This window comes from Haliotis rubra, unplaced genomic scaffold (assembly GCF_003918875.1).
Source record: "Haliotis rubra isolate DU_JTF1 unplaced genomic scaffold, ASM391887v1 Scf97, whole genome shotgun sequence".
Lineage (NCBI taxonomy): Eukaryota > Metazoa > Mollusca > Gastropoda > Lepetellida > Haliotidae > Haliotis > Haliotis rubra.
In genome coordinates, this window is record NW_025767712.1 from 1,979,614 (window position 1) to 2,123,792 (window position 144,179).

Here is a 144,179-nt window from a genome sequence, read left to right on the forward strand (position 1 = left end):
ATAAACAATATATAATCTTTTCTGACTCTCTTTCTTGTCTTCAGGTTATTAAAAATCTTTCTTGTAAACATCCACTTTTACTAGAAAGTATTGAATTGTATAATGAGCTTGCTACTGGCCAATGCGACATCATCTTTTGTTGGTTACCATCCATGTTGGCATTTCTGGGAATACAATGGCTGAGCTTGCTGCTAAGGCACCACTCAACAAATCTGTGACACCACTTCTTATTCCTTACTCCGATTACAAAGCTGACATTAGAACTTACGTCCGTGATCTGATGCAGAAGAAGTGGGACACCCAAGCAGGTATCAATAAATTACATGCAATAAAATCTTATATTGGTTACACCTATTTGGGTTGTCAGTCCAGATTTGAGGAGGTCATTATGCGACGATGTCGCATTGGCCATACGCGTAATACTCACAAATATCTGTTAAAAGGTGAAGATCCTCCGTTTTGTATCCCTTGTGATGAGAGTCACAGTCAAGCATCACCTGCTTGACTGTGTTGAATTCTCCATCATAAGGGATAAATATTTCAATGTTAAAACTGTTAAGGATATTTTTAATGCTGTTCATTTTCATTTAATTCTTGTTTTTTTTAAAAGAAATTGATTTAATGAATTAATTTTGATTAATGTGTTTTGTAGATAGATGTATTTTAATGATATGTAGTTTAAATTAGTAACTTATATTGTCAGTGGCTGTACCCTTATAAAGTACTGTAAAATTATTGTCCTCTTGAGAGGGTACGTAAGTCCATAAACTTTCAAAGTTGATTTAAACATACTACCATTTTAATCGTAGAATATTTGTTCGTTTAATTTGTGGCTAGATTATCTAAAATTGTTAGTGGCTGAAGGGATGGTGTAAATCCAGCTAGGGTCCATGCAGGAAGCAAATGTACTGTAAATCCCCATGGTTCCTAGTATGGTGATCTACCTTCAGCTATTGGCAATACATAGCCTGTTTTTACCTTGTATTGTCATCTATAGTTAAACTGTTTTAGATTTAATTACTAGTTTAAATTCTAATCTTTGATAATCTAGTTGTTTTACTGTCCTTCGTTGACAGGTTTTTACAATTTAGCATTAGTATAAAATTAATTGTTCTCGTCACGATATGGCTGTAATATTGCCGATGTGACGATAAATTTTAACTCACTCACTCGCTCACTGGGTCAACTGGCACAAGAGGCAAGGCAATTGCCCGTCTCACAAGACGAGCGACATCTGGATTGTCCTTATAATCGGTTGCTAAGACCAGTTTTTGGACTTTCCTCCAAACACTCTGGCTGATATAGAAATAACAACCTTTCAAAATTACATTTGGGAAAGTTCTAACAATGGCGTTTTGAGCAGCTGACTCAAAATCAGTAAACACAGACGTTGGATTTAAAACAATGTTCTTAGAGGCTGCAACACTCTTCACATGACCAAAGAAACGTTCTTATGTTGTTTGCTTCTTATCTGGCAGCAGCCCATACACTAATGGACACATCTTATTTGCACAAATGCATGGATGGTGTAGAGCTGGGTAAAAACACCAGGGCATTTGTCGAATGTCCCATCACAGTACTGAACATCTGCTTCGGAGAGTAGTCGTAGGTTGTCGTCTGTTGCAAAGGCGAGGATCTTGTCGTTGTCGCCGATGGAGAACAGCAGAAAGTTGTCGTCGGCCTGGGTCTGGGTGTAGACATCGGGTAGACCTAGAGCTGATCTTGTGGCTGGCAGATGGGGGGATGTCTTTGGCACGGGAACGGTAGAGGGGAGGGCGTACACTGTGAAAGACAGGTACTTCTGGGACGACAGTCCGGGGAAAGGGAGATGATGTTCTACATGAGTGACTTCACGCCCAGTGTTCTCGAACTTAACAAACCAATTAAAACAGAGAGCGATATATATAGAAGACAATATATTTATTTAGTCAATATAACAACATGTATGTATCATATGTCACACAATATAACATATTTGTATATATATTTCATAAATCTCACACAATATATTTGTGTGTGTGTATTATAGAAATAAGTGATTTTTACATGTGTATAAGCAATAAATATATAAAAGATGAATCCCAGATATTTCTTCTAATCTGTAATGTTCAGCCAGGATGAAGCAACTCTGACACATGGTCTGTGTAGTTCAAGAAGGTTGGCAAGAAGGTCGGCCTTCAAGGCCCGAATCCTAGCGTCGATGATTCGATTGCGACGTCTACGGGCGGGATCTCTGCTGTCCTTGGATCTGCTGAATTTTAACCTCCGTAGCTGACTGTTCTTTTTGCAGCATTCGCACAACCTCAAACACATTTGGATGTGTCTTTATGGCATACTTGTTGATTTTGTTGTGCCAACCTTCCAAATTATTGTTAGTTCTGTGTCCATCATTTTCAAAATGATTCCAAGTTGGCAGAGTCCATGGACCTTCTACCCAGGTGGTAGTAACGTAATCCAAATGTATCCAAATAAATACAGCAAATCAATAACCCTTCTACTCCCAAGGCAAAATAAGTTGTAAGCTCTCTGTTTCTTTCCGGTATTTTTTTGTATGTTAAACTCCAAAGTGGTAATCCTTCCAATCGCATAACGTAAAATAATAGTTTGTTTGCAAACTTAATTCTCTTACAAATTGTTAAAAAGACATTCTCTATAATTAACGTAATTCATTTACTCATGAAACGAACGAACATAGCCACTTGCAAATCACTAAACAAACATTCTCGTTCATTAATTAACACCGTCACGGTATGTTGACCACGCGATGTGGACACTCCGGTGTTTTTGTTCTGTCGACGATTAGCAACATCCTATTTTTCATTTGTCGACAGATCGGGCTGACACCCAAGGTAATAGGGAGGAGATTAGATGTGCAATCATCTGTTTAGTTGTTTGTATAAGGGTGTATAACTACTCGTAATGGCACGTGTAACTAATGGGATACCGCTATGACGACAGACAGACAGACAGACAGATATTTTAAGTAAGTCTCACCTCATGTAAAAGTACAGATATATACACACATATACATAAAATGAGCCACCCTTTAAGGGTTATGAGAGACTATTACATAGAAGTGGCATATACGATAAAAGTAACAATATGAAATTAGCCGTATAAAAGATGTTTTCTTCTTTGAAGTATATAAAAGCAGGTTTTGGCTGTAAAATAAACATGTTCTTTAAATAGTAAAATCATTTTTTCATTATCACATAAATCTAGGAAGTTGGGATAGCTGAAACACATATGACCATATAAACTTTCACTTAGATCATCGTACAGCGGACATTCCAACAGTACATGACGTGTCACGTAAATAGATGATCAAGTGAACATTTTGTTTGTATAAGCGATCTCATAGGCGGATTCGGAGGAGGTGTGTGTGTGTGTGTGTGTGTGTGTGTGTGTGTGTCTGTGTGTGTGTGTGCATGCACACCCCTCCTTTTGTCATAAAAGTTTATTAAATGACTATTGACATTCTCGTGAAAGCGGGTTAAAATCGCTTTCTTCTAGCCTTGTCAAGGAATCAGTGCACGTGACGTCATGCTGCCGCAACAGTGTGAAATGTATATATATTTGGTTGATGCACATACATACACAATGTCTCACAGTCGCACAGTAGATGATTAACATTCGAGATAAAGTTTGATATTACCCTTTACTACATTCTAGCGGCTGTCGAACATTATGGACACTCATGCATCAAGACGAATTTGTCTTGAGTTTACACATAGGCGGATGCAGAGGGTGTGTGTGTCGTTGTTGCAGGGGTGCTCACCCCCACTTTTGTCCTGAAAGTTTATTAAATTGACCATTGAAACCCTAGAAAGAGAAATAAAAGTTGTAAACCCTTACAGATATTTGGGAATTGTATTCACGCCTAAACTTTCGTTGACTAAAGCACTAAATTGTTCTGCATCTCAAGCGAAGATATCAATCATCAGTATTTATCGATACCTGTATAATTTTGGTAAGTTCAACTACTGTGACCTTTTTAAATTGTGACATAGTAGTTTAAATTGTATGAAATAAGCATTAGTAGTTCCTACTTATATGACTGAGCAAAGCTACAGCTATTAAATTCTTGGTGCAGACTTATCCATCTGAAACCTTTAAAACTGCAGACTTATCCATCTGAAACCTACTCCCCACCAACCAATCCTACTACATGATTAAATCCATCTCTGATACAGGTAGTTATACTTGGGCTTCTGAGATTAGAAATATACTCTTAAACTGGGATTTGGACAGGTGTTGATACAACACGACATGGGAAACATTGATCTGTTCTTATTGGAATTGAAGCAACGACTGAAAGATAATCTAATTCAGGACTGGCATTCATCCCTACATGACAACTCAAAATGTTGCAACTACAAGCTGTTTAAATCTCTCCTTGATGCTGAAAAGTACCTTAAATGTGACATCCAACCTTATCTTATCAATCATATAGCTAAATTCCGTTGCAACAACTTCAACTTATTAATAGAATCTGGTCGTCATAAAAATATACGTCTCAGTCAAAGATTATGTGAAATGTGCACAACTAATAATGCAAAGTTCAACGAAGATGAATACCATGTTCTCCTGTGTTGTTCCAAGTATCACCATCTACGGAAAACATATATCAACCAATATTTCTTTGAAAATCCAACTTTGCATAAATTCGCTCAGCTCATGCAATCCACTGATATAACAGATATTAAAACAATCCAAGCCTCAGCTATGTTCCTGTACAAAGTGTTCAACGCACGTCGTGTAACCTCATGAACTTTAAAACTAAATTTATGCATGCAATGCACATTATCAATCGATTGCAACACTGTATTTTGGGCCCGAGGCCTTATATTGTAATAAATCTGTCTGTCTGTCTGTCTATTGAAACCCTCATGAAAATGGGTGAAAATCAGGGGCGTAGCTGCCATTATAGTCTGTCTCTCTCACAGTCCCTGAACCACATTATTTTCCCTACTGCCTAGCCCTCTCTGCAGTGCTAAAGCCCTAAATTAAGCAAGTCTAGATTTCCTCAGGTTCTGAATCTCTGGTCTCCCCGGGGCTCCTTTTCAATTTAAATGGGCTTGTTTGTTACTTAAACTTATATATATTCAGAGACTAAGCATTAGTCTACTACCATCACAAACAAGCCTGGACCTACACATGATTGTTGCTAAAAAGGTTGGACAAGCCCTCAATATTATCTAAATACAAAGCTTTGCAACCTATCGGGCTTACACGAAAAAATATGGCTTGTTATGTGCCTGAAATGAACCGTGCACACACCCCCCGTGTCCGCCCCTGTTACATCCTCCTTAGGAGCCGATCAAACACAGTTACTTGACACACGAAGAGCGAAACACAGGTCAGTGTGACATCTTCAAATGATAATTCCATGTACTTTCTTAATGACCTCGTAGCTCAAGAAAATAACAATCTGTCCATTCCCGGATAAACAATCACGTTGTCAAGTGTTTCTGCGCACGTAACTCACATCCTGAGTTCGATTTCGCCAACTCGACTTCATATGATTCGAGATTGTTAACGTACACAACTTGAAAGATGTGAAAAGCATATATGTGTTTCATCTTGATGTGCTGTCAATATATGCTCGCAGTCCATTAACTGTGCTGTTCACCATCACACGTTTTCAGATACATCATAGTATTGATCGTAAAGTCTGAGCTCTAATGGTCGACTTGAATGTATACAATGAAACTTCGTAGACTCAACCTTCTTCACCCTCATATCGTTTAGAACTGTAATTTTAGAAATGCACTGATGAGGGACCGACATTATGTTTTGATAAAACGCTTTTCCAGACAATACTGGACCAAAGAGTTTACCTCAATGCAATACAAAAACCAACGTGTTGTGAAAATTCGGCATTTCTTTCAATGTTATGGTTATGTGTTATGCGTCGCCAATGACTACGCTTATTTTTCATTGTACACCTGAAGAGCCGTCGAACGGCGAAAGATCTTGAGCAGTTAAAGGAGTTTTGACAAGGAGAAATATCAAGAAAAGCCAGTGGTTAATTGGCGTTCATTGGGGATAGTAATGGACTAACGGAAGCCAAGTGTAAATAATACTCACACGTTAGAAGCCCTAATAGATAATTAAGCTCTGATCAAGAATGGAAAAAGGGAGAGCAAGGATGTATAGCACTGGTTACTGATAGTTGTTTTCACGTGACATATTAGCTATCAGCTTCCCAGCTTTCATTCACCTGATGAAGGAGAAATAATATACTCCGTCGTGGACCGCGTAGCAAAGAAGCGGACATTTTCGGCCTTTATACTATTTTCCCCTCAAAGGAGATAGAAAAAAATGTCGAATTCTCATAATTCGTTTCTTATTTCTTGAAGTGAAAGATTTGTCCAAGTATTATTTGAAAAAAAGACTATATAATGACTTTATCATTACATTTTAAATAGTGTCCAGTTTTATGTGTAGCGAAGAGTAAGTAGTGACCAATATCCTGTTGTCCAAGTATTAAGAAAAAAGACTAAACTCCAACAATTCATATATAGTTCGAAGAAAGTAGTGACCAATTCTTTGATACATCCTATTTCATAATATTGTTTGGTCAAATTTGTTTCGTATGGATTCAATTGTGCTGTGGATCTGGCCGTTACGGCAGAGTACGTCATTTGACGTTAATGTATTGGCGTCATAACGTTTAAATTACGGAACCGTTACTACGAGTTGAACTTGAGACAAGCCCAGATTTGTTGCATAAGTGAGTTGAGTTTTATGCTGTATTTAACATTGTTTCAGTAATATCACAGCATGTCAGCTTGACGTAGGAGGAACGACCGTGGTGTTCTTGGAGGTTTTAGACTGGGCCATGCGTAGCCACCATTTACAATCAGAGTCCTTGATAACATTCGGAATAATTCCGAAGTTACAACACAAAATTTAAAAATTGTGAAAACTATGCTGCCTTGATCACACTGGTCAAACACAATTCATTTTTTCCCTTTGAATAAGAGTTTTAAAACAGCAGCTTCAGTTTATTAGGTAACAACGATACGGTCTATGTACCACAGATACATGTCCAATACTCTTCAGGGTTGAAATCAAGATAATCTTTTAATGAGCACGTATCAGTGTGCCGCCGTAGCTTGAGGCGCCCCCGCCAACGACCACGTGAGACACGATGGAGGAGGAATTAAACGAAAAGGTTATCCTGGATCCTTGGGTTAGTCGGGAGACAGTTGTAAGATGGATTGTGCCGTGGTTATGACCAGCCTCGGAATGTGGGTATCCTGTGCCGAGGACTCCATCGGGACCGTTCAGGTATAAATAGTGATCGTTGTGGTGGCTGTACATCATCACGTCAGCCCAGAACAAGTAGGTTCCAGAAACAGGTGCCTTGAACACGCCTGTCCTTGGGCTATAGGCTTTACCTATGTTCGTCAAGACTGTATCAAATTTGAGAGTGGTCCATGTGGTTTTCTCCTGTTTCTGGCTAACCTCGAAGGCAACATCTGCGTCAAGGTCATCTGCAAGAATTTAAGGTTTAGACATTCAGAAACATTTACAGCTTGTTAGGATCAAAGCGGACAGAGGGTTTGGAGAAGCCAAATACTTAAGGAATGAACACTCAAAGATAATAGTGTGTGAGTTTAGTTTTACTCCGCTTTTAGCAATATTCCAGCAATTTCGCGGACACCAGAAATGGGTTTCACACATTGTACCCATGTAGGGACTTGAACCCGGGTCATCGGCGTGACGAGCGAACGCTTTAACCACTAGGCTACCCCACCGCCCAAAAGATGAATGTATATTTGATTATTTTCTCACCTGTTATGTTTGGATTTGGTTTGAAGCATTTGACTTAAAGCTTCTATTATTCTTTGACGGTTTCAATGGTATTGTTGTTAACAAGTTCTGTGCAATATATGTGTTGATTAATTGAGTACGAAAATGATCACATATCATGTGTTAACCCTCAGCATACTAATACGAAAACCATTGTGTATCATCGGATGGCATTATACGACAAAGTAAAACGTAAAAAATGCCAATTTGACAATTAATGGAATATATCCTTTGCTCCACTTGGAAATATACCAATATTTTATTACCTGAGCAATAACCTTTCTTTAAAACTCTCCAAGGCGTCTGTTTATGCTATGTTTCGTGACTTATTTTCAAATTTGGTTCCATGAGAAACTAAGGTATACATTCATGGAATACATGACCATTTTGAAAGTTGTCAGCTCATCGATTTGACGCTTGTTATGAGTTGACTGCAACATATGTAAATGTTCTGCTATAACGTAAGTTAGATGCTTGATTGGCATTTTAGAAGATGCTATTTGATGCACATAAGCATTTTTCTGGATTACACCTTTTGTTCTTTGATACAACGTTTCGGGGCATGTTCCGGCATCATGACTGTTCATTAGTTTTACCTGATGATGGTGCCGGAACAGGCACCGAAACGTTGTATCAAAGAATAAAAAAATCTAGTCAGAAAATTGTTTATGTTCATATAAAGTAGGTTGTTGCCAGCATTTTCTTTTATGGATCTTTATGTCTATTATGCAAGGCCTTTTCTACTGTATTACTATGTAATTCAGATCAAACCATGAACAAATGATGAATGAACTATGGGAAATGTGTTCTATGAATGGTCCTGAATTAACGTAGCGTTGCTACCCTTAATTTAACCGTTGGTTTACCTGCATTTTGCTGCAGTTATCATCACATTTCAAGAGTTAGAGGCTGTTTAATTCATAAAAAGCAAATAATAATCACATGGACAGATGGGTTTGAATCCAGAGACTTCTACAACAACCAACACTGTAATATATCCGATGGTGTATCAAAATGCCTTGATAGTGCTTTTTTCAGGTCATAACAAGTCTACCCGTGACGATCCGGGTTAGAATTAGTCTTCAGTAACCCGTGCTTGTCGTAAGAGGCGACTAACAGGATTAGGTGGTCAGGCTAGCTGACTTGGTTGACACATGTAATCTTATCCCAATTGTGTAGATTGATGCTCATGCTGTTGATAACTGGATTGTCTGGTCCAGACTCGATTATTAACAGACCGCCGCCATACAGCTGGAACATCGCTGAGTGCGGCGTTAAACAACCAACCAACCAACCGACCAACCAACCACCTTAACAAGTCCTTAACAATGACCGTCATTTTCGACTACCCACTCAAGCCAGGTTCTATTACAACCTGATAAACACAGAGGACCCTTTTGCTACCATGGCTTCCCTTAAAACGGTACCAAACTAAAATAGTCGTCCATCACGCATGGGAGAAGTTCTCCGAGAGATAGAACACGGGAACGAGTTACTGATGTCTCGAATGAGTCAGGGTATATATTATAATACCCTACGAGTCGAATACATCGACTTTTATCATCCCATGCCTTTCATAAGCTGTGGATGGTCAGGTTCGCACTATGCTGAGTCAACTACGAAAGAAATGTTTGGTTCGAGACATTAAAACTAACCCCCTACTGTAAAACACATTTATTTCAACAAACTCCTTTTCATTTGTAAGAAGCGGAATCTCTGGCCTTCTACACAGTAGTGGTTATCGTGGAACTTGCAGGGGCAGGATAACTATATTCGCGAACACTCAGTATCATCGCTGATTTCTAGAAGTCACTTTCACATGATTTACACACCAAATGGAATCTATTTCTAAGGGTAGTCCAAACTGGTTATTGTTTTGTACTAACGTCCTAATTTCACAATGATGCTGATGCTTGGGTTCTTCCTTTCAAATCTGAAAAGCTACTCACGGACAAGGCGGGACATATTTTTAGTTGTTTTCTGCAAGGCCTCCTGTTTTGCCTGCACAATGAGGAGCTCGTCAGACGTTGTCTGTAGTTTGTCCTCGGTGGCCTTCAATTTCGACTTGACGCTTTCGAGCTCCACCGTGTTGACCTATCGGGAAACAAACATGGGTTAACTTTGGAGAAAACATGGATAAATAATTGTCTTCGACATTATGAAAGGACAATAATTCCAGCAAGATTGTGTGAACTCGCAGGGATTTGAAAGAGGCAAGACATCAATCTTCAGTGACGTTATGGTAGAATGTTCCGTGACAAAACCCGCCTGGTTAGTATGATGCTGAGGTTAATGAACTAATTCCTTGCGATAAATATTGATCCTGGAAGCGAGATTTATTTCAAATGTGTGATTTTTTTGTATTCGAATAATTTATACCCACTTCAGATTAGCAGTAGAGATATGTTGATTGTCATTCATACAAAGTTTGGATCCAGGCCTCAGGCAAAATGGGCAAAGCTTGTATGAGCTGACTACGGAGATGACCCAAGGGTTCAGCGTGTCCGTTGGCCATGCTGTCAACCATTGATTTGCTTAACCGATTACCCACAGACCACTCTCATATACCTACATACATTTTGGCTGACTTTAGTGTAAAACATCATTCATTTTTGCACTTTACTCACTTGCTTTGTACGGATAGTCTCTATTACTTCAAGCATGTTCTTTTGAAAGTTCAACATATCATTGATCTCAGATTACACAGGTGTGTGTGTCTACTGGTTGTATTTCAGTTCTGTATTACCACCAGTTGTACCATTACAACGGTATTGTAATTAAACACCAGTGGTGTGATTATAATCACAGATACTGGTGCAACTATTGCGACGTTTCAGAGCAAGTGATACAAGCATTGATTGATAAATTCTACCTCACTTAGATGGAGTAGCGTAATAGTGAAATCATTTGTTTTGGACATTATATGATGTTAATGAGTGAGTGAGGTTAGTTTTACGCCGCTTTTAGCAATATTCCAGCAATTTCACGGCGGGGGCATCAGAAATGGGCTTCACACATTGTGCCCATGTGGGGAATCGAACCCGGGTTTTCGGCGTGACGAGCAAACACTTTACCAACCAGGCTACCCCACCGCCCTGATGTTAATGAGGTGTATCCACGAAAACATGAGTCTATGCGAAAACTTCTGTAACAAGTCAGCCAAATAAGCAGGGAGGACGAACCTCGACACTGACCCCCGTCCTGGAGGGCCTGTCACATCAGCAACACCAGAACTGATCCAGAGATTCCACGATATGATGATGCACGACCGGCGAATGGATGAACGTCTTATTGCCAAAGAGAGAGTACATTCCATTATCACAGACAAACTTTTGAAGTGAAAAAAATATCAGCTCGTTAGGTTTCAAAGACTCTGACATTTGAAACAATATCCTTACACAACATGTCTTGTGAACATGAAGTTGATTCTTGCAAGGATTTGTGACTATGGATGGAACCTGTGCTCTTCACATCCAGCCGGAGTCAAACAACAAGGACATCGCCATAGTGTGAGCAGGTGTCAGCCTCATTTGTGTACACAACATGTGGCCCTTCAATGACTTTTGCTTCACATGACATAAATTTATCATATTCACTAAGTTTCCTTAGGAAAAATCCTCACTCTGGAATATGATACCATGCTACAACGGACCAAGTCATAATCTCCCATGAGAAATATTGTCAAATGCCACTGTCGGTAAATAAACTAGTTTGAACCAGTTTGTGCAAGCTTAAGGAACGTTTCGTTCCATAGTGGCACAGCCTTTCCTCAACTGAAACATCGAATCTGACTGCCAGATCCGTCTGCATCGGTTCTGACTGAGTTTGATGACGATCTATATTGTTCCTGTTGCTAAGAAACGTAAACTAAGGGATAAACAAACACAAATGTGCATTTACCTGAAAACGGGATTGTAGCGATGTCATAGCTGTTTCTAAAGTGGACACATGGCTAACTAAACTCTTCACATCAACCTGTCCATCTGGTTTGGTGAGCGGCATTATTAAGCCCGATGCAATAGAAAATAGAACGGCTAAACATAACAGCATGGTTCCAGGCGTCATGCTTGATAGCTTGGAATCACACAAGTGACGGAGACACACATGGAAGTAGTTGTATGTTGGCTGATAACGTTTCATATCTCTGAAATGTCTGGAATCTAGATTAGGAGCGGCACCATTGTGTGCTAGTTCATATCCTTCATAGATGAGTTGCGTAATCATTCATCAATTGCAGTGTTGGTTTTGATAGTGCATGTTTTCTATTGAAACGTATAAGTGAGAGAATAATCTGAACCGAAGCTTAATTTGTATATGTTTTTTATGGAATATTGGTTCTTTTTAGAGTTGAATATAAAGAACTAAGCCATGATACTACATACAGCTCAGAATACGCTTATGGCAGGGGAAAATATTTTAATGCTTTGAACAAGGTAAAAAGGGTTAACTGGAAGAGGTTTTGGTATAAAGATCCTGGTGTGGTGGGTATTAGAGTATATATACTGAGTCAAAAAAGAAACTTCACATTCTTTCTACAGGGCACTCTAAAAAGAACAAGAGATGGTAAGATGGTTAAATTGTTATTATTTCATTGCTGAGATCTGTGTGATGTACTCGATACAATGACAGTGCCATAATCAGTTCCATTAGGCTACACCGCCGTTCCAAAACATGGGTATACAGAATGTCAAGTCACAAGAATAAAAATGCGAAATTTCTCAGTTCAATATCGTGTATGGCCGCCCCGCGCATTCACCACTGCCAAACACCGTCTCCTCATCGACTGCCTGATGCTTGTGAACACGTGGTTGGGGATTCTGCGCCATTGCTCTTGCAAGGCAGCGCCAAGTTCCTGCAAATTCTGAGGTTGGTTCCTAAGACCACGAAGCCTTCTCCCAAGTGCATCCCAAACGTGCTCTATTGGATTAAGGTCAGGGGACCTCGATGGCCAGTCCATGACGTTGATTCCAGCGTTTTGAAGGAAATTTCGTGTCAACATCGCGGTATGCGGCCGAGCATTATCATGCTGGAACTGTAGACCTGGGCCATGAGCCGCCATGAAAGGAACGAGTTCAGGGGTGAGCACCTGGTCGCGGTAAGCAGCAGCTGTGAGGTTTCCACGGATGACCAGAAGTCGGGAACGGTTGTTCCCACAGAAAGCACCCGACACCATGCAACTTCCGCCCCCGAATCTGTCGACTTCCTGTACACAACATTGGGCATACCGTTCACGACGTCGTCTCCAGACTCTATGCCTGCCGTCCGCGAATCTGAGGGTAAACCTGGATTCATCGCTAAAGACGACTCGATTCCAGTCTCTCTGGGTCCATCGGAGGTGACGTTGGGCCCACAGCAGACGTTGACGTTGGCCCACGATATGGACGTCGAGAATGGAGATTGGCAGCCCGCAACCGATTTCGAATGGTCTGTGAGGACAGTCGACCTCTAAACATCTCAGCCCTGGTTCGTGTAGCCGGCAGAAATCTGTCACGTAGGTGACGTAGGACGATTTGACGGTCTTCTGCTCGTGACGTCACACGTGGACGACCCGACCTTGGGCGATCAGAAGTGGTGCCAGTTTGTTGTAGACGACCTCGCAAGTCATACACAGTACGACGGCTGCATCCCATTGCTCTTGCGACGTCAATAACTGATCTTCCCGCTTGCAACATGCCAACGGCACGTTCACGTTGCACATTTGACAATCGCGGCATTTCAAGCACGTTAGAACTGTGGTTTAAAAGTGTTTTTTTCAATTCTTGAGGCCAATGCAAACACGTGCATATGAAGACAACTTCGATGCGAAGATCACGTGATCGACTGCAAGTGCAAAACCTGATTTGGCACTAACATCATTTGCACGACGAATGGATGGGTTTGAGTGGGTTTTGCTAACGTTTTTCTAGAGTCGAAAGATAGGGATCCCATTTCGGATACATAGATGTATCATCAGAAAAAAATTATTCATTATTTTTCAAATTACATTTTGTGAAGTTTCTTTTTTGACTCAGTATATATTATCAATCTAACAAGTCGTTCAGTACGATTTTGTAGATATTTGATGCACACGCATGTGAACGAAACTGTAAAAAGATGCTATAACTCATCAATATTGCGAATGACTAAGTGAGTATGCGTTTATGATGAATATATAATTTTCCATCATAAACAACACTTGCCACTCATTATAACATATCAACGCATGAACAACCATACGGTACACTACACCAAACCACATCGCTAAATGTTTATCGTGGTGCATCAGAGAATATTGGTTTACGGCCCTTAAAAGTTGGAGATGCAGGCGTTTGAGTGGCTTTAATCAATAGATATTAAATGGGTATTACAATTCCCCAAATGCAAAAGTAATGTCATTTCAAGGAAATGTCCGTGAATTGCCATGCTTTTTCGCTCCAGCTAGAGATATTCCTTTCGTAAACGCAAGTCATAGAGAGAAATAAGTCTTGCAAACTAACTAGATTTCTATTTATGTGCTACCAAGCATACAGAATATACTATGCATTATGCAAAAAATATTTTTGTTACCTGGGAACTGGTATCAGCCTCAAGAATGCACCTACATATTTGTCAATCATTTTGACATGTGTTTTACTCGAGTCATAGGTAATGTACACATGGAAAAAGTATCATACCACCCCATATGTTTCATTCTTTGAGTGGCATTTTAGAAGTTTGGAAGTACAATATTGACAAACTTTATGGATCACAACTTCTTTTATTTCGTGCAACGTTTCGATACACATTCTTGTACCGTTGTCAAGCAGGAATTGTGTGGATCTGTGTCGAATCTGTATCGAAACGTTACACACTCTCGAATTGAAAGAAGTTGCCATCCACAAAGTTTGTCGATACCATATTTTTCATAGTTTCAGTATGTTATCATTAGAAAATGCAGTTATCCAAACCTGAATTCAACTTACCATCTGAATAATTTGACCGCCAATGAATAATCAAACGGCAAATCTAAACGAAAAAAGAACAAAAAGCTGTAGTTCATTCAGAGAAACAAACATGGTAAAAACATACTCATTTTTGTAGTGCATATAACCATGATCATGTGATGTTAACCAGTGCGGCCAGGTTCAAGATTCAGGCATATAATATTGAAGAAATAAAATAAGTATCAATGTCAATGTGTCACTATGTCAATATCTGCTGTTACCCCGGCCAACTAACATCCCTGAACTTCCTCCTCATTGACTGTATCAGAAGTTGAATCTGACATTGATGTATTGCGTTTCATTCCTGATGGGCTTGTTCCAACACATCATGGTTATGTACTGGAGGACCTCTCCTGCGTATTGTCTTCAGCGTATTCTACCTATAATATCCCAAACACCATGCTCTACAAGGTGGAGTTGCTACCGCCTCTTGACGTGAGAACTCACTAAACTCACGTGCACGATGTGGCCAAGCATTGTCGTCCATGAAGACTGGATTTTGCGTTCAAAGGATGGTCATGGAAGTGTGGTACAACAACTATGTCTAGGATGTCAGTGATGACCGTTGTCCATTCAGATTCTAGCTCATGGTCACAAAGTCAAGTTCACAGTGTTGTGAGAGGAACCCCCACACCACCAATGAATCTCAAATATATCCCGTTGTTCATATGCAGCGTTTATGAGGCGATCCAAACAGTGGACAAATGACATCAATTTTCAGCGACGACGAGCTCTGCGGATAACGTCTGTAAGGTCGTCTGGCTTTATACCCGGCCGATTTAAGGCGATTTCGAACCGTTCTCTTGAACAAACTATGATGTGCAAGCAACTCTGTTTTTAACACACAACTTAACATGAACGGATGATTCTGAGAGCAGCTCTGTTCCCCCTAGGAGTTGTCACTCGTGGTCGGCCTGAACGCTGACCTTCCTTAAATCATCAATTTGCTGACGTTTTCTGTGACAACCATCTCTTCCAATAGCCCTAAATGGCATGTCAGCTTTCCGCTGAGAAGGTGTCAGATGAGGGGCCCCAATATTTGCTAATCAACAACGACGTCAATTGATTTTCCAGGTTATCGAGCTGCAAGAACAGTTTACTGAAACTTGATATTTACTTAATGACGGGTACACGTATTGGACGTGATAGTCTTGCTTGGTTGTGAATCTCTAAAAAATATCTAAAATCAATGTATGGATAACAAATGATAAAACATTAACATACGAACTAACATGATATAAAAATAAAAAGCTATGTGTAATGAGGGTTAAAAATATAAGTGTGGCGATACCTTTTACCATGTGTATATATTCAAGTCAGATGTGTCTAATATACACTCCTTATATGTGTCGTAAATATGTGCTATTTTTTCAATATCATTAGAATTTACTCCTAAAAATAGCTGATTTTTAAACAAGATTCGTGACATTCTTCGCCAACGTGTGCACAAAGGAATGCAGATAACAAACCGATGACATGGGCATTTATCAAACCTGTGAAAGACAGGTGCCGCCGGAATGCCATAACCTTTGTAAAGCTATGATACGTTGTCTTCTATTGTAACCCAAATGGTTATGAATTGCCAAGTTAAACACTGGTAATAATTTTCAAGTTGCCTGTTCTGTTTCAAACGTTCCATTGAGAGCAGTCAAACCAACAGGTAGCATACCATTGCACCATACAGGTAGCATACCATTACACCATCAGAGCAGGTTTAGCTAATAATTTAAGAACTCACAAACAGCTGGAGTCAGACATGCCTCTCGTTGTTGCGCCAAGCCTAAGTGTTCTATCGTCGGTTCTTTTGTACCAAGTGTAATAAGTTCACGTGGACGTAAATTTCATTCTTAATGTACCAGATTCAAAACTATGAAGAGTTTTCACTGATAATTGAAACTATTGATATTTATATATTATGACGATATGAATTTACGGATTGATCAATTTGTGTGAACTTGTCAGGGCGCCTCTTTAAGACCGTCGTTTATCTGTAATAGTAAATATATGTAACTCGATAATTCAAATAACTTCCAAAAGAAACACAATTTTTTTTCTGAGTTCGACTTTGAAAATATTCTAAAGTGAAAAACAGGAATACAAATAATCCATCTTCAGTCCAGTTAAAGACTGCTTCCTTGTATCTTCGGAGAAAGAAAGGCGTTTTGAATTTTATGCATGGAAGAAACAGAATGTGATCCTGACAAATGATCACAGTCTCCTCCGCCTCGGAGCATATGTTTGTCGCGGGTCACGTTGACACAATGATGTAAAAAAACCCCAAAGAAAACAAATATATATTGGGACGGTGTGGTAGCCTTGTGATTAAAGCGTTCGCTCGTTGCGCCGAAGACGCGGGTTCGATTCCCCAAATGGGTACAATGTGTGAAGCCCATTTCTATTGTCCTTCGCCGTGATATTGCTGGAATATTGATGAAAGCGGCGTAAAACCATACTCACTCACTGTAAACTATATATGACATCAATTTTAGTTTATGTTGAGACGATAGACGAGAGAAAAACGTTTTTCCTCGTGAGAGATGTAACAGAAAGTGACATTTGGTGTCCAGATCACTACCCAAGTATATGCACGAGACACTGCTAGTAAGACGACCAGTGGTAAAAGTGAGAGAAGAAGTGCACGTAAAAGGAAATAGAGGAAATTGAGATAAGTCGTAAAGACGTCGTATATATCTGGCGAAATGTTCACGATCCCGAGATAAATAGATACCTTTACAGAGGGATCTGGGATTCAATTGCAAATTCCCCGTGGGGTAGTAACGCGGTTGAGGGGTACAACTGTGGCTCATTGTGGCGCAATAGGGGGAACAGACATTAATATCCTCAACATACAATGGACGAACTTCCAAGTCTTGTTCTGCAACTGTAAGGTATATTACAATTCATTGTCATTCACTTCAAAGGCTTACGACACGCTATTGAAAGAAATGAAATATGGACACACCGGATGAATTCACATGGGCATAAATCGGTTCTATATGGACTGCAATGTCAAAAGTTCGAGGCCACCATACCTCTTGTGGAGGCGCTTGATAACTGTTGAATACTTGACACACAGTGTATCTGCCCCACAGTCACGACGCTTTACCCGCTCGAGAAAGAGACTATATCACTACCACCCATAACTGTGGGCTTTCTATTTAGGTATGTATTATGCTTAATTTTTGAGTCTATCATATGTCTTTTTATAAGAAGACCGTTCAGGGAAGTAGCTACCATTGTAAAAAAAGCCCGGTCTTACACATGATTGTTGCTAAAAAGGTTGGGAAAGCCCTCAATACGATCTAAATAGGAAGCTTTGCAACCTATCGGGCTTACACGAAGCAACTTGCTTGCTACGCGCCTGCCGTTGTGTTACATACGACCTTATTGCAACTGTTGATAGAGAAAGTTTTACTCTCCAATTAGTACAAAGATGTGAAAATGGCTGGAATTATCCTTCCCAGCCGATTGATTCCTCAATGTTTTTCCTCTCACACTGAACGCATATCACTGTACTGTACTACAAAGTGGACTTTCATACGATGATAGAAAAGTATCATTCTAAATCAATACACTTGAGGACGTCATTACAGTACGAGAGGGCGGTGGGGTATCCTAGTGGTTAAAGCGTTCGCTCGTCACGCTGAAGACCCGGGTTCGATTCCCCACATGGGTACAATGTGTGAAGCCCATTTCTGGTGTCCCCCACTGTGATATTGCTGGAATATTGCTAAAAGCGGCGTAAAACCAAACTCACTCACTCATAAGAGAATGTGTGTGTGAGTGCGTGTGTGCGTGCGTGAGTGAGTGCGTGTGCATGTGTGCGCGCGTGTGTGTATGTGTGTGTACAGATTCGAGTACTTTTTGGGGTTGAGTCCCATCCGGAATTCGAACCCGCACCCTCAGAGTCAGGCACCTAATCGCCAGCACACAAAGTCAGCCGCCTAACCCGCTCAGCCGCCTAATCTGTACTTAACTAAAAAAGTGTAATCCCAAATATAACATATGTTACATTTTACTTTCTAAATGGCATTGTGTATTCATAGTTTTCGGTCGTGGGAGCCCTGCCAATTTACACTTATCAGAGGGGTACACAAAGTTCGCAGTCCAATCCGCGGTGGCTGAGCGGGTTAGGCGGCTGACTTTGTGTGCTGGCGATTAGGTGCCTGACTCTGAGGGTGCGGGTTCGAATTCCGGATGGGACTCAACCAATAAAAATACTAGAATCTGTACTCTACTAAGAAAAAGTATTCCCAAATATAAACATATAATGTTAATTTATATTGTTGAGTATTTACTCCAGACACAAGAAATGCTAAATGGGAACCCTAGTCGGGTAATCCTAGTGGTGTTACCACTAATTATACCTGGTATAAATTCATTAACCGACCATCAAGTGAATGATGATAAATAAACAGGTGTAGGTTTATACCACCAAACATGGGTTACAGCAAGGGTGTAGCAATCGCTGTATTTCCTAAAAATACTTAGGGGTCGGAACTTGATTGTTGCATAAGAAATACATATAAGCATTTGTTGTGTACTAAAGTTAAAAACTGTATATACTCATTAGCCTAAGTAAATGTTTCTGAGTTTTCTAGCAATGGCAAAGTGGGGTTTATTTTGTTTACAGATTCAGATAAATCAAATGTGTGTTTTTAATATCATATATATGTCAGTAGACATCACATTGTTACATGACATGATTAAATATCGAGGTAAAAAACACAGAAAAAAGGATAAAATTTGAGCAGTCATCATACCATCCAGAAAATCCGAAAAAGCTTTCCATGCTTGAATACATTATTACATTCAGACTAGAACTACCCGGGGTATTTTCATATAAAGGCATCAGATGGACATCCACCGTTCTTATTGTCTCATTGTTCAGGTTTAAGAGATTTTTCCATTGAAGACAGTTGTTCAGTCCGTCACTGTCGAGGGAGCAAGTGCTGGCTGCATGACGTAATTAGATTGTTGGCGTGAAACCTTAATCGCTCTGGACCAGTGCCCCATAAAATGTTATGTTTTGGTAAGATAATGCATGGTACGTAATGTTGAAATACGCACAGCTTATAGATTAATTTGGCTCCTCAGTATGTATGTATGTATGTATGTATGTATGTATGTATGTATGTATGTATGTATGTATGTATGTATGTATGTATGTATGTATGTATGTATGTATATATATATGTGTGTGTATGAATGAATGTGTGTGTGTGTATGTGCGCGTGCATGAGTATGGCGTTGTCATATTCCTACAACACGTTTTTATGTTTTTTAAAATGTATTTTTAAGGTGAATAGTGGTGAGTCATAACAAATTCCGTCTGTCATTTGCGGTCACCACACCGTAAGATCAACTGGTTATCAACCAAGTCACGAACCTTGACATTCCAATCCGTTACTTGGCTGCTGCTGACCCAACCCGGAACCACGTCGGAGAAACAGTGCTGAGCAACTGAACAGCCATGACAAGAAAGGCTTTATTTGAGGCTATTGACGACAGTTGTTTGAAGACAGTTGAAAAACTGCTAAAGAGTGGAACAGATGTAAATGGAAGCGATTGGGTAAATATCTGAGAAATAGTAAACAATAGAGAAATTTACGTAGTTCTGTTTATTAAGTACATAATTCCTTTAACGTCCACCATGTTTATTGTTCAGCAACTAGTGTATAAGAAATTAATGGGACTGATATAATTCATTGTAATTTATATGTTCATGGTTAGGAGGTGTGCAAACTGACATATACCGAAGAGGGGTGGGGTGGGGTAGGGTGGGGAGTCACTCAGTGTTATATTCCAAAGACTTATTTGAGATAATTTCAAAGTACAGGCAATTACCGCTGTGTCGAAGCTTAAAGTGCCAGCGTTATCCGAGCTTCTACATAAACAAACATGATGAATAATGACAGTTATCATTTTCCCTGACTTTTGAAATAGTTTAGCTTTCTCAGACACATGTGCAGTTCGTGAGAACTGTTCTGTTTTTATTATGTACGGGGTGGGTATGATGAATAATGACAGTGATGATTTACCCTGGCTTGTAAAATACTTCAGCTTCCTAGGACACATGTACAGTTCTTGAGAACTGTTCTATTTTTATTATGTGTAGGGTAGATGCAAATAATCATGTCAATTTTCAGACCGGCAAGACTCCGCTGCTCCATGCCATTGAAGGTCAACATACAGACATTGTCTCTTGCTTATTGGAAAACGGCGCCAAAGCTGACGTAGCTGACAAGGTAGAGGTGCACGCGTGAATAATCGTGTTATGGTTTTACGCCCCTTTTAGCAATATTCCAGCAATATCACGACGAGGGACACCAGAAATGGGCTTCACCCATTGTATCCATGTGGGAATCGAATCTGGGTCTTCGGCGTGACGAGCGAACGCTTTAAAGAACCAATAAACTTTGTTTTTTGTTACTCTTTTAACCATTACATATGAAAGATTTGTGGTTAGTCTTATGCGGAACACCAAATGAATTCTTTAAAAACTTGTGGTTAATTAATACCGAGCGATTAAAAGTGGCCAAAAAGTCACCTGCTTCCCTCTCGCCCGCCAACGAATCCACACACAGGTTACATAACTCTGTCGCCAGAGCACTGCAATGACGTCATATGAGGAACGATTTTCAGTTAGTTGTATAGAAAGTGTGTAGCACGCTGATCATTTTGATGATTTCTCGACATCAACGACGACATGCCGAATCGTTGCTTTGTCGTCAATTGCTCCTAGGGGTCGGGCGATGGTGTCACCATGCACAGATTTCCACAGGACCCCGCAGTTCGTGCTAAATGGGTTATGTTTGCGAAGCGAGCTTGTGGAAGCCTGAAACGATATCTTACTTGTGTTCAGATCGCTTCACGGAAGTTAAAGAATCAAAACTACTTACTAGTTGTAGTAAAATATGTATATGATTGATGACCATAAAGATTTTCAATGACACAACTTGTAACATAACGATTTCTTCCTCGGAAGTGAGGTTGTGGTCGAAGTAACAATAATATTGTAAGTAGTATTATATTGACACCCACCTCGCTGCCAGGAGAGAAATTGTTATGTTATACGCTATGTCATGCAAAATCCTATTGGCCATTAATAAAATACATATTTTACTACCAGTAGAAAGTAGTTTTGATTTTGTAACTCGGTGAAATCAAACCTAAATAGCATTTATCCTCAGACTGGCGGATGTTCCCGACAGGGTGCCGCCATTTTTGAAAATCGTAAAGTCTGTTAGAATTAATGAGATTATAGTTTGTTTTCATCAAGTTTTAAAAAATCAAAACTACTTTCTACTCGTATTTAAATATGTATTGGAATCATAACCAAACGGATGTTGCATGACACAACTTATAACATAACGATTTCTTCCACGGAAGCGAGGTGGGGGTCGAAGTCACAATACTGCGCGATAAATTTCTTGCTACATTCACGTGGTTAATGTCCACTCACCAGTATGTAGATACTAGTCAATGTGCGTCTTTATAGTTGGTCTTATAATCCTAATTAGTTTATTATCATACTTGTATGCATTTTGAAACTAAATAAAAAGCAGACGATCTGCTGATACTTATAGTGAATTTATAACAGAACTGTAATATCTAGACATTTTATAGTTTGCCAATGTGAATCATAATTCGCACACACACCCTAGTGTATGTTGTCTGTCTCATTACACTTCACGGCGAAAACAATGATTCTGTTGAATGCTACGACAAATGAATAAAAACAAAATGCAAATATTAAAATTAAAACAGATTAAAGTTATAGGAACAATATCAGGCCATTACCTTGTTCGAGGAATGTATCCATCAATATCCACAAAACTGTTCCAAATGATGTGTCTTTTAACAGTTTAATATACGAAAAAGTGATAAATCTTTTCAGGTATTGGTGTATAGTCTCATTGGTCACCCAAGATAGCACACCTGGCAACTAATTGCATAATATCCGCCTTTCTTTAAAAACAGTAATTTAGTTAGCCAATAATGGGCAATCAATCAATGTATTGCCGGTTAATCCTTTGAAAGAAGGACGTTGTATTTACGCAGACACCGACACGAAAGAGTGTATACAGTATAGATTAGTAAATCTACATACATAAACACTACCTTTTGACAATTCCGCTGTGTAAGATAAAAGTAATTATTCAATCAGCGTGTTATCGGTTAATCCTTTGATCGATGTTTATAATGTTGAATATTTACTCCAGACACAAGAAATGCCAAATGGGAACCTTTGTCGGGTAATCTAAGTGTGTTACCACTAATTATACCTGTTATAAATTCATTAACTGACCATCAAGTGAATGATGACAAATAACATGTGTAGGTTTATACCACCTTTCAGGGGTTACAACAAGGGAGTTTTATTTGCTGTATTGCATGTGAAAACTTATGGGCCGACACTGTTTTGAGAATACAAACAGAGTTTTACATGACATGATTAAATATCGAGGTAAAAAAACACAGAAATGGGATCAATTTGGATCAGTCATTATACAAATAGGGCCTAACGACACCAAGCGATTTTGACAGAATCGTCTATGAAAACAAGTTGTAACTCGGAAACTAGGCAAAGCAGGAGACAAAATTAAATGACAGTAGATTGTGAGAACATATAGCTTTCATTTTCCATAACAATTGTCACGATTTCAGGTTTTTACAAGCCTGTAAACAAGATAATTTACCCCCTAAAATGTAGATGAATTCTGCATCGGCCCTCAAAGCTATTCCTCATATGACGTCACAGAGACGCGCCGCTCTGATTGGTTGAAATTTCGTTCGCGGGTGAGAATTGTGCACTGTTGTCAAAAAGGTCGATTTAAGTCAATTAAAGGTCGAAATGAGTAGTTTTAATGACGGGGTTTCATTTATAACGATGCCAGTTAGTGATTTATGTATTTGTACCCCCTAGGGTATATGTGATCTTTAACCACTAGACTACCCCAGCGCCCCGCCACACCCAGTAACGTCCCTTCATTAACGTCAGATCAAACGGTATTCCTGGTCAGGTATGCAGTGGTTATTTGTTTGCGTATCACAACACCTCGCCCCCGACCCCTGTAACTGTACAATAACACAATGAATCTGATTCATCCATTATGAATTATTACCTGCTCTGCACAAAAACTAAAAATAACCCCCAGCTCCAAACTATTAAATGTAAAGCATGGTTCACTTCATTGTGGCTAAACAACGTGAAATGTCGCGGGCTTTCGCCGAGTCGTCTAAAAGTATATTGTCTAGATAAGATATGACATTGAAACGTGACTGTACCCTGAAGGTAGAAATGTAGATCAGATTGACACGGCATTTCATTGTGGTTCATTGTTAGGTGTTCGTGTTCCAAGTAATCTGATAAATGGGCTTTGTAATCAAATATATGGGTAGGGATTCCAGCTTTCACACTGTGATCAAATTGACGACCTTCCTGGTTAGAAGCGACCAATCACCTGTGTCGATTTGTAATGTTCTTGTGCCCTACTTTCAAGTGTCAACTACCAAAGAATGTTAGGGTCGAGACAGAGGGAAAAAATGCCCCCTTCTGTGTTGCGATAACAAATCTTAGTAGGTTTACGTTCGCTCATACCTTGCGCTAACACGCAGACAATGCCACTTCAATCGGCTTCTCACAATATGGCCGGACCATTTCGGGAATCGAACCTGCACACTGGGCACACACGTTTTTCTGTGAGCTTTCCTATCAACTGAATGGAAATACCTCCTTACTGCAGTAACAGCTTTCATAGTCATGCTTGTCATAATCACACAAAACCCCGAAGATTCCGATTTCTTGATCCTGATACATCTCCTAATGTACCCTGGTTTTGTCATGAGAAGAGATTTGACGTGTGATCCTGATTCTTTATTCGGTCACATTATGTAAACATATATGTTACCGTTTCTTGTCAGCACTCGCAAATACCCGGGAACTTTTGTCTCTTGACTCAATGATGCTTTAAACCGCTTTGGTTGGCTTTGGATGAGTCATCGGTATATTCCAGGTATTCTTCTCCATGTCCTCTTTTTGTGCAGAGTGATTTGAATGTTAATGTAACGAGAAGCTCAATTTCTCTCCTCGAGAAAGTGTGTTTCAAACTCAAAAAAAGAAGAGTTATCAATAGATTCTTTTCTTCAAGAAGCATTTTTTTGGTTCGAAAGAGCATTCTACTTCAAGTGTTGTGTTTACTACGCCGTCAGGTGTCCGATTCTTCATTTCACCATCCACCATTCTTGTGTCAGCCTCTCCAGTGCAGGACCTCGCAGTATGTCAATACTCACTTTGCAGTTAAGAGTAACCTGAACCTGAATGCCATGTCACAGGCTTAACAGGTGTGTTGGTGGATGTTCAGTCCGTCCATTTTGAGATCCTACCCAACTATATATGATATAACTTATATACCTTAGACCTTTATGAAATCCGTACTAAGGCCTAGAATCAAATATCTTTTGAGCATACAAACATATACATGTACATACATGATACATATACATACACACACGCACGCACGCACGCACGCACGCACATACATACATACACACACTCCTTTCTCTGACGGTTTTATGATCTTTACAACGAAGCAAAGAAATTGCAGTGTGACTTTGTTTTGTTTTCATCTGGAAACGGTGTCAACCTCCTAATGTACCCTGGTTTTGTCTTGACAAGAGATTTGACGTGTGATTTGTTGGAATCAGACATGGGTTCAATTACTTTGAAATGTAATTAATTAAATTACAATTACTTTGATTTTCTCAATTACAATTACAAATACAATTACACCTTAAATTAAAATGTAATTAATTAAATTACAATTACATTACCAATGTAAATAATTACATTACAAATTACTTTGTTAAAAAAACAAAACAAATATATTTCTGTATTCCTTTAATCAACAAGATATCGATGTTGGTAAACAGTGGTCACTTAATCCAAATTCAATTCATATTTTTGTCATCAAAAAGTGAAATGCAAAAATAGATTATATCTACAATGTACACTATTTGATCAACTTTGTATTTTGCATATTTCTTTGAGCTTATTATCAAATACACACCTCTATCATCTCTTGTTGCAAAAAACACTTTGTCCACCACTATTACCTTAGGTGTACTGTATCATGACATCATTACAGGCCTACATTACAATATATAATCAGCCGGTCTCTCTATCTGACATAATCCACATTAACATACTAAAGGATTTGTCAACTTGAATTATGGCTTATTACCTTTCACGATTATAAAAATAGGACTACAGTTCAGTAGGATTTTGAATATCATATCCTATGAGAAATAAACAAAAGGCCATTTTGATAGGAACTTGACTAATAGTACTGTTAATCCCCCATTTCCTCAAATACCAACCTACATTCAGTCATGCGTTACTGATTCCCTTTGTTTCACAAATGTGCAGATGGTGATAGTTACAAAGGCTTAGACATTCAAATCTCTTTCAAAACTTAACACCTGCTAGAGTATATACCGACAACAAGCATCTTATTGAAAAACACTGCTACGTCCTCCTTATTGTACAGAATATAATTGCAAGGGTTGCCTGATGACCACCAAAATACAAAAGTGAGATGTAATTTGATGTAATTGAAAAAGTAATTGAAATATTCAATTACATTGAGATATTAATTAATTAAATTACAATTACAAATTACATTTTAAACATTCAATTATAAATTACATGCAATTACATTCAATTACAATTACAAATTACAATTACCCCATGTCTGGTTGGAATACCAACCAATCAGTAAATCCGAATTTCCGGTATCAACATAATGTTCGCTCTTACACTGACTATACATTTTTCACCCAGGATGGGCGGACTGCCTTTCACCATGCCGTGATGTCTGGTGTACGAGGAATTCTACAGATCTTACTGACTCGAACCCTCAACTTTAACCATGAAGATAAGGTATCAAACATTCTACCTGTTGTCAGTATCTCTTTCTTGAAGAATATATACAAACACTTTAGGAAATGGTAGAGCTTTTGAAATATTTCAATACATTTCTGAATACCATTTCTCGTTTCACTTAAGATACGCTGTTCTGACAAAGTAAGATTTGATATACAATGTACAAAACGGCATATTTCGGGATGATATTGAATGAACAAATAGCTTTTAGGTTATAAATGTATTCTTCCAATTTCTATCCTGCTACCTTAAATTTTATTTTTCAGAATGGTCAAACACCACTCCATTATGCCGTGGAGAGAAAATGGACACAGATAGTTGAATGGCTGGTTTTTATTGGAGCTGACGTCAACAAACGAGACCAGGTTAGTAAATAAAGACAAGGGATATAAAAGATATAATAGTTCATGTACCAATTCTTTTGACACATACAGTTGGTAGTTTGGGCATATAGATGCACAAACCACGTATGAATATGAACTAAGCTGAGCATATGACAAAAAGACAGAAACTGATTCATTCAATACAACTTGATCCCGCTGTCCACTTTATACACTATTTCCACTTTTTGACTTTGAATAGATACTTATACAAAAACCCACCATTACGTATTTGAGCCCACTCAGAGCAGATGATTTTACTTTTTGTCATGGTATCCTTATCCTATGTAAGCAATCGCCAAATGACCTTGACACAAGCTCATATCTTTACGGAAAGATAGAAATCATAATACATTTACTCACTCATTCGCTTTTTTTTTGAGATGGGAAACTCTGCTAAGACTCTGGCCGGTGATAACAAAACGTTTAGAGACGCCATTGAACAACCGGTGGATTTAGAAAGGTAGCAAGAAGACTTAGTAGTTACATAGCATTAAAACTTAGAAGTAGCAGCAGCAGCAGCAGCCGTAGTGGTAGTGGTAGTAGTAGTAGTAGTAGTAGTAGTAGTAGTAGTAGTAGTAGTAGTAGTAGTGGTAGTAGTAGTAGTTGTAGTAGCAGCTGTAGTAGTAGATGTAGATGTAGACTTTTACTCAAAGCTACTACAATGAAAATACATGTATCTGCTTAAAGTTAAAACGAATTCTTCTTTCTATATGGTGTAATTATGATATGATAAAGCACATGATAAGTATATGTAGCCATAACTGGTGCTGCTCAGTGCATTCTGTGTATTTAAGAGTAATGATTGCGTTAATCTTCAGGCAGGCAGAACGAATCCTAGCTGACCATTGCGAGGAGAAGCATATCAGGACCATGAGTATCAAATTTGGGTCACAAACTGACTTGGGTTCATCCAAGACATTCATGATGCTCAAGCGATACGAACCAGCTACACACCCAAAATGTCCTGCTAAGAAGAAAGACGAATCTTTCTGGGGCGAGCTTGTTGAATGTCGTATATCGCAACCCAATATTCTCTTGACAATCACATTCCCTCTGCAAGACAAACCAAGCTCCTATTCTGAAGTGTTTGTAAAGTTTGCAACCATGAATAAAGAGGAAAAGGAATCAGTTGCCAAAATAATCTTCATGGCAGAGGAGGTAAGTGTCATGTTCAAATAGACAGCTGCACCATGTGATATAAAACTTCACTGTGTGGTCCCAGGAAATAACATCCATGAAGATCCGGGTTAGAATTGATCATCAGTAACCCATGCTTGTCTTAAGGGGCGACTAACGGGATCGGTTTGTCAGACTCGCTGACTTGGTTGACAAACTCATGTATCCGAATTGCGTAGATCGATGCTTATGTTGTTGATCACTGGATTGTCTGGTCCAGGCTAGATTATTTACAGACATATAGCTGGAATATTGCTGAGTGCGGCGTAAAACTAAACTCACTCCCTCACTCACCCAGAAAGTAACCACAATAATAACCCGAATAAACCTGATACGAAAGGATTAGCCTGATTAATAAAACCAACAGAACCATGGTAGGTGTGAATCCACCTTGGGCACAACACCCAATATCCTAGATACTTCAACTGAGCAACCTTTCATAAGTGTGTGCGCGCGTGCGAGCATGCATGCGTGCGTGCGTGTGTATGTTTTTTGTGTGAATAAAACAGTATTAAGGCGTCAGAGAGCATTGTGAGAGGAAAGTCTAATGTGAGGCAAATTGTTTATGTATAAATATAAATACAATAAAGGCTATTTATAAGGCACCTGTTTCCACGCACTTGTGCATGTTCAAGGGGCTAACACATTGTTAGTCCGGTTAACCAAGGCTGCGTGTGAGGCGCTAGCAGGTTAACGGTCATATGTCTTATCTCCCGGTTACCCATTCACTACTGGGTGAAGAGTAGTAATTTTTTAAACAAACTCACTTGCCTAGGGTGAGACTACATGTGTCACATGTGTTCCGTAATGGGATTGAAGACTGAAGTCCTGGAAACTCAAGAAACATTTGAGTCAACCTGCCAAACACGTTCACCCATCCATTGACTCCCCGTGACCAACGTTGCTCAAATTCAACTGAGTTGTGACCCGCGCTCTATGCACCAGACCACTCACCACAACGGGGGAACCGGTGAGCAAGTTTTGGTGATTAGAAAGAAAGACTCGTTAACATAACGATTCTGAGATGACCAGCAGAAGCACAACTCTGCAGATCAACTGTTGACCGTTTCACATTAGGTTGATGATACAGTTATCAATCATGACATCAGTCATACGACATAATGAATGAATATTTTCACAAATTTCAACTAGATCTTTGTTTTCAGCAACGTTGGACAGCAGAAGTCAAAATAAATTTAGGAACCCGTGGCTGGTTTATCATTTGCCAAAGACCAGGAGAGGAATTGCTTGACATTCCAGCCAATGGTGGGAAGATTACTTCTGTGCTTGACACTGATGTAGAAATGGATATTCCGAAGACTGCATTTGACAGACCAGGCAGAATGTCACTCAAGGTAAATACTTCCCTTGTAAATGTGTATCTTCAATTATGTGTTTCGTATACATTCGTCACATTTGCAAGGCTGAATGTTTTATCATTTTCACTAAAGTTATCTTCAAATACATCACATATCCTAACACGGCTTTTCGGCCTTTCTTACATTCTTATATTGACTCACTTCTTGTGATAACTGTTGCAGTTATAGAGCTGAGACTATCATAGTATTTTGTGGAAAGAGATCTTGGTACTTCTGATACTGAAACATAATAATACTTATCGAGTCTTCAAGAATGCTAATAATATATCCCTTCTTGACAGGCATGTATTTGGCTATTTCTTCAAGGTCGAGGAGAGTGTGCCTATTACTGAAGACCTAGATGCCATTCTATCATTTTCGAAGTTTTATGAAATTGAGCACACGTCTGGCATACAGCCGAAGAAAGATATCCTCCTTACCTTGCCCCTCCCGGAAAAATACACTGGGAAAGGTCAACTCTTTGTCTTGTCGAGGTCTGGACCCGAGAATGTCTCAAGTGACGAAGAGGATACAAAGTACTGGACTGTCCTTGACACTGACATCAAGATCAAGGGCAAAGTTGCAAGCTTTACAACCAAACACTTTTCAACGTAAGAATTGTTCATATTCTATGCTATCTTGAGAATGATAAACACTGTTGATTCGTCTTGGAAATGTTCTTTGTGGGTTGCGATATATGGTTTAGTCGGTGATATTGCGATAACTGACGCAAACTCATCAGCATTAAAGTACTTTTGTTTAAGCTTGTACTATTATGATATAATATCATAACATGTCATCGACACTTCATCGCTTGACGGGAGTCGCCATAACATTGGTTCGATGACTTGGGAGGTGTCCCCCCAAACAACATATAGGCCCATATCTTATTACTCAGAGGTTTCCCTCATACAGCTGTTACGACGGAAGTGGTTTTAGATGTAATGCCCCCATCACACCAAACTCGTTCTCAGTACGTTTTTGAAAAATATTTGGATCGGGCTCGAACTGTTTGCGAACGGACTGGACGTAGTGGTACCTGTTTACAGTCAGTATGGACGGGCTCGGTCGGACTAAGGACAGAAGGGTGCTCCAGACCGTTGAACATGTCTAGCGTTCTATCCGTTCTAAAATGGGACGGAGTGTCAATATACTTAAAACGAAATCGCCGTACTGCGAACGAAATCGTCGTATTTCAGTCTTACTAAGGACGTTTTTACAGTTTCCACCGCGTCCATCCCGTGCGCAGACAGACCTAACTCGACCGCATCGCGTCCTTAGTTGCTATTCCGTGCAAATATGTTACAAACAAAATGAATTGTTCTGAAGAAGTCCTGTAGCACGTTTCTACACGGTTCTAAATGTTAGCATTGGAATCTCATTACGTTCTACTCGTTGTTAGTGAGGTGAGGTGATATTGGGTTTAACGTCGTGCTTGAGAATATTTCACTCATATGACGACGTGCACGCGTGTGTATGTGTATGTGCGGCTGCTTGTACTACCCCAGACTTAAGCTGGTTTTAAAATGCTAGCCCACTGAGATACCAGTGAAGCAGTGAAGCATGAATACCCCACTCAGACACATTTTACTGACTCCGAGCCGACCAGTCCTTGTTGTACCCATTAATGCCGAGCGCCAAGCAGGGACCAACAAGTACCATAATTTAACGTCTTTAGGTATGACGCGGTCGGGGATCGAACCCACGACCTTCCGCTCTCCGGGCGGACGCTCTAACCACTACACCACGGAGGCGGTCCACTCGTTGTTAGTACGTTTATGTAGTTCCCACGCAGTTATTACAACGCCAATATCGTGTGCAGTACGATACAACAAGATATGGTATAAATACATGCGTTTTGAATACGTTCGTCATTTGGGATAGAGATTTCTATCTGTGAAACATGAACAAGTTCGCAGTTGTCAACATCACTTGTTGGGTGAGGAACTTGGTCAAACCTGACTGGCAAATTGCTGTGGGACATTATCATCAACTGAAGGAGGAGCTCCGCCTTGATGATCATTCATGAGTCCTTATACAATTTCTTGAGAATCAGCCCATCCATGTCTGATGAACTTCTTGAATGAAGCATCAGCATATTCCTATGCCACCTTGCAATATGAATTCCGGGTAGCCAGAAACGGAATCTGCTTGTTGGTGAAATATGTCTGTAATGCGTTGGTAATGGATCTAAGGAAAGAAGTCTTCAATTGCCCTGTTGACAGTTTCTCTTGGAAAGAAGTTGCTGAGGAGTTCCTGAAACGCTGGGATGTCTCACTTTGCATGTGGTGCCCTGGATGGGAAACATATTGCCATCAGAAGCCTCCCAAGACTGAATCAATTTACCACAATTACAAAAGTTTCTTTTCAATTGTACTATTGGCTTTGGTAAATGCCGATTACAAATTCATTTAGATAGACGTTGGTGGTTTTGGAAGCCACTCTGATGCCCTTCTGAGTTTGCTCTGTCTCAGACATAGTACCGTTGACTGTCTGACGGAGGCTTCTGAAGGTCCAGTGGACAGAGCACTCTCTTCAGACACAGACGGCTCAGCAAATATGTCTGCATCTGGGCTTGTGGATCTTGGAATGGATTTCTTTCTTGGTCCAGGGTTCTTTTTCCTTGGAGAACGTGCTGGGTACTTATAGAAATCGGACCAGGACGGGATTGCTATCACGATTGCACGCACTAAGAACGGAGTGAGAACGTAGCGCGAACGGTAGGAACTGCCTGAAAACGAGCTGGTCGAGTTAAGAACGAATTGGAACGTCGTTGTGCGTATTAAGAACGAAATAAGTCTTGTTCAGAACGGATACAAACTAAGGACGGGATTGAACTATTTGAAAACGTTGTCCACACGGGGTGAACGGGCAATTTTATCTAGTCTAAACGTAATAACAACTGTTTAACAACTGAGAACTGTTTATTATCGAACTAGCATGGTATTTATATAAAATTTACACGTTCTATCCGTTCGAGCCCATTTTACAACATTTTGTTTGAACGAGGCAGGACGTACTAAAAACTACTTTGTTGTCACTCAGGGTTTAAATGTCTTTGTTTCTTGAGATAAGGTAACCGTACGTTTCTTAGTCAAGGCGTGTAAGTCATGGATTTCCGACGTAGAATATGACTCTTGTCTTGGCAAAATAGGTGACTGATATCTGCATACATACTGATCTTTATTGGGCCTAAGCCGTCGTAATTCGCTGTATGGGGTAGCACTAAAACAATCTATGTGATTCAGAATCCCAGATTGTTCCTTGTATGTTTCTTGGTTTTGCCAGTATCAATGTTTCATCCTGTAATGCGGCATTAAACCTGCATCACCTACCAATGCACTTATGTCTAAAAGCATTAGTTTTATAGCTTACGTTGAAAGAGCAGCACAGCTTGTATCAACCCCTATGGATGGATTGTGATCCATCGAATTTAAGAATATATTTATTACTGTTTCATATGCTGTCATTTTCTATTCAACCCAATATTCATAAATTAATCATGAACAGAAAGGCGATGTTGGAGAGTCCAAGAAACACCAAAATGCAGAGGCTGAAAAAGCAAATATCAACATGTCACCGAAGAAGAAACATTCACATAGTAACATTTTTGGCATATGCAAAACAAGTGTCTCCAAAACTACACGATGTCATTGTGGAATGTTGTAAAGCTGAAAACCTGAAGACACGTACCTCGGCATGGGAGAACGACAACTATTCCTGTCTCCGTGTTAGCGGGATGTTCAAATCTCAACCGGAAAACGAGTACGGTGTTGCCGTCGATGGAAACGCCAAATCACGGGTCGATATCTCACCACTGAAGATCACTTACTTCCCAGGGATGAATTGTCACCAGTCCTTGGATCTTGAGGTGATTGACCGCAAAGACATCAGTCGGGCTACAGTTGCTATAAAAGATCTGCAGACGGACCACCATGACGTGCTCACGTTTCTACCGTTTATCCTTGATCAAAATGCATATTCGTCCCAGAGCTATTCTGTATCAAAATTTGCAGTTGATGAAGTGAACAGAGGACTGGATGAGGCTTATGATCCCGAACTGTACGAGTCCAAAGGAAGTACGTACATGCTATTTACCTGGGATATATAGGTTTTTAATGAAGTGTACATTTTTTTTATAAATACGAATATTAATAAAGCCAAGATCCCCAATGATTGCATGCTGAAGCATGTCGAGGAATGAGGATTGATCATACTAACATATGTGAGAGAAACACAATCAATAAAAAACTCGTCCAACGAAAGAAATGAATCCTAATCAAATTTTACATTACTATGCTTTCAGAATTCATAGTAGCAGAGCTCACAGCCAGTCTTTCAGTTCAAGTGTTTGGTTCCTGGTGGAAAATATGGCTATACCTTGGCCACTCTCTACCTTGGTTGATGGATATGCTTCACAATGATCTGTATGACTCGCAAGAGAGAATCAAACAGGTATGGTGAATGTAAATAAATCTTATGTCCACACTGTACCGTTGACTTTACACCGACTATTTCATATATTGGTGGGTTGATTTTTGGTTATTTATTGTTCGAACACTGCTTCAAAACACAGAATCGTATTTTCAGAAAGGTGGAACCGAACAGATATATAATGTTGAGAACATGTTGAAATATTCCTAGCACTATGGTTAGTATGTGCGAGTAGGTCTTCCGTTGAATCGGTAATATGAAAACCCAAAGATGAGGTTTTCAGCGCTGTTGAAATACATATTTACTATGCTATAAATATTGATGCATTAATAGCCATGAATATCTGGCATGTTGCCAGCATTGCGATATTTATCCTATACATGTATATGCATGCGTATCATTTTTCTGTTGAAGTCATAACGCTAATTCCACAAAACCTATTACAGGTATTGCGAAAGTGGTTCTCAGCAAACGCCGAAGCCGCAGACATTGGCGTCACAAAACTTACACAAGCATTGGTACGAGTTGACAACTTGTCTGCGGCACAGTCAGTCATTGATTTTCTGGAGATGTGGTGGGTATTTATACAATAATTATCTTCATCTCCGTGATACTGTCATAATAAAACGCATTGTTTTCTTTGTCACTGCTGTTTATTTGAAGGCAAGAACAATAGGAGTCTCAAACCCGTCTCTCCTTTGAGATCATATTCTTAACGGAGATGCAAATGCACACATTTTGACGATACTTTAAGTGATCCGACCATCCTTTATTAACAGTCGATGAATTTCGAAATATTACCAGCAATGGCCAATTTACTACTGAATTTAGTTCTATCCATGTATGACTGTAACTTCCACTGTTGAGCTTTTCATGGAGAAAAAAGCAATCGATTGGTAGCTGGTGGTGTTAATAGCATGCGGAATGGCAAATCACACTCCTTCTACCTACACACTCACATAGCAAAGACTGGAACTTATGATATAGATTGGCAAAAGTTTAGGCTTCTACGAAATAAAGTAGCAGCAGCTGTGAACTCCCATGTCGGTGAATTAGTAAAAACATTTCGTCTATTGGTAAATTGTCTTCGTAGTTTTAAATTAAGATTATCTAGAAAATCATAAGAGCAAATGTACAAGTCATACATATTACCAATGTTCGAATACTGTTCGCACCTTTGGTATAATTGTTCTAAAGATCAAGAAAAATTGTTGAAAATCTACGTTTAGATGTTCTGCGGACGATTTGTGGGGCAGTTAGAGGAACAAGTCATGAATTGAATTTATAAGGAAACTAACTCCATGCCCCTTGTTGAGCATAGACAACCTGGCAATTTATTAATATTTTACAAAATGATTCAGCACAGGACACCAGTTTATTTAACTGATTCACTACCTGAATGAGTATCACAGTTAAGTGACCATAGATTAAGAAACAGTGATAACATTCAAATTTTGTATAGTAATTTCGTTTTACCTGGTACAATAAGACAATGGAATGATTTGCCTCAGAATATGTCTGATATTGAAACTATAGGCCAGTTGAAAAATGTATTATAATCATCTAAGCCATTTAATTTTAATATATTTGATACAAACATGTTTGAACGACACATTTCAGTAGATCAATCCTGCTCTTGTGGTCACCCCTATGAGGATACTTTACACATTACTTCTTTACTGTCCTACTTATTCCAATATCAGATATCACATGTTTGATATGTACATGGATATAATTTAAATTCTGTTTTAAATGGAAATCCAAACAAAAGTAAACCTATAAATTCTTTGATACTAAGATCTGTCCATACCTTTATATTATATTGGCATATAGGTTTAATAAATGATTAATATATTGTAGAGGTATTCAAAAAGCAATTTCGGCTTGTTTACCAATCCATGTTCAATTTGTTTTGAATAAAATATTTCTACAGTACTCACACTCACATACACGCATGCACGCACAGATAAGATGTAAACCATTGGTTATCTTTTACTAGTTGGAAGTCATCTGACTGCAAACATGAATGGGAGAATAAGCCATTTTGGAATTGGTTGAAGAACCAGACCCTCAGCCTTGACAGCTTTACAGAAAACATCAGTAAGTTGTTATAATTGTATTGCATGACATCAAACATGTGGATATAAAAATATGGTATGCATTACATTAAGTAACATTCACAATATACAATGTTATCATATAAAGGATAAACATGGCATCAGGTGGGATCATATGCAGATATAGATGCAAATATGAAAGGTCACAAAGGGACTACCTTCAGTGTTCACAAACAAAAATTGCGTCACCTATTCATTGAATTAGAATTAAGCATTGGGAATATGGAGAAACGTCTGAGTTGCTATCATTATTACAACAGCTGTCTGAGATTCGAAATTTCACTGTCTTACATGGCCAATTATATAGCGCTGAACTCCACGCCGCCTGGGCATGCTCTGAGCGCACACTACTAAACACAAGAAAAATTGTCAGTAATAAAGGAACGCAGTCAAGGACGAGGCGTCTAAGGCGAAGAGGAAGAGAGTTCCATAGCACAGCAGCAGAGTGTTTCAAGGACCTGTCACAAAATGTCTTCAAAGTAGGAGAGGAGGTACAGGAAGGAGGAATTTGTCAGCTGAACGATAGTTTCTGGTAGCTTGACACACAAATTAACAGTTTGAAGATATGGATGGGAGATCCTGTGTACTGTTTGGTGGGCAAGAGTAAAGAGTTTTGAGTACAGGTTGGATTTGTTCTCAAGGCTTAGTCTTATTAACTAAGTAACTAACATCTGCATTTCTTCTATCTTTGCAATCAGTAAAGTCGATCTTTAGAAGAGGAGGTTGTTGCAGTAGGTCAGGCGGGAAAGCATAAGTGATCGCATGAATGTTGCAGTGGCATTTGAAATAAGAAGAGGCCGAACAGAGCTACTATTACTGAGGTAGAAGTGACAAGTTCTGCATTGTTAAGTGATGTCGTCGTCCAAGGTTATGGACGAATCAAGATAGACTCCAAGATCTTTGAGATTAGAATGGCTTCCTGACTAACTGTTAGACTGCTGACGCAACATTTGTGTAGTGTGAGAGAGGTACAAATTGCAGTTACCTCAGTTTTGTCTGCATTATGTTTGAGCATGCTGTCTGTCCTGCATGACTTGACACAAGCAATACATGATTCCATGCTGAGAGTTGCCTCTTCTTGACTTGCCGTGTCCAATCAAATCCTTTCATCAGGTGGGAATCATCTGAATAGAAGTGATGGTCACCACAGGACCCACTCTCTGGTTCAGGCCTATTCCACCCAATACCATGATGCTTGCACCTCCCCATGAGTCTCTTTTCATTACACATTGGTCTGAGTAACGCTGGCCACGTCGTCGCCATATTCATGTTCTGCCATCTGCAGTTGATACGCAGTACCGACTCTCATCTGTGAACAGAACAGTTATCCGTTGCTTGTATCGCCAGTTTTGGTGTTGTAGGGCAAACTGTAGACGTTCACGCCGATGACGAGGGGTGAGGATAGGTCCCCGGTAAGGTCTACGGCAATGGAGGTTCTCGCTGTTAAGACGTCGGCGTACTGTATCAGTACTGATTGGTCTTGGTGTGTTCCCACTGTCTGGCGAGCTGTTTCGGATGCCTGCATGAAGGGATTCTGTACATGCTGTCGCACAGCATGGCGGTCTTGTCGTCTTGTGGTCACCCTTGGCCTGCCAGTACGGGGGCGATCATTTGTGGTGTTGGTGGCCCGGAAACGTTGCTGCAGCCTGTAGATGGTCCCCAACGTTGACCTGGAAGTGATTGATCACGGCTTGTGCAGTGTGGTCAGCTTCAAGTCTTCCTATCGCCTGGTTCCTCTGAGCTGTCGTGAGTCGCGGCATCCTGCTGACGTTGTAATGTGAATGGACACCAGGACACCTGTTAGTCAAGCGGGAACTGTTCCATATATGTGTTTGTAGACTAACGCTTAGTCTCTGAATATATATAATTTTGATAAACCCATATAGATTCAAAAGGAGCCCAAAGGAGATCAACCCGAGGAAGTCTAGACTTGCTTCATTTAAGGCTTTAGTATTGCAGGTAGGGCTAGGCACTGGGGAATATAATGTGGTTCAGGGACTGTGAAGCAGACTAATGTGTTTTTTTTCCTCTGAGGATTTGGGTTCTTTCCCCAAATACAAACCAGATAGATTGGGCCGAATTGATAGTAACTGCCATTATGGGAGCTATTAGAGAGACACCTTACGAAACCTAATACATACATTCTCAAACTGTAACGTTTGCTCCAGGGGCTGAACTGAAGCCTTTTGTACATCAGGAAAGTTTGAAATCCTTTTGATTTTGCATGATTGGTCAGATTCTTAAAATTGCCCTCTATATACATTCTGTATGGAGGGATGTCCCTGTTTGTGTCTCTCCCCTCCCCCCATAATTTTATTAGTTAACATTAGAATGCCTTAAAAATGTAGAACACCTCTGTCATTTGCTGATATAATTGAACCTACATTAATACAATATTTGTAATGTTACAAAAAGCATAATATCAACTACATTCAATTCTACAGATCATTAGCTAGATATAACGACACGTGCTACACCAGAGAAGTGATAATCCCTGAAGATTTGGGTTAGAATATGTATGTGTAATGTATGTATGTCAAGTGGCCATGCTGGCTGACTTGGTTGATGCATGTCATCGTATCCCAATGTGCAGTGCAGTTTTGAAGTCAGTAGGGGAAGAAACCGTTGATATATATATCGTCGGATGATACTTAAGTGGTTTATCCATAGTTAAACATCGAGAATTGTGTCTTACGCTGTAAACTTTATGCTTTCAGTTTTTGTTTTGTCAGTATTCTAAAATGCAGATGAGACCAACTGTTTCCTGTATTTATAGGTCCATCGGAGCCGATGTCAACTCTGTTTCTCCTTGATATCCTGAGGTACATCGAAGTGGAGCCCGAGAATTTGGGAATCTTTCTGGGTTTGACAAAACAAGAAACTGATACGGCAACATCCGATATACACAAGGTCGATCGGGAATGTCGGATGCTCGTGGTAAATATACTTCTTTCTGGAAATCAATGAAATTATCAATATATGCAAAAATGTTCCTTTAAGATTACCTGAAAGTATCGACCCTATTTTAAAACAGTGTTAAGAATATGTTATATGATACCAAATATAGTATGACCAGAAATTATTAAGGATTTTAGGAATATGTTTAATTGGATTTCTAGTGTAAACAACCTTGACCAGCTATCAAGTGCTTGGTTTTATTCAAGAGAGACAACTCCGTTAATCCTTTTTCATTAGTTTGTGAAGAGTTATCCCTCTTTGTTTACTTGCTAGCAGACGACATTTTCAGTGATCCTCAGTATGGATGATTTAAGGAAGAGGAAGTTGATTTTGGAGTATTATAACAAGGACATCAGATCAGCCAAAGTGATTTCAAGTAGAACAGGCATCCCTTTGTCCACTGTTTATCGTGTTTTGAAAAATATTGCAAATGGATATGGTATTGAGCACCAGGGAGGTGCAGGTAGGCCCAGAAAATTGACTGTCGGTGACAGGAGGCGGCTTGGTATTCTTGTTTCTAAAAACAAACGAAGGTGTTTAGGAAACTTAAGGCGGATATGATTGATAGAAGAACTGTGGCTGTCTGTAAGGAAACAATTAGAACTGAGCTGCACGCAATGGGTTGGCAGGTGAATTCCATCACCGATCATGAAACCTGAACAAAAGGAGCAAAGGTTGAACTGGTGCTTACAGCACAGAAATTTTAACTGGGACAATGTGATTTTCTCAGATGAAAGTTCTGTTTGTCTGTTTCCTAATACACTGAAATTCTGGACCAAACAAACTGAAAAACCTTTGTATCAGCGCCCACAGTCCAAAATTTTACGTGTGGGGAGGCATATCTGTGTTAGGGGCAACGCCCCTCTGTGTATTTGAAGGGAATATGAACAGTGAGCGGTACACAGATATTCTCGAGGCACATTTACTTCCATCTGCTCACGTGTTCTATGGACATTTTTTGATTTTCCAGCAGGACAAGCGACCCAAAACATCGTTCAAAGCATTCACAGGCCTGGTTTCGGACCCAAAATATGACATTATTAGATTGTCCAAGCTATAGCCCTGACCTAAATTCAATAGAAATTTTGAGGGGACTTATGAAGGAAAGTGTCAATAAGAAAAATCTGACAAATATTGCTGAAATGAAAGAAGAGGTGGTCCGATATTGGGACAGCATGGACCACGACTTTCTAACTTTCGACTTTGATCAGTAGTATGCCCCGCTGCATTGACGCCTGCAATGCTGTCCATGGTGACTTGACACAATATTTACTGTTCACCTGTCTTTGAATCTGGAGTTATGTTCTGCTAATATTCACATTAATACGTGAGTAATGAGTGAAACAAATATAAAAAATTACAATCTTTAAATTCTCAATAATTTCTGGTTGTACTGTATATGATGCAATATGTGCTTATTTCAAGGTTCTGCTGCGGGCAAGAGAGAAACACCAATATGGCCATGAGTGCCTTCGTGCGTTACTGAAAGGACTCGAGCAAATGGAGCAAAATGATGCCAAAGAGTCCATCATTCAACTTGCTGAAACGTGGTAAGAGAAACTCGTTTGCGAGTCTCGTCATAGTACGTCCTTCTGCTTTGCACAACTTTCAAACTTCTTGACAATGGTCAACAGATGTTTGCTTTTTACGTCAATACAATGAAAGGCATCGATTTGTCGTTAAATGTTTAATGTCGATACTATATCGACACAAGGTTATGACTGTCCATTCTAAGCCAACATTTCACTGACACATAAACATTAAAGATATTAAGATTATCACGATTAAGTTAAACCATATGATAGATGAACATTTCTCTTCACTCATTTCATGAATCATACTTATTCATATTTAACATTAAACGGCAGGTCCACAAATGACTAATTATTTGTCGAACTGTACATGCAAAGTACTTAATGTTATTAGTAATCGATATGTTGATGAACTGTGATAATGATCTGAGTCGATATATCGATACATAGATATCCAATCAGTGACACTCAAATCCTATCCATAAACCATTAATGTTTGTCTATGTACATTTCTAATCAAAATATTATTCGAAGTGTTCATTTCGTATTATGTAACAGTTAATATCTACTTTTCGAATATTCAGTGAAACTTCAACAACTCAAATCAATAAATCTGATATTAGGAGGAGGAGGAGGAGATAATGTTATGGCATATGAGAACTCTTTTGTGGAAAATGCAGATTACTCATACGCTTCAAAGTTCATACTTTTAACAATTATTCTATATCATGAGTCACACAAGACAATCATTGCTGACGTATAATTTCTTTGGAAAAACGACCAGTAACTTAGTCATTTTTGTTTTGATTGAAGGTTGCAATCTGAAGGACAATCTAATGGAACAATTGCGGAACATATGAGAGAGGTTATTCACCACTTCACATAGATCATCTCACCAGGAGAACAGACTAGTGGATGACTCTCAGTGTCACGGATTCATTTAGGGCAGGATAGATGGAAATGAATGCAATGTCACCACGTACCTTTGGAAGCGTGTGTAATGCATGTAACTGATGATTAATTCATATGTATCGTGAATTATTGTTTAATGTCATTCTAGAGAATGGGGTTTTCCACATTCATGGTCGGTTGGTATCATTGAACCTGTTCATAAGGATGGCGATAAAAATCAAACTGAAAATTATATACTAGGCATTACTCTTCTAAGTGTATTTAGTAAAATATTCACTGCCATTAAAAACAAACGTTTAGCATTCTGGGTAGAATCCTTTGAAGAGATAACCGAATCCCAAGCTGGTTTGGGGAAAGGATATACTACTAATGACAGCATATTTGTTTTACATTTAGTTACACAGACATACTTAAATAAGAAAGGTACCAACTTCTATGTTCTCTTTGTAGATTTTGCAAAGGATTTCGACTCCGTTCACAGTGAAAATTTATGGAATCTTCTCGATAATCATTCCTTAAGCAGTAAAATGAATAAACTTTTAAGAAGTAATTATGATAACGCAAAGATGTGTGTGAGAAACAATAATGAAATATCTGAAACTTTTAGGAGCTAAATAGGAATAAGACAAGGTTGTATCATAAGCCCATTTTTATTTTCATTCCTGATCAATGAACTAGCAATACCGATTCATATAAAACTGTTCAAACGGTATTCAGTTACATCCAGATATAGTACCATTATTTGCTGATGATCATTCTTTTCTCCAGCACTCTTCCCGGATTACAAGCAAAAATAAACAAATTAGAGAAATACTGTAATGAATGGAAACTCACCGTAAATATAGATAAAACTAAATTCATTGTGTTCAAGAATGGAGGTAAACTTGCTGCAAACGAGAAATTGTATAACAAAGATGAACTGCTAGAAACAACAATACAACTTAGGAGTTCATTTTACAAATCACCTATCGTGGTCCTTACATGTCAGAAATGCATCGATGCAAGCAAAGAAATTGCTGATCGTTATTATTAGATATACTTATATTTTAGGAGACTTGCAACACATATAAATAATTAGAATCTTGTATGCTAAGATTTGTCCCATACTCCTCCTATATGGTTCTAATAATTGGGGACTCCAAACAGTTGATACACTAGAAAAAATACATTTGTATGCAATTAAAAGATTTCTCGGTGTGAAAGTTACTACTTCAAACATTATGGTTTATGGTGAATGTGGTAGATTTCCATTATTATTTAAAAATGAAAGTAGTCAAAATTGGTTAAAAATCTTAAAAATGCCATCTCACAGATTACTTTGCAATATGATGAATTTGTGGGATAGAAATGGAAAACGTACTTGGGTCACAGATGTTAAAAATTTACTATATATTTTCAACTGGTTTCGGTAATATATGGCCTGAACAGTGCATAGACTCTTTTCCAAATTTTCTCATATCCATTAAACAAAGGTTACAAGATATGTATCTCTAGAATTGGCTCGACTAATTATCTGTATCAAATAAATGTTTTTACTACAGAATGTTTATTCAATCTATATACAATGTTACAATGGAACCGATTTATCATCTTTGAATGGTCGGAAATATAGAATCACGCTTACAAAACTTAGTTGCTCATCACATGATTTGTTAGTAGAAACAGGTAGATATATTGGCATAAGAACTGAAGATAAAATATGTAAAATGTGTGATTTGAATCTAATTGAAGATGAATATCATTTTCTTTGTCTGTCCAGCCTACCACACTTTGAGAAATAAGTATATTAAGAAATATTACTTTGTACATCATACTATTTATAAATTTATATCTCTATTAACCTATTCTAGCAAGGTACATCTAGAAAAGTTGTCAATGTTTCTGTATCGTGCCCTTCTACACAGAAAAAATGTACTCTCTACTGCCTAATAAGAATATTGCCTGTATACATCTACTATAGGCCTGTAGCCTCTTAAGTGCAAATAAAGATGTATATGTAACAATTCGTTGTGACGTGTAAGCATTAAGTAGTCGCATCCACTACCGTAATCTAAATTCTACCTTTAAAACGTTTGTGAAAGCTTTTCTAATCATACATATGCATATTGAAACCAGCCATATTCTGCTACAGATAACTACTTCATGTCACGAGAGTGAAATATACTTTATATTGTTACGACATACTCGTTGAACATAATCAAACGCTTTTCTTTTAACAGACATTAACAAGAAAAGTGGCAGAATGTTATTCCGAAATTGCAAATCTTTCAAATTCTGTTCTCCTATTTCGAAAATTCAATCACAAATGTTCGATTATGTGCGAATGGACACTTGAGAATTGTGTCGAATTATTGATGGAAATGTTAATTGTACATATGACAGGCAATATGCTATGACGCTTCAGAAACAATGACTTGGAAGCCGTGATGCCTCAATGTTATGGCATTTAAACATATTTCCTACACATTTTAACTTGTTTTTGACAATAAATATTATCTCGTCTGGTGTAAAGTGCATTAATTCAAAGACACTGCAACATTATACTAAACAGATAATAAGAAATTCCCATAGTTCATTATTTGTTGAATTCTAACATAAATGCAAAATAATTATGACAGTGTTATGCATCAGTATTTCACATGAAATCAATTGTTGGAAATATTCTATATCACTTTTGGCCACGACTGTTTTAAGTAATATGTTTATTGCATAGAGCGACATTTCGGCGTAGATTCTAAAGTAACTACAACCAAGTGATGAGAAGTATATATACATAGTATGTTATGACAAACAGCAGAATAACATTAACATCATCATGAATATTGGATCTTACTGATCCCCACCTGATCGCATCCAATTTATGTGCCACTTGTTATCATATACACTCTGTTTTGTGTCACTTCAATACAGCCCTATGGAGCATCGGTGATGCCGAGCTGGGTCGAGCTATGCCGACTGTTATGAGCAGGGGAGGAACGACAGTCACTGGACTGTAAAGAGCTTTGTTTTGTGACCGGGTGACAATACTTGCCGATGTAAACGCATTATATACTTTTAGTGCCATGCTCGTCCATATATGAATATTGCTGAGTCATTGCTTCTATTGAAAATAAGACATTGACATAGACCGAATATCTCCTTGTATGTTTTCACTTTCATGTTAGACATATGGACAGTGCTTGAGACAATGAATGGCAATATAAGAAACGGAGGCTTTTAGAAACAGATATATAGTACACGCACATAATTGAGACGGTCTCTCTTTAATGACATGCTACTGGTTCATCCGTGTGCTGGGCATTCAGCTGAACTGCAGTAGGGAAGATGGTAATCTTCGATTCTCGGGATGGAGTTGAGGAGATAAATAGTGAGGCTAAGTATATTGCTGCTGATTAAAGTGCGTTCCACAACTGTTCTCTGAAATAACCCCGGTTCATCGACTCCTTAGGATTGGTCTAATTGAGTCGGTTTTAGGTTGAAGATTTCATGTTTGTCGAAGAATATGTTCTGTTGTTAACAACCAACCAAATGTGTTTTAATCTTGCATTCTGAGGTCACGTACTTAAATGAGATTAATGGAGCGCAAATTGCACCATAAATGAAACGCTTTCGTGTTTCTTTTAGCCACCGACTTCACACGAATTCAACGACTTCAGTTTGTCATGTTAATTATGTATTGAGGTAATAGCCTTTGCAGACCTCTCCCCCAAAATACCTCACGTATTAGGCATATTCAACTTAATGCTTCAGTCCAAAGCTGTCTGACATAAAACAATTAATGCTGTGTTATATGAAGCTCACCTGAAGAACTGAGGTAGCATAGGTTTGGTCTGACTCTTAAATAAGTGCAGTTTTAATTTGGTGGAAATGCGTAGGCACGATTCGGGTAGATACAGTGAAAACTGCAGGGGATGACACTACAATAAATATAATATAACAATTCGTGGATGAAACTTCTTGTTTCAAGCAATGGGCTTAATCTACAACAATGGAAAAAAGGGCAGATTGTGTTTATAATTTTATTCAGAGAGTTGACTAGGAAAATTAGAATATGAAAAACTGTGCTTAAACCAACATTTGAAAGTAAGTGAATGTAATGGATTAGTGATACTGTTAGACGCCGCTTTTATATGTTAAGTATTCTTACAATTCAACTACTACTACTCTCTGGAACCTATTTAGAAGCTTGAGCAAGTTTCGAAGACTTTATTCACATTGAAATTCCACTATATTTGGCAGAATATCGGGGGTTAGTTTTCAAGAAACCCAGAAATAGAAATTTGGCTAATTTATTAATCTTCGTCATACATGGATAATAATGAACAACATTGTTCGTGAAGTCCTCATCCGATATATTTGACATAACAAGGTAACAAATTCGATGTTTCTTCAATTAAAAGAAGCGATCAACATTACTGCGATGCATCCATAATGAATTCTGATTTCTTTTCACAAATATGAGATCGTGACTGAGTACTAAGCGCTTCTGCAGAAAAGGCTAAAATAGTTTATTTTGCATACGGTTGAATAGGGTTCTTGGTGGTCTAATAGAGTAGCTGAATGATCCATCCATGGGAACTCCGGACAGAACAGATTTTGAGTGCCCCATGGTTGACGTACAAGTTAATCTGGCGTTGTTCAGATTATCTTAGTTGCATGTAATCATAATATGGCTAGAATACGGTTGAGTGCAGCTTTAAATAACTGTTTATTATTCACTCATCAGTAGTTCCTGTGATTATTCATGATAACTATCATTTGTATCAGGCAGTTGTAAGTTTACGGTAACTTAAGAGAGCTAAGGCAGGTTTAGATTAAGATCGCCTTAGAACCGTACCGAGGTTTACAATCCAGGGACAATCACGATGAACACAAATGATAAGGTAAAAACTCACTTGGATACTCGTGCTGTAAAACCTTCTGAAGAATTTACAAAGGATGAGGAAATACTAAATTCAGGAATTTGCACGAACATTGTTGACGAATCCTAGTTCAGTTGATATATCTGAGAGTGAGACCGTTTGAAAAATCAATAAACTGCCATCGTACTAATTGAGCATTGATCTGTATTCACAGTGAGTGACAAGTCTCCATATAAAGCAATGACACTGAATGAAGACAACTAGTTTTGGATTAGAATATACGCAAACAGCCGCGACGGCACTTTCTACTAGCTGATCTGTTTCATTGCGACATTTGTCGGATAGACATACTGCTTTTCAAAGTTATAAGCTGACCAACCAAAAAAAGGACGACTTTACGCAATTATTATTTATGATGAGATATACAGTAAGTATTGTCTTGATGATGCTTTCCACTGACCATGTGGTGTCCGGGGACTTTAAGGGTTTTGAGGTTGTGGGGTCGTGTCTGGATCCCTACAGTTTCAATGGTGGACCATTGAGGACAGCTGTGGGTCACACGGCAACATCCTGTGCCATCCTATGCAGTGGGGAGACGCGATGTCATTCCTTCACCTTCAGGAAATCCTCTTCGACCTGTTTCCTCCATCATGCTTACATCCCTTACTGGCCCTGTGACAAACCCGGCGACATCCACTACAATGACGTAAGTACTCAAAGGACAACTGATTGACTTCATGCCCTGTCCTTTTATATAGCTGAAAACTGGCGTTTACGAACACAGTTAGATATGGACTTAAATGTTTTATGTTTCTTGAACAAGTCATCACTTTTCAAAGATGTGCTGTATGGTGAGATATATGTTGATTACAGTCACGGAAGCTTTGAAGCGCCCATATCCTTCACCTCAGGTTACTTCACAATTTACAGGTACCATGTCTAACTGACTGACTGAGTTTTGTTTTACGCCGCTTTTAGCAATATTCCAGCAACATCACGGCGGGGACACCAGAAATGGGCTTCACACATTGTACCCATGTGGGATTCGAACCCGGGTCTATGGCGTGACGAGCGAACGCTTTAACCACTAGGCTACCCCACCATGTCTAAAAGGGGCTCGTCACGCCGAAGACAAGGGTTCGATTCTCCATGTGGGTACACATAGTGAAGCCTATATTTCTGTTGCTGGAATATTACTAAAAGCCGCGTAAACCTAAATTCAGTCACTCAATCACCATAATTTAACGACATAGAATAGAGTTAGGAGTGAATGGATTCGTGGGCTTAACGCCGCTTTGTACAGTATCCTCTCTCACTCTAAATTTGCTGTGGAAGGAAACACTCGATGTGATGCAGGAATTTATAACCATGGTATGGTCAAAGGGTATCATATTTGCTATCTCTCATAAATGTTTTTAAAAACAACTTCGAAGTTGATTTCCTTTGCATTCTCACAACTAGACGGTTCGTCATTTCAACTCATGACAGTCTGTTTAGCTGTTAGGGTACAAATCTGTCCGGGACAACTACCGATCCATTTTGAGTAAGTGAATGTGAGTGAGTGAGTATGGTTTTACGCCGCTTTTAGCAATATTCCTGCAATATCACGGCGGGGACATATAATTAGATGATCGAATTCAAACGTTCAAAATGAATATACATATAAAACAAGAAAAAAACCGCTTTAGACATAAACATGTAGATTGTGACAGTTTGAACTTGTGAATTGAACATTTGAACATTTGTAATGAACTGGATGTGTTTAGCTCTTACTTTCCAATTCACGTAGGTCAAACAGTCTTAATGAAGACTCAACGATCAAAACTCCATTATGCTAGGAACGCTTCATCATCCCGACTGTTTGCTTTCAGATATGATTATAAAGTCGATACTTTCCCTGCATCGTGGCAACCTATTAGTGATACTCGGTTTGTTTGTTCGGATGACGAGATTGTAGATAAGCAGTCCTTGAAAACAGATTGGTAATGATTTGTCTCAAACTGTGTATCCTATGTGCATATGTTACACCTAAAGCAGTCCCAGCGTAACCCCGTTAATATTGATTGTATGGCTCTGGTAAAACCAGATCTAACATCGTCAATCCGTTATTATCGAACATATTCGATAATCGCAAGGTGTGTACGGGTTTCATATTACATCATTGGCTGTTCTTGACTATGTAGACTTTTTCAAGACACGGTCGAAACTTCCGTAGACATAAACTGGACATACGTCTAGGAATGTGATATTTGTTGAAAACATTGGAACATGTACAGGCTAATTATAACCGATCAGAGAGTGTATAAATATCGTAAATAGCTTTGGTCAAGTACTTTCTCAAATGCCAATTTTCTCTTTAAGTTTAGAAAACCAGCCTATTCCTATCATTTTCGCCACATTTAAATGCATCAGTACCAGGTAAAATAGTAAGCTTAAAAATTTTAAAAAATCGAAACTTGCTTTTATTGCACAAAAATACCTTCATTCTTTATTTTGAGAGGTTGAAAAGTTATGAAATGGCTTATCTGAAGGTACGTTGCCGACAGTGGCGTAAAACAACGACAAAAACAAACAGAAACTACTTGGCATCCGACCAGTCTTGTGTAAACCTTGACGATTTTGATGAAATCTCGTTTGTAAATAGCCCCTTAATGTCGAATGGTTAGATTACGTTTCTTATATTATCAGACAATTGTCAAGTGGGTCAAAGTACACACAAGCAGGCTAAATTGTTTTTTTATGGTAGGTATTTTGGGCTAACATAAAAACTTACTATATTGAGTAGATTAAAGATTACATGATAACGTTAATGAAAATATTGATGGACTATATGCACTCATGTTATATATTTAGACTAAAAGCCTGGGAAAATCGCTAATAAATAAATTGCAAACAAGGTACGATTACCAATGCATACACTAATAAAAATAGGCATAATAACACAAGTCATGTCATACATAGATAATGACATGTTAAACACAAGTCTTGAACACGATAATTCTGATGTTTCGCACCACGTTCACATAGATCAGGGTTATTCACAATGAAACCAATTTCCGCACTGGTTTAAGTATCTCCATTTATCAGATCTTCGAGGACATCGCTAACCGTCTGTGGAACTCTAGTATTGCTCTTGAACTCAACCATACCTACTCAAAAAACACCCTCATACTTACTCAAAAATATCTGCGTCTTTATTTTACTGTTTGCACCATTAGTGCTGTATACACGAATAGGTGGCGTGGTATTTATCGACCAGTGTAGATCAGTATTTAACAATAGAAGACAGAGCATGAAAGTAAAGGTGTTGTTTTGATGGTTCCATTTACCTCAATCACCGAGGAACCTGACTGACTTCTCTCATATTAGATTTATGTGAAAGGAAGAGATCTAATAAAGAAGATATTTCATGGCAGTTACAATATGGTTGCCTCCCATAAGGGAACGGGTTCAATATCCTAGTGATTTGTGTATATGTTAAGTAGGAGATTGAAGAAACTGAGGTCCTGTGTACTGGCTTCGAAGGCTAAGGTTCACATTGCAGATGTTCTTATGTCTCTATTTCAATGATGTACACAAAATACCGTAAAAGTGTTCGTTATTGGGGCACATTTAATTCCCTTTAAACAAATCTACTGTTTGTATGCTGAACTGTATGTCTGTGAAACAAACACGATGTAATCAGATTGTCCTGATTGCATTAAATTGCTTCTAATTGAAATTGAAATTAGTCAATGCATAATCCAACAACATGAGATGAAACGAGGTTGCCTGTTTCACTAAGATTATTTCAAAACCAGATTCACTATTCTTACTTCTCGTAAAGCTAATAAAAATGGCTTTCACATTCTGCTACTGTCAGATTGTATTCGTGTCAGTAACCATATAAGTTTGTTCATGTAACACATGTTATGGCATTTTGTGTCCAAGTGTGTTCATGTTGCCATTGCCACATATGTAGGGAAGTGCTGTTTTGATTCAAATGGTACAAGTTGGTTATACCAACTGAAACCAATACAACCTTATCAGATTATTCCGATTGCATTAAGTTGCTTCTAATTAGAAAGCACATTGTTTAAATACGTCAATACAGATTAATGCATAATCAATATCACAGGAAACATGAGATGAAACGAGGTTGCATGTGTTTCACTAAGATTATTTCAAAAACAGATTTGCAATGTTTCGGTAGTATGACTGAAATAATCACTATTCTTACTTCTTGTAAAGCTCAATAAAAATGGCTTTCACATTCTGCTACTGTCAGATTGTATTCGTGTCAGTAACCATATAAGTTTGTTCACGGAACGCATGTTATGGTATTGTGTGTTCAAGTGTGTTCATGTTGCCATTGCCACATGTGTTAGGAAGTGTCAACGGAACGTATTTTGACTTCAGGTTTACAACCCCTGTCTTCACGGTGGAGATTACAATCCTGGTACAAGCACCTGCAAATGTTTCGGTGGTTACAAGGGCGATATCTGTGGGCAAGTGATTGAAGGTATGACTTCTGCGTTATAGTATTCAACGAAAATAAATTGAATTCCGATCTCACTTCGAAAATAATGTATTAAGAGTTAGTTCAAGTCATGTTTTCATGATTCAGATCACTACTGATATTTACAGATATGTATCTGTTTATTTAAGCACTGTAAAAGTGTTTCGTGCACTTTAAGATGTGTGATTGTATTACACCATTTACAGTTAAATGATATGCAAGCAAAACATACATACTGATACACATACAATGAACATTCATTGCAGACTGTTCCGATGGAATGGCTTATTACTACGGTCAGAAAGGTGAATTCATTATCCAACCTAATCTATCTCCCCAACCATTTATTGTCTACTGTGAAATGGACTTTGGTGGACGAACCGCAATCCTGAAACAGAAAACTGGTAATGAAAACTTCAACAGACCATGGGATGACTACAAGAAAGGATTTGGAAACGTTTCAGGAGATCACTGGCTGGGCAATGACTACATCCACTACATCAGCTACAGCAGAAAACACTCACTCTTGGTACAGGTTGAGACAGGAAGCAGCTATCATCAGTATTTCATGCAGGACTTTGGAGTGGATGATGAATCAAGTAATTATAACCTGACGTTTGGGTCTCACTTCACCAGTGACAAGTATCATGAATCCCTCGGAGACTGCCTAGGACCGTTGTACGGTTCATCATTCAGCACCCTGGATCGTGACAATGACAACAGTGCTCGGAACTGCGCTCAGGACTTTCAGTCAGGCTGGTGGTTCAAAGACTGCTCCACCTGCAATCCCACAGGCGTGTATGAGGCATCACCCGTTGGTGGACAAGCTGGAGCAGCTGACAGTAACCTCCACTGGACCCCTGGGGAGGGACTGGGAAACCGGTCCCCGAGGGAAATGGCGTTGTATCTGGTCTACAACGACCCAAGTACTTGGGGATAAGCTGCAAGTTGTGACAAACGTTTTAGTTTAACGATGACAGGTCAAAATTACAAGAACCTCGGGTTTTAACGTATCAGTCTACAATGGATGTATTGTGCATTAAATCCAACAAACCAAACCAAATGTAGGTAGAACAATTAACTATATGTAACTGGTCTACAACGACCCACTTACGTGGGTGATAAGACTGACCTTGGCCATGCAAACGGCGAGCCAGTGAGCATTTAAGGCAGCAACGATTGGATAAATACCTTACATACTAATCAGATGACGGTTACCTCTCTGTTTTCCACAGCTTTCCTTAAAATGGCAGTGATCGTGCGCTTTGTACACTAACGATAGCAAGAGGAGAATCTTACATCTGCGTCTACTCCTGCCTGTTCTGCTATCGACTCGTCCTTGTAGTGACTATCGTTTGTCCTTATGTTACGTGTGAGATAGAAACCCTCCACCGCCTGACTATCCAAGAATATTTCATGCTTCTTCAGACAATAAGGTATTTGCACATACACTATGAGCTCACGTACACTTTAAACATTTGCTTTATCATGTTGTAATATACAGTGTTTGTTTAGAAGTGGTATTTATCATTCCTCTTTCTTCCTCTCTTGCCTTGACTTGGTATGTTTGTAGTTTAACGCCACACAGCAATATTCCACCTATATGGCTGTTCTATCTTGCCTTGCATTTGTATAGTTCAATAGTTCAATAAAAATACGCTTGCAACCTATCACGTCATGACTGCCTATTATTATGAGAAAGGTTTCAATAGTTTGCAAATGTGAGTCAGTTGGCTATAACTATGTACGGCGACCTTAGCGAATCGAGTCTTGATGAGACTAGTGTTTGAGTGAGTCGGTTTGATGTTGAAGGAACATCCTAAGCAATGCAGATCAACGTTTCTGAGAATAGTGACACCGACGAGCTGACAAACCAAGAAACACGGCGAACCATGATTCGAACATAAGAAGGAAGTCAACCTGGCACACCGAAGAGTCGCAACTCTGCATAGCGAACTGCGACGCCATTACCGGTTGGCCAACCCGTGCTCATATTTGTGTGAATTGCCTGTAAATGATTATGGAGAGGAGTGGTGAGCATAAACAACGTTCTTCACATAAATATAATTAATGATATTTTACCACCAATAGACCATTCTTAATGAGGCCTCATGAATATTCATATCTGTACCAAAACGAGGCTAAATTGGACAAGGAAACAATCGCATAATGGCGACAAATCTCAATGTATACTTCCTGGTTTCAAATTTCCCTTGAACGGTACATTACGAAACTGTCCAGTAGTTCAGGGAAATCGCAGAGAAATGGGAAAGGGCTACAAAAATGTTTCTGTAGCATATCCACGGAATAATTACTGTACTTCACGACACATCACGATAAGTCATATGACCAAGATATCTAGGTTAACGTTTACCATGTTGCGCAGCATTTATGAAGGGAAGCTACTCTAAAGTCACAATAGTGGAAATATTACCAAGGGAAGTCAATTGCGTTTACTTTATCAACATATGAACAAAGCAAAAGACTCAACGTATTTCCTGACCTGGATTCAAATCATCCACTTCCACATGGGAGTAGTGTTGTTAATTATTGAGCTGGATAATCGAGATTATAAGTAATATGTAGATCAAGATAGCTCTCCTCGAGTGGATCTGGACCAAACAAAATTGTATTACTCATGTGATGAAATTATTTGTTTGGTATTTTTTCTGGGTACACTTACAGAATACCGGATACCTAATTATATACATTCTATTGTGCGCGTGAGGCTCCTATATATAGAAGAAACAGAGAGCGCGAGCCTGCGATCCAATAAAAATACGAATTTAAGGTAAAAAATAAGGTTAAAATCTAATTCCTCAACTTACTTCCGGTTTAGGAAACCTAAACTGGGGATTTTAACAGCGTTCACTGACGTAAACAGAGTAAAAAGTAACCGTGTGTTGAAATTTTATTCAAATGCATGCTTGGAAAAGGAACTCTACAGTGTGGGAACACTCTGATGGTAAGTGTTTTTTGATTGGTTGATTTCTAATGACGTAATACAATAACACGTTCCTAATATGGAAAGTTCACTACAGACGATCTTTATGTCAGACACAAAATGAAAATTTGGGATGTCTATGAAATAGCAAGAAATCACGAGGAACGTTTTTTAAGAAGAAAGGGACTTTTTGGTAACTGGGAAGGCAAAATTTGTAGTAAGTGTGGTGTTGGAAAATATTATTTGTGCATGGACAAATCTTACGGGAAAGATGGCAGATGCTGGAAATGTTCAAGGAAAACTTGTGGTAGGAAATTTTCTATAAGGCACAATTCTTTCTTTGAAAACAGTAAATTAGAATTGGGAACACTACTTTTGTTGACATACTCTTGGGTGTATAAATTGCCACAAGATTTTGTGCGTAGAAAATTAGACATTGTGTTTGGGAGTACATCTGTGGACTGGTACAACTTTTGCAGGGAAGTATGTGTTTGCATTGTTGATGAGTACAGTGAACAGATAGGTGGTGTGGGACACGTAGTAGAAATAGATGAGTCAAAATTTGGAAAGAGGAAATTTAATAGGGGAAAGAGGGTAGAGGAACAGTGGGTCTTTGGAGGCATTGACAGGGACACAAAACAGTGTTTTTTTGCTTGTGTGGAACACAGAAATCCAGAAACTTTGATTCCACTGATATTAAAATTCATCAAACCCAGAACCACTATTATTAGTGATTGCTGGAAAGCATATGACTGTTTCAAAGAGGAAGATTTTAATCACCTAAAAGTAAATCATTCCATAAATTTCAAGGACCCCGAGACCGGGGCACATACAAACACCATCGAGTCAACTTGGGGTGCATTAAAACGCTCCCTACCCAGGTCAGGCACCACAAAAAGCCTATAGAAAGAAAATTGCACCAGAAGGAAATATTTGTGTGTTGAAGAAAAGTTTGAAAATTTTATCGATCTTGTTGTGAGAATCTACAACCCTCATTCAAAGGACAGTGAACTTGTTAGGATGCCATTAAAACCGGCCAATCGTGACAACCAGGATAATCAAAACGATAGTTTGGATGATTTCCAGCTGTAAGGTAGGTACAGGCTTTTAAATAAAGGGGGGTACCCCCTTTACCCCCATTATCTTACCTTTTTTTAGCTTTAATATTGTTTAATATTTAATATTTTATATTGAACGCTGCTTCAACACAGCCTTCATTCATGGCGTGACGTTGCTAAGGAAACAAAACGGAAGTGCGCAAAAATAAATGCGCAATCTAAATAAAATGGCGGATAGGTATCCGGTATTCTGTAATCTTGCCTTTTTCTGTTTAAAATGTTTTGTCCTATCGACTCTGTTTTATAGATATAGGGTATTTGTTCACGCACTTATTTTCAGTTGTACCTACTGGTGATGGCGATGTGCGCGTAACTACATGTTACAATAGCAGAGGAACAACGAATCGCCACATCATCATTTAGAAACTATTTATTTCAATCAACATGAGTGGGACACAAAGTGCAAGACAAAACTGGATGATTTTATTCAAGTTCTTTTTTGACTGATTTGGAGGTGAATAATTATTTTACACTGATGAATAACAATACAATTTTCAGAGGATGCAAATTGAAAATATATTGGGTGCAATATTTATGTGGATAGAAATATCTTTTTAGATTAGTCTGACATGAATGGCAACAATTACAGCTGGATCAATTAATAATTTATCATAGTTTTCTCCCCTAACACAGTATCATAATCTCTTACCTAGGAATGATTTTTCTTCTGATTCCCAACTAACTCTTTTCAAACAGGATGAAATACATTCTTTTTCATCAATTATTGATTAAACAGTAGCAAATGAGTTACATCTACAACTATGCCATTATGAAAGACCTTTCTATTATGCAGCTCAATCCATCAATGTGTATGTATTACAGCTGTCTCTTTTTGCATCCATCATTTACACAACACAAATGCACGAAACAATTTCATTTACATTCATGTCTGTCAATGTTGTGCTGTTTGGGCAAGGTACATCACAAAACCTGGGAAGATATTCAACAAATGAAAAAGTTCCAGCAAATCAGTGCCAATGTTTGAAATGATGGAATACTGTAAAATGTTCAATCAATTTTTATCATCATACATGAATTTACAAACTCCAAACTTTTCCAAAGTTCAAGTTTTCTGTTCAATTTTTCTATTTTGTCAACCTTTTCCTTGAGTTGCCTCTCCTGTTCATGTAATTTCTGGTGGAGTTGTTCTATGTAGGACTGGGGGTCAGTGGCTGCTGTATCCCTCTCTGCTTCACTGTAATATAAGCATTGTAAAGCATCACTATTATCTCTTCGACCACACAAACAATAAATATATCTTTGGAATTACAAATATTCATCAAGGTAAAGAGGCTAACATCATTTCATATTTTAGACAGTATGGGCAATCAATATTTTTATATGTAAATAACATAGCATATAGGTCAAAGTTTAGTTGTATTAAATTCTTTAAAACCATGTCACTTGGCAAAATTAACTTAATACGATCTGACATTCTTACTGTATCTGAGATGGTGACTGTGGTAGCTTCCTTATGGGAGGTTCCTTAGCTGGTGACATGCTCTCTGACTCTAAATTAGCAGCACCTAAGATATATTTCAGTTGTTGTAATTAGATTGTCCAGTAATATGTCCAGTATCCCTGAAGTACTGGTCAGTATGCAGTAATTTTGAAAGTACATATTTAAGATTATTTTAACAGCATGTGTGTGTGTCCTGCATACACATGTACTTGAAATGTTACTTTGATTTGCAGCCAATCTAATTTCACTGATCTGGAATATATGCAAATAAAATTCCCTTGCAATCATGACAAGTGTCTCCATATGTCCATATGCTTAAAAAATTCATATAATGGACCGTTCATGATTTATGACTAGGGGGGTGATGGTGATTTTAGGTGCGGTGTTTGTGGGGGTTGGGGTGTCTCCCAGATTGTTTTTGGAGGCAGGGGGAGGGGCCAATTGTGTACATAAGAACTAGGGGGGTGATCACTGATTTTGAACATGACAATGTGTGTGTGTGTGGGGGTGGGGGTGGGGTTTGAATGTGTCTGTGTGTGTGTGACATTCACATTGTACATGTGCCCCTAATATTAAAACCTTGCATAGTGAACAGTTTGTACATTACACGGCAGATCTGGACTATGCCATGTGCCGTAATTATTTTGTACTTACTATGAATCATTTTCCAGGATCGCTCCGTATTTTCGTCAACCACTGCCTTCTTCTAATCTTATTCTTGGGAATATGGTGAAAAGATACCGTAAAATCCTTACGGGCATCACTCCAACGCAAAGGCACACAGCAGTAATCTTTCCTTTTCGAGGTCGCCATTTTCAAGGTTGGGTCAACCTATTTAAGCCTCGCTTTCGATTTGACCTCGAGGTCATGCATATTGGCTAAGAATGGTCTATAATCAGAAACGCTGCAGTGACACACGCGAAATATAAGCCTACGTGGTCATGTGACCACCCAAGAGTGGGCACTGAAGTCTTGCGCCATGACACCGTGAAATGGAACCAGTTGAATTCGAAAGTGTCATGATCTTACAGGATGCTTAATAGACCGATCCAGTCTGTCAATCAAAACTGGCGCATGCGTCAAATTTGGCCAATCAGCAGGCCGGGCGCGCTGTGTGGATTTGTCGGACTTATTTCCGGGGTCAAACGATGCCTCCGAAGCGATGTGCTTCGAATTATGCCATTTACACTCGCTATATTTATTACATATTGCTGCGATTTGATGTGTACCTTTAACAAACCATTACGGTCAAGACAACAAAAATGGAGGCGGGTCAAGAAACGCGATAGGCCTAACGATCAGTTAAATGTCTGCACCATCGTTCAGGAAACCTACGTCTGCCTGCTGATGAGAATTTGCACGAATTTCCACACTTTTGCACATGTGCAAAATCAATACCAATTGATGACAACAAATAGCAGTTTAAGACTTTGCAAGTTTTATAAACACGGACAATTCTCGTAACTACAAAATTGTTTTTGCTTAACGTGTTTAGTCACTACTAGGCATTGAGTTGGTACGCCATAAAGCTCAAATGAGACAGGCGAGAAAGCCGTGACACAACGTAAACAAATCTCCCATTTCGGTTACGGTCAACCGAAATAGCAAAACTTGTTACATGAAAGAACAATGTGGCGGATATTGTCCCTTTCGCTCTTAGATATTCTTCAATTTGTCACACATTTTAGGATGTTTTAAGTTTCATAAGCACAATTTGAAGGCCTACAGTATCTTGTTAACAGAGCAAAATATTCTCGAGTAATATTTTTTATTCAAACGGAAATATTGTCAGTGTCAGCAGTTGCCTATCATGCAATATCCAAGTATCAAACTTAATTCATATGAGTGCCTATAAAACCATGCTTTAAATATTTCAGCTTTTTTTATAAAGAGTTGCATTGGACTTTGAATTGAATTACCTTCCTCCATGTTGATCGAATACGAAAACTATGTGAGAAGAATAGTGATCGACTTTCTGGAGTATTGGACGGAGTGAAATAAAGTGTATATCTTCATTATGAGAACATTATTTGAAGTTTTGTTACCACATAAATTATTTACATATATTGGTACATTTCAGGAGTAATATTACAACTGTAATTTTGATTAATTCACTGGAAATGATAGCAAGGTATGTTTTAAGAATCTTGCTTTTTTAGAAAACGTGGAAGGGTAATAAATATTAATAATAATCTAATCAATAATAAATAATTATTTAATTGATTGACATATCAGATTCTTATGATTTTAAGGCAGAACTAGGCAAACAAACACCATACATATCTTGGCAGGACAATCACTTGGTATTAACTTAGTTTCTTGGCTCCTGCTTTTAGATGTTTTTTTAAATACTACATTTACTAATAGATAATTCTGAAAGTGATTGCTAGTATCATAACTCATTAAAGTTATTTCAACATCCAGAGAATTTGAAAAGCAAAGGCTACGTTTGGTCAAACCCTGGTCATGCATTATCCAGTCCTGCAGGGCCTAGATTTTGAAGCTCTTAGCGCTAAGATAGTCGGAAGTGCCATGCATTAACATTAACTTACGACTATCTTAGCGCTAAGAGAGCTTCGAAAATCTAGGCCCTGGAACAGAATAACTTACAAAATCTCAGTTGACTTTTCATGTAACGGAATAAATATTGAAACATATATTTAACCCATATTTGATGTAATTCTTCTGATAAATCATCAGTTTTTTAGGAGGTTATCAATATTTGAAGACTGAGCCAAAGCAAGTGTTTATTAAGATGATGGATTTTGACAAATTGTTCAAGGTTTGTTGATGGTTATTTGGAAAATGAGCTTCATATTAAATTGCACACTGGTTTGTAGGAGGTGAATGCTTCAGGACATTTTCATGTCTGTTTTCCTAAATCTTTGTTATGACTTTTAACAAATTTTGAATCAACTTAACTATAATTTTTATGACACCAGTAAGTATCTCAGAAAAGGAAATAGATCAAATTCAGTGTTATGTCATCTAGGGATATGGTCTCAGATCTAATAAAACAAAGATTATCATTGTTTAATTAAGAAGCAATAATGGCAATATGTAACTGTATTGACAAAAAGCTTTGAACATAAGATATATTCTTTGCACCTTATTTACACTAGTAGTTAGCAGTTAAACGTCTCTGATGAAAAAAACAATAGATCTACATTTGTATTTTGTGTAACATTCTATTTCAATGCTAGTTAATTGTTCGGATAACTGTGGATCCTCTGTTCCAAGATTTTGCATCACATGTTTCCTATTTCTGGAAGATGGCTCAGCTAGTGTACAGGTGCAGACTGTATCTTGACTCTTTATTGTGTTCTGGTACTGTGACATACCTGTACATAAACGCTGGCAGTTCACGAAGTCCAGCATTGTGGAAGTTTGTATGTAAATTAGGATTCAACAACAAAGTACATATAGAAAAGTAAAATGGAAATGATTGAAAAAATGATTTCCTTATATTCAGTGTCAGTTTATCATGGTGTACAGATTTTGAAGAGAGAAACTTGACTGAGAATTGCTGCAGATCAGCTGTTGAATATTTGCTTCTGGGTATGTCCAGATCTAGATACATCCATGGAAACATACGGTTTATAAGCCCAATTACTTTTCCAGATTTCCAAATGTGATTGATTTGTTTACATAAATTATATACAGACAAATAAAGTGCATGAAGTAGTACACCGGAAATATTTTCTGCTTTTATTTACCATTCTCTTAATTCATTAAAAGATAGAAACCCATGTTTTCAGATTATTGAACTAAATTTGAACAACGCCAACGGATAAGTAAAGGCGCCACGCGCAGTGTTGATAATCTATTTATAGATACCAAAACGATCTGCAACATGAACATGTGGTTGTGTTCACAGTTTTATAAAATTATAAACTCAAACAACAAAATTTCAGTTACCCTTCCCCTTCTAATATCTGTGACGGAGGTGAATTGCCAGATAGATTAATTGATTCGAAAGAAATTACGCTTCCTACAGTCTCTGCAGCTAGTCGAGACGATTTTTCATCGGGCATGTAACTCATTTTCACTCGCCAGTTGCAATCTGCCAGCTATAATATAATAAAAATCACATACGTATAACTTGCCTCTTTAAATAACATCCACAAAAGACGGATACCAAAGTATCACAAGCAGAATTCATCAACAACGTTCGCAATCACGTAACGTTTCGCCGGCGGTGACGCCATTGTGATTTGTCAGTGGTTGTCCCCCCAAGGTCAAAAACGAAGTGGGCGGGGCTTATCGGCCGGGACTGGATCGGTCTATTGATTGTGGGACTGTTTACGAGACTTACATCTGAGAAGAAAATATCACTCAGATGAGTAATTCATTCATCTGGACCGTTCAATGTATGTTGGCCTAAAGAGTTGTACATGAATGTATATTTCATCTCAAATATCTGCATGTCACAAAGTGGATGGTTGGATAGAGGGTCGTCTCAGGACCTTTGGGTGTGCTTCTTTTGTATTTTTATAAAAATTCAGTGCTGTTATTGAAAAAACAAAAATATCATGTATATATAACTTCTGCGACCTTTCGGCGACACGGGGTTTTCTACAAAATTCTCTAACACCTGGATATATGTTCAGTAATAAACAATGGGGGAATTATTGTCTAGATATATGCTATTAGGTTTTGAACTGTTTTTTCAAATATACATAAAAAATAAGTGTTCGCCATAACATTACTGTTTCGCTCTCACTAACTTTCGGCGATATGGCTGTGCGTCAAAATGGTGAGGGGCGGTGGGGTAGCCTAGTGGTTAAAGCGTTGGCTCGTCACGCCGAAGACCCGGGTTCGATTCCCCACATGGGCACAATGTGTTAAGCCCATTTCTGGTGTCCCCCGCCGTGATATTGCTGGAATATTGCTAAAAGCGGCGTAAAAATAAACTCAGTCAGTCAGTCAAAATGGTGAAAGTTAAAATGCGGCAACGTCGAAATGAGCCAGAGCTAATAATTCAATAATGTCTGTAGATATTCTGGGAGCTGACAGACAAGAATAATATGCCACCAAGAACACGTTTAAATACTAACACATTTGATACTTTAATCAAAGTCACACTGTAATAATCTAAATATATTGAATTCATGTTTCACACGAAGGCCCGTTCACGTTTTGTGTCAAATCGGATCCCGTTTGCTACAGTTTTCGCGCACTACACGAGGTGACTTGGCTATGGAAAATTCATGGTTTGTATCGTAATCAGAGTATTTTGTTGAAAACAGCAACATATACAATTGTATCAAAGGCGATGCCTGTCCCATGACACAATATATTTCAAGATTTCGCAACTGGAAGAAATTGTTTGCTGGTAACTTGATCGCGGTTGTGAGGTCTCGTATCATGATGCCACTTGATCCACACCTAAACTATCGCTTAGACTCTGAATATAAAAAAAAAAAATGATAGTAACAAACAAACCCATTAGAAATTGAAAAGGAGCCCCAGGGAAACCAGAACCTGAGGAAAAGTAGACTTGTTTCATTTAGGGCTTTAGCATTGCAGAAAGGGTTAGGCAGTAGGGAAAATACTATTGTGGTTCAGCGACTGTGAGACATAGAGAATACTACACGAGGTCTCATTACATACGAATTATACGAAACGAGTGTCCTTCTTATGGTATCTGACCGAGCGAAAGCGAGGTCAGATAACATAGGAAGGTCACGAGTTACGTATAATTCGTATGTAATGAGACCGAGTGTGGTATTTTATTTATTACCCACGTCTTACATGCATTAAATTGACAAAATAGCGTATTTTTGTGAATATTTTGGTTTCAAACCGAAACCGGTTTGATAAAGAGGTTGCGGAAGAGTTTTGTACTGTAGTACAATATTTGCATGACATCACACTGACGCCTGATATTCAGGGTATCTTTTCGCACCGATATTTTTTTTTCTTATATTAAATATATATATCTACCAACTAATTGATAAATAAAACCCCCCAAACAGTCCACAAACCATTTCTAATTTCAGGAACTAACCAAACCTGTAAGACTTGAATTCAGTAAAATTACTTAAAGGCCAAATATAGAGATAGCATAACACATTACAACCCATTTTATCACCCACACTGCATATTTTGACTGCATCAGTGCTTGTCACCCTCTATTAGACCATGGGGTTAATACTCATTGGCATGGGTTTGCTCAAATAATGAGCTGATACTGCAGTGTTGAGGAAGACTTAATTTGTAGTTATAGTTTCATGATGTCAATCTCCATTGCCGCTCTTTGCTGTTTCCTCTGATAGCTGAACTACACATTTTTATATCAGCTACACATTTCCTAAATGTTCCATGCAAAGGAAATATGCATCTGCTCACTTGACCATAATGTTTCAGTTACATTATTTTATCAAGAGTTTCTAACTTTCAAATATAGCTTTTTGTACTCCAGCTTTGAACCCTGCCCCTTTGGGTGTTTATGTGCAGTATATCTCCTCCACTGGTCTATCAGAGTAAAAATATCAGTGTTAAGTGATGAAATGTATATTTTGCACCATTTTCATGCTAATAATACTAATTACCTTAATCTGGGTACTTAGATTGTAGCCTACAACCTTATTACCTACAAGTAATGGCTGTCTGGGTCAAACCTTGTTTGTTTTTAGTAACCTGATACATTTTGTGGCTGATTGTGTCAAGAATTTCTAATTACTGGATAACACTTTTACTGCTGCTGAGAGATCCTGAAAGATAAAAACCTTTCTTGCATTTGGCCCAGGACTATAACCTTGTCTGTCCACATGCCACTGCCACTCAGCCAGCATATTTATGACCAATACATCCTCCTACTCACAGGTAACTCAACTGACAACCATAAATGTTGGTTAAGTTGTATTTTTCTGCACTTGGTCCAAACTTGATATAGTTTCAAATGCTTGAGATTTTCCACTTCAATTTGACAAACAAATACATGTACTGATGCACTTGAATCTGTTAATTTAATATTGAGCATGTATGCAGTCAGAATTCCCTTTTTGAGCTTTCGTAATTCCATTGCAGATATATCTTTGTATATTTAATGCAGGAACATTTCCTCATTTCAAAGTCTAAATCCTGTACATTGTGTAACATAGGAAAGAGGGTAAACACCAGTGGACAGAATAAGATTAACTGAAAAATCAAGGATGAATCTCACTTATTGATAGGTCAATAGACCAACTGTTTCTATGCAGGGATATGTTATTAGTCGTTATGGTTTTTTAAGTTCCCTTAGCGGTCAAATTGCATAAAAGGGTAATTTTGTTCAAAGCGGGGGTTTCTTAAAATAACTTTTTCTTTTTAAAAAAATTGAGGTGAACATTTTCTTCAATACAAACAGTAAGAATTAAAACCTCTTCCTGTTGTAAGTTACTTTTACAAACCATAACAACAGTTTCAGAAATGCTGCTTTGATGCATCTATTCAGGTAGTGTGCATCATTCATCATTGGCCCACCACCGGCTGATAGTTTGCACTGTCGACTAATATCGACATCTCTGAACAGCACTGGGCAGACAGTATTGATATAAATCATAGAATTGATGATCGTTATTAGGAATAGTAACTTTAAACAAAAATCAAAAAGAAATCTGAAAGAAATCAACATATTTTGTATTAGTGGTGAGTTTTGACATTTTATGCATGGATGACTAACAAAACTGCATCCTGAACATGACTTAGAAGCAACCCATGAATAAAGACATAACATTGTATATTGTGTGAGTAAATTGAAACTATGTTTCATCACAATCATGCATACTATTTATGATATTATGGGTATTCTTAAATTCCATTCAAATTGACTTGATGGTGCAAGTCTTTTCCTTTGGTCACCCTTCAAATCAAGTTCAAAGTTGACAAAGACTGTAAAAAGTCTGGAAAGGTCTAGCCTGTCTCATAGTTCCTGAACTGCATTATTTTTACTTCCATCTATGCCTTTCTGCAATGCTGAAGCCCTAATTGAAGCAAGTCTAGTTTTATTTGGGTTCAGGAATCTCCCATGTCACTGAAGCTCCTTTTCAGTTTAAAATGAATTATTTGTTTGTATCAAAATTAAATATATTCAGAGACTAAGTGCTAGTCTCGGATGGTCCTGTTAGATGTGGAAATCATATCCAATCCAGTTTATGCCTGGTAAGTTAATATTATTTTACGAAAGTTTCTGAATATGAAACATTGTAAATTCATAATTTATGTATGTTGTTAGGATGATAACTAAATCTAGTAGTATTTTAAATACTTTATCAGTTCGGAAGAAAAATTATAAATTTCTTATTCTCAATTTTGAATTTAAGTTCATAATCATTTCGAGAATAATATTGTCAACATTTTGATGTTACATAATGCAGACAATTATGAATGGGATCAAGAGACGTTGAGCTTGGCAGAGGAGAAATGTGATCTTCAAATTGCAGAATCAGAGGAGGAGTCTCTGAGGCATTCCAAAGGGAGGAAGGGGTAGGTTATGTGATCCAGAGATCAATACCTTCACGTTAGTAGAAATTGTGATTTCTACCTTAACTAGGGATGTCGCGATACATAATTTTTATGAATCGATACGTAAACTCAAGACATGATTTGATATGTATCATGATACCTATTTTCGCTGCATTATTGCATGAATTTATTTACATTTTGAACATTAATATTTCATATTTTATAATTGTCCATGAAAAGATCAACATTATTTATCCTCAGAGATGAAAAAGTTCTAATTTCCCATCTATGTGCATGAAAAATAATCATTTATAACTCTCATAACATCAAAAAAACATGATATGTAAACGATACATATTACAACATATTTAAACAGATACTTTCAAAACTAAATATCGATACAGTTTTGAATGTATTGATAATTGTACCATCTTAGAAAAAGTATCAACGCATCGATGTATTTAGGCGTCCCTAACCTTAACAATGTTCTGGCCTACCTTTAGAATTCAGCATCACAAACTTGCAATATCCCATGAGAAGTAATGCCTCATGAATCTTTGCAAATTGTTTAATCCTTCTCAATATTAGTACAGTTATCTTGAATGGTTGTGTGCCGATCAGTACCGTGTGCAGCAATACATGTTTTAGGTATTATCTCAATACATGATCTTTACAGTAAATGTAGCTTTTTTTTAAAATGGCAGAATTTGCTCTTTTCATATATCAATAGGGTAATTTTCAACATTTTTAAGCTTTTCTATTGACTTTTGCACTTGAATGATGTCCAAACATTTACAATTCAAAAAATAATCCCTGCAATAATCATGTTTTTTATTGAGATATCATTTTCACTTTTAGGTTACTATCTACTCATATCTTACCAGTTTCATAGAGAGCTGATGCGTGTTGTGTTTCCTAGTGCACACAATTCAGACCAGACCCATGAAGAGAAAATATTGGCATTTCTCAATACAGAGTATACAAATTAACATATTGCCTACATTTTGTTGTTTTCTGTAGTCAATAATTCAATCTTCCATCAGATAATCAGGTGTATGAAAGTTCTGACACCATTCTGTTCATATCACAGGGGTGGCTGGGGGTGGGGATGGGTGGGTTCTCAAATATATTTGTTTTACATAATTGTATCAGGTGTTTAAATGGGTTGTTATCAAATGATTCATGTAATTGTCAATACATTTGCATTAATGTTTTTGTGTCCTTCATACACAGTAAATTCAGCAAATGAGAACTGAAGACACCTGTATTCCATGTCAGCAGATACATTTTCTTCCTTTACCTTTTCAGGATTCTGATGTAGTATCTGTGAGAAGGTACTAAAATGTAAAGGTGGATATACTGTTCATCAGCAGATGCACTGGAAGTCAAAAGGTACCAACAGTGTTTAGTAGTTTCTCTCTAGATATCAAGATAAGTGAACACCCATAACATCATATCATGATACAAAGTCAAGAATGTGTTTAGCACCTCCGCTTTTCATCATATTATTGGCAGGTCATTAGTAAAATAATCAAGCTTTCGCTACTAAATTCCATTGTATACAACTAGGATGTGTTGTATAAAGGTCTGTGTTTATGATGAATAGGATGTATTGTGTTAACTATCGGGCAACTTACATATATACATGGTTTAATTTATATTCAGCAGACTCTTGGGCAAGATATGTATATCATAATCATCAGAATGTTGGGTAACACATCCTATCTGCTATAATCACAGCCCATTGGGCAACACATCCTATCTGTTATTTTTACATACCTTTGGTCAACAGATTCAATCTTATATTTTTTACAAACCAATGGACAACACATCCTGTACACATCATATATATTAACAGCAGACTTTATCAGTAGACCTTTGGGCAACACATCATATATATTATCAGTAGACCTGTGGGAGTAGTATAGGGAATGGGGGTTCTGTGACAGGCCGATTAAGAGCGTCATTATATATCTATTCCGCTTCCAGCCCCCAGTATAAATTAACAATTTCGAGCAGAGACACCATTCGATGCACATCCCAGACCCCTATAGGAGCCTTAACATCTGTAGAGTTTCGGCAACCCCAGGCGGGAACGAGGACGGCGCCAAATGCTAAGCAGCCACCAGTTCCCCAAGGGATTCTGTGACAGGCCGACTAAGAGTGTCATTATATACCAATTCCGCTTCGAGCAGAGACATTCGATGCACTCAGTGGTTTATGAGCGTGTGCCCGTACGCGTAAGTCGTGACGCCGTCGGAGGCGATCCATCGTTTGGTGTCCATGGGCGACAGCGACGCCTTGTTGAGGGTGGGTGATGCCGTAGATGTTGTGTTTGTCGCTTCTCAACGCGTTCATTCGGTGTTTGAACGTCTTATTCTTGAACAGAGCTTGTTTGAAGAGGACGTGCTTGATTTGTTGTTTCACCACGTATTTCTTGACTCCTTTTGCCTTCGGATCTCACCCTTGTCAGCTTTCAAGATGGAGTACATCTTAGGCCTCAAACCGGCGTGATTCGGCGATGGGTGTGCCAGCAAGATTCGTCCTTCATCTTGCCAAGGACCTTTTTGTTGATAGTGTGTTGTGTAGGGCATGGTCCTTGGGGTAATCGCTGGTGTCGTTACAGGTGTATGTGTTTTTGCCATGTCCTCATACACATCCTCGGTGTATATCTAACAACAAGGAATCTGTGTCCGTGTACAGCAGCCCACATCGATCACCGTATTGCTTCTTGAGCTGGTTGTAGTAGAAATCATACATGAGATGTTTGGACGAAGTCGAGAATGCTCATCCCTAATGATAGACGGGTCGGTTGAGCTTGATGTGACTTTTTGTTCATGTGCAGCGCCCGCCAAGTCGTTATCAAATAGCTTGCTTCTGTTGAAGGCGGGCTAGCGATCAGCTTCCTGAGCTTTTCCTCCTGTGAGATGCGCATCGCCTGAAGTTTGACCGTCACCCGCTTTTTCTCAGGTTCTCCATCGTCTTACCAAACACCGAAGTTGTTCATGAGCTTATACAAGTTCTTCTCGGTCACTGGTGGCCAGCTTTGCAGGTCCTGTGTTCATTCTGATGTAGGGCTCCATCCAAGGACTTTGGTCAAACTTCAGCACCCTATGAATTTTGGTCAGTTTCATACCCAACGATAGGTACAGCTGCAGGTTGCGATAGTGCTGCGACGATATTTGGTCTTGTTCATCAAGTTCGGACGAAGTTTTCCACCCGGAGCCAGGGTGTGTCTCACTCAACAAGTCCAGCTGATAGTCGGACATCCAGTCTCGGCAGACCATCAAACCGTTCGAGGCCAGCAAGGGCGGATTGGGGTAGCCTAGTGGTTAAAGCGTTATTCCGCGTCCCGAAGACCGGGTTCGATTCCCACATGGGCACAATGTGTTAAGCCCATTTCTGGTGTCCCCCGCCGTGATATTGCTGGAATATTGCTAAAAGCGGCGTAAAACTAAACTCAGTCAGTCAGTCGGGGGCCAGCGGGTAGCTGTTGTGAGCAGCGTGTAATGCCTGGGGATACTCCAGATCCACTTCGAGGATGTAACCCTTCCCCGAATCTGGCGCGATGTTCGTTGATATCGATCTCATCATTCAACCACTCAAACCCACCAGTAGGCAGAGATTGACTCATAGCCCAACCGTGTACAGGTTGTTGCGCCGAGGTAGAGGAGATGATTGGTGGGCTTTGCTAAAGTAAGAGCCTTCCACGTACTTATTGTTGGCTCTTAGCATTACCCGTTTGGCGCCATGGAAATCCCACCTCGCCAATCCTTTTTCGATGAACAGGTGCATGTAAAGTAATCCGTGAGCAATTCCAGCTTAACTCCGGTTTCTTCAGCAGCGCGATCCCGATAGACCGGGGCTGGTGTAGTACCATGCAGGGTCGAGTTGATACTGTTTCAAACCGCCCTCCTAAGCGTCTCGAACACATCGGCTAGCAGGAGCACGTCCGCTTCTCAAGTACAGGTCGTGGTAGTCACCCAGATTCTTACATCCCAGTTTCTCCCCACATCGTTCTGGCGCTGCGTGGCGTGAATCGTCCTGGGAGATATGGGATTCGGTCAGGTTGCTGTAAAACCGATTCGATGGGAGGTAATCGGTCTCATCGAACTTAGACCAATCATCCATGTACTCGTATGGGTACACACCCTTCCTCATCAGCAGGGCCGAAGTCTGGCGTTGGTGTGCCGATCAGTGATGGGGAAGGTGTCATTGGCTTTGACCAAACTATCGAAGGCGATGACAGGAGGAACTGGCGCTGTCAATGAATCTCAGACCGTTGAGCGAGAGCGCAGATGTATTTTTCCATGTTGTTGGGGATGCACTTGATATCACCGCCCACCTTCCGAGATGGCCTGCATGATCAGGTGGGCATCGCATCTTCCTCAGATTGTGGAAGACCCGGGATGTTGATTGTTTTAGGAGGTTGATTCTAAGCTGGAAGATTGCAACGCGTTATGGGCGGCACCGGTACCGGCCGGTGATGTGGCAGTGATCTCTCACAACATCCCCATTCAGCAGCCCCTGACATATGTGGCAATTCTCAACACGCTTGTGAGCTTTACTTGGTCCTTCGGAGTCATGCGCATGGGGCAGCATTGTACAGCCTTTTCCTGATGATTTTCTCTTCCTGCTGCAAACACATCAGGAATGGCTTGCCGCGCCAGGACCGGTAGATGACTGGAGCATTCGTTTGTCCATCGCATCGATCGACCCGCACCGAACCCGCAAGCTTGGTGTTCTTGGGTCTTGCCACGTAAAACTTTGCTCAGTGTTGGGCGCGCCGTGGTCGACCGTTTGATGAGGGGGCCGAAGTCCTGCGTAGATCATGTAAGGCACAGGCATCTGGTGTTTGTGGTTGGTGAATTTCAAGATGTTGTCGCCTTCCTTAGGCATATCGAACCTGGGATAAGCGCCGTCTCTCCTACACCTAGGCAATACCCTGATGCGCTTGCAGCAGATCGGACTCGCGTAAAACCGCAGACATCGTTAGCAGAAGTGTTTCTTCTCGTGCATCGATTGATCGTGCAACAGCCTAATTCAGATTTTTATCGCCGCGGTGAGTGGTACTGGTCAGCGTTTTTAGATGAGGAATATATTGGTTCTCGCGACAGTTTTATCACCCACAGGGCTTATCCTATAACGATGGTTTTGTCGTAGCTTCATGACCGAACACATTGATGGCCACCTTGTTTTGCTTTCGAATTGTGCCCAGTAGGAGATGGGTGTTAAAGCGTTCTACACCGTGTGAAGTCGGAACCGATTCTTCGATCGATGGATAGCTGGAACGCCTGCCCGATTGCCGGTTGGTTCATGCGTGGCTATGACGCCACCACCGCACAGTAATCGATTAACATCATTAAGCTTTGGGTTTTGGGGTTAGCGAGGGCCTTTTGGCCTTGAAATGCTTGGGCACCCGTGTATTAATGCCCACCTTTGGCCGCATGTAGTTCCGCTATAATGAGATAAATGGTGTTGATTTTGTCTACCACCCATCCATAGAGCCCATATGGGTATATCTCCAGCGACTCTTGTATTTTCTGCAGCGACGCTGGCGTCGATGGGGATTCAATCAATTCTGGTTGGGTTAGGGCTTCCTGTTTACCTCTGAAATAGGGTGCAGCGTACTCAGTACTGCCGTCCATTATTCTGTTTTTGGAGCTCCATTTTTCATCGTTAGTTGGTACTTGATGCTTTTCAAGTCAGCCTAGTTCTTCGGCGGAGTTTACTAGCGTGGGGGATTTGACTGTACCGGTATCGATATTGGAATCAACCGGCTATTATCCAACCCGAGGAGATACTTACCACGGCGTGCTCGGAGTCTGCACAAATCTCAACCCCTACTGGCCTGGTGTCTTCCAGCAAGGTGATCAATTTCGGCTCTTCTCATCGCGGGAATAACTTCTTCAATCCGTTCTTTATGCGAGGAGTTTGAGGTCTCCCGCTGCGGTAGGGGGCTTTGGTATATTTCATATCGAGCAAGGTGAGCAGTTGGGGTTTCCTCAGGCGAGAATAACCCGTCAGTCCCAACTTTTAGAGAACTTTGAGTTCAGGCGACAGTAATCGCCATTGTATACCATATCGCGGAGCCACATGTCTAATAGAGAGTTTTTCGATGTGCAGATAATCCCGTCATGGCCTTCAAAAAATATGAATCGCCCCTTAAATCTTTCGTCCTAGGCAGGCGGTTACGTTCGTTGAGGTAGTCTTTCTTCTTATCGTAAATAAGTTGGTTTCGAACTACGTCCCTCTCCATGGTCTTTGCACAGCCCATGGCTGTCCTTTGTGACCCTATGCGCATACTTTGCATGCGTAATTGACATGACCCTTTCTCACAGTGGGCATGCGAAAGTAGCAATATTCAGCCACAGCGGCTATTTCACGCGGGCTAACCGGCTTGCCGAGCAATACCCATTTGCAATAATGCGGTTCCCACGGCCACCATATGCTGTATACCTTGCCATCGCGAAATCAAATGTCTTCTAAATGTTACTACATCGCGGAAGGGTCCGGGGAGTTTCAGGGCTTAGGTGTTGCTGGTTTACTATGCTTCCAGGTCTTGTGGATGACCTTCCAGAGTAATAATGGCAGCTATCGAAGCATAGGTTAACCTTTGGGCTGATTCTACCATCCTCCGCCTTCTGGATAGCCCAGGCAGGTGTCTTCTTGTTCCTCTTCTATTTCCTCCAGGACTTCATCCTTGTCCAACCTCGACAGGATGTCAACCAATAAATTGACGATGTATGGCGGGTTGCTCCACACGAGTCTCGAGAACTCCCAAGCGATGGTAGAAGTCCTGGATGGTTGTAGCGGGTACTACCAGAGCCATTGTTACTTCGATCTATCGAGTCACCTTTTGGCGGTTTCCGTTGGGGCGGCAACGATATTTGTGGGTCATCGACTGGCTAATAGCGATACTTCTGGTTCTTTAGCGATCAGGATCTCTCCATATGTGTAGAGTCTTGTGGACCCAATACCGAGGCAGCTTTTAACCTCATTTTGCTGGGGAGCACCCTCGAAGGAGTGTATTTCTTGGATCTTATGCGAAGGCAAATCTCTTTTTGGTGGCATGGTTGGTTTTTTCCTGGGAATATATATACCCATACTTCCTATATGTCTATATATGGGAATCCCAATCCTCTCCCAGGAATCCCAATCCTCTCCCAGGAATCCCAATCCTCCCCAGGAATCCCAATCCTCTCCCAAAGAGCTCCTAGCAATGCTTAGCAAATGCTTTAGCAGTGCTTAGCAATGCTTAGCAAATACTTAGCAATGCTTAGCAATGCTTTAGCAAATGCTTAACAATGCTTAGCAAATGCTTAGCAAATGCTTAGCAATGCTTAGCAATGTAGCAATGCTTAGCAAATGTAGCAATGCTTAGCAAATGCTTAGCAATACTTAGCAACCCTCTAGGTTATGTCTGGTGTAAACCCAGTTTGTCTAGTGTGCCTTAGTTTCCCATATAGACAATATTTTTGTGAATGTATAGATATATTAGCAACCAAATGCCTCCAAAAAGACAACTTATCACTTAAGCCCAGAGTGGAGATTAAGCCGGGCGTGGAAAGCCCCAGCACAAGAAACTAGATAAATCGATTGACGCATCGGTTCCAATGCGACTCGCGTGAAATATGGAATACAGCCCCTGGAGAGAGCGTGCTGCCGACCCCGCGCAGGCGCCAGCCACTAAGCTTGGTGGCGTGACTGCCGCTGCCAGAGCCAACTGTGCTCCCGTCCGGGACTTCTACTGAATGCTTTGGAGAGGTCGGTGGAGCAAACTGCGGTGATGTGCATCGAGCGATGTACTCTGCTCAAAATGGTAGAGGTGTATTTTTACAGAATGGTGTCTCTGCTTCAAAAACGTGAGAGGTGCATGGGCTTGTGCATTGAATGGTGTCTCTGCTCCAGCGGAATTGGTATATAATGATGCTCTTAATCGCTTTCTATGACTGGGAACTTGGCATCCGGCCGTCCTCGTTCTCGCCTGGGGTTGCCGAAACTCTACAGATGTTAAGGCTCCTATAGGGGTCTGGGATGTGCATCGAATGGTGTCTCTGCTCGAAATTGTTAATTTATACTGGGGGCTGGAAGCGGAATAGATATATAATGACGCTCTTAATCGGCCTGTCACAGAACCCCCATTCCCTATACTACTGTGGGCAACACATCATATCATCAGTAGACCTTTGGACAACACATCATCTATATCACAAGTAGACCTGTGGGCAACACATCATATATATTATCAGTAGACCATTGGGCAACTCATATATATATATATATCACCAGTAGACCTGTGGGCAACAAATCATGTGTATTATCAGTAGACCTGTGGGCAACACATCATATATATTATCAGTAGGCCTGTGAGCAACAAATCATATGTATTGTCAGTAGACCTGTGGGCAACACATCGTATAATCAGTAGACCTTTGGGCAACACATCATATATATTATCGGTAGACCTGTGGGCAACACATCATATGTATTATCAGTAGACCTGTGGGCAACACATCATACAATCAGTAGACCTTTGGGCAACACATCATCTATATTATAAGTACACCTTTGGGCAACATATCATTTATATTGTCAGTAGACCTTTAGGTAACACATCATATATATTATCAGTAGACCTGTGGGCAATACATCATGTGTATTATCAGTAGACCTGTGGGCAATACATCATGTGTATTATCAGTAGACCTGTGGGCAACACATCCTATATATTATCAGTAGGCCTGTGAGCAACACATCATATATATTATCAGTAGGCCTGTGAGCAACACATCATATGTATTGTCAGTAGACCTGTGGGCAACACATCTTATAATCAGTAGACCTTTGGGCAACACATCATATATATTATCAGTAGACCTGTGGGCAACACATCATATGTATTATCAGTAGACCTGTGGGCAGCTTACATCATATAATCAGTAGACCTTTGGGCAGCACATCAGAGTATATTATATCAGTAGACCTGTGGGCAACACACACATCATATGTGTGCTGTCAAGTAGACCTGTGGACAACACATCATATATTATATCCAGTAGACGTATTGGGCAACACATCATGTGTTTTAATCAGTAGACCTGTGGGCAGCACATCATATAATCAGTAGACCTTTGGAGCAGCATCATCTATATTATCAGTAGATCTTTGGGCAGCACATCATGTGTATTGTCAGTAGACCTTTGGGCAACACATCAGGTATATTATCAGTAGACTAACGGGCAATACATCATATATATTATCGGTAGACCTGTGGGCAACACATCATATGTGGCTATCAGTAGACCTTTAAGGCAACACATCATACAATCAGTAGACCTTTGGGCAACACATCATCTATATTATAAGTATAACCTTTGGGCAGCATATCATATATATATTGTCAGTAGACCTTTAGGGTAGCACATCACTATATATATATTATCCAGTAGACTCTGTGGGCAATACATCATGTGTATTATCAGTAGACCTGTGGGCAACACATCATATGTATTATCAGTAGACCTTTGGGCAACACATCATATATATTATCAGTAGGCCTGTGAGCAACACATCATATGTATTGTCAGTAGACCTGTGGGCAACACATCGTATAATCAGTAGACCTTTGGGCAACACATCATATATATTATCGGTAGACCTGTGGGCAACACATCATATGTATTATCAGTAGACCTGTGGGCAACACATCATATGTATAATCAGTAGACCTTTGGGCAACACATCATCTATATTATAAGTACACCTTTGGGCAACATATCATATATATTGTCAGTAGACCTTTAGGTAACACATCATATATATTATCAGTAGACCTGTGGGCAACACATCATGTGTATTATCAGTAGACCTGTGGGCAACACATCATACAATCAGTAGACCTTTGGGCAACACATCATCTATATTATAAGTACACCTTTGGGCAACATATCATATATATTGTCAGTAGACCTTTAGGCAACACATCATATATATTATCAGTAGACCTGTGGGCAATACATCATGTATATTATCAGTAGACTATTTGGCAACACATGTATATTACCAGTAGACTTTTGGGCAACACATCTTTTATAATACCAGTAGACCTTTGGGCAACACATCTTATATAATACCAGTAGACCTTTGGGCAAAACCTCATATGTATTATCAGTAGACCTGTGGGCAATACATCATGTATATTATCAGTAGACTTTTTGGCAACACATCATGTATATTATCAGTAGACCTTTAGGCAACACATCATGTATATTATCAGTAGACCTTTGGGCAACACATCATATAATCAGTAGACCTTTGGGCAACACATCATATATATTACCAGTAGACCTGTGGGCAACACATCATATATTATCAGTAGACCTTTGGGCAACACATCATGTATATTATCAGTAGACTTTTGGGCAACACATCTCATATATTACCAGTAGACCTTTTGGCAACACATCATATATATCATCAGTAGACCTTTGGGCAACACATCATGTATACAATCAGTAGACCTGTGGGCAACACATCATATATATTATCAGTAGACCTTTGGGCAACAACACATTTATACAATCAATAGACCTTTGGGCAACACATCTTATATAATACCAGTAGACCTTTGGGCAAACACACCTCATATGTATTATCAGTAGACCTGTGGGCAATACATCATGTATATTATCAGTAGACTATTTGGCAACACATCATGTATATTATCAGTAGACCTTTGGGCAACACATATATACAATCAGTAGACCTTTAGGCAACACATCATGTATATTATCAGTAGACCTTTGTGCAACACATCATATTACCAGTAGACTTGGGGGCAACAAATCTCATATATTACCAGTAGACCTTTGGGCAACACATCATGTATATTATCAGTAGACTTTTGGGCAACACATCTCATATATTACCAGTAGACCTTTTGGCAACACCTTATATGTATCATCAGTACACCTTTGGGCAACACATCCTACAATCAGTAGACCTGTGGGCAACACATCATATGTATTATCAGTACACCTTTGGGCAACACATCCTACAATCAATAGACCTATGGGCAACACATCTTATATAATACCAGTAGACCTTTGGGCAACACATCTTATATAATACCAGTAGACCTTTGGGCAACACCTCATATGTATTATCAGTAGACCTGTGGGCAACACATCATGTATATTATCAGTAGACCTTTGGGCAACACATATATACAATCAGTAGACCTTTAGGCAACACATCATGTATATTATCAGTAGACCTTTGGGCAACACATCATATTACCAGTAGACTTTTGGGCAACACATCTCATATATTACCAGTAGACCTTTTGGCAACACCTTATATGTATCATCAGAACATCTTTGGGCAACACATCCTACAATCAGTAGACCTGTGGGCAACACATCATATGTATTATCAGTACACCTTTGGGCAACACATCCTACAATCAGTAGACCTATGGGCAACACATCATATTATTGTCAATACCAGGGCAGACCTTTGGGCAACACATCTTATATAATACCAGTAGACCTTTGGGCAACACCTCATATGTATTATCAGTAGACCTATGGGCAACACATCATGTATATTATCAGTAGACCTTTGGGCAACACATATATACAATCAGTAGACCTTTAGGCAACACATGTATATTATCAGTAGACCTTTGGGCAACACATCATATAATCAGTAGACTTTTGGGCAAAAAATCTCATATAATAACCAGTAGACCTTTGGGCAACACAAATAATCAGTAGACCTGGGCAACACATATATAATTATCAGTAGACCTTTGGGCAACACATCATCAGTATGGGCACACACATTATCAGTAGACCTTTGGGCAACACATCATATTATCAACCTTTGGGCAACACATACTATCAGTTGGGCAACACATCATATGTATTATCAGTACACCTTTGGGCAACACATCCTACAATCAGTAGACCTGTGGGCAACACATCATATGTATTATCAGTACACCTTTGGGCAACACATCCTACAATCAGTAGACCTATGGGCAACACATCATATGTATTATCAGTACACCTTTGGGCAACACATATACATGGTCAGTGGAGCTTTGGGCAACACATCATATATAGTGTATATACCAAGCTCTCTGTAGTTCACCTGTCTACAGTCATATTTTATTCAAACTTTGTATCCCTAAAGAGGCCATTTAACTGATCAGCTTGTAATCTAGTTATATCATATGGATAAGTGGAGTTGGGTTGTCACACTGTGCACTCAGCTGTAGTATTAAATCATACATACTAAAGGGTTAATATTTCTTCCTTGCAGTCTGTATTGACTGATGTCAGTTATGATTCAACAATTCAAATGATATATGTCATACCTGACTGAGATGCATAAGTGGTGTTCTGCCTGGAAAAGGACAATTAGGGACCCTTCATACATAAAAATATAGGGTCAGTTTATATGAATTATGGGGGTCACACTCAGAGATATTATATACAATTTGAAACATGATTGACCAGTATTGTTATTGAAATACAAATGATTTGCTCTGTCTACTGAATAAGTCAGTGCATTTCAAGTTTTCCCCCCACTTTCTGATGAAGAGCTCAGTTATCACTAAAGCATGTGATCATGGTGATGTCATGCATTCTATCAAGGTGTTATTACATACCATGGTGAACTCATAGCATTCCAGACCTTTCTCATGTCTCACAACTTTGAAAGTCACCTAGATAGATAGAAATTTGAAAAACGACAGATCATGTTTGTATTCTACAATGTCAGTACATACTGTATGTTTCTAGATTTGTAGGTTTCATTGAGTAGTCAATGCCAAAATTGTTTGCATTTCAAACCTCAAGCTAAACTTGTATGTTCCAAATGTAATTTCTGTTTTATCAAATACTCAACAAAACTCTCAAATCTGAAAACATACCATGTCTTTTTTTCAAACTAGATAACTAACCCTTAGCCTTCAGCACTGCTAGAACTTGGCTGACATATTGCCGACATATGTCATCAACTGGTTCCAATTGCATCATGTTTGACATGTAGGAGATTTGGAGAAAAATCACTGAGCCAATTGTATGCAGAATTTTATGAAGTTTGGTTTAGAAGTTAGCGAATCAGATATCTTTTATTTGTTTGCATATTTTCAGTTCAGACCTTTGTTTTATAAAAAACCTAATGCTGCCATTTTTGTCCATCAAAATGTTGTTTTAATCAATATTTCTCTTTTGTTCAATTATTTTCTTGTTGCTGTGATTATTTTATCATTGCTGTAATAATTTCTCTGAGTATATACCAGAACATGTGCATGTTGCTGCATATTAATTATGTCAGTGTTTTGTTTCATCATCATTTCACTAAGCAATAAAGTTAACCAGTATCTATCTGGACCTCCTTCTCCTACTTTTCCTTTCTCAGTGGTATTCAGTCTCTATCTGCTTAATGAAGTGATTACTGACAGGCGGTGATGTAGCCTAGGGGTTAAAGCGTTAGCATGTCATGCCGAAGCCCCGGGTTCGATTCCCCACATGGGTTCAATGTGTGAAGCCCATTTTTGGTGTCCCCTACCCTGATATTGCTGGAATATAGCTAAAAGCGGCGTAAAACTAAACTCACTAACTACAAGTGTTGACCCTCATTTCTCTCATAGACATTGGCAGTCACTCCCATTCAATTTTCAGCCATGTTACGAGATTTAAAGTTTCCTCAATACACAAGGCTCCATCTTTATAGAACTATTTCTATTCTACCTTATTGCAAAGTTAATTTAAGGATTATACGTTGTTATATTGAATATTGCAGTGATTAGAAACTAACATAGACTACTCACACTTTGCTAAGAATCACAAAAATTCCCAACTTTACTTAAACATAGATTTATAATTTGATACTGTATCCATTTAAAACTGGGTAAATTGTAATATAGTAACCCTTCTTTAGGCAAACATCTACTTTAATCTAACCTTATGCACTTGATACATGAGTAACCATAAACATGGTTTTAATGGCACCAATCAACCATTTTGCAAATCATGGAATGAGTCATTTACAAGTACACAACACCTGTCAATAGCAGGTATGGGATCCACAAGATTAAATGACATACTGAAACCTAGGATCCATGCTTACAATAAGCTTAGATATTTAAACCAAATTAGATCCCACATCATAGTTTTCTGTTGAATCAATGATTTGATCCTTAGCAAAGTAGGAATAGTATATTTAGGCCACAAGTCCTCATAATGATAACAAATGAGCTAAATCTTTAAAATGGCAAATGTTTACTTGTCCTAATAAAACCTTAAGTTGGGGAGTTGGGTAAAGGCTATAGGACTAGAAGCTGAGTGATGATACTCACTGGAATTGTACCTTGATGTTTTAACATAATTTTGAAAACTTTGTCATATTTCAGAAAAGGAGACAGTTCAGGCATTTCTACAGATTTCCAAGCGTGAATGCTCTTATGTCCAACTGAGAACAAAAATGATGAACAAGCAGAAAATACAGCAGCAAAGGACAAGGAAGAGATGGCACACATTTCAAGAATAAGATTAACTTAAAAACTATTCAGATGATTTCTGAGGGATGTTACAGTTGGGAATTCACTTTCCCAGTAAAGTACAGATACTAGTACTTTGCTGGTGGGGGTGGAGTCAATCCCATGTGTGATTTGAACCCACCCTCATAGAGTGAAACACCTCATCACAGAACAACATAATCAGCAATTTAACCTGACGAATGTTAGTCAAGGTCTCGTTCAGAGAAGTGTAAATGCAAAAATTACAAATTTTTGCTAAGTTATGTAAATAAGAATGTCAAAACTATTTGGTTTAATAAATAGTAATTTTTAAACTTACAATCTTTTCTTGTTCCTATCATTGGTTCGCACTGGGGTGGATTATGGCTCCAGTTTCCATGGAGTGGGGGTGGATAGTGGTGGTGTAGCACTTGCGGATCTAGTGCAGTGTTTATTTCAAAATGGGCTGTGGTCAGATAGTATTCAGACCAGACATCAGGCAAATATCAGTGTCAGAGCCCAGTTTATTCAGGAGTCGTTTGGTATGACTAAGTGTATGATAGGAGAACCGGAATAGTCCCGACTGGCTCAAAATGGGTTGTGGTTAGATTTTATTCACACCAGACATCAGGCAAAATTAGTGTCGGAGCCCCAGTTTATTCAGGAGTCGTTTGGTATGGCTAAGTGTATGATAGGAGAACCGGAATAGTCCCGACTGGCTCAAAATGGGCTGTGTTTAGATGGTATTCAGACCAGACATCAGGAAAATATCAGTGTCGGAGCCCAGTTTATTCAGGAGTCGTCTGGTATGCCTCAATGTATGATAAGAGAACGGGAATAATCCCGACTGGCTCAAAATGGGCTGTGTTTAAATGGTATTCAGACCAGACATCAGGAAAATATTAGTGTCGGAGCCCCAGGTTATTCAGGAGTCGTCTGGTATGCCTCAGTGTATGATAGGAGATACCGGAATAATCCCGACTGGCTCAAAATGGGCTGTGTTTAGGTGATATTCAGACCAGACATCAGGCAAAATCAATGTCGGAGCCCCAGTTTATTCAGGAGTCGTCTGGTATGCCTCAGTGAATGATAGGAGAACGGGAATAATCCCGACTGGCTCAAAATGGGCTGTGTTTAGATGGTATTCAGACTCCAGACTCCATCAACCTTCGCTGATCTTTTCGTCGTGATCAGTCATTTGAAATAGTGTCAACAAATCCATATTTAATTACGCAAGTTATCATGTTGTTACTTTATCTCGTCATGAAACATATTTTTTATATCTGGACTTTGCAATCCAGTTTATTAATTTTACTCAAAAGGTCAAAAAAGAATGTTTATATCAACTGCAGTGAAATCCTGTGTCTCCCCGATATTATAACTTCGGTCCGCATTAGTCACAAAAATCACCATCATATTGCATCTACTCACGCCTCGAAATGAAGTGTATTTGGCAGAAAATGGATACGTATACATATTTCGTTTGGCTAAAAGTAATAGTTCTTTAAGCTGGACGATCACATGTCTTCGCTGTGGAAATAGCGAGATCGCGCGAAACCTCATTGGTGACATGTCAAATTGTTCCTTGCATAAATACTATCCAGTAATACACCAAAGAGCTGTCGCATAACCTTACTTATGATTATATATATTATTCAGTAATAGAGCAAAACCTGCAATTAAAATGAAACAATATACTTGTCATGGTAACATAATAATTTCAGATACTATATTTTTCCGATCACTCCGATTAACTAAATCACCGGTAGATGGCGGGGAAAAGTGTGCACAGCTGATTGCCATTTCCGACTGTGTATACAAGGCAAATGCACACGCTAATTCTTATCCCTGCATATAATACAATGCCTAGCAAAAACAAATTAGAACTGAAAAGATACATAAAATTGTTTAATGATTTTTAATTGAAAATTGTACGTCTGTACTGACAAAATCGTCTTCTCTTGTTCGTTCACGGGAAGCGATACGACGTCGTTTTCTTACCCCCCGAAAGAAAGACTACTTATCTGCCTGTCTTCATCAGGGTGTTGATTTCCTATAGAGGTTTTCGGTGTTTGAGTATGGGAATATTTCATATTTAGTTGTTGGTTAATCTTAACATATCCTCAAAACTTATTCCACAGCAAACCATGAGTGGTAAACAACGTAAACTAATCTAAAGCAAGGGCACTTAAGCGCTTGAGTGGGAAACAAGTTAAGCCAAATGATAAATGTATGTTACAGCATAATATTTTTAGAAATATTACAAGTAATCATAATCTCAGTGTTTATTCTAACTAGTCTGGTTTGTTTGACTGCATCATATTTGAGAAAATTAAGCACAAAAGTATCAATTGATTGTATGTGCGATGTTACACATGGGAAACAAGATACTAGTAGTCAGTTTCATGCACACATAGGAAAAACAATTTCTCGGCGCGCAAGACACTGAAACACATAAACAACCAATGGGCGATATGTATCAAATAAGCAGCAACAGAAATGTATACACGTATATAGTATTAAACAGCAACCATTGTGCGACATATATATGACTTGTATATTACATAAGCGACCATTGGGCGACAGTCGCCTAAAGGTTGTATATATACATGTACGCCGTACACTTTACCTTTGGGCGACACGGTATGGGCGACACCAAAATATATTCTCTATTTGTATATATTTACAAGGTTTTATCCCCTTTTTATGTTTAATTATCAAATTCAAATGTATATAACCCAAATAGAATAATAAATCAATGTAAATTTAGGGAAAGAATAGAGTTTAAGATTTTAACTCTAACTTACCAAGTACTAAATGGAACTGCTCCACTCTATCTCCAAGCCCTTGTCTCACCCTACGTCCCACCGAGGAATCTCAGATGTGCCGATCAATCTCTTCTTGTTGTGCCTCCATATAAACTCAAAACTTTCGGACATAGATCCTTCAAACATTCAGCTGCTTGTCTGTGGAACTCTCTCCCTACAGACATCAAATCTGCTCCAACTCTCTCAAGTTTCAAATCTCATCTAAAGACATTTCTTTTTCTTCGCTACTGACTGTCTTGTGTTTGCGCTTAGAGCATGGCCAAGTGTTGTGGAGTCAAGCGCATTACAAATGATCTATATTATTATTATTAAATTTGTAATATACGGCAATGTCGTCCAAAGGTCGCAGTTTATAGTACTGTCGCCCAAAGGTCGGATTTGCAGACTGTGGAGGTTCTGCAGAAGTTAGTAGTAGTTGTAGTAGTAGTAGTATATTTTTATTAAAGTGTCATACGCGCAAGTACATTTTACAGACAACACATTGTACAACAGTAAAACCGTGCGTAATATGTACATAAATTATATCAATGACATTTCTTGTCTTTTATACAAGTGAAGAGGCGAAAATATTTTGGATATGTTTTCTTTCGTAAGAAATATAAACTTGTCGGTATCATTTAAGTTATCAAAAATGGTTACATTTAAAGGCAGCTTCAAATAAGATAAACCTAAATCCTCACAAAAATTACATTTCACTAAAAAATGAAATTTATCTTCAACTATATGCACGTGGGAATCATTATCGCTTATAATACAATACTTACAATGCCTTTATAAAAAAGGAACAGGGGGCCTGGCACAACAAGGGTAAAATACCTCATCTAAATTTGGATAAAATACGACGACGATCTCTAAACCTAATTTTTTAACATAATTTTCAACAAAGGGAGTTTCTTTATACCAACGATAGGTCCGCAATTTATTACCGTTAACTTTTCGAACATCATTCCAGAAAGATGCATGCCAACAATCAACATCCTGTCTTTTTAAGAATTCCATGATTACATAATTAATGCAACGTTTAGAACCCCAGTGATTATAAAGTAAAAATTCAGAGTTATGTTGAGATAACAATTTAGAACTCTATATAATCTAAGGGAATTATTTTTTGCATAGCCCATAAATGTTTCCTTTTTGATATGCGACTGCTACGCTTAGATTTAAGTCTAAGATATATAACGAAAACAATAGAACACAAACCCATATTCCCTCTTCTTGCATTTACTTGGAGCATATCCATATTCGTTGAAACCCAAACTCAAATTACATTAAAATGTATCATAAACAATTGTGTTATACCAATGTAAAACAAAACATGACTGAATAGCAAATTTTTTCTAAAATGAATGATTTTAGAATTATCAAGATTTACAGTGAGACCATTTACATCAAATATTCATAACATGTAACTTCCTTTGGAGATACTTGTTAATAGTCCTGTGATGTGGTCATTTAACATAACAGCACAGTTCACATCGTCATATAAGTTCTGCACTGCTTTCACTAGTTTAGCATATACTCCCATAGACATAAGTTTGTACCACAGGCAATTATAGACATAAGTTTGTACCACAGGCAATTACAGTGTCAAACGCCTTTCTTATGTCCACAAAACATACAAAGGTTATTTATGACAGTGTATATATTTACACAGTGTATACAGGTGACCAATACCGTTTCTATCCGCTCGCAGACAAGTTATTTTTTTCTAACCAATTTCTTAGTCTTGTATTTAAAACATAAGCATGTTCTTCATATAGTAAGTTCATTTTAATACAATCAATAAATATACTGATCACCCATTCGTTGACGATACCATTGTTCAATAAGCAACTGTACTGGGTGATACCATCGGTACTATTTCCGGTCATTAGGATAAGCGGGTCATGCGAATGTACACATCGTCTACTCCTCTCACAGAGGATTATATATTCCCAATAGCACTGAACAATGTTCACCAAACACAAGCCACAATATGCATGGATCTGTGAAACACGCTGTATTAGTGACATATTGTCAGTAATTATTTACATTAGCGACTTGCGCCGGACCTGAGGATAAAAATTTGAATAGAGAGAACAAACTAACTCTCAGCGATGTCTTTAGTTATGTAAGCATCGTTTAGGGTCATTAATGATAAGAGTCGTCGTATCATTAAAACCTTCATTGGATTTCCAAAGGGATTATTTTTTTGAAGTTTCTTCTGGTACAAGTCATTTTCGCCAAGTAAGCGATTTGTTAGTTGGGCCATCCGCTACGACTTTTGCATTCTATATATCTATATACAAGTGACGTTTTTTAGGCTCTGAGTTGAATTAATGTGCAAGATGAACGTGAGTAATACATTACTATTACTGTAGGCCGACAAATCCCTTTCCACACCCAGAAACCTCTGCTTCAAACGGGGTCGATTGTTCAATTCCGATGATATCACTAGCATGTGTGAAGGTTAAATTTACCTGTCAAATATATTTTTAAGAATTGCATTCAAAATCACTTGCGTTTAAGGAGGCGTGAACGTAAAATAGTGACGTCATTAACTATATGGAGGTCAGTTCTAACAGATAAATATGTCAACAATAATGCCTTCACATAATAACTGTGCTTAAACTAACATTTGAAAGTAAGTGAAAGAAGTAATGGATTAGTGAGCACTGTTAGAAATGTTGAATGTTAAGTATAATTACAAATTAACGACAGCAACCATGACAACTCTTTTAAGTACCACACCTAACTCTCAACGGCGGTCACCACCCTCTTTCACTTGACTATGGCTCCATTGTATATGGTGGAGCCTGCAAAAGCAACCTAAAACTACGGGATTCTGTCCACAACCAAGGCCTAAGACTTTGTCTTGGGTCTTTTAGAACTTCTGTTGACAGACTCTATGTTGAGGCCATCCCTTAACCAACGTCGTATCAAATTATCATTACAGTATATAACAAACTCTATTCTAACGAGTCTAATCCTGCATTTAACTGTGTTTTCAATCCTCTTTATGAGGATCTATGCAACAAAAAGTCTTCTCTTGTTCCGCCTCTTGGGCTAAGAATTAAACCATTCCTTTCTGCTGCTGGCATTGAGCTGGAAAATATCTCCTTCCTGTCTTCTTTCTTCTCCTCTTTGGCAACTGGTGAGGCCTGAAGTTGACCTGACTCTGACAAAGTTTCAGAAATCTGAAACAAATGAGTTACAATATAAACAAGAATATAATCAATTAAAAAATAAATATAATACCTACAAATCCTTATATACAGATGGGTCCAAGGATGGTGGCGCGGTGGCATGTGCCACTGCAGCAGAAGCAAACGCCATATTAACAGCTATTGAATATATTCAAAGACATCCTAAACATACACAATATATAATCTTTTCTGACTCTCTTTCTTGCCTTCAGGCTATAAAAAATCTATCCTGCAAACATCTACTTTTAATTGAAATAATCGAATTATATAATGATCTAGCTACTGGCCAGTACGACATCATCCTCTGTTGGTTACCCAGCCTTGTTGGAATCCCTGGTAATACAATGGCTGATCTTGCTGCCAAGGCAGCACTCAACAAATCTTTGACACCACTTCTTATCCCATACTCTGATTACAAAGCTATCCTTAGAACCTACATCCGTGATCTGATGCAGAAGAAGTGGGACACCCAAGTAGGTATCAATAAATTACATGAAATAAAACCCTATATTGGTTACACTTCCTTTGGTTGTCAGTTCAGCTTTGAAGAGGTCATCATGCGACGATGTCGCATTGGCCATACACGGTATACACACGAATACTAACTGAAAGGTGAATATCCTCCGTTTTGCATCCCTTGTGATGAAAGAATCACGGTCAAGCATGTCCTGCTTGACTGTGTTGAATATTCCATCACAAGGGATAACTATTTCAAATCACGAAGTATGAAGGATCTTTTTAATAATATCAGTTCTTATTTAATTATTGCATTTTTAAAATAATTAGATTTGTTAAATGATTTATAAATAGATAAATATGTTATGATTGGAAGTTTAAATTAGTAACTCAGATTGTTAGTGGCTGTATCCTCAAAGGGGTTAAAGTATTGTAAAATTATTGTCCTCCCAGAGGGTACGTAAGTCCACAAACATTCATAGTAAATTCAAACTTTCCACTATTTTTAATCGTAGAATATGTGTCTTTTTAAATGTATGGCTAGATTTGTCTAAACTGCTAGCGGCTGAAGGGATGATGTAAATCCAGCTAGGGCCCATGCAGGAAGCAAATGTACTGTAAGTCCCCATGGTCCCTAGTATGGTGATCTACCTTCAGTCGTTAGCAATCTATAGCCTGCTTTTATATTGTATTGTCATTTATAGTTGAACTATTTTAGATTTAGTTACTAGTTTTAAATGGATATCTGTGATGCACTATTAGTTTTACTGTTCTTCGTCAAGAGGTTTTTAATTTCTAACTTTATTAATCTTTAATATAATTATAAATTGTTCTTGACACGATATGGCTGAAATATCGCCGATGTGACGATAAATATTAACTCACTCACTCACTCGTCAGATGGCTGAAGGGTTTTATGCGGCTATCCAAATTGCAAGGGGAGAACTACCAGCTGTTTAATATGGGTATATCACTGAGACTCATTATATTGAGTGCTAATCTTGAAGGTGTTTTGTTACTTAAATGCCTAGAGCCAGGCAAGGTAACATGCACCTTCTGTTAACATCTGTGGTAAGTAATAGCCTCCAGGAACCCAAAACCACAAACTTTCCAGTCACGGGACAGACACTCTAACCACCATTTACCGAAGGCTGTTTTGATGGCTATCACGTTTCGATATCGCTTCCCAGTGTCATATATGTGCAGTCAGTTCTACGTGTTCACCTCCCTGACACTGATTCAATATGGTTTCAAAGGAGCGGAAAATACTTTTCTCTGCGACTATTTGGAAACCTATTTTTCGATGACTTTATTCGACATTCCACTATATTTTGCAGAATATTATATTTGGAGGTTAATTTTCATGAAACCCGGAAATAACCACCAAAGTGGCTACTTTATTAGTTTCCGTCATACTTGGATACTAATGGACAACATTGTTCGTGAAGACCTAATCCGATTTTTTTTACATGAAATGTACCAAAGTCAAGGTTTCTTCAATTTAAAAAAGTATGGTGACCTACCTTCAGTTGCTGGTGATCTCGAGTCCGTTTATTATATTGTATACTCCATAAAAGTTTGTTTAATTTTACAGTTACATGCTAGTTTTAATTATCTATAAGTGATAATCTAGTTATTTTACTGTCCGTCGTTGACAGGTTTTATATAATTCAGTTTTAAAGTCCTGATATGGCTGAAATATTGCCGATGTGACTATAAATCTTAACTCACTCAGTCACTAAGTCTATTTTTAGTCACGATATGGCTTAAATACTGCCGCTGTGACTATAAACTTTAACTCACTCACTAAATTAGAAAAACGATCAACATTACTACGTTGCATCTATAATGAATCTGGATTTCATTTTACAAATATGAGATTGTGACTGAGACCGCTTAGTGCACTAAACGCTTCTATAGAAAAGTATTAAACAGTTTATTCGGATCGGGGTGCATAGGGCTCTTGGTGGTCAAATAGGATAACTGAATGAAAATACATCCATGGGAAATCCGGACAGAACAGATCTTCAGTACCCCACGGTTGACATACAAAAGAAGGCAGGGATTACACAGTATGTGAGCTGGGTGCTGCTGTACAAAATAACCTTAGCGCTAAGACTACCTTAAGCTTTTTAAGGTATGGGAGTTCCGGTCACCTTAGCGCTATGATCGCTTTGTACAACGGTACCCTGGCTGATAATGTGTTACCTTTGACGCAGAGCCTTGTTCAGATTCGATAAGTTGCATGTAATCATAATATGGAATAATTTTGAGTGTAGATTTAAATAACGTTTTATTATTCACTAATAGCAATGGCCGACCGGTAGTTCCTGTGATTATTGATAGCTATCACACGTATCCAGTAATTGGAAAAACAACTTATTTGAGACAGTCGTAAATGTACCCAGGCAGGTTTAGATTAAGATCGCCTTAGAACCGTACCGAGGTTTACAATCCAGGGACAATCACGATGAACACAAAGGAAAAGGAAAAAAAACTCACTTGGATCTCCGTGCTCTAAAACCTTCTGAAGATTTTACAAAGGATGAGGAAATACTAAAATCAGGAATTTGCACGAACACTGTTGACGAATCTTAGTTCAGTTGATATATCTGAGAGTGAGACCGTTTGAAAAATCAATAAACTGCCTTCGCACTTATTGAGCATTGATCTGTATGCACAGTGAGTGACAAGTCCCCATATAAAGCCATGACACTGAATGAAGTCATCTAGTTTCGAATAAGAATACGCAAACAACCGCCAAGGCACTTTCTACTAACTGATCCATTTCATTGCGACATTTGTCGGATAGACATACTGCTTTTCAAAGCTATAAGCTAACTAAAGACGACTTTACGCAATTATTATTTATGATGGGATATGCAGTAAGTATTGTCTTGATGATAATTTCCACCGACCATGTGGTCTCCGGGGACTTCGAATTCAAGGGTTTTGAGGTTGTGGGGTCGTGTCTGGATCCCTACAGTTTCAATGGTGGACCATTGAGGACAGCTGTGGGTCACACGGCAACATCCTGTGCCATCATATGCAGTGGGGAGACGCGATGTCATTCCTTCACCTTCAGGAAATCCTCTTCGACCTGTTTCCTCCATCATGCTTACATTCCTGATTGGCCCTGTGACAAACCCGGCGACATCCACTACAATGACGTAAGTACTCTAAGGACAACTGATTGACTTCATGCCCTGTCCTTTTATATAGTTGAAGACTGGCGTTTTCGAACACAGTTGGATATAGACTTTCATGCTTTTTTGTTTCCGGAACACGTCATCTTTTTTCAAACTTTAGGTGAATGGATATATGTTGATGACAGTCGCTGAAGCTTTGCTTAGCACCCATATACCTTACCTTCAAATATGTACCATGACTAAAAGGGACGGTGGGGTAGCCTAGTGGTTAAAGCGTTCGCTCATCACGCCGAATACGAAGGTTCGAATTCCCACATGGGTACAATAAGTGAAGCCCATTTCTGGTGTACCCCGCTGGAATATTGCTAAAAGAGGCGTAAAACTAAACTCACTCACTCACTTCCTGCTGAGGTTACTAAACATGTTACATATCATATAGCTATCATATTTAAATGGTGAAATAACGACATAGAACAGAGTCAATGGGTTTAACGTCTTTTTGTACAGATTTCTTACTCAGTTTTAATTTGCTGTGGAAGGAAAGCCCCAAATTATGCGGGACTTGATTACCAATCACGGTTCTGATTAACCAACAAAGGCACTATGAAGGTGAACACAGGTTTTAACGACTGCATCTCAGAACATTTGACTACACGTGTTGCGAATAGAGTTGTGAATAAAACATCTTGAATAAACATTTTAAAGGAAAGTATGATGAACATATTTCGCATAAATTCCAACAACTTATGTTGCTATTTTATTCTGTTTTGAGATATTTTAAAAATGATTAATTTTGATATTCTCAAAGAACTGGAATGTGTGCTTGTGAGTGAGAGAGCACATTGGATGTAAGACGTTAAGAAAATAATCTTGACTCTTTCAAGATGGACATATTCTTTAAGCCCAAACGCGGAATTTGGCATGGCAACACTATATCATTTTTGCTATTTCACATAGATGCTTCATTGATTTCCTTTGCATTCTCCTTACTTGACTGTTCGTCATTTAATCCTATAATGTCATGCGTTGAGCTCATGGCAGTCTTCAGCTGTCAGAGTACCAAACTGCCCGAGACAACTTCCGATTCATTTTGAACGTTTGAATTCGATCATCTAATTACAAAATATAGATAACCATGTGTGACGGTTTGTACTTGTGAATTCGACATTTGAACATTTAGAATGAACAGGATATTTTAGCTCGTACTTTCCCATTCACGTAGGCCAAGCAGTTTCAAAGAAGACTCAACGACCAAAATCCGTTTGAGAAACTCCATTATGTTTTACTTTCAGAGATAATTATAAAATCGATGCTTTGTTTTTCTAATCCCCTGATATTTGGAATAGATAAACTTTCCCTGTACCGCGGCAACCTATTAGTGATACTTGTTTTGTTTGTTCGGATGACGAGTTAGATAAGCAGTCCTTGAAAACAGATTGGTAATGACTTGTCTCAAACTGTGTATCCTATGTGCATATGTTACATTGAAAGCAGTCCCAGCCTAACCCCGTTAACTTAGGTTGTATGGTTCCGGTAAAACAAGATCTAGTACTGACAATCAGTTATTATCGAACATATTCGCAAGGTGTGTAGGGTTTCATATTACATAATGGTCTGGTCCAGAGTCTGTTAACGTTTTCAAGACACGAAAGAAGTGTACGTAGATATAAACTGGACGGAGATAAAAACTGGAACGCCCAGGAATGTGACATTTGTTGAAAATATTTGAACATGTACAGGCTGATTTTAACCGACCAAGAGAGTGTCTAAATATGGTAAACAAAAACAAGCTTTGGTAAAGTACTTTCTCAAGACCAAGTTTCTCTTTAAGTTTAGAAAATTCGGCCTGTTCAAATCATTTTCGCCAAATTTAAATGGATCAGTACTAGGAGAAATAGTTAGGATTTTGAAACAAAAACCAACAAAATTTCGAAACTTGGTTTTATTGTACAGAAATAACGTCATTCTTCATTTTGAGAGGTTGAAAAGTTGTGAAATGGCTTATCTGTAGGTACACTGGACGGATTATTTACTTACAGCGACATCAGTAGAATTTTGCTGACGGTGGCGTAAAACAATGGCAAAAATAAGAAAAGGTCGAAAGTTATTACACAATAGACAGACATGCCGCAGTATGCTCATATGGACGTTGGTCCTTAACAAAAAGAAAACTCTTATCTTGTTTAAACCATGACGATTTAAATAACATTTGGTTTGTAGCCTGAATGTCGAATGGTTAGATTACGTTTCTTATATAATTAGACAATTGTCAAGCAGGTCAAAGTACACACAAGCAGGCTAAATTGTTTTTATGGGTGGCATTTTGGACTAACATAAAAACTATTTTGAGTAGATTAATGATCACATGATAACGGTAATGAAAATATTGATGGACTATGTGCACACCTTGTACATTTAGACTAAAAACCTGGAAAGATCACTTATAAATAAATTGCAAACAAGATACGATTACCAATGCATACACTAATAAGAGGAGACATAATAACACAGCTCATGTCACACATAGATTATGACAAGTTAAAAACAAATCTTAAACACGAATCATCTTATGTTTCGCTCAACGTCCACATAGACAAGAGTTATTCACAATGAAACCAATTTATCTCCATTTATCATATCTTCGAGGACATCGGTAACCGACTGTGGGACTCTAGTATTGCACTTAAACTCAACCATACCTACTCAAAACCACCCTCATACTTACTCAAAAACACCAGCGTCTTTATGTTACTGTTTGCACCATTAGTGCTGTTTACACGAATAGGCATCGTGGTATTTATCGACCAGTGTAAATCAGTGAAAGATAGAGCATGAAAGTAAAGGTGTTGTTTTGATGGTTCCATATACCTCATTCACCGAGGAACCTGACTGACTTCTCACACATTAGATGTATAAAAAAGGGGATGTCTGATGGAGACGTTGGATTGGAAAGCGATATTTCAAGGCAGTTACAATATGGTTGCCTTCTAAAAGGGAAGGGGTTCAATATCCTAGTAATTTGTATATATGTTAAGTAGGAGATTGAAGAGACTGAGGTCCTGTGTACTGGCTTCGAAAGCTTAGGTTCACTTTGCAGATGTTCTAAGGTCTCTATTTAAATGGTGTAAAGGAAATACCGTAAAAGTGTTCGTTATTGGGGCACATTTAATTCCCTTTAAACAAATCTACTGTTTGTATGCTGAACTGTATGTCTGTGAATAAATGACAATACATGTATAGTGCGTTTGGCTCAAAAGCGGACCGATGAATTGCAATCTAACTCAAAAACTAATAAACATATAATACTCAATGAAACGCTGATCACAATCAAAATATCAGACCAACTCTGTGATTTGTTTGCAGAATTTATGTCCTAAAATTAAAAAAGTTGTTAAACAAACTATCATTAAAATATTGACACAGTTCACTATTTGTTACGAGGGGGGAGTGCAGAGAAAGGGACAGCCAAGTGTTAGAGAAGCACGTGCACAAGTGCCGACAAAGTTATTGATTCATTAACCTGTGCTGTGCCGTCTCCATCCTTTCTCGCACACCCGGCTGTCCCTTTCTCTGCACTCCTCCCTCGTAACAAATAGTGAACTGTGTCGATATTTTAATCATAGTTTGTTAAACAATTTTTTTTATTTTTAGGACATAAATTCTGCAAACACCTCTCAGAGTTGGTCTGACGTTTTCATTATGATCAGTGTTTCATTGGGTATTTTATGTTTATATGTTTTCGAGTTAGATTGCAATTCATCGGTCCGCTTTTGAGCCAAACGGACTATATTTTTTTTATACATGCAGGTTTCGTGTCAGGTAAATGCTTACATAAACGCGTCCTGTTTGCTTCAAATGGTACAAGTTGGCTATTCCAACTGAAACGAACACGGCGTAATCAGATTGCCCCGATTACATTAAGTTGCTTCTAATTGAAATTGAAATTAGTCAATTCCTAATCCAAAAAACATTAGATGAAACGAGGTTGCATGTGATTCACTATTCTTACTTCTTGTAAAGCTAATAAAATGGCTTTCACATTCTGCTACTGTCAGATTGTATTCGTGTCAGTAACCATATAAGTTTGTTCATTGAACACATGTTATGGCATTGTGTGTTCAAGTGTGTTCATGCTGCCATTGCCACATGTGTTAGGAAGTGTCAACGGAACGTATTTTGGCTTCAGGTTTACAACCCCTGTCTTCACGGCGGAGATTACAATCCTGGTACAAGCACCTGCAAATGTTTCGGTGGTTACAAGGGAGATATCTGTGGGCAAGTGATTGAAGGTATGACTTCTGCGTTATAGTATTCAACGAAAATATATATATTGAATTCAGATCTCACTTCGAAAATGATGTATTGTATGTTAGTTCAAGTCATGTTTACATAATTCAGATCTCTACTGAACAGTATAGATTTTACAGACAGGATATGTATAATTTCTATCATATTTTCAACAAATAACAAATATGATTGTGAAAGTGTTTCGTGCACTTTAAGATGTGTGATTTTATTACACCATTTACAGTTAAATGATATGCAAGCAAAACATACATACTGATACACATACAATGAACATTCATTGCAGACTGTTCCGATGGAATGGCTTATTACCACGGTCAGAATGGCGAATATATCATTCATCCTCATCTGTCTCCCCTACCGTTTATTGTCTACTGTGAAATGGCCTTTGGACGAACCACAATCCTGAAACAGAAAACTGGTAATGAAAACTTCAACAGACCATGGGATGACTACAAGAATGGATTTGGAAACATTTCAGGAGATCACTGGCTGGGCAATGACTACATCCACTACATCAGCTACAGCAGAAAACACTCACTCTTGGTGCAGGTTGAGACAGGAAGCAGCTATTATCAGTATTTCATGCAGGAGTTTGGAGTAAATGATGAATCAAGTAATTATAACCTGACGTTTGGGTCTCACTTCCCCAGTAACAAGTATCTTGAATCCCTCGGAGACTGCCTAGGACCGTTGTACGGTTCATCATTCAGCACCCCGGATCGCGATAATGACAATAGTGCTCGGAACTGCGCTCAGGACTTTCAGTCAGGCTGGTGGTTCAAAGACTGCTCCACCTGCAATCCCACAGGCGTTTATGAGGCATCACCCGTTGGTGGACAAGCTGGAGCAGCTGACAGTACCCTCCATTGGACCCCTGGGGAGGGACTGGGAAACCGGTCCCCAAGACAGATGATCTTGTACCTGGTCTACAACAACCCAGATACTTGGGGATAAGCTGCAAGCTGTGAGATCCTATTTCGTTTAACGATGACGGGTCAAGTAAACAAGAAATTCGGAATTCAGCAAAATTGATGTATTGCGTACTACATCAAACAAAACAAAGCAAACCGAATGCAAATATATCAAAATAACGTATCTGGTCTACAACGACCCACTTACTTGGGGATAAGGCAGCCAGTCCGACCTTGGTCATGTAAACGGAGAGCCGGTGAGTATTGAAAGATAACAAGTCAGCAATGGCTGGATATCGACCATATATACTGATCAGATGGCGGTTATCTTTGTGTTTGTGTTTGTGACAGCTTTCCTCAAAATCGAAGTGATCGTGCGCTTTGTCCCATGCACAACAGATAGAAAGAGAATCTTACACCTACGTCTACTCCTGCCTGTTGTGCTATCGACCGGTCCGTGTAGTGACTATCGTTTGTCCTTATGTTACGTGTGAGATACAATCCCCCACCCCATCCCCTCCCCTGACTATCCAACAATATTTTATGCTTCTTCAGACATTAAGGCATTTGCATTTTCGACACACAAGCTACAAACTTACTTACACCTTAAACAGCTGTATTGTGTCGTGATGTACAGTGTTGGCTTAAACGTTGTATTAATAATTCCTCTCTCTTCCTCTCCTTCCTTGTATTTGTATAGATCAATAAATTCCGATTGCAACCTTAAATGCCATAACTGCATGATACGTTAACGTTAGTGTGAGAAAGATTTAAGTATTTTGCAAATGTGACTCAGTTGGCATTCCAGCTATATTACTGCGACCTCAACCAATCGAGTCTTGATAATTTTCAACTATTCTCGAACACAATACACAATATGAGTTCCTATTAATTTGTGTTTACGATGACTGTCCACAAACGAAAGGAACAGGCAATTGGAATTTCTAGCCACACACAGACAGTTTTGAGTGAGTCAGTTTGATGTTGAACGGAAATCCGAAGTGATGCAGGTCAACGTTCGTGACTCTAGTGACACCAACGAGCTGACAAACCAAGAAACACGACCAACCATGATTCGAACATAAGATCACACGTTAAATGGCACACCTAAGGGACGCAACTCTGCATAGCGAACTCCGACGCAATTAACAATTGGCCAACCTGTGGTCATATTTGTGAGAGTTGTCTGTGAATGATTATGTATGTATTATGTGTTGAGAATGAAAAAGGTTTCCCACTTCGCCTGACAGAGAAACGGTTTGATGACACACGTGAAATATCCTGATTCAAGTAGACCAATACAAATACCGGATATGTGCCTCTGGAATCGATCAACAGAGATTTTACTGTTGCAGCAGTCTTTTTCTGCTTCTGTACAGTTGACATCGAAACAACTGCTCTGTCTGGTCATAGTCCGGCAATAGAAGAAAATTGGATCTGGATTCATTAGTTGTACTAGTTCACATGACTTTCCCATTACAATGCACGATCTGTCGGCCGTCGTAGCCGTTACACAAATGTTGCTCGATATGAAATTCTACAGTTCGGCTGACAGTTTGCTCGGGAACATTCTCCATACAGTTTACATTGAATGAACCTCCACGCCATTTCTATGGTATTCTGTGGGCAAGAGACTGAGCTTACTGACACAGCTTGAGCTACTACTGATGGATTGGATTGATTTTTTTGCAAAACATTTTGGGTTGGAAGTTAAAGTACCCATAACACCCAACAAATGCGCAACCAAGACCAGGAGTTTTGAAAGTGGTTTCGAACAATAACGGTTATGACATTTTAAGTGAATGGTCGGGGTCAAGTATTGTGACAGCCAATCGGTATAAGCCTACGTGGTCATGTGACCACCCAACATTGCGCACTGGAGTCTTGCGCCATGAAACACCTTGCAATGGAAACAGTTAAATGTGTCATGATCTAGTCACTTATAGGACGCCTCATTATTCATTGGACTGTTAACGATTTAATTAAGACTTGCAATTGAAAAGGAAATATCACTCAGTTCGTAACTGGTCTAGCTGTCATTAAATAATACTTTAATTAATCTATGACTAAATTAATCATTATTCAGTAACGTTAAACATATGTTGGCCTAATGAGTTGCACATGCGTTTTATTTCTTCCTAAAATATGTTAGCTTGTTTAATTCGTTCAGACTGTAGAGATTCTGCAGATGTGATAGTTATAGTTCATTTAGTTGCGAACGTTAATTACGATCATATAACATATTGATCGTTGACGATACCATTGTTTAATAAACAGGCAGCTGTACTTGTTCATAACATCACGTGCGGACGGAACTATTTCCGGTTATTAGCTTCAGCGGGTCATGCGAATGTACACAACATCTACTCTGCTCACAGAAATACAATCAATAAGTATTTACATTTTGGGCTTTGATCTATCGCCGGACCTGAAGAAAAATATTTGAAACAGAGAGAGCAAACTAACTCTCAGCGAAATCTTTAGTTATGTAAGCATCGTTTAGGATCATTAATATTCAGAGTCGCTGCATCATTAAAACAGTCATTGGGTTTTGTAAGCGATTATTCTTTTGAAGCTTCTGGTGCAAGTTATTTTCGCCTAGTAAGTGATTAGTCAGTAGCACCATCAGCTACGGCTTTTGCGACGTTCATTTCAGGCTCTGAGTTAGGATAAGGCGCAAAATTAAAGTATGTAATGAATACAAGCCATTACTATACTCCTTCCTGCTGCAGGATATTACAACTCGTATACTTCCAAACGAATCTATAAGAAACCAGACAAAACCTGTTCTTCCATCAATAAGAAATTTCTATTTAAAACAGAATCGATTGTACTATATCACGAGCATGTGCGAAAGTTAATTTCACATGTCAAATATTTTTTACGAATTGAATTAAATATCCATGAACGCAAAATAGTAATATTATTAACTATACTAGGAGTCATTAATAAAGGGTCAAATGATATATAGTACAGGTAAAGAAAGATTTCTCAGAAATTATAGAACTAACAGTGTCATCATAATGTTTAATGTGTTGACAAACTTTGACTTGTGTATGGCACATTGTGACATACAGACAAAAAGTTCAAACAGCACTAGCAAACATCAGTTATATAGACCGACTCCCCAAAATAAAAAATGACAAGCATGAATCACTCGGTCATTAAATATCTTGTTTACCCTCCTCGGGCGTCCAAGACACGGGTGCACCTTGTTCTCGTGGCTCCTTATCCAGTTCATAAAGAAAGCTTGCGGAATCGTATTCCATTCCTCTACTAGAGCTCTGCTGAGTGCTGGCAGATCCACCAGTGCTGGCTGACGTGTGTACACACGTGCTTAATAGGGTTGAGGTCTGGCGAGCATGCAGGTCACTCCATCCGCTCTACACTCTAAGGAATTCCGTGACAATCCTGCCTTATGACGCCTAGCGTTGTCGTCTTGCAGTGAAGAGGGTTGACCATAAAAGCCACGCATAGCTTGCAAGAATGGTACTGCTATAGGAGCCAGAATCTCGTCCCGATAAAGCTGCCCGGTAAGATTACCGTCGACCACGTGCAGTGTAGTATGTCCAGTAGGAGTTATCCCTGCCGACCGACTCCCCGCCAAATCGGTTATGCATCTGTGATACTCTCTCCATTGCGACGATAAATCCTCTGCCCACCATCTGTGAAGAACACACGAGACCATTGACGTTGATTCCAGCGGCCATGGTGTCTACTCCATCTCAAAAGCGCCTGACTGTGACGCCTGACACGTTAGTGGTGGACGAACTGCAGCTCGCCTACAGCGGAGTCTAGCTGGCTAAAACGTCGACGAACGGTGCTCCTGGATATCCTCGCACTGTTAACATTGAAGTGTTATGTCTGAAGATCTGCTGCCTTAAGGTATCTGTTACGTAACGCAGTGTTAATCGTGTGCCTGTCATCTCGGACTGTTGTGACTCTGGGGCGACCTGGTCGACGTGTATATTCCACGAACCCATTGGCTTGAAATCTCTGCCACAGTCTACCAATAGCACTCTTGACTCACATTAAAGCGGGCAGCAACCTGCCGCTGAGTTTGACCAGATTCCAAAAAGCTTATAGCCTGACCCCTTTTAGCAAGTGTATAAAACCATCTCACTTTAAGCTGCTATTTCTAAAAGGTACCTGAACAGTGAACGACAGTAAATTTTTTTTAAAGGCATGTGTATTGTCCTCCACTTTCCATGGATAGAGCGACTTGAACGTGCAAATCATTGACATTAAGTGGCAGGTGGATGTCCATTTTGACAATTTGAAAAAATATGTGCCATTTGTGACAGAATGTATCGCACGTTAAAGAACGTAATAATGACATTTCCATACTGTTAAGAAAGTTTATAAAACATTCAGTTGTATATATTTCAAACAAAAACGAAGATTTACAACTTTTAAGAAATGGTTATTCCAATAGCTTCACCCTTCATTAATGTATATTTCTAATAGAGAAATATGTCTATATTGATAACTTCACAGACTGCATATATTGTCATAAAAAGTAACACGCAGTCGACAAAATAAGATCCTTAAGTACAGCAACGTATCAAAAGCCCACGCGTTGTAGTATCAAATTTGAAAACAGTAGTTCGTTAGTGCGCCTACCCTACTTTTTTCCTGAAAACGCACAAAATATATTGGTTAGAAAATCAATTGCCATGGAAACACATGCCTTGTATTCGTTATTAAATATAGTTACTCGTGATATAGAGGAAAATCGGGGTGTGGGTGGTGTGGTGTGGTGTGGTGTGGTGTGGTGTGCGTGTGTGCGTGCGTGCGTTATGCAGCTTAATAATATATATTACCAATAGAAAATAAGAACTGTTATCTATATATGTCGAAGACTAGAAGTCAATTGAGCATGTTCTGTTTACGAAAATTAAGTGACAAAAATCATGTTTGATGCACTACACTATGTAGACCTCTACTACACGTTTCCGTGTTTTTGTCATGTGAACATTTGACTTGCCTTTGCATTCGTCTGTGACAGGTGCCTCAGAAGCAGAAGGATATGTCTACCTTTTCGCTAACTAATCTTAAATATTTTGACATTGCATATAACTTATATAAGTTTACAACAAAGCATTAAAGTATCTATTTGTCCGTCTATCTGTCTCTCACATAAGCGGACCCGTGAAGATCCGGGGTAGAATAGGTCTTCAGCAACTCAACTCACTCACTCACATTGGCGATAACTGTATGAGTGAATCAAGTCAAATCTTAAAAAATCATAAAATGTTAAAGCACGTTAAGAATCAACCTGGGATGTTTTAATGACAGCTGCAGTAAACCTGGGTCTAAACGTCGACCAACGCGCAAGTCTACCTTCATCCCTACTTATTTACAGGTCGTTTAGTTCATTTCAAATACGAACTGAATATTTTAAATCAATTCATCGCTCACACTAATTAAGTTTTGCCGACCCTGACACCATGACGATTAGTTTTCAAAAACAAATACGGATCGTCGGTCGGGACTGGATCGGGTTATTGTTTTACAGTTACTATTTATCACCAACATCGGGTTTTCATGTCGGTGCAGTGTTAACAAACACAAGGTGTATTGAATTTTGAGGACAGCCAGGGACCAATCAAGATGATATTCATAGACAGATCAGAGCATCACGTTTCCCAGTCTGTTCCCGGGAAGCATCTATAAGTCGTGTAGTCACTTTCCAATATATAGGCGTAGCTCTTCCGAAACACTCAGTATCTTTCCTCCCCTTCGATCAGGTACATATTTTACACAACGACCAGAAAGATTGACTCACTTTTCTGAAAATGGAATTTGCTACAATTATTGTCTTGGTAATTGTTTTCGTAGACTATGTGGTCTCTGGGGACTTTAGGGGTTTTGAGGTTGTGGGGTCGTGTCTGGATCCCTACAGTTTCAATGGTGGACCATTGAGGACAGCTGTGGGTCACACGGCAACATCCTGTGCCATCCTATGCAGTGGGGAGACGCGATGTCATTCCTTCACCTTCAGGAAATCCTGTTCGACCTGTTTCCTCCATCATGCTTACATCCCTTACTGGCCCTGTGACAAACCTGGCGACATCCACTACAACGACGTAAGTACTCTAAGGACAAATGTTTATATACATATAGTGAATGCACAATCTGAATGTTACAAATGTGTATGTATTGTCTTGAAAAGAAATATTTTGCACGCGATTGAAATACTAGAGCTGTATGTTGTGAATGTCATGAAACTACTTCAATATCCTTTGGGTATTCATTTCTTTCAAAAATTAAACTTTTGTTAAATCTGTGATACATTTATTTAAATACAAAATCAGAGTCGTAGATGGAAGGGGTAACTTTGAACGAAAAGGTTGTCAGACTGGCTTGTCGTAGCATGTTAACCGATACTTGACATATGCTACAGTCATGTTGCTACCTGAGGCGTCCAAAAACATTCAAACACACGCACGCACGCACGCACACACACATTCCATTGGCACAATTGTCAAGGAATTAGCCATTTAAATAGAATGACTGAAATACTTGGATGTTTTTTTTACCGATTTAAAGGGTTTTACATTCTTCTAGTGGCAGATCACATTCGTGTTAGTAACAGTCCAAGTGTGCTCGTGTTTTGGTTTTGTCTTCAGGTTCACAACCCCTGTCTTCACGGCGGAGATTACAATCCTGGTACAAGCACCTGTAAATGCTTCGGGGGATACAAGGGGGATATCTGTGGGCAAGTGATGGAAGGTATGGTCTCTATATAATTGTATTTAAAGAAAATTAACATCATCTAGGCATGGCAGAGTTCAGGTCTCGCTTAGAAAATAATGTATTAGTCCGTCAAGTTTTCTCGATTCAGATCACTATTGCAAATATATAGATACTCACATAGGCAAGTATAGTTTCTACCATAGAGTGTCGTTAATAATGTCTGCAGACATAGAGGATATTATATGAGTGCCCATGTCATACCATGTTTACGACACGAGTGCCTAAATGTCGGTATTTCCCGAGCGAGAGCGAGGGATATACCGATATTTAGGCACGAGTGTCGTAAACATAGTATGATATGGGCACTCATATAATATTATGTTTATTACCGAAGTCGTCAAATTTAGGAAAATAACCCAAATCTACTTTCAAACATAGGCTGTCTACCCGCCGTCGCCGCATGTAGAACGCAACGTCACAGAAGAAACGTGACGTCATAGCATTGTTTCATGACGTCACCATGACAGAGTGATATTTTGCCCTAGGGCATCGTATGAAAAATATGAACCCCGATATGTTCGCCCTCGTAGGTAATAATGATTGATCTTAAAACAATGATATACAGTTATATACTCATGTTTTACATTTATCAACACTGTAACAGTGCGTCATGTCATGTTGGCTGTATGATTTCGTTACACAATTCGTATGAGTTAATTCTGGTACACTCAAGTCCATATATATACTCAGCAGCAAAAAAAACAACATCGTCAGTACGAATTCAAAATTAGATAGGCACTGTTATCAAAACATTACAGAAATGGACGTTATAAGCGGACCAAAAACACTTTTTGTGTACAATATCCTGACACATCAATGAATAACTCAAGATTTCAAGATATTACGTGAACGTTTGCAGTCCATTCAGACTCTTGACTTCAGTATATAGTAGTGGTGGTCCGATTAATTGAAATAATCGGAGATTGTTTGCAATGACTAAACGACCAAGCAATCGATCATGTTTTCTCATAATCGAACACAAACCATTCTGGAACACTTGTTTTCATAAACAATATTTTTCACAAGGTTGGTTTTGTTTGTTACATTTCATAAGCACTACAAGCTCGTTTTCAAGTCATGATTGAATTTATCTTAAAGACTCCAAGAAATTTATATTCCTGACATACTAGTCATCCTTTATGGATGTGAAATTTTGCCAAAAAACCCAAAAGAACTACATGTTTTTTTCTTATTTTTATGTGCATTAACAAATTTCATGAATGACGCTAACCAATTTTTTTCGATGATTGATCGGTTGTAATAAACCAATCATCAATTATGAGATTTTAACCAATTCCCAACACTAGTATATAGTGTGACCACCACGAGCGGCAATAACTGCAGCACAGCGTCTATGCATGGAGTGCACCAATCGATTGATGAAGGCCATTGGCACCTGGAACCACACTCTTAAAAAGGCCTGGCGCAATAAATCGGCTGTGTTCGGCCTTGGTATGACATTATTCAGTCTCCTCTAAATTTCACCCCTAAGATGTTCAATTGGGTTTAAATCGGGACTAAGGGCTGGCCACTGCACAATGTTGACACCGTTCTGCTGTAGGAACTCCCGTGTAGCTCTGGCAGTATGGGCTCGGGCGTTATCATGCTGGAAAATGTTGTTACGGTGACGTGCGAAATGTGGTATGACGTGGGGTCTGAGAGCTTGGTCGATGTAGCGCACCGCTGTGATGCCGCCTCCTCTCCCTCGACCAAGGCTCTGGAACACCACAGGACCCACTCTCTGGTTCAGGCCTATTCCACCCAATACCATGATGCTTGCACCTCCCCATGAATCTCTTTCCATAACACATTGGTCTGAGTAACGCTGGCCACGTCGTCGCCATATTCTTGTTCTGCCATCTGCAGTTGATACGCAGTACCGACTCTCATCTGTGAACAGAACAGTTCTCCATTGCCTGTATCGCCAGGTTTGGTGTTGTAGGGCAAACTGTAGACGTTCACGCCGATGACGAGGGGTTAGGATAGGTCCACGGTAAGGTCTACGGCAATAGAGGTTCCCGCTGTTAAGACGTCGGCGTACTGTATCAGTACTGATTGGTCTTCCGTGTGTTCCCACTGTCTAGCGTGTTGTTTCGGATGCCTGCATGAAGGGATTCTGTACATGCTGTCGCACAACATGGCGTTCTTGTCGTCTTGTGGTCACCCTTGGTCTGCCAGTACGGGGGCGATCATTTGTGGTGTTGGTGGCCCGGAAACGTTGCTGCAGCCTGTAGATGGTCCGAACGTTGACCTGGAAGTGATTGGCAACGTCTTGTGCGGTGTGGCCAGCTTCAAGTCTTCCTAGCGCCTGGTTCCTCTGAGCTGTCGTGAGTCGCGGCATCCTGCTGACGTTGCAATGTGAATGTTTCCACCAGATTTGGGGGTGTATTTTATAGGGCTGGTCCTTGTGAACAACACGTGCAGCATGAGTTGCATGAAAAACATGGAGAACACTGTACAATCTCCGAGATCAGGTTGCGTTTTTGAGATCACTTCCTGGGTTCCATTCTGAGTTTGTGAAGGAATGTCTTTGTTCAGGTAAAGTTGGAGATGTTGTCAAAAATATACAATCAAAACATTAAATGAGTTTACAGTTATCCGTTTCTGTGAAGGAAAATTCCAAACTGACGTTTCTTTTGCTGCTTAGTATACACATAAACATATATTAATACACATGCAATGAACATTCGTTGCAGACTGTTCCGATGGAATGGCTTATTACTACGGTCAGAATGGCGAATTTATCATTCAACCTAATCTGTCTCCCCTACCGTTTATTGTCTACTGTGAAATGAACTTTGGTGGGCGAACCACAATCCTGAAACAGAAAACTGGTAATGAAAACTTCAACAGACCATGGGATGACTACAAGAATGGATTTGGAAACATTTCAGGAGATCACTGGCTGGGCAATGACTACATCCACTACATCAGCTACAGCAGAAAACACTCACTCTTGGTACAGGTTGAAACGGGAAGCAGCTATCATGACTATTACATACAGGACTTTGGAGTGGATGATGAATCAAGTAATTATAACCTGACGTTTGGGTCACACTTCACCAGTGACAAGTATCATGAATCCCTCGAAGACTGTCTAGGACCTTTGTCCGGTTCATCATTCAGCACCCCGGATCGTGACAATGACAACAGTGCTCGGAACTGCGCTCAGGACTTTCAGTCAGGCTGGTGGTTCAAAGACTGCTCCACCTGCAATCCCACAGGCGTTTATGAGGCATCACCCGTTGGTGGACAAGCTGGAGCAGCTGACAGTAACCTCCACTGGACACCAGGGCAGGGTCTGGGAAACCGGTCCCCAAGGCAGATGATCTTGTACCTGGTCTACAACAACCCAGATACTTGGGGATAAGCTGCAAGCTGTGAGATCCTATTTCGTTTACGTCGACGTGTCAAATATGCAAGAAATGTGGAATAGATCAACGTATTACTATATTATTGATGTATCTTTTATTAATAGTCACACACTTCAGGACAAAACAGCCAGTCTGGCCTTGCTCACTGCATTTGAGACACATTGAGGCAGCAATGAATGAAGAAAGAGCCACCGCTGTCATTTGAAATCACAATACAGCAATGCATGAATTCCAGTGTAAAGTACCAGAGTTCCCATTGTACAATGCACAAATGTATTATGGTATTGACACAAAACCTGAGAACTTTCAGTTACATTTTCATAACCTTCTGTTGAGATGAAGGACAATGGTTTGTAAAATTCTTTTGTACTTGCTTCAACCCAACAAACCTGTCTTACTTTGGAGCAATATGATTGATCACCACTTCTACCATTTCGAGGGATGCTTACCTGTTACACGGACACATTGTGACATCACGGAATTCCAGTGATCCAATATAATTAACATCACTATTTTGCCTTTTACGTCCAGTGGAATTTCTTTTGGTGGATTACTCTAATTATTCTCACTTTATGTTTAGAAATGTTCTTTCAAAGCTTCATAAAATTCTGTCATGAATGGATTTTGGTGTTATTTCCATTATTTTCTTTAATAAAGGGTTACCCTGTACTATCCGTTCGAATGACCGTGTAGTTGTTGTATCAAATCGATATATACTTGTATTTTTTAGGTATCATTAGTTTTCATTGCTGTGACTCTGAATGAGTCGTTAAGGACATTGTATTAAATATATCTTTGCAACAATATCATTTCTGTATGTTTAATTTTGTGCATTTATTTTATATTTTACATGTCATGGGCGATGGATCCGGAAGATCATAAAGAATAAACTTTTCTCCAAATTGTATTGCTATCTCCAAAATATGAAGGACCAATTTACTGTGGTAAATCTGACGAAGAACATTTTTAGCTGATAATTAATTTGCCTAGCAGAGAAGTTGCTTATGCATATTTGAACGGAGTCAGTGGAAACCCTTGGACAATTCTTTTCATTTTTTTTTAACACGGCAAAGGGGCGGATTGATTTTATCCTACGCATGTGTTGTGGTGAACACCTTGGATCTATTACAAATGTAGAATAAACATTTGCTTGCTAAACAGCTGTAGGTACGCCAATCGATGGTTTAAAGATGAGGATGATTTATTGATCTCAGGCAGTTGTTCATAATCCATGGGGATTGTGTCACTAAACGTGCTGGATATTGATACGTTTGTAGTGTGGATCAGGACAGTTTGTCACAAATGAAAGTTCATTCTTCATTCTGTGTGGAATTTGTCAAGACGTGGGGAACTAATGATGCTCTCCAGCTTGGTGATCTGTTTCTGTTTCTTACTGCAAATGAAACAGAATTCGAATGGCAAAACCCAAACAAAGCAGTCAGGCCAATGAAGTTGATCCTTATCCAAGGTGTATATGTTACAGTAAATATATATAATAAGTAAATATGTATATTAACTGATTCCATCAGCGATTATGTAACTTTACTGACATTTTACTGTCAGGAAATATATATTTACATATTCACTGAAATCGAGATAAGATGCATGTAGAGTTAGCACATGATGAAAAGTTAACAACAGGCTGGTTTTGTTTTTTCAATTAACCTAAGCAATTGACCTAAACGAAGGTTTCTCTCATCTTCCTTGGAGAAAAAGCTTCTTATAGACTCTGAAAAACAGATTAGATTACTTATGTAAACATGCACACAGATCCCATCTCCTGCTCATGATTCCTATAAATACCACCATGGTCCTGTTTTAATCCTGGAGATTAGGAGGGAAGGCTCTCACAAATGTAAACATACGAATTACCACTTCTCCAGCTCATGATTCATATGGAACCATGCATCTTCATTGATAAAGTGAAAAAGCAAACAAATATTTGTTTATATTTCCCTCTTGATCAGATCTTGATTTCAGTAAATATGTAGAATGAATCAGGCTTGATCAGATGAATCAGGGTAGCGTTCAGTAAATATGTATATTTCCTGAAAATTTCAGTAAATATACATAATCCCTGATGGAATCAGTAAATATACATAATCACTGAAAAATTCAGTAAATATACATATTTACTGATTACACCTCTTTACTGTAGCATATAGATAATCTGATATCGTTTTCTGATGATTTAATTCTCTTCCACCTACTTACCCACGTCAGACAAGAAATAAGGGAGACCAATGAAAACGGACAGTCAGTGCTATGTACATTGTTGAAAAAGTACATTGTTGTAGTTGTATTTCGACCTGGGTGTCAATATGTATACAGATAGACACCTGGCGTACATTTCTGGAGTACGACCCCTGCGTCACTCAAATGTTTGGCATCGTTTTTACATATGACAGTTTTATCAGGTTGGAATGCACGTATCTGCATTCATAAAACTCTTGAGATATGGACTTGGAGATAAGATCTTACGTGACGATTCTCAGAGGAATGTAGGTATAGGAAAGTGATCCAATGTTGAAGCTGAAAAACGTCCCAGGAAAAATCGAATACCACAATACGCAGAACAAGTAATTTTATTTATTTTTACGCCCAACATACTTAGATATTTTTGGACTTTGAAAAACGACAATAGTTTGAATGCTTCTTTATTTGTTGATGAATACTGTATCTTATTATTGAAAATTAATGCCATTTACATTAGTGTGCAATGTATATTAAAATTTAAGATATTCGTACCTGCCAAAGAAATTCTATTTATTTTACATACAGTTATCATTTTGATGTCAGATGGAAATTAAGAAACATTGAAAACACCCAGCAATGTTTGTGTACAATGTAACTTACACATTTATATTTATACTCATGGATAAGAATTATTGGGACTCACAACATCAAACAGAATCAGTGTTACACTTGTACTGCTGCACTGTACTTGTACTGTTTTTACACGGAAAGACAAATATTTCAAGGTTTGGTAACGATGAACAGCCCATAAGGACAAAGCACTTGGCATATGGAATCACAACACAAGAGGGGGTTCGCAAGCATTCAGACCTGGTACCTTCGCCTTCGCCGTTGAGTGAGTGAGTGAGTGAGTAAAAATTCAACGTCACATCGGCAATATTTCAGCCATATAGTGACGAGAAATGTTTTACGTAAACAATAAATTTAAGTTACTAAAAATTAGTCATCGAAGGACTGTAAAATAACTAGAGTATCACAGATGGAGTCTAAAACTAGCATGGACATGTATTTTATTTACGAAGACAATACAATATAAAAACGAGCTATAGGTCGCCAACAACTGAAGGTAGATCACCATACTAGGGACCCTTCGCCTTTGAAGCCACTAATTGTCGATTAAAGTAATGTGGAATACTATTTTGCTGAGTTCCTGCTGCGATGTTGGTGGATTCGGATGACGTCGTCAGCGTTGCTCCATTTCATCCCAGACGTGTTCAATGGGTACAAAATCAGGTGCTCTTGTGGGCCAGGGTAACACTTAAACATTGTTCAGATTAAAATACTGCTGTCTAACTAAAACCACGTGTGGTTGCAGTGTATGAAATAGGCCAAAATCCCAGCCACACATCAGGCCGCGTAACTTCAAAATGTTACCAGCCCAAAATGGATTTATCCAGACCACACAATCCAAAGAATTCGTTTAGTTAAAATGAATAATTTAAAGATATTTTTACAAGACCATCGTGCTGGCTAGCTGTAAATTTAGACCGTCCGTCAGAAATCTAGCCCGTCTCGGGCTGTTGGACGGGCTTTATTGCATACACTGGTGGTTGGTCTGTTGAAATATTACTCCAGAGTCGTTCTGATGCAAAAACAGTAGAGCGGTAATTTGCAAAATAATTCATAGCACCGTCAGTTCGATGAAAACAAAATGTGACTCGACGGTGAAAAACTCTTCTCCACCCACCTGCTTCCCATTGCAAGTGTTGTCTACTCCACTGGAGACGTTGACCTCGATGTTCTGGTGTCAGAGTTGGACGTCTGGCTGGCGTCTTGCATGCACGCCTCTATTGCCAGTTATGGTACGCTCTGTAAGGGTTGTTGGTTGGAACCTGTGATGGAATTGTGTGGTTCGAATATATCGGTATTGACGCAGGGGCAGTACTTATGGGCGGCCACAACGTGGACGGTCTAAAACTTAATTGTTTTGCTGAAAACGTTGCCATAAGTGCCAACTGGTATTACTATAGACATTCTATGCACCAGGCATGCAACTGAACTATAAAAACCTGTCGACGAAGGACAGTAAAAATTGTGTGACTCCGTTTATTTTAGCAGCAGAAAATACCCTGTACGCATTTAATCATAAATATGAATCACAGTATGGTTTTTATCACAGTGATATCACAGATTCAGTGTTAGCAATTATATTATGAAAAGGGAGACAACTGAAAGACATGTCACGCATGATCACACTGAACAATATATACATTCATAACGAACAATATTCCTTTTCAATTGTTTCACTTGGATAATATTACAGAGTTTGTAGTAGGGATTCATAATTATATAATAGACATATTCTCCATATTACAATGAAAAGTACATGTTACCATTTCATATTCAAAATTAGCTCGCCCGTCTATAAGACAAAGCGACTCCTTTATATCCCTGTCCGACAGCGCGGTGGTGAGATACCTAAGTGTAATAAAAGTGATGATAAGTACATATCTGTAACGGGGATGGTTCTCTCCCAACAGCACAATTCCGTTGAGGCTGTAGTCCGGATTTATTACTGTAGTTTGTGTATATAGTTACAAGTCTGAAACAATGTATATGAATAATTATTCTCCATCAAAATACCTATATTATCACATTCATTTCATTGCACATTGTTCAGATAATAAACAATTGCAGTACTACCACTGAACATATAAAAAGAACTCAACACAAATACACATCACAAAATTAATGGTTCAGTTTCATATTTAGATCCTTGGGAATTATGGAACACATATGGCATCTTCAAACCAACAATGAAACATCAACGTGTCTTACCATCTATGGGACAACTTGTTTCAAACTGGCCACATGTTGTGAGGCACCAACAAAACACCAACCAAGGACCTAAAATATGTATGCCTTAATTAGCATGGAAATGCTAATTCTCACCAGTAAAGTGAGTGAGTGAGTTAATATTTAACGTCACATCGGCAATATTTCAGCCATATCCTGACGAGAACATATGTGACATTGAAATGGAATATATGTATATTACAAAAACCTGTCGACGAAGGACGGTAAAACAACTAGAATATCACAATTACAACTAAAACTAGTGTGGAAAGTTAAAACTGATAGCATTATTTGGACAATACAATATAAAAACAGGCTATAGATCGCCAACAACTGAAGTAGATCACCATACTAGGAACCATGCTCACCAGTAAAGTAAACGTAAAATCTGTTTGGACTCAAACATTAATCTGAATCAATTGTAAGTGAAATTATTGACACCAACAACTTCTAACCCTAAGTCAAAATATACCTCCACCTAATGCATAAATTGAGCTACAATAAATACTGAATTATCTTTTCAATAATTTAACATATTTTTGTATTTTATTCCTTTTATATGAAACCAAGTGTAACTAATCTGTAATTCACCAAAGTCACAATCCTCCATCCATGACTTTCCAACCACCTTGCCAGGTTGTGATAAAGACAGCAAGTGAACAAACTTTCCAAACGCAACTAAATTCAACATCCAATCAAGATGTTTCATTTCTTCAGCCAATGAAAACCAAGGACAAGACAGCAGACCTGACCTCATTAAGATTTGGCTAATTTGCATAGGAACGACTTTCGACCCATGACCCAGTGGTGACTATAAACAAATCATGGACTTGTGAAAATGTAAACCTTTTCACTGACAATTATATTGTTTAAGGTGTTGTGAATTGACCCCAAACAGGTAAATAAGACAAGACTTATTAAAATAGTTTATTTTTCCAGAACATTTTACAAACATGCATCCAAACCTTGCACATACCATTCTTAGCAGTCATTATCACAGTGCGCACATTCTACACACTAGGTAACCTGCAAAGATTTCATGTGTGTAAACAACAAATAGAATACAACATTAGGTTTAAAGACTTTACAGCCAAAACCTGTTTAGCTAAGCATTTATAAAATGCTAATACTAAATAATGTTTAAATAGACGTTTTTAAGCTCAGAAATTTAGTTTATATACATTACTAATATTTTATAACCTAACAACCTTGTACACCATTTGTACAACCAAATATAAACTAACCTGGTGACAACTCTTGCTTGACCTCACTTGTTCAGTTCTCAGAAGGCAATGGAAACCACAAGACACCACGAGGTATCATCATATTGAAGCAGATGATCCAATCAGCCAATCAAAATCCTCAATATTATAACAAAGATCCCCATTAACATGAAATGCACGTGATATGCATATTCGTCAACCTGGCCTACACAGAACAGGCAAAGAGAATACCATGAATAATACTGTTACCCACAAAAATGTATAACATAAACAAGAAAGGTTTTTGTATTAACAAATTACTATAGTCCGTTTGACTTCATTTTAGACCGATGAATTGCTCACTAACCCAAATCTAATACTTGCAACAAAACCAAATTAAAATGAAGTCAAACGGACTACCTGTATAAAATACGATACGTCACTGCTACACTACGAGTAATAACATGTAGTATGAAAAAATCTTTGAATGAAGAGAGACTTACATAGTATACCCTCTCAGGGGGACAATCATTTTACGCAACTTCAATACCCTTTGAAGGTATTGTCACAAACAGTCAAAATCATTTATTCATCCTAACAAATTAAAATTCATATACTAATTACAAAACAAAATAAAAATCTATCAGTTACATCACATTTCTTTAAAATCAATAATTAAATGAATATGTACATTATTAAAAACATCCTTCATCGTTTATACATTGAAATACTTATTCCTTGTGATAACACTGGGAAGAGTTGAGCACAGTGGTCAGGTGATTTGGTATCAGGGTACAACACACCTTGTCACGCCTCGTCCTTAGGGGTAGAACCCGTAAAGATCCGGGTATAATTGTCATCAGCAACCCATGCTTGTCGTAAGAGACGACTAACGTTATCGGGTTGTCAGGCTCGTTGACTTGGTTGACACGTGTCATCGTATCCCAGTTGCGTAGATTGATGCCCACGTTGTTGATCACTGGATTGTCTGGTCCAGACTCGATTATTTACAGAGTGCTATGTTAAACAACAAACACTCCAAGCACACTTAGGGGTAAATGTATGCACAATGTTATGAACCAGGGTACCATTGTACAAAAGACTACCCTATGCTTATGTTAAGGTATGGGAGTTACGGTCACCTTAGCGCTAAGATCGTTTTGTACAACGGCACCCAGAAAGGCAAAAAGCAGCCTTGTGTCTCTTCGCACCCCAATGAGGTATAAACGTCACCTTTAACACGAAGTAACTTCTCACATCCACAGGACATATATTCATGACCATATACAATGCATACCGCTAGGAAGACTAGGTCATACGAACGAGAGTGAACTAAGGGACGTGACTCTGTACGCTTCGGTAGATGGGATAAGGGGACGTGAATATGTACGTCTTAATATTAATGATACTATACAGTGCTAATGCAAGAGATATTGCCATGTGCACTGCGACTTCAAGTGGAAAGCAAACACAAACACACTAGCTCACACATACACACACGCGGATGCACGTAAGCACGGATCTAACATGTTAGTCTTGCATTCAGTAAATAGTGATAACCCAATTATAAGGTATTGATCGTATGTTCTCGTGAACTGATCAATACAGGATACAAACACGAAACAATGGTGTTTCTATGTCATTGTAGTGAAGACAAACATGAAACATCATTAAAACTAAAAGTCTACACAGTTCAGAAAATGTTGTGATGACATGTCGTTACATGGCATTAATGTTTTCTGTACTGTTTAAAGCTGGTCTTATGCCTTTTCATCAGTTGTCAAAGTTTTCGCAATTCATTATACAACGGGGATATGAAGTCACATGGTATTTATGCTTTATTTATTAGGATAATGCCTTATGGCTTTTCGTCAGTTGCCGTTTATGCAATCATGTCCCAGTTTTTTAATTCTAGTATACTGTTGACCAATAGTATTTCCAAAGGGAGACAACTGGTATGGCGGTGAATGCTAGAGTGCACGTGATACAGCTTGACGCTTTCTGCGTGTAAGTAACTCGAAATGTGACAGTGTGTGTCACACTATAAACAGCCATGTGCTGCGAAACTGTCTTCATCATTCTCAGATTTCACACATAAATCTAGTAAATTGTAAATTGTTCTGGAGTACTGTGAAATCGAAATCATCATTTGTAAACAATAACATTACACGATCTGATTGAATGAATCACTTTAAAAATGTTTTTCAGTCATATTTTTTTTCAGCCAAGATGAAAACTTTTATATTTTTGTTTTGATTCAATTAGTGAAAGACATTGATTCACCTGTGGACAATGACTATCTGGATATAGAAATATCCTACCAAGAAATAATTAATGTCATTCAAGAAATGCATAATGGAAAAGCAACAGGACTGAGTGGCATTCCAATTGAATGTTTTAAAAATGCACCTCATAATTGTATTGATTTGTTGAAATCCCTGATTTGTAAAATTAATTGCCCTGGGAAGTATAGACCTATTTCACTACTTGAAGTCACTGGTAAACTAGTTTTTGTAAAATTAGCAACAGCAGGTTAAACTCTTGGGCTGAAAGAGAAGCATTCTTCGTTGAGGCTGCATTTGACTCAGTTGATAGGTGTGGTCTCCTTTAAAAGCTTTTGCTTGGCAATGTGAAAGATAATACCTATAGACTATTGAAAAAACATGTATCCAAATTTCAAAGCTTGTGTGTCGATGAGAGATGGTTACACACGGTTCTTCGATTGTTTGTGAGGAGTTCGCCAGGGATGCCAGTTGTCTCCCTTTCTCTTTTCCTTCTTTGTCAACGATACTGTTGATTGTTTATCAACTGATTTTCAGAGGGGTATCAATCTAGACCTGAAGTGAAATTAGCTCAGTTGTTTACTTCAAAGAATACCTTTATTATAAATTGTCATGAAAAATACCTATTTTTGCCATGAAAAAACGTGCAGTTTACATGATGTTATACGGTGCTCTTATGACTTTTTATTCTGTAAACCTGATGTATAATGGGCCTGTGTCAGCCTTTACTGAGTAAATCCCTCAGCAGTGTGGTGTAAGAGTCGGATGATATATATAGATTTTATTCAGTAGTGATGGCCCTGAGGTAGATGGTACAATTACAGTTGTATCTAGTTGCACTTGCTGCTAGTAACATATGATGCTTCAGTTCGTCTCCGGACATCGAGTAAATTTTCAGATAGAAGCTATTGATTTTACAATAGGTAAGAAACTTAGGATTGTTTTATGATTCATCGTTCTTTACATGACAGGGCTGGTTTTGTGCGTACCAGGCAACAAAGAAACTCCTACTTGTTTATCATGTTAATGTAGTTTGTGGTAGTGGCGGGCGCTTTTTGACGCTTGTACCAAGAGATTCTCGGCCGGTCAGCTGTCATAGTTTGTATTCGCGTCAAAAGGAATCTTTGATAAATGTACGTATGCATTGATAAATATCTGACTGTCTGTCCCTCCCTCCCCTCTCTCTCACTCTCTGCCTGTGCTCATTCATTCACCGACAGATCAAACTGAGCTTATATTTTTGACACGTCCAAAATGAGTAATCGCAGTTTGCGTTGAAAAGGACTAAAGGTCCACGTAGTTGCTGATAAAAGTAGGTGTTATGGTTCTGACGCTCTTGTATTCCAGTTATGTTAGTCTTGTATGTCTTGAAGTAACCCCGAATCGGTTCGTTTTGATGAAACTCAGTGTGGTGAAACCCAACACGTTTTTCTAAATTGGATTCGAACCGACAATCAGGAAAAAACGCAAATCTAGAAAACGAATCGTGGCGCCATCTATAACCCGAAACTGGCATTCTATTTAGTATATAATTAGCAACATTTGTTGGCAGATGAGTTTCAATGTGAAATAAATAATCCATCTTTTTCAGTACTAGATATAACTCTATATAGTTATATACATAGCTTTCACTGACTAGAACGGATTTGCTTTTGTGTATAAACTGAACACAAAGAATACCATGATCGGCAAAGGATTTCCAATCTGTCATCAGGATAGGTTTGTGACATTTTCCAGTTGCCTAAACTATACACAGGAATCATAATAATGAGCGAATGATTAAGTGAGTATGGTTTTAGCAATATTGCAGCAACATCGCAACATGAAACACCAGAAATAAGCTTCACACATTGTACCCCTGTGGGGAATCAAACCGGGGTCCTCAGCAAGGCCACCACAAAACTGGTCCACCACCCTTCCTACGAATAAAAAAACCCGTGATAACATGGTTGATAATTTCAACCATACCAAACGAAAAAGAACGATGTAACGAAAGCAGATGGCGGAAACACTGAAGAACAATAATCTGGATAATCACTGATACCTTTTGACATCTTTATACTATACATCACGCCAATCCTGTTTCTTGACTGAAGACCCTGTTGTAGTTTCAACGCTTTTGTCTTCGGCTTCATGCAAAAGAACAGAGGCTTTGAGTACAATGCACCTTGTGATGTTGGAAGTCTCGGATATGATGAGCAGTATGATCTTAAAATCACTCTGAAACTACCAGCGAGCGACGGACCATTGGCCTTTATTCAATTGATGGTCTACTACACCTCGTATGTGATAATGCTACACCTCATCATCACATAGGGGCCATGGAGTAGCCTAGTGGTTAAAGCGTTCGCTCGTCACGCCAAAGACCCGGGGTCGATTCCCCACATGGGTACAATGTATGAAGCCCATTTCTGGTGTCCTCCGCCGTGATATTGCTGGAATATTGCTAAAAGCGGCGTAAAACCCAACTCACTTACTCATCACAGTACACACTCTTTATTCAGAATTGAAGGCCATGTGACCAAGAGTACAACAGGTAATACAACATTGTCATGGTGTATAGAGTTGAAATATAATTGATTATACAATTACGTTAACGTAGGTTTTGCTTCAGGAATATACATATTCCTTTGAGAACAGTGACATTTTGTATGTTCATAAGGGCTCGAATTTTCACAATTGAAGGTGGGCAGTAGAAATAGGCTGGAATACATTGGGATCTGCATCGGTTATAAAATGGACATATTAGCAACATGTGATATTCGTCTTCAAGCACGTTTAAAGTATATTTGTTACAAACTAATTCTTTATTTCGGACAATTGTCTTTGAAAAACGTTGTTTTTGTATATTCAAGTTATGTGATTGACATCGAAATTTGATTAACATTCGCATTAGATCTTTGTTTAATGCGCCACAGGAAATAAACAGTTCAGGTTCAAGAAGTGACTTAAATGTACTTAGTCTATAATTTACAAGAAATAATGATATGCTTATTTTACTATTCCAGTGTTGTATATTAATATCTATACAACGTTGTTTGAAATCAAACATGAAGTGATTTACATCGCCACAATCTTTGGCTAACCAGACATAGGAAAAACCTGTAGTAAATAAAAACATTCGAACATGTGAAACCCAGTTTATGCCTCCGTTATCATCATAGGCTTTCATCATCTTATAACAGGCATTGGGTATCTATTTTGGTCCATACGAATAATTCGGCACCAATATTTAATACACCTTGAATAGTAATGTACACACAAACTATATCTGCCAATTTCTCCAAGTACAGCACATGATGCAGTTTTTTTACTGATTGACAAAAATCTTTTATAATGCTCACTATGAACCTTTTCAATACACGTTCTATATATATAGCCCCAAATTTCCCTTCCATAGGTTAAAATTGGTAGTATCTTACTGACAAATATATTATGAGCAATAGATAAAGACATACTTTGATATTTGGTGAACATTTGAAACAGAAACATGCACGTTTGGCGTGTAAAGATAGAGTTTCACATGCTTTGGACTAAACTAAACGAGATGAAAATGCAATTCCTAAATATTTATAATAAGGGGTGACCTCTACAGGTAAACCTTTAAAGAACCATTTTTCATTGCTCTTAACACGTCCTCCGTTTCGAAAAACAACCACCTTAGATTTATCCAGATTTACTTCAAAGCCCCACGTGTTACAAACATCTTCAAGAATATCGAATTTTCTTTGTAAATCAACAATGCTATCTCCTAGTAGTGCAACGTCATCCGCTAACAGTAATATCTTAATAACTTCTATGTATTCATGTACATAAATTCCATGAGTATTACCATGATGGAGATCGTCTGCAAGTTTATTGATGAATAGGATGAAAAGTAGCGGGCTGAGCATGCAGCCCTGTCGAACACCATTATTGGTTGAAAAGAAATCCGACAGTTCTAGATTTACCAGAACGAACAGAGGCACATACATTTGAGTACATATTCTCAATGATTTTATACATCTTGCCGTGTACACCTGTTTCAAGTAGAAGATATAAGATTTTTTTTCCTATCAATAAGATTGAAGGCCTTGCGGAAATCGATGAAAACTACATAAGAACGATGCTTTGCTTTACGCAGGTACTTATGGACTAAAGAATGGAGTGAGAACATATTATCTATGGTAGAATAAATATCATTTCTAAAGCCTCCTTGCCCTTCATTAAGTAAAGCATTAAACTCGGCCAGGCTACGCTTTCTTCTTTCAAGGACATAAATAAATACTTTACCAATGACACTTAACACGGATATTCCCCGATAGTTGTTGGGGATCAGACTCATCACATTGGACCGATATGGAGTGATACTGGGCCTTTCAAAGTGAGTGGAAAGACATTTATGATCTCCCGCCTGATATACCCGTATCTTGTAATCTTTTAATCTACATGATGGCAACAACAACACCTTTCCGTTTCGAGTAAATATCTCCAACAAACCCACACACCAACACACCAACAAGACAGTGCACCATACAGAACAGAACAGAACAGAACAGAACAGAACAGAACAGAACAGAACAGAACAGAACAGAACAGAATGTATTCAGTATAAGGGCCTCATGGCCTAGAGTACAATAAAGTTAATTAAATACATTTAAGTATCACGTGACATTGACGTTAGAGGTGAATTATATATTTTCTAAAAAATATGGCTACATTTTTAATAATTTTGACATATTTGGTACTCAGGATGCTATGCACATTTAGATGAGATGGAATATATTTTTTACGAATAGCTGAATATATCTCACAGACAAACACAACATGAAATGCACCATACAAAGACTACGGACATCTCTATAAACAATGAAGCTAACAATCGATTATATTTTCAAAAAGAGCAAAGCTAGTATAATGACGATGGTAAACGTATTGTTGTCTTTCACGTTTCAAAGAGCCATGGAAAATCGAAAGAATCAAACACAAACATCATCTACATTGAGTCAAGAGCAGATCAGCAAAGCGGTTTGTGTTTGTCGTTTCTGCACTCAACAATACTCACGCTATATTGCGGCGGTCTGTGTGTAATCGAATCTGGACCAGACCAGACCACTGAGCGACATCGTAAGCATCAATCCACTTGAATCCGCACTCAACAATATTCAAGCTATATGGCGGCGGTCTGTAAATAATCGAGTCTGGACCAGACAATCCATTCATCAACAGCATGAGCATCGATTTACACAATTGGGATACGATGACATCTGTCAACCACACCTGCGAGCTTGACCACCCGATCCCGTTAGTTGCCTCTTACGACAAGCATGCGTTGCTGAAGACTATGCCGGATCTTCACGGGTCAGCAAAGCGGTCATTTTACTTTTTACACGCCACCCACCAACGTTATAAATGAAACTGCCAACTCGAGGACGGTGTGACTGTATATGAGTTGTTGTAACACGGACATGTGATTTGATATATACTCTTTAAAAAGTAGGAGAACCTGAATTTTCAATTTGGCTAGGAAATATAAGCGTTAACAAACTTTTCAAAGACAAACATCATATGAACGCACCGCCATTTCTCTTTATCACCATCCCTAAACAAAACGCATCTGATGCAGTAGCCCCATACACGTGCATAGGGTGTCATTCTTGATTTTGACGGTTACATATGGCGGGATATTCATATGGCGATATGCAGCTGACAAATTCACCCATAATGAAATATCCTATTTTAGGAACACATGCAGTCCCTTTGGATATCACTGCACACGAAAGAGTCTCAGGTTTGTAACTGCCAATATCTGTTATTCCAAAGAAACGCAAAACAAATCATAGAACGAAAATTATAGGTATGTTATAATATCCAACTGAAAATGAGGACAGACGTTTGCGCACATATATACTCTTCCCCAAAAGTAGGAAAACCTGAACTTTCAATTTGGATAGGAAGTATAAGCGTTAATTTGTCAAAGACAGAAATCTTATGAACTCACCACCATTTCTCTTTATCAACACCCCTAAACACAACGCATGGGATGCACGTGCACAACGCAGTAGCGCTAGCCCTATGTACGTGCATGGGGTGTCATTTTTGACTTTGACGTTTTTCAAGAAGGTCGATAAATCACAGTAGACCATTAATTTTGACAATCATCTTGCATCACATAGTTGTTAGTGTTTGTTTCTAGCCGTTGATTTAGTTTGAGAATGAAAATCGTACACATGCAAATTTCACTTCATACACCAATCATCTTTCAAGAGTGATTACTATGCAAACAACTATGGTCATAAGGAGGTGCGAGTGGTGATGCACTCTCAAAGCATTCATTATTATCATAACAACATTGATTGATTCCGATATATCTCCCAATGTTTTCAATCGTAAATTGAAAATTAACTTTCCCTACTTGTTTAAGAATATCGTTATAGTATGACCAGAAATTATTGAGAATTTTAGGAATATGTTTAATTGGATTTCTAATATAAACAGCCTTGACCAGCTATCAAGTGCTTGGTTTCATTCAAGAGAGACGACTCCGTTAATCCTTTATCATTAGTTTGTGAAGAGTTATCCCTCTTTGTTTACTTGCTAGCCGACGACATTTTCAGTGATCCTCAGTATTGATGATTTAGAGAAGAGGAAGTTGATTTTAGAGTATTATAACAAGGACATCAGATCAGCTAAAGTGATTTCAAGTAGAACAGGCATCCCTTTGTCCACTGTTTATCGTGTTTTGAAAGATATTGCAAATGGATATGGCATTGAGCACCAGGGAGGCGCAGGCAGGCCCAGAAAATTGACTGTCGGTGACAGGAGGCGGCTTGGTATTCTTGTTTCTAAAAACAAACGAAGGAGTTTAGAAAACTTAAGGCTGGATATGATTGATAGAGGAACTGTGGCTGTCTCTAAAGAGACAATTAGAACTGAGCTGCATGCGATGGGTTGGCAGAAAAGTCGAGGAATTCCATCACCGATCATGAAACCTGAACAAAAGGAGCGAAGGTTGAACTGGTGCTTACAGCATAGAAATTTTAACTGGGACAATATGATTTTCTCAGATGAAAGTTCTGTGTGGCTGTTTCCTAATACACTGAAATTCTGGACCAAACAAACTGAAAAACCTTTGTATCAGCGCCGAAATTTAACGTGTGGGGTGGCATATCTGTGTTATGGGCAACGCCCCTATGTATATTTGAAGGGAATATGAACAGTGAGCGGTACACAGATATTCTCGGGACATTTACTTCCATCTGCTCACGTGTTCTATGAAAATGTTTGGATTTTCCAGCAGGACAACGACCCAAAAACATCGTTCAAAGCATTCACAGGCCTGGTTTCGGACCCAAAATATGACATTATTAGATTGTCCAAGCTATAGCCCTGACCTAAATCCAACAGAAAATGTTTGGGGACTTATGAAGGAAAGTGTCAATAAGAAAAATCTGACAAATATTGCTGAAATGAAAGAAGAGGTGGTCCGCTATTGGGACAGCATGGACCACGACTTTCTTACTTCTTTGATCAGTAGTATGCCCCGCCGAATTGAAGCCTGCATTGCTGCCCATGGTGACTTGACAAAAATACTAACTGTTCACCTGTCTTGGAATCGGGAGTTATGTTCTGCTAATATTCACATTTAATACGTGAGTAATGAGTGAAAAATATAATTTTTTTAACAATCTTTAAATTCTCAATAATTTCTGGTTGTACTGTAGTGGCACCTTCAACCCTGTATCTACAGGTCTGTGTCAGGTTTAACAATATTGAATTATTGAGATCATTTGTTGTATTCATTACAATACAACATGCTTCATCCTCTATTTCAGTGTCGAGAATACCCTGCACATTAAAAACGATAATTCTTTGATCACTGAGCTATTACCGAGCTGGTTAATTAAAGTAAAGATGGTTTAATGGATAACAGACATTATGATCATCGAACCAGATTCCATTTCAAGTAATGGACAATATTTCCTTCATAACCAACGAACCACGATTGTGTAACGCCGCTTTGACTATACAGCATTTCAATAAAAGATATATTCACCTTGACACTAATGGGCCGCTAGAGGTCTTTGGCATATGCAACTTGTGTGAAACCAGAAATGGAGTCGAACGATGTAAGGGTTCTGTTTTACGTAAAGGACTAGCCCTGCACAGCGATGAGTGTGAATGAATGAGTGAGTTCAGTTTTACGTCGCTTTTAGCAATATTCCAGCAATATCACGGCGGGGGACACCAGAAATGGGTTTCACATATTTTACTCAGGTGGGGAATCGACCCCGCTTTAACTACTGGGCTACCCCACCGCCCCATGCACAGCTGATTGTGGTGCTTTAGGTGACGGCAAAGTGGAAAAAATACGGATTTTACGTGCAGAATAAATACGCCGGGTAAAAGCCGTGTAGTTAATAACATTCTTGAACGAGGGATAGGTGATGTGTTATCTTTGTTGCTGCATCCATCAATATTCAACAGAAAAGTCTGTAAATAATCTGGATCAGACCAACCAGATACTGTGAGAAACATACAATGTTACGATGGTAAGCAATAAGCCATGTCAACGAGCCTAAACATCCAACTGGTTCAAGTGAACACTGACAATCAAAGGGTACTTCGGAACAATTCTCTCCGAAAATCCCTCTGAACAACCACGTGGACATATATTTCATTTGGGTATCATGTTACTACTCAATGGAACATGATGAACGAATAAAATTTAAAATGAATACCAAAAGAAAAACACCACACTGTTATTTTAACATCATTCCCACAATGAATTAATCTGGGTATAAGACTGACTGACTGAGTTTAGTTTTACGCCGCTTTTAGCAATATCCCAGCAATATCACAGCGGGGGATACCAGAAATGGGCTTAACACATTGTGCCAATGTGGGGAATCGAACCCGGGTCTTCGGCGTGACGAGCCAATGCTTTAACCACTAGGCTACCCCACCGCCCCCTGGGTATAAGAATTAGTGTCGAATGTGAACACGAGATTAAAACAAATGGGCCGTTGTGTTGATGACTAGCGGCTGTAGTGTGGCCATTGTGGGAAGTATGGTCAGAAAAGTAAAATTTGCTCTGAATTGTGCTCTGAGCAGAGATATCTATTGAAGTTATTGACACATCATACTTGCTTATATAATCAGAACTCAAAAATCACTTTAAAGAACCTTGACAAATATATTCTATTAAAACTGGTGGGTTTCAATTAGTGGAGGTCCGATTAATTGAAATAATCGAAGATTGGTCGCAATGACAAAACGACCAAGCAATCGATCATGTTTTCTCATAATCGAACACAAACAATTCTGGAGCACTTGTTTTCATTAACAACATTTTTCACAAGGTTGGTTTTGTCTGTTACATTTTGGCACCCGTGAAGAGCCACCTCCTCGTGGTGGGTGCTGGGTAACGCTAAGCGCTCTTCAACCCCCTGTTGTGGACCCGGGGGTATATTTGGTCCACCAACCCGTTTGCCGTGGGTTGCGCCCCTGTGTCGGTGGAGGACGGGATTCTGGTGGTTGAGGGCACTGGTTCCAGGAACAGTCTTCCTTTGCCCAACACACCACTTTGGCCCTTACTTCACCTAGACGGGTGGTAGAACTGGCCCGGTTCTATCAATCGGCTGGTCACGCCATGCCCTGTGCATGGACAACATTCAAGTTTATATTAATGTACATTTACATAATGTTCATATTGAATGTTGCATTTCAAAATTATATAATTATATACATTTGCCGAGAGTCCTATGCCAGAAGGCGGTGGCTCATGGGCCAATCTGGTGATAATGACCTCCAAATGATGCATGTCTCTAATTTCTTGTCTTGGGCCGAACCAGTCGGGCATGTAATTGGTAGACAAATGCAGCTATTTGTGTTGTTTTCTCTAGAGTACAACACCCCTGTATCCCAGTGTCGGCATCTTGGATATCCGGTGCTATTTGACACTGTCCCTGTTGACACTCCGTGGTGGGTGGGGAGCAGGGATGCTGAATTTTTTTCATCATGGCACTTCCACTATCTGGTTCAACTAGAAATGAAAAAAAGAGACGCTTAGAGGATTTAGATCTCTCTACTGGACATGTGTCTTCTAACAGTGACTCATGGGCTAGATTTGTTGTTATTGAGGCTTCAGACTTTCTTCAACTTAAACTTAATCCCTTTGCAATTTCAAAGGCCATCTCCGGAATTTGTGGAGAAGTTACAAATGTTACCCGTCTTTGCAGTGGCTCGCTTCTTGTCGAGTGTGCACGGAGACAGCAATCTCTAAATCTGTTGTCGATCAAAACATTTGCAAACATAGATGTTGCTGTGTCTGTGCACAGGACGCTAAACTCTTGTCGTGTCATTATCCGAGACAGAGCACGTTGTCTCGCTGATATGTCAGAGGAGGACATTGCTTCAGAGTTGGCAGATCAAGGTGTATCTGCAGTGAAACGTTTCACGATTAAGAAAGAAGGCATTATTGTGAAAACCAACACGTATCTACTGACTTTTGACCGTTCATCTCTTCCAAAGTCTTTCAAAGCTGGTTATTTCAACATAGGAGTGGATGTGTATGTCCCCAGTCCACTCCGTTGTTATAAATGTCAACATTTCGGGCATGGCTCGCAATCCTGTCGAAACTCCTCAGTCTGCCATCGTTGTGGTGATCGACATGATGGATCTGACTGTGAGCAAGAATATAAGTGCGCCAACTGTAATGGTCCCCATTCTGCCTCAGTGGAATTGCAGAGGACTGAAGAATAACTTCAATGAAATACAATTACTCATACAAGATCTTCAACCGTCAGCATTGTGTCTCCAAGAGACATATCTTAAAAATACTGATAACTTTAACTTAAGACGGTATAGTGATTATCATTCTTTTTCCCTTCCAGGCGATAAAGCTACTGGAGGCGCTTCTATTTTGGTACATCGGAGCGTCATTCATAGCCCTGTCACTCTAAATACGGATCTTCAAGTTGTTGCTGTTCGTCTGACACTGCACATTGCGCTGACATTGTGCAGCTTGTATATACCTCCTTCTTCTAATATTCAAAAGTCCGATCTTCAAAATCTATTTGATCAACTTCCGAAGCCATGTCTCATCATGGGCGATCTTAACGGACACAACCCACTTTGGGGAAATGCTCATATTAATACCAAAGGTAAAATCCTTGAGGAATTCATTTCCGATAACAATTTATGTATTTTCAATGTCGACTCAGTCACTTATCTACATCCAGCTACGGGAACATATTCTTCCCTGGATTTATCGCTCACCGATTCAACCTTGTATAATGAATTCGAATGGATGGTCCATGATGATCGGTGTGGGAGTGATCACTTCCCTAACATTCTCAAAACAATCAGCCCTGATGCTGATCCACCTTTATCAAGAAGGAACTTCGGCAGGGCTGATTGGTCATTATATGAGACTCTGTGTGCTGAACACTTAACTCATGATCGTTTTAGGAACAGTGAAGATCTTATTCAGTCGTTTTCTGATATCCTTAATGGCATTGCTGACAGAACAATTCCTCAGTCCCCTGCAGTTCCACATATTTGTAAACCATGGTTCAATAACGAATGTAAACAGGCCAGAAAGTGTAGGAAGAAAGCAGAAAAATATTTCCGCCGACATCCTACTGTCCATAATTTAGATAAAGTTAAAATGTTAAATGCCAAGGCGCTTTTAAACAGAATAAGTGTCAGTCTTGGCGAAACTATGTTTCCAAAATAAATTCGCGCACACCGATGTCAAAGGTGTGGAACATGATACAAAGAATAAAGGGCAAAGGTTCCAAATCTGCCGTTCATCATTTAAAGGACGGTGATAATTTGTTAACTGATAAGGCTGACATTGCCAATAAGCTTGGTGAAACCCTCGCCAAACATTCGTCTTCATCCAATTATGTCCCTGAGTTTCAGAAACATCAGAAACAACAGGAGAAGAAAAGAATAAATTTTGTCTCAGACAATGGAGAAGACTACAATGAATTATTTTCAATGCAAGAGTTACCTACTGCCCTTGAGCAAGCTCATGATACAGCAACAGGGGCTGATAATATACACTATCAGCTCTTGAAACATTTACCTGAATCATGTTTGGAAACACTTCTAAATATTTTTGATACAATATGGACTTCAGGGAATTTCCCAACTTCGTGGCGTAAAGCCATAGTAGTCCCTATACCAAAGCCTGGCCGGGATCATACCGATCCGTCTAATTACAGACCAATCTCTTTAACGAGTTGCGTCTGTAAAACCATGGAACGAATGGTAAATAATAGATTAACATGGTATCTTGAAACCAATAATCTCATAACAAATATTCAATGTGGTTTCAGGAAAAATCGTAGTACCATTGATCATTTGGTACGTTTAGAATCCTTTGTCAAAAATGCAATAGTAAATAAACAGCATGCAGTATCGATATTCTTTGATCTTGAGAAAGCATACGATACCACCTGGAGCATGGCATTTTAAAGGATTTACATGATTTTGGTTTGAGGGGTCGTTTACCTTTTTATTTCACAGTTTTTAACAGACAGACAATTTCAAGTTCGAGTGGGTTCAACCCTGTCTGACCATTATAATCAGGATCAGGGTGTCCCCCAAGGAAGTATTTTGTCTGTCACTTTATTTAGCATTAAGATCAACAGCTTATCCAGGGTTTTAAATGATTCAATTGATGGATCACTTTTTGTGGATGATTTTAACATTTCTTGTCGCGGTAAGAATATGCATACTATTGAACGGCAACTACAGTTGTGTTTAAATAAAATAAATAAATGGTGTCTTGAAAACGGCTTTAAATTTTCTAAATCAAAAACTAATTGCATACATTTCTGCCGTAAATATAAACCACATAAAGACCCAGAACTGTTTTTAAATGGCACTCCCATCAAGGTGGTAAAAGAGGCCAAGTTCTTAGGTCTGATTTTTTACTCCCATTTAACTTTTCTTCCGCATATCAAATCCCTAAAAACTAAATGCCTGAGGGCACTTGATTTATTGAAAGTCGTTTCTAATTCAAAGTGGGGAGGGGACCAAACTACTCTCCTACACCTGTATAGATCATTGGTCCGTTCGAAACTTGATTATGGCTCCATCGTATATGGTGGAGCCTGCAAAAGCAACTTAAAATCATTAGATTCTGTCCCCCACCAAGGTATAAGACTTTGTCTTGGATCATTCAGAACATCTCCTGTTGACAGTCTCTACGTCGAGGCCGATGAGCCTTCTCTTGCACAACGCCGTATAAAATTATCATTACAATATATTACCAAACTATATTCTAACGAGTCTAATCCTGCATTTCACTGTATCTTTAAACCTCTTTATGAGGATTTGTACAACAAGAAATCTTCACTTGTTCCGCTTCTTGGGCTCAGAATTAAGCCATTCATTACTGCTGCCGGCATTGAGCTGGAAAATATATCTCCTTCCCGTCTTCTTTCTTCTTCTCCTTGGCAATTGGTGAGGCCACAAGTCGACCTAACACTCACTATATTTAAAAAATCAGAAACTAATGACTTACTATATAAACAAGAATATAATCAATTAAAAAGTAAATATAATACATATAAAGCCTTATTTACAGATGGGTCCAAGGATGGAGGCGCGGTTGCTTGTGCCACTGTCATTGGGTCCAAAATAATATCTTCCAGATTACCCAATGACAGTTCAATTTTCACAGCAGAAGCAAACGCAATACTAACAGCCCTTAAATATATAAATAGACACCCTAAATACAAACAATACATAATCTTTTCTGACTCTCTTTCTTGTCTTCAGGCGATTAAAAATATTTCTTGTAAACATCCACTTTTAATAGAAATTCTAGAATTATATAATGATCTTGCAACTGGCCAATACGACATCGTCCTCTGTTGGTTACCCAGGCACGTTGGCATTTCTGGGAATACAATGGCCGATCTTGCTGCCAAGGCAGCACTCAACAAATCTGTGACACCACTTCTTATTCCTTACTCTGATTCCAAAGCTAGCATTAGAACTTACATCCGTGATCTGATGCAGAAGAAGTGGGACACCCAAGTAGGTATAAATAAATTACATGAAATAAAACCCTATATCGGTTACACTTACTTGGGTTGTCAGTCCAGATATGAAGAGGTCATCATACGATGATGTCGTATTGGCCACACAAGACATACTCATGAATACCTATTGAAAGGTGAGGATCCTCCGTTTTGTATCCCTTGTGATGAAAAAATCACGGTCACGGTCAAGCATGTCCTATTTAAATCACGAACTATGAAGGATCTCTTTAATAGTATCAGTTCTCATTTATTTATTGCATTTTTAAAAGAATTAGATTTGTTAAATGATTTGTAAATACATAAATATTTTAAGATTGGAAGTTTGAATTAGTAACTGAGATTGTTAGTGGCTGTATCCTCGAGGGGGGTTAAAGTACTGTAAAATTATTGTCCTCCTGAGAGGGTATGTAAGTCCCAAAACATTCGAAGTAAATTAAAACGTTCCACTTTTTTAATCGTAGAATACCTGTTCTTTTAATGTATGGCTAGATTTGTCTAAATTGCTAACGGCTGAAGGGATGGTGTAAATCCAGCTAGGGCCCATGCAGGAAGCAAATGTACTGTAAGTCCCCATGGTCCCTATATGGTGATCTACCTTCAGTTGTTGGCAATCTATAGCCGGTTTTTATATTGTATTGTCGTTTAAAAGTAACATATTTTATATTTAATTACTAGTCTTAAATTTATCCCTGTGATAATCGAGTTGTTTTACTGTCGTTCGTCGACAGGTGTTTTATAATCTAATTGTGTTTATTGTTAATTTATAACTTTATAAGTCACAATATGGCTGAAATATTGCCGATGTGACTATAAATTTGAACTCACTCACTTACTGTTACATTTCATAAGCACTACAAGCTCGTTCCAAGTCATGATTGAATTTATCTTAAAGACTCCAACAAATTTATGTTCCTAACATACTAGTCATCCTTTAAAGATGTGAAAGTTTGCCCCAAAACCCCCAAAGAACTACATGTTGTCTTTCCTTATTTTTGTGTGCCTCAACACATTTCATAAATGAAGCTAACCAATTATTTTCGACGATTGATTGGTTGTAATGAACCAACCATCAATTATGAGATTTTAACCAATTCCCAACACTAGTTTCAATAAATACTAGTAAACTAAAGCGGAATAACCAGTCCCATTATAATACTAGTATAGAAGAATCTTAATTACTGGTGATGAATGTCACCACATTCACCTGATGTGACTTCTGAATTGTGTATTATCCCTGTTGATTTCTATAATCGGAAATAATCATTGTCCAGGATGAAACCACATGCCCCCTTCTCGACCCCCCATAACTTAATCCCCTTACTCCCTCTGAAGTTCAGCATTGAGCTTCAAGACACTGTAACGTTCGCGTAATCCATTGTTTACAGCCACAGGTAGTGGTCGTTCCGGTACGCACGAAACATTGTTACTCTTGTGGGAGATTGTTTGTGAAAAGATCCTGGCCAGTTTTGAAACGCACGTGCAATCTGTGCCAGCGTGAATTTGGTGGAGCACAATCATTTCAATTCAATTAATTGCATTGATTGAATGAACGAACTAAAGGAAATATAACGTAGGCACTAGAGCTATACTGTCATATGTATATGTTCAAAACGTCATACAGTGATCGACATATAGATAGAAAAGACTTTAGAAACACAACCATACTTCAGTTAGTCTCTTAAAAGGAATATACAGAACGTCAGCATAATAGATCTACATAACCCAGGCTAGGCTATGTTCAGACACAAATTTTTACTGGTACTTACCTAAACCCCCTTCCATCCATTCCGCACGGAATATTAATTACTTTGTCATGGTTGATTTCAAGGATTGAGTGTTTTCTAACTGATTAATGTAGTTTAGATTTGTTTGTTTTGAAGAATAATAACTACTATGTTCATTACGGCATGTGTGCGTGCGTACGTACGTACGTGTGTATGCATTATTAGGTCACAGAAATTCCTGCGTTATCCTAGCACGCCATATGATTACTTCTAGTCATACAGTACGATCTAGACACTTATAGCGCACAGGAATGCGCCTTACCGCTGACAACTTTACGCTTCACACGAACACCGCTTTATTGCTGTGAGGTAAAAAAAATAACTCCCATTCATAGTCGGTGCTCGCGGCAAAGTTTTAAACAACTCTCGATGATAACGCCTGAGGCTCCCTGGACGTGTCAATGGTAATCGTGACTTTGACCACAAGCTGTCTGATGTAATAGCATTCTGATACAATGGAATGAGTACACCAGACCCTGACCATCAAAACATGATTTCGATTGTTTACCCCTTGAGCTTTCCACCTAGTAGAATGTGTAAGATACGGATTATAAACACGAAACACGAGCATCAGTTACTGTTTGGTGTTCACCAAGCGTGGAATGACATGGTTTTCCAGCCACGTCTAAATGGAATTGATTATGTTTGTGTTTCCGGGGTTGTTGAGAAAATAGGTACCTAATAATGTTATTGATTAGCGATTCCCCCGCATTCTGTTCGATGTTCAGTTATGTCGTCGCAGATCAAGAGTTCTCTTTTTAATAATATGACAATTAGGACGAGACTGAAAACATTTTAGGAAACCAACGTAAGCATGAAAATTACTGGTCGATCTTGGGGAACATAAAAATTCATTGAGTTTTACTTAAATGGAAATGGTTTGTAATTATTCAACCAGACACTGTTGAAATAAGGAGTTACCGATGGCTACACGTGTTTGTTTATATTTCATTTTTTTAAACTGACATAATAAAATATACTCCAGTCATAGAATATGCTAAAGAGGAACACGTTTTATGGATAGACAACTTCTTTGTGTCAACCAAGTCAGCGAGCCTGACCACCCGATACCGTTAGTCGCCTCTTACGACAAGCATGGATAACTGAAGATCAATTCTAACCCGGATCTTCACAGGTGTATTTTTTGGACCACGTATGACTTTTAATCCAAATTTGCTGCCGTTTTTCTCCAGTAAAATAGTGTACATTACGCCGTAACGCTGATTCATTAATCTGGAATCCGGAATTTAGACTATGTCACTGTAGCTGGGATTGTATGGATTAACAGAGTTGGATTCGTATTTTCTATTACTTGGGAGCACATTTTGTACAATGATACAACTATCTGTATACAATTAATGCATGCAAACCAGTCCAACCTTCACGTGTCAATTTCGAAGAAACACATTAATAAAATGATACAAGAAACATGGTGAGACATAATACTGAAAATATTCAGAAAAGGTTTCAGTTCATTTACTCCAATGTTCAGGCAGATGTTATTACCTGCGCCTGTCAGATGACATAATTACATGATAACGATAGACACTGATTTCACTGTAATCGGGATAATACTGTCAATTCATCCATTTCTATCGCATCAATATTATATTACATGATAATTTGACAGCAACGATGAAGAAATAGTTACCTTAAAATGCCGACAGCCTTATTAATGGAATTCCGTTTACTGCATAATTGACCGTACTTCACAATGCCAGACTACATAACAATTATACCCTGAGGCAGGTCATGGAAAGACGAGGACCTCGTATTTTGTATCAGTTGTTATCGCAGTAGTTGATTTGATACTTGATTGCGAGCCAGGAAATGACATGTTTTCAGCTGCAATCAGATAAAGACTGATTGCATTCCTCAACTTATGATCACACATGTACGGTCGAGTAGAGATGTTCTTTGTTACGATGGCAATAAAAAGGAGTTGCTCGGGTTGAAGACATCAGTTACAATTCTCGTGTGGATGTGTGCACAGTTGGCTTTTATTGGATTGTCCGTCACGTAGGTTTTGCTCTCTGAAAGGTACGTCATTTGATTGCAAGTATGCGATATCTTTAACATTATGCTACAACAAATCACATTTCAAACAAAACTGTAAGCATCACAGAAACACAATGCGATATATTAACAAGTACTATCTATATTATCATGTATTTGCACTGGGATAAAAGATCGTGATAAAATTCAATACACAAATAGAGCACTTCCTTAAGTGGCATAGATTACTATGTTAACTTATGGGTGAAAATGAATGTTGCGATAGGTTTGTTTGTATATACGTTTGTATTTTGTCCTGTAATTACTGAATTACCGGCTAATACGCTTGCTTCTGGTTTAACAATAAATATATAGTTAAATAAAATAGAAAAAATGTATAATTATTCACTGGTCCTGAAAATGATGTGGTTTCTCAAGACTGTTTGGCTAATTCGTTTTGATATGACAGCTGAACGTATGTCTTGAAGCACTATTTGTAAGTATCCTAACTTTTGGTCATTTATATACATTTTATCGGTATATTTTTAGTAACAGACTGCATCGTTAATTGCAGAGCAGGTCATGTTTTATCTAATACATGTTCGATGTGATTCCGGATGTTGACCTGAACCATATGTTCATTGTTTAAATACATGCCTTGACTTTGGATGTGTTTGTGACAGTGCAGGAGGCAGGATATGCATAAGCTTATCGCGCACACCCTGTATCGTTGTCAACAAATAGCGATTCATAAACACATCTTACAAGACAGAAATCACTTTCTGCAGATATTTCTTATGCTTAACTCTCAATAAACAAGAACATATATATAACACACTCTGAAATAGGGTCTGGGCAGATTTTAATATATAAATAGTTGTTGCATACAATAGGTCCTAGGTCAGCATGTGGTGACCTTACATGGATGAATAAATCTCCAAATGTGACAAATTCACTGTATCAAATTTCATAAAAATCAGAATCGCAAATTGCCACCCTACAAACGCCATAGTTATAGCGTCTACACACCTTAACACCTTCAGGTGTGAAAGGTCCCTCGGTCTACTTGGCGTATGATGCTTGGGATTAGTAGTACCAGCTGCCTCGCCCATCTGTGGCAACTCTTTCTTTAGCGGTCTGTGAGTTGGCTCTCGGGATGAGCCGATAATCCCTAATCTCTTGCGACGGGGTGCCCCATCGGAAGTTCTCAGTTATTCGTTTCGCTCTGTTTTCCTGATCACTTTCTGCAGATATTTCTTATGATTATGGAAATGGTTTTGACCCTTTAAAAGTTTTATTTATATCCGCATACACACATATTCCATGAACCAAATATGATGCTGTTCGTTATATGCGTTGTGAATTAAACTTGTTTCCGCTAAAGCTTACACAACGGGGTAGCTCTACAGAGGGATAATGTAGTTCTCGTTAAATTTACATGCACTGAAACGCTGAATTGTGTTGGGAATGATTATGTGCTTACTTTTTCTTCTTCATGTTTTGGTTAGCCTAGTGGTGATCACGTGCTGGGTACATTTTCATTTCTTCCCCGCCGTGATATTGCTATTTACGCGACATGTTTACGCGACAACAAATTAACTCATGCGATAAAAGTGGTATTTGTCTTACTTTTGGCATGTAGGAATCCCTTGGGATTTAGAACCCGCGAAAATCAGGGTCAGAATATATTTTGTTCTTCAGCAACTCATGCTTGTCGTAAGAGGCTTATGGGATCGGGTGATCATGCTCGCTGACGAGGTCATCGTATCTCACTTGCTCAGGGGTCTTCCCACTTACCCAACACCTATTGTTTCAGTAAAAGAAATCACTGGGGTGTGATAATCCCCTTTAATCCCGGATTTTGTTCCCTGTGAAATACTATCCAGGACCAAATGGGATAAAATACTACTAATTTTGACTCAATGTTTATCTAAATTTATTAATCATATAATATAGTAGTTATCCAGTTATACAAGTTTTCCATTTATACAACTTAATACAACATCAACATCATATCACATATTACATCAATATTTCACAGCACACTTTTCACACTTCATATCCAGTTAAATGTGATACTGAGTCATTGTATGACATCAGAGTTGTGGCACCAGTTGTTAGTTCTCTCTTGTACATTTCCAAGGCATGGTTTAGTGCCACATGTCTTCTCTTCCTAGGTGGAGGTCTGGCATCGTATTTCAGCTGTAGAACACATGCCTCTACCCAGGCTTGTTCCTTCTTAAAACCCGTGGTGTAGTGGTTAGAGCGTCCGTCCGCGGCCGGAGAGTGGAAGGTCGCGGGTTCGATCCCCGACCGCGTCATACCAAAAGACGTTAAAATATGGTACTTGTTGGTCCCTGCCTGGCGCTCGGCATTAATGGGTACAACAAGGACTGGTCGGCTCGGAGTCAGTATAATGTGTCTGAGTGGGGTATTCATGCTTCACTGCGGCATGGTATCTCAGTTGGCTAGCACTGTAAAACCAGCTTAAGTCTGGGCGAGTACAAGCAGCCGCACATACACATACACACGCATGCACGTCGTCATATCAGCGAAATATTCTCAAGCACGACGTAAAACCCAATTTCACCTCACCTCATCTTCATATTTACGCGACAACACAAATTAACTCTGGTATTTGTCTCCGTTTTGGCATGTAGGAATCCCCTGTGATTTAGAACCCGTGAAAATCAGGGTCAGAATATATTTTGGTCTTCAGCAACCCATACTTGTCGTAAGAGGCGACTAACGGGATCGGGTGATCAGGCTCGCTGACTTGGTCATCGTATCCCAGTTGCTCATACTGACTGTCTGGTTCAGATTCGATTATTGACAGACCGCCGCAATATAGCTTGAGTAATGCTCAATCCGCAGTCAGTAATATTCCAGCTATATGGCGGCGGTCTGTAAATAATCGAGTCTGGACCAGACAATCCAGTGATCAACAGCATGAACATCGATCTGAACAATTGGGAACCGATGACATGTGTCAACCAAGTCAGCGAGCCTGACCACCCGATCCCGTTAGTCGCCTCTTACGACAAGCATGGGTTACTGAAGACCAATATTCTAACCCGGACCTTCACGGGTCATTGTGTATCAGAATTCAGAAGAGATCCATTATGTTGTATCTCCTGCTGGTGATGAGATACGGCTTAGCTGGTATCGTGATATCCATCATTCACATACAGGGTGGATACTATCTCTCTCCATCTGGTTATTGGTTTGTACGACTCAGATTCGATTATGTACTGCGATGCGTTATAATCTACAAGCAGCCACCTTATCCGTCAGAAAAGAACAAATTTAATTCATTGTTCGTGCCTCGAAGACTCCTTTCCTAAATAAAGATTGGCATGCTAAACAGAATATATAGATATGGAAGAGATTCAGTGGAAATTCAAGAGACGTTACTACATCAGCCCCTTCATGGTGACATGTGGGTCTGAAGGGAACGCCATCTAATTCGTTTCTGAAATTGTCTCTAGTGGTCCAGTTCTGCTAATTTACACGCCCATGTGATATTACTGAAGTATTGATTGAGCCGTACGTTAGAGTACTTCAGAATATGCTCACACTCATAGTTTTTGGAATAATGTTGATTTTGAAAATCACTTTCAGGTACATCAACTGTATATCATGATGGGCGTTCTGGATACTTCCCTCTTTGCCCTTGTCCTTGTCTGCCCGGTGGTGACCACAACTACCCCTGACCTGGCGTCGGTGTCTCTGCAGGTTCAGCAACTACAGACTGAAGTGTCCAACCTGACCTCAGAGCTTGCCAACGTCACGGGAGAGTTACTGAGACACCAATCAGAGGTCAGGAAATTCGCGTCCTACGTTGAGAACATACAACGAATTATTGCCTATGGTAGTCGCCATGGTCAGTTTGGAGTTGAAGGTTGGTTTGCTCATATATGATTTTTTTCGTTGATAGACATAAACATACACGTGTCAGTCATATGCTATTGCGACAAACAAAGTGACAGGCATGTTTTACAGATCTTACGATAACACCATTTTAGATATCAAAATATGTATAGATTGCATATTTTGTGTTTCCTTGTGATCGTAGTAGCGCAGTAATACATATCAAAATCGTCATGAGTGACGTCATTCGTCTTGCTGTCTACTGGTCATAATAGTGTGACCACCCACAAGAACTGTTTCAGCTTCATTGATGGCTTCTCAATACAATGGTCAGCACGCCTACTACATAAGATCAAAGAACATGTGTTAAACACTTCAAAGCCATAAAGTTTCCACCCAGAGTAAATTACAATCAGTAATGTAATCGCAAAGTAGTCTATCGTTGCCTGATTTTATCAAACAGGAGTAGCGCACAAATCACAGACCTGGACATCGATGTAACACATATGTTTGACACTCGTTATCTCAAAACGGTGCCACAGCTATGGCTGCATAAGCAATATCAACAGTGAGCTCACAGTCGCTTTTTCTGTTTACTTGGTATTTACGTCTTCTGACAATTTGCTCACCGTCTCTTTCGCTGTATACTTGGTACTTACGTCTTCTGACAATTTGCTCACCGTTTCTTTCTCTGTATACTTGGTATTTACACCTTCTGACAATGAGCTCACAGTCGCTTCCTCTGTATACTTGGTATTTACGTCTTCTGACAATTTGCTCACCTTCTCTTTCGCTGTATACTTGGTATTTACGTCTTCTGACAATGAGCTCACCGTCTCTTCCTCTGTATACTTGGTATTTACATCTTCTGACAATGAGCTCACCGTCTCTTCCTCTGTATACTTGGTATTTACGTCTTCTGACAATGAGCTCACAGTCGCTTTCTCTGTATACTTGGTATTTACGTCTTCTGACAATGAGCTCACCGTCTCTTCCTCTGTAGGCTTGGTATTTACGTCTTCTGACAATTTGCTCACCGTCTCTTCCTCTGTATACTTGGTATTTACGTCTTCTGACAATTTGCTCACCTTCTCTTTCGCAGTATCCTTGATATTTACGCCTTCTGACAATGGGCTCGCCGTCTCATTCGCTGTATGCTTGGTATTAACGTCTTCTGACAATGGGCTCACAGTCGCTTCCTCTGTATACTTGGTATTTACGCCTTCTGACAATGAGCTCGCTGTCGCTTCCTCTGTACACTTGGTATTTACGCCTTCTGACAATGGGCTCGCAGTCTCTTTCGCTGTATACTTGGTATTTACGTCTTCTGACAATTTGCTCACCGTCTCTTTCTCTGTATACTTGGTATTTACGCCTTCTGACAATGAGCTCACAGTCGCTTCCCCTGTATACTTGGTATTTACGTCTTCTCACAATGAGCTCACAGTCGCTTTCTCTGTATACTTGGTATTTACGTCTTCTGACAATGGGCTCACAGTCGCTTCCTCTGTATACTTGGTATTTACGTCTTTTCACAATTTGCTCACCGCCTCTTCCTCTGTATACTTGGTATTTACGTCTTCTGACAATTTGCTCACCGTCGCTTCCTCTGTAGGCTTGGTATTTACGTCTTCTGACAATTTGCTCACCGTCGCTTCCTCTGTAGGCTTGGTATTTACGTCTTCTGACAATTTGTTCACAGTCGCTTCCTCTGTATACTTGGTATTTACGTCTTCTGACAATGAGCTCACCGTCTCTTCCTCTGTATACTTGGTATTTACGTCTTCTGACAATGGGCTCACAGTCGCTTCCTCTGTATACTTGGTATTTACGTCTTTTCACAATTTGCTCACCGCCTCTTCCTCTGTATACTTGGTATTTACGTCTTCTGACAATTTGCTCACAGTCGCTTCCTCTGTAGGCTTGGTATTTACGTCTTCTGACAATTTGCTCACCGTCGCTTCCTCTGTATACTTGGTATTTACGTCTTCTGACAATGAGCTCACCGTCTCTTCCTCTGTATACTTGGTATTTACGTCTTCTGACAATGGGCTCACAGTCGCTTCCTCTGTATACTTGGTATTTACTTCTTTTCACAATTTGCTCACCGCCTCTTCCTCTGTATACTTGGTATTTACGTCTTCTGATAATTTGCTCACCGTCGCTTCCTCTGTAGGCTTGGTATTTACGTCTTCTGACAATTTGCTCACCGTCGCTTCCTCTGTATACTTGGTATTTACGTCTTCTGACAATGAGCTCACCGTCTCACCCTCTGTATACTTGGTATTTACGTCTTCTGACAATTTGCTCACCGTCACTTCCTCTGTAGGCTTGGTATTTACGTCTTCTGACAATTTGCTCACCTTCTCTTTCGCAGTATCCTTGATATTTACGCCTTCTGACAATGGGCTCGCCGTCTCATTCGCTGTATGCTTGGTATTAACGTCTTCTGACAATTGGCTCACAGTCGCTTCCTCTGTATACTTGGTATTTACGCCTTCTGACAATGAGCTCACCGTCTCTTTCTCTGTATACTTGGTATTTACGCCTTCTGACAATGAGCTAACAGTCGCTTCCTCTGTATACTTGGTATTTACGTCTTCTGAAAATGAGCTCACAGTCGCTTCCTCTGTACACTTGGTATTTACGCCTTCTGACAATGGGCTCGCAGTCTCTTTCGCTGTATACTTGGTATTTACGTCTTCTGACAATTTGCTCACCGTCTCTTTCTCTGTATACTTGGTATTTACGCCTTCTGACAATGAGCTCACAGTCGCTTCCCCTGTATACTTGGTATTTACGTCTTCTCACAATGAGCTCACAGTCGCTTTCTCTGTATACTTGGTATTTACGTCTTCTGGCAATGGGCTCACAGTCGCTTCCTCTGTATACTTGGTATTTACGTCTTTTCACAATTTGCTCACCGCCTCTTCCTCTGTATACTTGGTATTTACCGTCTTCTGACAATTTGCGTCGCTTCCTCTGTAGGCTTGGTATTTACGTCTTCTGACAATTTGCTCACCGTCGCTTCCTCTGTAGGCTTGGTATTTTCCTGACAATTTGTCACCGTCGCTTCCCTCTGTATACTTGGTATTTACGTCTTGACTCCTCTGCTCTTGTCTATTTTGCTCCTCTGTACCGTCTTGGTGTATTTACGTCTTTCTGACAATTTGCTCACTGTCGCTTCCTCTGTAGGCTTGTATGTTGTCTTTTGACAATTTGCTCCATTTGCATTTGGCTATTTACGTCTTCTGACAATTTGCACTCACCGTCGCTTCCTCTGTATGCTTGGTGATTTGTCTTCTGACAATTTGCTCACCGTCGCTTCCTCTGTATACTTGGTATTTACGTCTTCTGACAATGGGCTCACCGTCGCTTCCTCTGTATACTTGTATTTACGTCTTCTGACAATGGGCTCACAGTCGCTTCCTCTGTATAATTTGGTATTTACTTCTTTCTCACAATTTGCTCCACCGCCTCTTTCCTCTGTATATTTGGTACTTGGTATTTCACCATCCTTCCTCGTCTTCTTCTGACATTTGCTCACCGTCGCTTCCTCTCTATATGGCTTGGTATTTACGTCTTCTGACAATGAGCTCACCGTCTCCCCTCTGTATTCTGACAATTTGCTCACCGTCGCTTCCTCTGTAGGCTTGGTATTTACGATCTTCTGACATTTGAGCTCACCGTCTCACCTCCTCTTTCGCAGCATCCTTGTATTTACGCCTTCTGACAATGGGCTCACAGTCTCATTCTGTATGCTTGGTATTAACGTCCTCTGTCTCTGGTATTTACGCCTTCTGACAATCTTCCTCTGTACACTTGGTATTTACGTCTTCTGACAATGAGCTCACAGTCGCTTCCTCTGTATATACTTTGTATTTCTGACAATGAGCTCACCGTCGCTTCCTCTGTATACTTGGTATTTACGTCTTCTGACAATTTGCTCACCGCCTCTTCCTCTGTATACTTGGTATTTACGTCTTCTGATAATTTGCTCACCGTCGCTTCCTCTGTAGGCTTTTGTGGCTATTTACGTCTTCTGACAATTTGCTCACCGTCGCTTCCTCTGTATACTTGGTATTTACGTCTTCTGACAATGAGCTCACCGTCTCACCCTCTGTATCACTTGGTATTTACGTCTTCTGACAATTTGCTCACCGTCACTTCCTCTGTAGGCTTCTGTATTTACGTCTTCCTGACAATTTGCTCACCTTCTCTTTCGCAGTATCCTTGATATTTACGCCTTCTGACAATGGGCTCGCCGTCTCATTCGCTGTATGCTTGGTATTAACGTCTTCTGACAATTGGCTCACAGTCGCTTCCTCTGTATACTTGGTATTTACGCCTTCTGACAATGAGCTCACCGTCTCTTTCTCTGTATACTTGGTATTTACGTCTTCTGGCAATGGGCTCACAGTCGCTTCCTCTGTATACTTGGTATTTACGTCTTTTCTGTATTTGCGTCTTTTTCATTTGCTCACCGCCTCTTCCTCTGTATACTTGGTATTTACGTCTTCTGACAATTTGCTCACCGTCGCTTCCTATGTAGGCTTGGTATTTACGTCTTCTGACAATTTGCTCACCGTCGCTTCCTCTGTAGGCTTGGTATTTACGTCTTCTGACAATTTGTTCACAGTCGCTTCCTCTGTATACTTGGTATTTACGTCTTCTGACAATGGAGCTCACCGTCTCTTCCTCTGTATACTTGGTATTTACGTCTTCTGACAATGGGCTCACAGTCGCTTCCTCTGTATACTTGGTATTTACGTCTTTTCACAATTTGCTCACCGCCTCTTCCTCTGTATACTTGGTATTTACGTCTTCTGACAATTTGCTCACAGTCGCTTCCTCTGTAGGCTTGGTATTTACGTCTTCTGACAATTTGCTCACCGTCGCTTCCTCTGTATACTTGGTATTTACGTCTTCTGACAATGAGCTCACCGTCTCTTCCTCTGTATACTTGGTATTTACGTCTTCTGACAATGGGCTCACAGTCGCTTCCTCTGTATACTTGGTATTTACTTCTTTTCACAATTTGCTCACCGCCTCTTCCTCTGTATACTTGGTATTTACGTCTTCTGATAATTTGCTCACCGTCGCTTCCTCTGTAGGCTTGGTATTTACGTCTTCTGACAATTTGCTCACCGTCGCTTCCTCTGTATACTTGGTATTTACGTCTTCTGACAATGGCTCACCGTCTCACCCTCTGTATACTTGGTATTTACGTCTTCTGACAATTTGCTCACCGTCACTTCCTCTGTAGGCTTGGTATTTACGTCTTCTGACAATTTGCTCACCTTCTCTTTCGCAGTATCCTTGATATTTACGCCTTCTGACAATGGGCTCGCCGTCTCATTCGCTGTATGCTTGGTATTAACGTCTTCTGACAATTGGCTCACAGTCGCTTCCTCTGTATACTTGGTATTTACGCCTTCTGACAATGAGCTCACCGTCTCTTTCTCTGTATACTTGGTGTGTATTTACGCCTTCTGACAATGAGCTAACAGTCGCTTCCTCTGTATACTTGGTATTTACGTCTTCTGAAAATGAGCTCACAGTCGCTTCCTCTGTACACTTGGTATTTACGCCTTCTGACAATGGGCTCGCAGTCTCTTTCGCTGTATACTTGGTATTTACGTCTTCTGACAATTTGCTCACCGTCTCTTTCTCTGTATACTTGGTATTTACGCCTTCTGACAATGAGCTAACAGTCGCTTCCCCTGTATACTTGGTATTTACGTCTTCTCACAATGAGCTCACAGTCGCTTTCTCGGTATACTTGGTATTTACGTCTTCTGACAATGGGCTCACAGTCGCTTCCTCTGTATACTTGGTATTTACGTCTTTTCACAATTTGCTCACCGCCTCTTCCTCTGTATACTTGGTATTTACGTCTTCTGACAATTTGCTCACCGTCTCTTTCGCTGTATCCTTGGTATTTACGTCTTCTGACAATTTGCTCACAGTCGCTTCCTCTGTATGCTTGGTATTTACGTCTTCTGACAATTTGCTCACCGTCTCTTTCGCTGTATTATTGGTATTGACGTCTTCTGACAATTTGCTCACCGTCGCTTCCTCTGTAGGCTTGGTATTTACGTCTTCTGACAATTTGCTCACCTTCTCTTTCGCAGTATCCTTGATATTTACGCCTTCTGATAATGGGCTCGCCGTCTCATTCGCTGTATGCTTGGTATTTACGTTCATATCCTTTTCGTCATTTTCCTTCTTAATGTGGCCTAGAACTGATTGTAGCTCGTTGTTAATTGCTCATTCTCTGACCTTTTAGATAGCGCACCATACGTCTTCTGACGTGTTTTCAACATGAACAAGTACGTTGTTTACCTATACAGGATATCTGTGTATGTATCACAGGTCTGTAGAGCCACTAGAGCAATTGCATCTCACCACTCTGTTGACAGTGACTCCGTGAAAGAGGTTCCCCAATATATAAGGCATGAAATATGAAGCATAAGACTTTTTCAAAATTATATACTTTTCATTCTTGACCTGTGTTAAAAGGCCTAGGGAAACCTTGAGGCGGGCACCTTACCTGCACGGATATTAGAAATATCGCAGTGGCGCGGTTTATATCATAGAAGCAGCAGCAAGGCAGGACAATATCGTGTAAGGGGCGCAGCAATTCCTTGTTCAATTGTGTCACTTAGTTGCAAGAATTCGAAGTGATGGCTTTTGAAAGTGAGAGCTTCTTCTTTTCCCAACGTTCCCACGAATGTCACTTTAACATTAAAGTAACATGGACAAATGCGAATGAATGAGCTACATTATACTGTTATCGTATCATACACCAGATTAATCATATGCTTACTAAAGCTGACTTCTCTACATTTCAGCCTCCGTGGGTTTCCAAGCAGAGTTAGAAATGAACCCCGCACCAGTAGTCGACCGTGAAGTTCTCACCTTCTCTCACGTATCCCAAAATAGGGGAGACTGCTATAACGCATCAACAGGTATCTTCACTGCTCCTGTTGCGGGCATCTACCTTTTCTGGTGCAACATCATCAACTACGATCGGCATAACTCACTCTCCATCTACATATACCGTGACTATAAACCTCTGAGCTACGCCATGGCCCCACCCGACGTATATCAAGGAGCTGCATCTGTCTCGGCGTTGACTCATCTGAAGGTTGGAAGCAAGGTGTGGTTTGTGAAGCACAGAGGATCTGAGTCGCTGCAAGGTGCCGGATGGTCCAGTTATGGAGGAACTCTGATCAGAGTTGGTTGATGGAGACTGACTGACTGACTGAGTTTCGTTTTACGCCGCTTTTAGCAATATTCCAGCAACATCACGGCGGGGGACACCAGAAATGGGCTTCACACATTGTACCCATGTGGGGATTCGAACCCGGGTCTTCAGCGTGACGAGCCAACGCTTTAACCATTAGGCTACCCCACCGCCCCGGTTGATGGAGAAACACTGTATAAGTTATATACTGACTGGTATGGAAGTATTGGTTGTGTGCATGGGACGGATGAAAGATTATGATGCATGAAAGACATGCTGTTGTCAGGGTAAACTGTTAACCACAAACCTCAGTTATTTTGTGAATAGTATTTTAAGACAATTATACCTACTCAAGACCTTTTATTAATATATAACTTTGACGTGTAACTTGCACGGATATTATCGCCTGTAGACAACATATGGAATGTTTAGAGAACTTCACAGTTATGGGGGCTGTTATATGATGTTTCCTAGAATGTACTCACTGTCGTGATTTTGTTGTATATAGATAACCATATGTTACGGGCCAAGTTTTAGAATACTGATCGTACGTTCTGAAAATGAACGTCGGACGGTTTGAAGAGAAACTGTTCCCACCATTTCATTCGTGAAACAACGATTATGGACATGTTCGTGTGTCACTGTGTTATGATCCATGAAGGAATTTTCTTTTGTTATTGTTTTCTAAATAAAGTAATCTTTTGTTTAAGATGTCTCTTTTTTGTAAAAATCACGAAAATATATCACACCTTATCAAAACATTGCGTAACACATTTCCCCCGCCGTGATATTGCTGGAATATTGCTAAAGGCGGCGTAAAACTGAACTCACTCACTCACTCATTGCGTAACAAGTCAAGGACACCAACTATTCTATGTTACGTTTTGCAAATAAGTTGCTCCATGAAATACTGGGAATACGTAATTTTGATGAGGTTTTCCTAAAGAGATCCGTTGGCTGGATATACGATAATAAGAGAGATATGTTCGCCTGTAAAATCTGCCAAAGTGCATGTGACTCATTATTATGTTTTTGGTAATACTATTCATATAGCGCTGTTGTCCATCCCATACACATTCATGCTCAAAGCGCTTTGTTTTTTTCCCCTCGATAACTGGATGTATGTCAATCTCAACGGTACATCGTATTTTCAATCTCAACTCGCTGGGGATCATGCTTATAGTGCAGCCACTAGGCGCGCCAAGTTACTGCTGCTTTCCAATCCTTACGAGGTATCCATTCACAGCTGGGTGGACTGGGACACATAGTCACAGTACTTTGTCCACGTTGTACTGCACGATGCTGTACGTTGCTGTTATTCTCAGTGGCACGGTGGCGACTGTGGGATTGATCTCTGACTCGACCGCATGGATAGCGGACAGAGCGTCTGGAGAGCGACAAATAAGACAAATCGTGAGACTTGAAAAAATAGTACGTGTTACACTTGTCTGAGACTCGGCAGTAAGGCATCCACGCATGAACACACGTAGGTTGCAATATATTCTGCCCTCTGTTGATGTGCGGTTTGAAGATACTGATTCTTTGGACGTCCATTAAACTTTTCACATGTAGGAGAATGATGCAACATTCAGCGTTGGTTCAAAGATCAATAATCACTTAGAAGAATGACACCGCCATCTTAATGCCATAATAAGGACCACTGACTCGCCAGACCAACTATCTTCAACATAAAGGCTCTGATATCTTCAGTCCTAGTTCAGTCCTATAACACAAGGCGCCTTACCCATTGACGCCTTACTCGTGTACTGCTTCGTCTATATCGTCTCAGCTGATTTCGGTATATCATGGGTGTTACTGGACCATTTCATTATAATGATATCTGATACCCCAGTAATTTGATGACTTCTTTCTCATCACTGGGACGAAAAGGGTGAATCCAAGGTTGTTTGTAAATTCTAAAAGAAGCACCTTCAAGACATTTTGTATTTGCAAACATTTTTATGCGTTGGCTATATGATTCAAACAAACCTAACATTTTACGATCAAACGTTTCATCCTGGAGGCATAAATAGAGGGGGCGTTGGGGTAGTCTAGTGGTAAAAGCGTTGGCTCGTCACGCCGAAGACCCGGGTTCGAATCCCCACATGGGTACTATGAGTGAAGCCCATTTCTGGTGTCCCCGCCGTGAAATTGCTGGAATATTGCTAAAAGCGGCGTAAAACCAAACGCAGTCAGTCAGTCATAAATAGAGGATATTATATGAGTGCCCATGTCATACTATGTTTACGACACGAGTGCCTAAAATGT

At 39.1% G+C, this 144,179-nt stretch overlaps 6 protein-coding genes and 2 long non-coding RNA genes across 9 annotated transcripts; 7 read left to right on the forward strand and 1 right to left on the reverse strand.

Annotated features, from left to right (window-relative positions):
- Positions 1–6,989: 6,989 nt before the first annotated feature.
- Positions 6,990–11,896, reverse strand: LOC124265298 (multimerin-2-like). The gene is made up of 3 exons (XM_046700091.1): positions 11,722–11,896; positions 9,771–9,915; positions 6,990–7,502 (listed from the first exon to the last, which is right to left on the reverse strand). The coding sequence occupies exons 1-3, from the start codon at positions 11,884–11,886 to the stop codon at positions 7,090–7,092; spliced, it is 723 nt and encodes a 240-aa protein (XP_046556047.1). The 5' UTR covers positions 11,887–11,896; the 3' UTR covers positions 6,990–7,089.
- A 15,597-nt stretch (positions 11,897–27,493) lies between these two features.
- On the forward strand, positions 27,494–39,165 carry LOC124265287. The gene is made up of 10 exons (XM_046700076.1): positions 27,494–27,573; positions 27,932–28,271; positions 29,456–29,644; positions 29,975–30,258; positions 32,122–32,286; positions 33,383–33,726; positions 33,954–34,102; positions 34,528–34,655; positions 36,081–36,181; positions 38,975–39,165. Exons 1-10 carry the CDS (start codon positions 27,494–27,496, stop codon positions 39,163–39,165), a joined length of 1,971 nt encoding a protein of 656 aa, XP_046556032.1.
- A 5,619-nt stretch (positions 39,166–44,784) lies between these two features.
- On the forward strand, positions 44,785–52,621 carry LOC124265266 (fibrinogen-like protein 1). The gene is made up of 3 exons (XM_046700054.1): positions 44,785–47,168; positions 50,861–50,963; positions 51,227–52,621. Exons 1-3 carry the CDS (start codon positions 46,875–46,877, stop codon positions 51,898–51,900), a joined length of 1,071 nt encoding a protein of 356 aa, XP_046556010.1. The 5' UTR covers positions 44,785–46,874; the 3' UTR covers positions 51,901–52,621.
- A 9,026-nt stretch (positions 52,622–61,647) lies between these two features.
- LOC124265259 lies at positions 61,648–79,804 on the forward strand. Of its 2 annotated transcripts, none has more exons than XR_006895397.1 (4): positions 61,648–61,697; positions 64,845–64,953; positions 66,241–66,324; positions 79,361–79,804. It is a non-coding gene; the product is annotated as an uncharacterized LOC124265259 (long non-coding RNA). The 2 variants fall into 2 exon arrangements; XR_006895398.1 differs by lacking the exon at positions 61,648–61,697 and adding an exon at positions 64,564–64,629.
- A 9,167-nt stretch (positions 79,805–88,971) lies between these two features.
- LOC124265241 lies at positions 88,972–93,737 on the forward strand. Its single transcript, XR_006895390.1, has 3 exons — positions 88,972–89,104; positions 93,270–93,372; positions 93,675–93,737. It is a non-coding gene; the product is annotated as an uncharacterized LOC124265241 (long non-coding RNA).
- A 32-nt stretch (positions 93,738–93,769) lies between these two features.
- Positions 93,770–94,345, forward strand: LOC124265289 (fibrinogen-like protein 1). The gene has a single exon (XM_046700077.1). It carries the CDS (start codon positions 93,770–93,772, stop codon positions 94,343–94,345), a length of 576 nt encoding a protein of 191 aa, XP_046556033.1.
- A 5,755-nt stretch (positions 94,346–100,100) lies between these two features.
- LOC124265290 (fibrinogen-like protein 1) lies at positions 100,101–104,441 on the forward strand. The gene is made up of 3 exons (XM_046700078.1): positions 100,101–100,391; positions 100,935–101,037; positions 103,758–104,441. Exons 1-3 carry the CDS (start codon positions 100,101–100,103, stop codon positions 104,429–104,431), a joined length of 1,068 nt encoding a protein of 355 aa, XP_046556034.1. The 3' UTR covers positions 104,432–104,441.
- Positions 104,442–123,568: 19,127 nt separating this feature from the next.
- On the forward strand, positions 123,569–141,911 carry LOC124265291 (heavy metal-binding protein HIP-like). The gene is made up of 3 exons (XM_046700079.1): positions 123,569–123,637; positions 134,414–134,693; positions 141,517–141,911. Exons 1-3 carry the CDS (start codon positions 123,569–123,571, stop codon positions 141,909–141,911), a joined length of 744 nt encoding a protein of 247 aa, XP_046556035.1.
- The last annotated feature ends 2,268 nt before the right edge of the window (positions 141,912–144,179 follow it).

What these genes read in the sequence shown, in the direction of transcription:
- LOC124265298 (XM_046700091.1), bottom strand. Translation starts at nt 11,886, where the DNA reads ATGACGCCTGGAACCATGCTGTTATGTTTAGCCGTTCTATTTTCTATT. An exon ending in CGCTACAATCCCGTTTTCAG is followed by an intron (nt 9,916 to 11,721) that starts GTAAATGCACAT and finishes GTTTCCCGATAG; the next exon opens with GTCAACACGGTGGAGCTCGA. An exon ending in AAATATGTCCCGCCTTGTCC is followed by an intron (nt 7,503 to 9,770) that starts GTGAGTAGCTTT and finishes AAATTCTTGCAG; the next exon opens with ATGACCTTGACGCAGATGTT.
- LOC124265287 (XM_046700076.1), top strand. Translation starts at nt 27,494, where the DNA reads ATGGGAAACTCTGCTAAGACTCTGGCCGGTGATAACAAAACGTTTAGA. An exon ending in CAGGCAGAATGTCACTCAAG is followed by an intron (nt 29,645 to 29,974) that starts GTAAATACTTCC and finishes TATTTCTTCAAG; the next exon opens with GTCGAGGAGAGTGTGCCTAT. An exon ending in CAGCTTTACAGAAAACATCA is followed by an intron (nt 36,182 to 38,974) that starts GTAAGTTGTTAT and finishes CTGTATTTATAG; the next exon opens with GTCCATCGGAGCCGATGTCA.
- LOC124265266 (XM_046700054.1), top strand. Translation starts at nt 46,875, where the DNA reads ATGATGAGATATACAGTAAGTATTGTCTTGATGATGCTTTCCACTGAC. An exon ending in GCGACATCCACTACAATGAC is followed by an intron (nt 47,169 to 50,860) that starts GTAAGTACTCAA and finishes TTTTGACTTCAG; the next exon opens with GTTTACAACCCCTGTCTTCA. An exon ending in CTGTGGGCAAGTGATTGAAG is followed by an intron (nt 50,964 to 51,226) that starts GTATGACTTCTG and finishes CATTCATTGCAG; the next exon opens with ACTGTTCCGATGGAATGGCT.
- LOC124265289 (XM_046700077.1), top strand. Translation starts at nt 93,770, where the DNA reads ATGGCCTTTGGACGAACCACAATCCTGAAACAGAAAACTGGTAATGAA.
- LOC124265290 (XM_046700078.1), top strand. Translation starts at nt 100,101, where the DNA reads ATGGAATTTGCTACAATTATTGTCTTGGTAATTGTTTTCGTAGACTAT. An exon ending in GCGACATCCACTACAACGAC is followed by an intron (nt 100,392 to 100,934) that starts GTAAGTACTCTA and finishes TTTTGTCTTCAG; the next exon opens with GTTCACAACCCCTGTCTTCA. An exon ending in CTGTGGGCAAGTGATGGAAG is followed by an intron (nt 101,038 to 103,757) that starts GTATGGTCTCTA and finishes CATTCGTTGCAG; the next exon opens with ACTGTTCCGATGGAATGGCT.
- LOC124265291 (XM_046700079.1), top strand. Translation starts at nt 123,569, where the DNA reads ATGGCTCGCAATCCTGTCGAAACTCCTCAGTCTGCCATCGTTGTGGTG. An exon ending in TCGACATGATGGATCTGACT is followed by an intron (nt 123,638 to 134,413) that starts GTGAGCAAGAAT and finishes AATCACTTTCAG; the next exon opens with GTACATCAACTGTATATCAT. An exon ending in TGGTCAGTTTGGAGTTGAAG is followed by an intron (nt 134,694 to 141,516) that starts GTTGGTTTGCTC and finishes TCTACATTTCAG; the next exon opens with CCTCCGTGGGTTTCCAAGCA.